The sequence below is a fragment of the Orbicella franksi genome, chromosome 15, assembly GCF_964199315.1.
Source record: "Orbicella franksi chromosome 15, jaOrbFran1.1, whole genome shotgun sequence".
Taxonomy (NCBI): domain Eukaryota; kingdom Metazoa; phylum Cnidaria; class Anthozoa; order Scleractinia; family Merulinidae; genus Orbicella; species Orbicella franksi.
In genome coordinates, this window is record NC_138159.1 from 18,964,909 (window position 1) to 19,106,208 (window position 141,300).

Genomic DNA, 141,300 nt, shown 5'->3' on the forward strand with positions numbered 1-141,300 from the left:
TTGTGCTGCGAAATGTCATCGAACAATCGCTGGAATGGAATGCAAGTCTGTATACTTGTTTTGTAGATTACGAGAAAGCATTTGATAGTGTCCACCGTAAAACACTGTGGAGGATAATGCAGTCTTATGGAATACCATCAAAATTCATAAGAATTGTCAAATTGTTTTACAGTAACACCAAGTGTGCAGCGATCGATGGAGCAGGCAAATCGGATTGGTTTACCGTGAAATCAGGAGTGAAACAAGGTTGTGTAATGTCAGGGTTTCTCTTCCTGCTGATAATAGATTGGATTATGTGTAGGACTACAGAGCAAGGTAATACAGGGATTCGATGGAAGATGATGAGACAGCTTGAAGACCTAGACTATGCCGATGACATTGCGCTCATTTCCAGCACATGGACGCAAGCACAAACGAAGTTAGAAAGACTGGGGAGCAACAGTGAAGGTACGGGTTTGAAGATAAACGTCAACAAAACGAAGATGCTCAGACTCAATGCTAGGAGACAAGATCCTATAAAGATAAACGGCACTGATGTAGAGGATACAGACAGCTTTGTCTATCTAGGGCCACTGTTAACAACTTGGGTGGTGCCGAACAGGACATTCGGAGTAGGTTATTTAAAGCTAGGAGTGTTTTTCATCGACTTTCAAAGGTGTGGAGAAAAGGTGAATTCCGCCGAGAAACTAAGATGAGGATCTTCAAGTCAAACATCATTGCTGTCCTGTTGTATGGATGCGAGACTTGGAGAATGACAAAAGCGGATGAAAAAAGGCTTGACACCTTTCTTCACAAATGCCTAAGGAGAATCTTGAAAGTCCATTGGCCCATGCGTGTGCCCTATGATGAAATTCGGAGAAGAGCGGGAATCGAAAAGATCAGTACACAAGTGCGACGCAGGCGATTTAAGTGGATAGGTCATGTTCTGCGTATGGCACCAAACCGAAACCCACACGTGGCATTATCCTGGGCACCAAGTGGAAAAAGTAGTAGAGGACGGCCAAGGGAAACATGGCGGAGAACTGTGGAGAAGGAACGCGCTGAGCTGGGACTTACATCGTGGGCCGCAGCAGCAGCTGTGGCCAAGAATAGGGACAGATGGCGAGAATTGATCTCCGGCCCTATCCCCCACTCGGGGGCAAGGAACTAAGCAATCAAACTGTTTAGAAGAGGTTGTAAGCCAATCAAATTAGGTTTCGCTAAGCTTTAAGGACCGCCGTGCGATGATGCATTTTTAGTATAAGTACACAGTCAAAGCGAGAGAGAAAAACAAACCTTGTGATCTTAAATGAACTTGTGAAGTTTGCGAAAAACGGCCTGTTGAGTCTTGGCATTCCCAACACTTGAGTTTGAAAAACGGAATACAGTCGAACCACTTGTAACCGACCGCCTAAAATGTCAAGCCCAGGTGGTCGCTTACGCGGAGAGCTTAGACCATACTTGGTCAAAAGTTTGCCTTAGTAGCATATTTGGTAACTGTTTAGACCCCATGTTTTAAATGTTTTATTCAGGTGAAAAGTCAATATCGAGAACAAATCCTGTACTTCCCATCGAGAAAATTCCGTGTCATGTGCTACCCAGGAATGCATGCGATGATGTTACAACACCTTGTTATCAAATCTCCACTCTATTATCTGTCCAGTGGTCGCTTACGGGAGGTTAAAGAGAAAAGAAAATTTCAAACTTTTCGTTCCAGAAGTTTTCGCGGTCGCTTACGAGAGGTGGTCGTTTACAAGAGGTCCTAAATATAATGAGTTGACTTGAAAACTTTTAGTATTTTAGAAAACTGGTCGCTTACGAGAGATGGTCGCAACCGGAGGTTCGAGTTTATCTGATAAGTCACTTGATCATTTGATTCATGATTACTTTTCAGCTTCCTGTTAACTACACAAGACACACTTCAAAGCAGTTACGTTTCCATCCAAATAAGATTTCTACAGATCTCTTGAACGCTACTCTTAGCTGGGTCTTCCAGGCGAGCGCGCCAAATTTTCATATTCTGCAGGGTTTCTGTTTTTCAGGTTGCGTTAAATTTATCTGTGGAGAACTAGACTCGCAAATGGGTCAAATGGAAATTACCAATTGGTCAGATGAACTGGCGTAGTTCTTGAAGCGTTTTATGTTCCTCTCTTTGTGGCTGGGTGAGGTGCTCTGCTAGCTTTTCTTTTAGCTGGTAATGTCATTGGTCGAGGACCATAGATGATGAGGGTCCGTGAGAGTATGAGGCCCTTTAAAATAACGTAACTCCCAACCCATGCTAAGGTAATAGGTCACTTTCGATATATTAAATTTCAGTTTGATAGTGAGGCCTAGAAAACACAAACAAAAGAAATGAATAAACATTGTCATTCAATTTCCTTTTTTGTGTCCTTTAAGCCTCACTGCCAAGCTGAATTTTAATCTAAGAAGTAGTTCCTCTCGAACTCATCAACTCAAATAGGGATGATGCTATTCGCATGGCAAGAGAAGCATTTCTGATCTTCAAGGGCAAAACCCCTGAACCTTCTGGATTAAACAGGCGTGACGAAATTTAATGTATTTATTTTTTTATGTATTCGCTTTAGTGCACGTTTCATTTTCCCCCATTTTTGTCAACCTATCATGTCACATATTTCCTTGAGGCGGGGGTAAACGTGAAAATAGACACTTTTTTTCAAACACTGAAGTGTTACTTCATAACCATGGTTCAGAACCATATGAACCTATATATCCGAAGAAAGCGTAGGAACTAAACTAATTTTTAATTACATGGAATCAAGTGATTTTAACGTCAAAACAAAGTACTAAGTTCACTCTGTTGGAGGAGCAAAGGAAATTTGGGAACCACTAAAAGTATGGACACAGTGCTGGTTCAAACTTCAACAAGATTTTATATGGGAGATACTGTATTTGTTAATAACTTGGCTAAAATTCAACTTATGGAGAAACTGTCAGCTCATTCTACTCAATTCAATGAGAGGAAACAGCCCTGAAAATTTCAGATTAATTGAACTTATACATCCTGATATCTCCTTTCTCAAAGGTATAAAATGTGTGTTTTCGGAAATTCACACATAAATTTCCAAGAGAGTTTCTTAACTCAGTCACACAGAAACAAGAGGATAATAGTCCATCATTTGACCAAATGCAACATTAAAATTTTGTAACCGTGTTATTTATATCTACTTAGCTTCAGTGTACCCCCTGAAGAAGGTTAGTCCTGCCTAACCGAAGTATTGGGCATTAAATTTACTCTTCTCAGCCGTCCGGTCAGACTTTCAATTAGCTTTATGCTATATTTTAAGGAATCCTGACAAATTGTCTCGAACTTTCAATAAAACAGAAATCTAAGAGTTCTGAAATGTTAATCAGAAAAACTGAAGCAAAATTCCCGACTAACTCATCGTCTTTAACAACTGATCTCAAGAGCTGTCACCCGTCAGAGTAAAAAAAAAACAAAAAAAAAAAAACAAATCGACCACAGCTTTCCATGATCTAAACTGTTATATCTAAGCTTTCTCCAGGTTATACCTTCTGGGTCTTGCTCACTTGAGCAGAAAGCCCGTGAAAAGTGCAAAGATACACGACGAAAATTACGGTGGGACAAACTGTAAGCCAAAAGAGAGGGGATGAGGCTATCAGGGGAAGGAGTGGCTGAGGGAATGGGGGCGAGACAGTAAAAAAGCCAAGAGAATGGGACGAGACTATAAGGAGGAAGAGAGGGCGAGGGAATTGAGGCGACACAGAAAGGAAGCCAGGAGAATGGGGCGAGACTATAATCTGACGAGAGGGCGAGGGAATTGGGGCGAGACAAAAAGGAAGCAAAAAGTATGATGCGAGACTACAATGGGACGAAAGGGCGAGAGAATTGGGACGAGGAAAAAAGGAAGCCAATAGAATTAAGTAACAAAAGAAGGGGGAGCAGAAGGTGGGAAGGGAAGTGGGACGAGACAAACAGTAAGCTAAGAGAATGGGACGAGACTACACCGGAGGAAGGGCGAGCGAACCTAGGGCGAGACAATTCGACTTGGCGAAGAGCTGGGGTGAGACAAGAAGAAACCCAGGGGAATTGGGTAGGTGCTGTTAAGAGAGGAGAGGGTGAGGGCAATACTGTACCAGTGAGACAAAAAAGAAACCAAGGGAGTAGGAATTAAGCTAACAGAGGGAGGGGAAGGTGAGGGCTGTAAGAGTGAGACATTAAGAAAGCGGTGGGACTGGAAATGAAGCTAACTGAGAGAGAGGAACAGAGTAAATCGCGTATTAATCGCCTGAAAATGGACTTTTGCAAAGTCCTTTCTATATTAGTGTTTCTAGGGTTCTTTTCGTTGCCCACCGTCGCTGAAGTAGCTCGACTTTACAACTTCTTCCCTTAGTAGCAAGTCTCGTGACTCAGCGACTAAATATTAACGGTCGACTGGCTTGTGCACAGTTATCACAAGACTGCATTTTCGATTAAAAATTCAAACTGATCTAGATATTGATGTCCTTTACTGACTGAAGGTGGAGTTTTGTTTATCTTGATCATTAAAAACAACTCAAAAGCGCGTATGATACCAAACGAATGTATTAAAGGACTTTAACATTGAAATAATTACTGTTGAATTAGTAAACGACAAGGAAATGATCGAGTGCAGTAAACTAACTTCATTGTTAACCGTTGGCTGGATTTATACTAGAGACGGATCATCCGTTTGGGATGAACTTGGGCAAAGAAGGATAGCACTAGCTCATCCAATAATTCGTCTGTGTATAAATACGGGCAAACAGACGGACCATCCATCTAGACGGTTATCCACGAAAGTTCGTGGGTCAAGACGAACTATCACGATAATGCGTCTGGACGGATGATCCGTCTGTTTGCGCGTATTTATACACAGACGAATTATCGACGAACTATCGTTCTTTGCCCAAGTTCATCCCAGACGGATGATCCGTCTGTAGTATAAATCCGGCCATTGAATCAGTAATTTTGATTTGAACATAACTTGACGTTTAGAGTTGAGAAAACACATAGAAACGAAACCAACCTATTTCATTGGATATAAAGAGGAACTTTCATAGACATAATTGGCAGAAATGTCAGTAACGAACTGTTAAAAACAATGGACAATGGTAAATGACGAACTGGAAGGAACATGAACGTTGCGTCATAAAAATTTTGCAAACCGAACAATTTTTAGGGCAACATTTTCCTCCTTTTTTTTCAAAAATTATAACTGATTTTTCACTGCGTTATACTTAATGAATCTTTCCATGTTAACGTTGGCAATCGACCAAGAAGACATCCGGAAAGAGAAGGAAAAGTTGTTATGGCGCGTGGACTGTATTTGCTTTTCTAGGAATGAGAAATGAACCTGACAAAGATTTGGTTCGCGAACGACAAGTTTTAAAACCAACCAAAATGAAACAACCCAGAGGATCACTAATGAACCAATCGCTAGCAGTTCTTGTCAGGATATGACCCCAAGCCGATCGAACGTTTATTTTGCAGGTAAGAACATCTGCTTATACAACATTCACGAAGCGCCTGTTCATCGATGGAAACAAAAATTGAACCAGCAGGAAGAAGAATGAATTTAGATCGAACTCTAAAGTTGGCCCGCCTAAATTTCTCCAATCCAAACAGATTGTGTGTATGTTCTTGATATTCAGCAGCAAGTCAACCTACTGATGTGAGCGTTAGATAAAACATAGTAGAGCAATGAAATCTTCTGTTGAGTCCGTAAAATTTTAATATCAAACACATCATGATGCAGTTTTTAATCCCGCACTTTCTAGACGTGTAGACAAGCTTTATTTTAGTGCTGTCGCTAGACACTCTTCAATTATTTCGATATCTTTGACGAAATTGCACATTTGAAAACTGTAATTGAAAATATTCAGGGTCATACGCTTTCATGTTAAATTTGCTTTTTCCTTTTCAGTAGGTCCTCATACAGGTTTTAGCGTTCTTTCTTTAGATTCAGTCGCGTCTTGTTTGTTTCAGTAAGTGAAATGTGACTTAAGAAAAAAATCTGACCAATATTATTAATAAGTAGTGAATAATTATGCACAATCAAAGTTTTAATCTTTATTACTGTTTTCTGCTTGATACTGGTGATTAACCTGCAGCCCTCTTAAGAATTTATCACGTTGCTTATCACTGGAAAAACCTTTCATCTGAAAAACATTTTTATCGTAAAATTAATTTTTGTAAGTCAAAGATAGAAAGTTGTAGCCGGTAGAATTTGTTCTGTGGACAATAAATTAAATATTCAGATTTTTGCACACAAGGTGGTGACCTTTCCTTATTTTGATAACAATAATTTCGATTTAAAAATCAAGCTTTCTTTTAGAAAGAGGTCTTATTTTTCACGAGAGTTTGTTTCCGCCTTTACTAGAAAAAGTCGCTGTGTGGCTGTATTAAGTAGACTGTCCATTCTCCGTAATTCTGCTCTGGCGTTTTAGCAAATCTAAATTAAACAATGCAAACAGTAACGCGAACTGTTTACCATTTACATGGCCTCAAAACACCAATATAAATCGAAACAATCACGCTGACTTGAAAGAATTTACTCAGTGACTAGTGAGGTCGAAAACGTTGAAGTTATTCCATTCCACATTACGAAGCAGCTGACGAAGTGATCAGGCTATAGCTACACTTGATCGAGATTTGCATGAAAATGACATTTTCGCAATTGAAAAACAAAGAAGTTTGCTAGGTTTGCTGCCACAAATAGATAAATCAATATATAATGATCCAAGGCTTGGCGATTTCGATTTACATGCACTGATTGGCCGCCATTACCATTATATCATTAAGAAATATTCCTGCTATTTGGTAAGAGATGTAAGAGTTTGAAAAGCATAACATTACATATAGTTTTTTATCTTTAAGTCAAACGTCTGCCGTCATGGTGTATTTTATATTTGTATATTGAAGTATAATTACTTATAACTTACTCATTACTGACGTATAATACTAACTCAAGCAACAGTGTTTTAGTTACTGAATACCATTTCTAAGTTCAAGTTTTGAAGACAAATTTTTTTTTAAATCGTCTAAACTCGAGGGCAATGATTTGCACTGTTTTTCGCCCCAGGAAAACAGAACATTGCACGTGGACCTTCGCTAACAAAGCAAAATGTCATCAAAAAATATCAAAAATAGACGGCATCATCCCATTGGAGCTTATAAAACTAAACATAATGTTTCAACGAATAACACTGCGCGTAAGAAGAAACCTTGAATTTTTAAATATTTTCTACATTGCGTCACAAACTTGTTCTAACGAGAACTTCTTTAAATAAAGAAGAGAGAAAGAGTTTTGCATTTAGCTCCACTTTTGGAGAGAGACATAGTTCAAGAAGCTGACGATGTAAGCTTTCATTCGGTTCTGGTTATCTTTTTCAGACCTTAATTTGCTCGTTTTGTTGTTAAACTTCACTTTATCTATTCTCTACATTTCAGTTTTTTGCTGTTTCTGCCCATACAACCAAGTGAAACGTTGTGTTACTTCAGAGGTAATTGATTTAGATATGTTTACATGCGTTTAATGTTCAAATGCTGCGATTTAAATGCCTCTTTAGTTTTAGTGAAGATAGGAATTGTTTAAAACTGTTCCGCTGGTCTAAAACCAATGGAAAGAAACTAAATAATTGGTCATTTGTTCACATTAAATAAATTCTTGTTATAAAGAATGAAATGTTTTCACGAACATGAAAACTAGATCACTTAAAATACAAGACTACATTATTTAATTCAAGATGGGAAACTGTCGAAAATGAACTGCTCAGTTGTTTGGTGCCCTGAGAATTAATTTACGCCCAAAATGTAGCTTTATTTTGAGTATTTTGAATAACAAACTGAATAAACTAAATTCGAAACTCGAAAAATAAAAGAACACAACCCTCTCGGCTTAGTTTTCCTTTCTTTACAAAACAGTAAAATCCACTGGGAATGATTTCTACAGAATGAGATCATGCAGTGGATAGATAATGGCTCCGTTTCCTGAGTCATGACATTCTTTAATTTTGTTATGCTTTTGCTCTTGATAGTTCTAGTTTTACAATCATTTCTCTTTGGTTATATCAAAAATCTTAAAAAAAATGCCCGAAGCATATTGTAAGGAATTGAACGAAGGCTGAACCTTGTTTTTTTAGCTGGGTCTTATTCTCAACTAGTTTTCAGGCCTAGTTTTTATAGACTGACCCCTTTTTTTTGAACAAAAGAGGCAGTGATATATTTTATTGCAAGGGACCTAAAGACCACGACTTTGTTTCGCGTATGATATTATCATGTCATCAGCAGTAAGGAAACTAAAGGTGAAAAAATACAAGAACGGAAGGCTTCATTCTATTCAACAAATCCGTGTCTAAACAAAAAACAAAGCGTCCTGACTAATAGCATTATACGTGTCAGAATTTACCTTGTCTCAAAAAACTTGTTCTGACGAGTAACTCATTAAACAAACATAGAAAAACGAGTCTGCAGCTTAGTCTGAAATAAGACGATACAAGAAACTGCGGCAATGTAAGTTTTCATTTGAGTTCGACATATTTTTATTAATTGTTTCCTCATTTTTAAATTACATCTTACAAACTCTTTTCTTTTCGTTTCTTCCTTTTAGTCTTTGCTGTTACGCTTTGTTACTTCAGAGGTAAAAAGTTCAGTTTTTTCATTTGACTGAGTTCAGAGTTTAGTAGTTTGATCGCTAAAAATGCGTCTGCAGTTCAATTAATCAACGAAATACTTTTCTCAATTTTGAAAAACACTTAAGAACGGTAACTTAAATCCATTTTACAGTAAAAGTTCCTTGTGTGTAAATCACTTTTGGTGTATAGTTTAACAACTTAGGTTTTAACCATTTCAAGAACATTTAAGCGTACTGTATTTCTTTTCTGAGTCAAGCTAAGAACTTCTCGTTTCCATGAAGATACTATTTTTAAAATGAAAAGTTCCTCTTGTGTGTTAATGATTTGTCACCAACATAAGTTTCAATTGCTAAAGTCCAATTTTCGTCTAGCCATGGGAACCTGAGACATGAAACAATTAAGTCCAAAAGTTTTCTATCTATACTTATTAAATTAAGAGTTTCATTAAATTGAACGTCTGGCATTGAACGTAGTTTCGAAAATTTGTTTTTATTTTCAGTAGATTGTATCCAAAAACTGTGGCGAAATATTGCTGAATTCGTTAGGATAGAATTAATTTAAATAGAGAAAAATTAAGATGATAAGCGTGAACTTCCAGGAAAATCGAACGATAAATTCAGGATGTTAAAGGAAGGCCCAACAAAACTACGAGAATTCGAAATTTATGAAAACTTAAGATGTTTGCAAGAACGTCGATAAAAAACGAAAAAGACTTTGTTCACACTAATTAACATTGTTGTTTTACAAGGAGTGTTTTTCCATCGAAGTATGTTTGAAAGTGGATTCCAACGAGTAAATTGTCTTTCCTTCCTTTTCTTGCTAATGCTAAATTTGCAAATTATCATACCACGTGCTTAACTACCTCAAAGGAAAGTAAATTTAAAATAAGAATCCATTTCATTGGTCGATTGAGAATAAATATAACCAATGAGACAGCACGTCTTTTTAATTATACTTCGAACGTGTATCAACCCGTTTATGATGATAACAAAGAAAAGAGTCCACGCCATTGGTCGATTTAAACTTTATCCAGCCAATAAGGCTGTTGGTCTTATTTTTGCATTTTACAAGTAAACATAGGCAAACATGTTTTCACGTGAAACTCGCTCACTGTATAGAGATAAAAAGTTCTGTTACATCGCTGATGCGTCATCATCCTTTAGTTGACAGCAACGGGAATAAGGTAGGAACTGTATCAAATATGCTTATTTAACCTTAAGAGGATTCCATTTAACAGGCAACAATGTTCAAAACGTGTTCTCAAACGTTTTACTGGAAACTCGTTTACTAGAGAGAGAACTAGAGAGAACGTTTTGTTACATTTTCGGAGTGTCATTTTCCTTTAAATGATACCATCTGGAACAACGTAGGAACGTTTATTTATAAAAAAGCTTATTTAACTGTGCAAGTAAATTTTGTTATCAAGAGAAAATGATCTCGATCTTTCTCAGTTTATACATTAACTTGCAAAATGTCAAGCAAAAAATTGAGCTGAGAATTGTAACCTATCTTTTGATATCGCACTGGGCAAGAAATCATCAAAATTATCTCATCCTGCCGGTTTCTATCGTCAATATTTATTGCCTTGATGTTCATATTCCTTACAGATCACAAAATATCTAACGATGTCACAATCCCATACGAAAATTTCGCCGATCATCATGTTGTGTTTACTGATTTTAACTCTGAGCGCCTTGTGCTATGCAGCTAACAACAACAGCAGTGGTAAAACAACTCCAAACATGGTAAGTTCATTTGCGCCTTCTTCTCTATTTTTCCCCGTCAATAAATGTTTATGGCAGAATGCAAATAAGAACATGAAATTAGAGGAAAGTTTGATGAATTAAATCGCCCGACAACTACTATAGAATTGTCGGTTAAGTCAACATATCAATAGATCAGGATAAAATAAAAGCTTTGTTTCCTCTGCACATGTAGGGCACTCACCAGTTTCCACCTCATGGACCTTGTGGTTATGGTGCCTGTTTTTGCGCGCCGGGAATCCCAGGTATGTCGGGAAACCCTGGACCCTCAGGACCAGCAGGCATTGCTGGTTCACCCGGTCCACAAGGATCCACGGGACCACGTGGAGACAAAGGCGACGCAGGGAAACCAGGAAGTGAAGGCCTCCAGGGCCCCAAGGGACCACGAGGAACCAAAGGTGACGCAGGCAATAAAGGAAGTCAGGGCCCTCCAGGCCCGAAGAGCCTTCCAGGCACGTTGGGAAGTAACTGGAAACAATGCGTTTGGAAAAATATAAACGACGGCAAGGATACTGGATTGATCAAGGTAAATATTGCAGAAGAATAATCGGAATTTTACTCCTAGGCGTCTCATTAGACATGGTTAGTAGGTTAACCCAGTAGCTATCCAAAGCAAAAAAAAGACGTTGTTGCAACTTGATTAATCCTGCGACAAAACAAGAGAAACCAACGAATGGAATTTTAAAGCAATAACCTACGTAATCTGTAACATTGAAGTCTAAAATAGTAATGCCGTACAATTTGAGTGATCATCTAGTTTCTAGGCTCACATCTTTACATTTCTAGTTGACCTTGTTTTTTATTTTATTTCTGTAGGAATGCGTTTTCAAGAAAAAGTCAGACAACTCAGGCCTGAGGGTGTTTTGGAATGGCAATCTTCGCCTCTATAACTGCCATGGTTGCTGCAGACGATGGTACTTCACTTTCAACGGTACCGAGTGCTCTGCTCCAGCAGCGATTGATGGTGTGGTCTACATGGTACATGGAAATGGCGCCAAAAAGAACTTACACCGTCCACGACAAATCGAAGGAGTATGTGAAAAAGTCCACAAGGGTGTTGTGCGCGTGGGATTCTGGGTCGGTAACTGTGCTGGTTACGGATCTGCTGACGCCTACACAGGATGGAATTCAGTGTCCCGGATCTATGTGGAAGAAGTACCACCCCCACAGGCCTGAAAAACCAGATTCTGAAGCTTTGTTCGTGGGAGGGTTAGAACGTAGATTGAGGCGCGTCAGAGTTAAGAGTAATAAGTGTGAAGTCTAAGAAACAGATTTAAAAAACAGTTTTGTGGTTGAAATTGATAAACGATCAAGTCAATCAAAGTTTTAATGAATTGTGATAATCTAAAGAGATAAGGGCATTTTTAAATACTAAGCAACCTTCTTGAGCCATGTAGAGCACAAAGCTTGTGTTTCAGTTTGCTGGTGAAGGGATATGGAAATAAATAAGAGGTAGTTGAATACCCAAGAGCCGAAGTTGCAGTCACCAGTTTTGTTTGTTTTGTTATTAAATTATCTACATTTTAAAGGAACAGAAAATAAATCTCCTTTATAGCGGTGCTCAGTTACATTGACGAAAGAAGGAAAGTCGCTCAAATTAGGAACCTTAGCTTTCGTGTTTCATGATAAAAACCAAGAACCTATCTCTTAGCAAAAGAGCCCTAGTCAGCCACACCTTTGTTTTTTGTTGACTATTATATTTTATTCAGAGTATGTCGAAAAGAGGGAAATGACAAGGAAACTACTGAAGATAATTAAACATACTTTCAGGAACTCAACTTACTATAAAGCATTAAACCTTAAGAGCATTGTAACGGTTACAGTGCTTTTCGTCATCACTATACTCTCCCATTAGATGCATACGCTAAAGAGAGCCATATCAGTATGGGAAAGGCTAGATGATGTATACAGCAAGCGAGCAAGAAGCTTGTGGCGCTTGGATTTTCAGCCGAAGCACAAAATAACAAAAAGCGAGCTAGAACGCTTTCCCCGGCTTCAGGTTGAAACATTTGCTTTAGACTAAGGTATTTATGACATGTTGTTGAGAATTGTTCTTGAATTCAAATTTTGAGTTGGATCGCCGTTTTTCCGCAACATTCTCCATTTTATGTGCTACTTATGTGGTCTATGTATTCAATACATGGTACATGCACTCCAGTCTCTCCAGCACTCTGTAGTCTTGCCGTTGTTACTTTCTCTCCTTTCTACCAATAGCACCTGTTATTTTTACCAGTAAAATAGGGGTTGACATGGTGTTTCCTTTGACTGGTTCTTCTAGCCAGGGAGGGGAGGTTGTTATACCAAAACTGAGTGGCAACTTAGCTTGTTGTGCTGGGAGTTGTTTGTCGCAATGTCCTTGGTGTCTAAGCACTCAAGTAAGCAGGTAATCAAATTACAGTTTACTACCGTACGAGGAGCCATGTCTGTTTCGGTTTTCTCTGTCTTCTATTTAGTGTTTCAATCAGAATGTATACAGGTAGACATTTCCCTTGTTTTCCCACCAAAGAATAGAATCGCTTGAACAGTGACGTATGACGGCGCTAGTGTCTCTGCTTTAGTAAGGTATTGTTGGGACGCCCCCTAAGTTGTGTTTATGAGATACAGCGCTCTCGTTTGAACGCCTTCGAATGAAGGATTAATAAAGCTAACCGGATCGTTTGATGCGAGGCTGTTTAATTTTTCGCGAAATAAGTTTACTTTTTTTCTAAATATCCTGGGAGAGTATTTGTCCTCTTATCATAGCAACAAGAGGGAAAAAGAAACGGTTGAACGTATCTAGATAATTGCTAGAAGGAGGCAGTGAGAAACACTCCATTGAAAACATTTGTTTCTTCCTCGATCTTTAACTGAAAAGTTCTTCACTGTTGATCAGTTGACCGGTACACAAGATCCTTGTCAGACCAAAAAACACTTTCATCCTACCAATAGAGTAACTACACGTCACATGTATATAACCACGAGCCACAGACGGCCAGATGTCCCCGGTGCAAAGGACCGGGGGGGGGGGGTAGTTAGAGGAGTCCCAAACAAAAATGTCGAGGATGCTCGTCGGAAAATTTGAATTCAAGTCCTAGAGGAGACCCATCTGGGTGTAACTCTAGCTTTATTTTCAATCCCTACAAGATACCACTTAAAACGAAAATGACAGCGTTAACGTCATCAGCGTCTTCAAATGCACACTTTGACAGCTAAAAATAGTGGTGTCTTTGTCCTGAACACACTGTAAGTGAGACCAGAATCATGGATTTACAACTGGCCCTTAGCGAGACCACGAACATCCATCCCCGACTATTTCATTTGGGCAAGTCCCCCTCCCCTACCCCTCTTACATTTTACTGTTGTAGTTCCCCTCGTCACACAGGAGTGTATCACTATGCACCAAACTGTTAGAACAAACTAAGAAAATGTTAGGGGGGAAGTAGGCTGTGTCGAACTAGCATCCAATCCGGGAGGAGCCGCAATGCTATTGACTGCTTTATAACACGCAAGTCAGGATAAGTTCCAGCAGTGTTGGTCAGTTTGGCTAAAGTGTGACATCACTTCATTATTAACTAAAAATAGTTCACTATTTCAATGAAGTCAGCTGTTACAAATCACAACAGCTCTTAATTCAAACTAGACTACGAGTAGTCCCTCTTTCGCTTAGTCCGTCGTGTGTGACGCGAAAGAAAACCGCGAGAAAAAAATGGTCGCGCGATCGCGAAATCCTGGAGGCGAGGAGCGCACGAAAGGAGGGACTACCGCCTAAGCCCAAGAGTTTGAATTATGCGTTGCTCTCACAACGAAAAAATATGATTGGCTTATGTTAGGAGCGTTGACAACGTCTTGTCAACATTCGAGATACCTGAGACGTCTTGCAGGAATGTTTTGGAACCGGAGCAAATCGAAGCGGTACCAGAGCAAATCGAAACGTTGCAATCGAGCTCCGCAAGCCGTGATGTTCTTGCGAATCTGCCAACAGGCTTTGGAAAGATTTAAATTCATCTAGTGTTTGTTTGTTAAAGCTTTCTGCCTCCAACCCGACTGCGAGCGTGTTAGTGATTTCGCTGCTCAACAACATCGTCTAAGTCAGGGACTATAAATTCACTGAGCTTGGCCTTTTTCTGCCGTCCATTTGAAAGATTGAACCGGACTCTCACTTGAAACCGGACATTTACCTGAAATTTTCCGCTGCTATCGGGAAACATTTCACCGCAGTTGGATGATCTCCTATGTGTAATGTATAATGTATCATGTAAATTCTAGGTTGAAACTCTGTTGAAATTTTCGCAATAACTTTTAGACGCAGCGAAAATCGTTACAAAAGGCCTCTTTCGCCGTCATCTTTTTAAAACTTCTTTGGCAGTTTCGCTGAACGAACACTGACGGCATATGTTTTTGCCTGGCTACTTGAAGAGTAGAGTAGAGCAATTTTATTCAGATCTCCTGGGGCTGTTGATAACAGGCGATAATAAAAGGACGTCAAGATGAGAAATCCTACACCGAGAAATCACTCGGCCGTGAAAGGGCAAACTCTTGGGCTTAGGCGGTAGTCCCTCCTTTCGAGCGCTCCTAGGCCCCAGGATTTCGCGCGGCCATTTTTTTCTAGCGAATTTCTTTCGCGTCACGCACGACGGACTAAGCGACAGAGGGACTACTCGTAGTCTAAATTCAAACTGGCCAGTGATTTTCACCGTTCAAAGAAAAAAATCGATATCAAATTCCTTCTTAATGAGTCACAATATTTCATTAAGTACTTTTGAGATAGTTTGGGTTTTAGTCAAACGTTTTCAACTGTAATGATTGCGTCTTGTATTCCCATTACGTGTCTTCTTACATTTGCCATAAGATGGTAAGGAGAAATGAGGCTTTCATCACAGGCGCAGATAAAAAGGAAAGATTTAAGAGGATGGATAAGATGTCATTGCCATGTAAAAATTACAGTCCATAATGACATAAGTAGTTTTGATCATAACAGACTGCCAAGAAGCATTTTTCCTGCCGTGGGAGATCGACACGTGGCGCGCGAACTGGCTCACGAGGGACGCGCGACTCGCAGATAATCGCGAGTCTTCGCGAGTCCGTAAGTTGAAACCATTGCTTGAAGTTCTGACCAACACACCCTAACAAAATGAGCTGTCCATCGTTTGCGCGTGAACAAAACAAATGAAGTCTATTCAGAGAGAAAGGAATTGATATACAAACTCCAAAGCAGAAGTCTTTATTTCTGATCAATGTTTTACCGACATCTGATCAACGAGCTTAAGGCGGAGTGCCTCAGGGTCACCTTCTTAGTAATCAGTATGCAAGACAAAATGACAAAGGCTCTTAAAGAAACGTTCCATGATTGGTTTGAACAAGCGAAAAGATTAGCATAATAAACAGCCACGATTCCAAGAAGAGCTAAAAAAAGACAGTAACAAGACTTCATTGTTTCGAGTTGAGTTCCGCGGAAACCTTGCTTTACTCGCTTGTTTCTGAACACGACATGGATATCAAAACGTTGCTCCGTAATCTTCGTGAAGAAGTGTCTTGCTCGGTGTGTTCCGACATATTTACCGATCCAAAAAATTTGCCATGCTTACACAGTTTCTGTCTGCACTGCTCGAAACAACGGCATAGCACGAGCCATGGCCGCGACACCATCAGATGCCCGAATTGTCAAGCCGTTAGCAGAGTACCTGAAAGTGGCGATCTGAAAGATCTTCCAACCAGTCTTTATCTGAATGGCTTGATTGATGTGCTGGCAATCAAAGAGTGCAGAAGTAGTCAAGTAAGATGTGGGAACTGCGAGAAGAAAAGCTTCGAGACTTCTTATTTCACTGTCAAGAGTGCGTAACTGCACACAACATCATGCGAAGCAATAAAGATCACCGTGTTCTGGCGCTGAAAGACTCTCAAGACAAGGACTATGAGGATGTGCTAAAGCGACCTGTGTTCTGTACAAAGCAACGGCACGAGAACGAAGAGCTAAAGTAATTTTGTAAGAACTGTGAAATGGCAGTTTGCCAATCTTGTGTTTTGATAGATCATCCTGGTCATGCTTTGGAGCACATAGAAGACGAAGCTCAAAGACGGAAGATTGAAATCAAATCAATGATTGAAACACAGAAGCGTAATTTACAAGCAAAGCTGACTGCTGTTGGTAAACTTGATGAAGACTATGCGAAGATCATATAACGAGGCTAAGAGGTGAAGAGGGACGTGTAGAGAACTGGAACTAGTTATTATAGAACGATAGGGGACTGGCACTAGAAAAAGAAGAATGTAATCCAAGATAGCGTGAAACGCTACGAGTGCGTATTAAAAAGTTAGATGCTCTGTTGTAATTTGTCGTTTGTTGGGCGTGTGGACTAACAAAATTGGCGACCCTGCCAGGACCTAAAACTCAAGGACAATGAAGGACAGTAGGAACCGCTCGTTTCGAACGATTTTGGTATGTTTTTGAGCTTATCTGTGTTTTCTTGGCGACCACGTGCTTTGTAAGTTGCCCGCCATATTTGTCAACCCGTGTGGAGAAGAGCGAAGGACACACTATGGCCGAAGACCTTCAACTTGAAATACAGTCTAACATTTATGCCGCGGATTGGAGTTCACTCGAGCGAATTGCAGAGTTCTTAAAAGTCGGAATTGAAGGGAAAAGCAAACTATTCGTGGCGAAACTTATCGTTCAGCAACTCGAGGAAGGAATTGGCAAGTTAAAAGAAGCCGAAGTTGTTCCTTACCTTGAAGGTGTGAAAAAGTTGTTGACAGAAAAACCATCTTCTGGCATCAAGGAAGAAGGTAAGAGTGGAAAGATTGTTCAAAGTGATTCCAAACCTCCCACTATAGCGAAGGAAGACTCGGTCCAAAAACTCTTGGCAACCAGCGCTTTACGTAGACAATTTAAGATCAGTGGTCAAATCGGGGAGCCTGAGCAGAAAGATAAAATTAGCTTCTCCTCACTGGCGCGTCAAATTCAAACGGGGTTGGCCCAGGGTTATGCTGAAAATGAAATTGTTGATGGTGTTATTCGTTCGATCACACCTGGTATGGTGCTTAGAAGTTACCTGGAAACTTACAAAGACCTAACATTGGATCGGTTAAAGAAAATTCTCCGTAGCCACTATGGTGCGAAGAATACATCAGAACTCTATCAAACACTAGCATCATTATGTCAGAGCCCAAAAGAATCACCTCAGGTGTTTTTGATGAATGCCCTAGATCTGAGGCAGCAGATTCTGTTTGCATGTAGTGAAGAAGATGATGACACATCCCTACATTATGACTCTGGGCACGTACAGCGTCTGTTTCTTCGAACAGTAGAAACTGGTTTGCAGGATGAAAGTATTCGTGCTAAGATTCACCCATTCCTGAAGGACCCCAATGTATCAGATGAAGTGTTAATGCAACAGATGAGTATGGCAGCCTCAGCAGAAAAGGAGAGGGACAAAAAGCTAAGGAACAATAGCAAGACCAAACCACCAGCGTTATCAGTATCTGCAGTATCTTCTGATGACTCACCTAACGGAAAGGAAGAAAACAAGAAAAACACCCCTCAGAATGATCTTCTAACAGCTATCAGTGCAATCAGGTCAGAAGTTGAGGCATTGAAAAGTGAGGTCAGAAAGAAGAGCACCGACCAAAGTGTACCCCATGGGAAGTGGCCGGAGAGAAGAAGACCACCTTTGTGTTCAAGCTGCCTTGAAAACAAGAAGGAGTATTGCAATCACTGTTTTAAGTGTGGGAGCGACTCTCATTTTGCAACAGGGTGTAGGAAGCAGTTAAACAGGAATCGACTGCTTCCGCGAGACGGGAAACAGTCGTAAATCCACCCAAGTCTCACCAATGTAACAACTGCTGTAAAACTGGAGTTGAGCATGGACAGCTTAAGAGATGTAGTCAGTGTCGAAGTGTATGGTATTGTTCCGCAGAATGTCAGAAAGGACACTGGTCTGAACACAAGGTGTTGTGCCAAGCAATAAGTCATCTCTCTGAGGCAAGTACGAGTAAGTCTAAAGATTTTGTAGACCCAGCCTGTGTTAGCCATTTAACTCCAAGTGAACATGCCAAAGTTATTGGCCTTGTTGGTAAGAAGTGTATGGTAAAGTGCTTCCTCAATGACTGTGAATGTGACTTGCTATGGGACACTGGTGCCCAGGTATCCATAATATCAGTCGAATTGCTTCAGCAACACCTAGGACAAGTAGCTATTAGACAGTTGTCAGAGCTCCTGGATGCGAATCTAAATTTAACAGCAGTAAATGGGACTAAGGTACCCTACGTTGGGTGGGTGGAAGTCAGAGTGAAGTTAACCTCTCTCAGCAGTGATAGTAGTCAAGAAGAAATGTTAGTGCCTTTCCTTGTAACATCAGAAATGTTAGACTGTCCTATTCTGGGATACAATGTCATTGAACAGCTGGTAAGCCAGGACCAGAATCCCAGGCCAATTATTTACAAGAGTTTCCCTGGAAAAGATAAGGCAAAATTAGATGCCTTGGTAAACTTCATTCAGAGTTCAAGTTCAGATGCCATTTGTAAACTGAGAACTGGAAGAAAAAATGTGGTCATACCTAAGGATAGCACAGTTGCTGTCAGTTGTCGTGCAAATGCAGGACCTGTGTACAAGCAAACACCAGTGTTGTTTGAGCCAGACAAACTAGTACAGTTATTGCCAGAGGGCTTGGAAGTTAATGAGACTTTGTTGAACATCAAACCAGGAAAATCATCCCGTGTACAAGTTGCTGTGTACAATGGTACAGATCATGTCATCACGCTTAAGAGCCGCACCTCGTTAGGAGTTCTTCAGACAGTGAAATCGGTGACTGCGGCAGACGTGAGGCCGAGTGAATGCAGTATCCGGACCGACCAACAACATCTAAGGGAGCACGAGCCTCAAGGGCCGACAAGACCAACTCCTTCTGGGCAACAAGATGGAGAAAGCAAAAACCATCTCCCGGCAGTTAACCTTAGTGGCTTAAACCAAGATCAGCGAATTGTAGCTGAGAAAATGCTGAGGGAAGAGTATGAGTCATTCTCATCCAGTGAAGAAGATATTGGTTGCATGCCTGATCTGGAAATGGAGATTAACTTGAAGGATAGCCAGCCAGTGCAGAAGAAGTACACGTCAATCCCTCGACCGTTGTACCCAGAGGTGAAACAGTACATTGAAGACCTTCTGAACCAGAATTTCATCACTGAATCTAAGTCTCCATATTCCTCTCCAGTTGTCTGTGTCCGAAAGAAAGATGGGTCTCTGAGACTATGCATCGACTACCGAGAACTTAACCGCAGGACTATTGCTGACAGACATCCTATCCCTAGAGTCCAAGAAACCCTGTATAGTCTTGATGGAAATAGTTGGTTCAGTGTTCTCGATCAGGGTAAGGCATACCACCAGAGGTTTGTGAGCAAGGAGAGCAGAGCAGCCACAGCATTCATTACACCATGGGGGCTGTACGAATTGATAAGGATCTCATTTGGATTGATGAATGCGCCTGCCAATTTCCAGTGGTGTATGGAACGGTGCTTGGGTGAACTGAGGGACAAAGTGGCCATACCATACCTTGATGACATCATAGTATTTAGCAGGACATTTGAAGAACATGTTGAGCACCTGAGAACCGTGTTAAGAAAGTTGCGTGAACATGGAGTGAAGTTGAAGCCGCGTAAATGTAGTTTGTTTGAACGTGAGGTCCAGTTTCTAGGAAGAGTTGTGTCAGGGGATGGTTACCGGATGGACCCAGGGTGTGTTAAGGCTATCGAGAAGTTAAAGGAAGTGTCACCTAGAACTGTTGGTGAAGTCAGACAGCTTGCCGGAATATTAAGTTACTATCGAAGGTACATTAAGAACTTTGCCAGAATTGCAAAACCAATTTATGATCTCTTAACTAGCACTGGGTAGGATGGTCAACCACCCTCAAAGACACCAACCTGTTGGGGTAGGGAACAGCAACTCGCCCTTCAAGAGTTAGTGAGACACCTCAGTCATTCACCTGTTATGGCTTACCCAGATTTCTCAAAACCATTCACTCTACAAACTGATGCAAGTAAAGACGGTCTTGGGGCAGTGTTGTACCAAAACCATGATGGGGTCACGAGCACTGTCACCAGCTGAAAAGAAGTACCACCTTCATGCAGGCAAGCTTGAGTTTCTGGCTCTAAAATGGGCAGTGGCTGACCATTTCCGTGATTACCTTTATTACTCTCCAAAGTTTACTGTTTTCACGGATAACAACCCTTTACATACATTCTAACATCAGCAAAGCTCAATGCCACAGGTTTGCGGTGGATTAATGAATTGGCCGATTTCCTCTTTGAAATCAAGTATCGACCAGGAAAAGCCAATGCGGATGCTGACACCCTGTCCCGAATGCCAGTCAGCTTTGAGAACTATATGGAAAGTTGTTCAGAAGTAGCTAGTCAAGATGTTCTGGATGCTGTCACTTCCTCAATCCGTGACACTAACACTGTTCAGACCGCTTGGTTGTCATCACTTATAGCAGTGCCTGATATCTTAAAGGAAGAGTGTGTTAACATTCCAACTATGCTACCTAGTGAACTTATCGCAGCTCAACAAGAAGATCCCACAATCGGTCGTGTTTTGCACTTTATGCAAGTCGGAAGCCGTCCGACCTATCAGGAGAGACAGGAAGAGTCAGCTATTGTACGACAGCTCTTACATGAATGGAACAAACTGCTCATTGCTGAAGATGGAATTCTTTGCCACAAATCTGGATCTAGAGACCGAATGGTCTTACCCAAGAAATACCACAGAAGGGTGTATGAAGAACTACACGAAAACATGGGGCACCTGGGTACAGACAGAGTAGTGGAACTAGCTAGAGAACGTTTCTATTGGCCGTTTATGAGGGCAGACATTACCCATTATGTCACGAAAGTGCGCCATTGCCTAAAGCAACGAAAACCTGGGACTCACGTTAATGCACCACTTCAACCTATTGTTTCTACAGCACCTTTCCAACTTGTTTCCATGGATTTTGTTCATCTCGAACCAAGCTCGGGCGGAAACCAGTACATATTGGTGATCATGGATCACTACACCAGATTTGCTCAAGCGTATGCTACCCGTGATAAGTCTGCGAAGACTGCTGCTGATAAATTATATAATGACTTTATCATGAGATTTGGATTCCCAGAAACCATCCATCATGACCAGGGTGGAGAGTTCGAAAACAAGCTCTTCTACAACCTTGAGAAACTCAGTGGGATTAAACATTTACGGACAACACCGTATCACCCGCAGGGTAATGGGCAGGTCGAAAGGTTCAACCGGACGCTTTTATCCATGCTGAGAGCCTTACCGGAGAAACAGAAATCCCGCTGGCGTGACCATCTCAATAAGGTAGTTCATGCATACAACTGTACCCGGCATGACTCTACTGGATTTTCACCTTTCTATCTACTGTTTGGTAGAAACCCGAGACTACCTATTGACTTAATGTTTGGCTTGAAACCTCCAGAGGGATTTTCTACATATCCTGAATATGTCAGAAATTGGCGACGAGCAATGAAAGAAGCTTATGATTTGGCCTCTGCCCATGCAAAGAAAAGTGCAGACGTGGGGAAACAACGGTATGACAAGAAAGTCAGACACACTGCGCTGTGTGAAGGAGATCGTGTTCTTGTACGAAACATGACTGAGCGTGGTGGCCCGGGAAAGTTACGACCTTACTGGGAGCAAGAAATCTATCTGGTAACTCAGAAGTGGAAGGATATGCCAGTTTATGAAGTAAAGCCAGAGAGTGGAAATGGAAAGTCAAAAGTTCTCCATCGCAACATGCTATTACCATGTTCTTACTTGCCAGTTGAGACCCCACTTAAGTCATCAAAGAGTCGCCGTACAGTATCTAGGAGGGCCAACAGACAGCAGGCTTCACAAGAGGAGACAACCGGAACTACTGATGAGGACATTCTTAGCCTCACACCTGATAAGCTCCAAGAACTTTACCAGTCTACAAGAAATCAATGTGAGGATCATTGTGGCATTGTTCCAGAGTCACATGTAGTTGAAGAGGACATTGACCCTTGTCAAGTTGATAGCCCAGACTAAGAGGGAGAAGAAGAAGACCCAGAGCAACCAGTTGGTACAGTAGATGATGAGGCTGCAGATAGCTTACCCCTTAGACAGTCACAACGTATGAGCAGACCACCTCTTAGGATGACCCTCCTTTCAAACCAGTTCTACAGCAGGAGATCAAGGCGTCAGAGTATCGTACCCACAGCAGTTGTGGCAACCTGCCACAGTATCATGGATGCTACAACCTGTTCTGCAGCCCTATAGCTATTTTGCACCTTTTCCAGTATCATCACAGCCGATGTACCCTGTGCATATGTGGTGTTATTAGCAGACCCTTAGAAATTAACGTGAGAAGAAAGGAACTGATTTGCACCTATTGAGGCTACGTTCATCCTAGATAAGACTGTTAAATGTTTCCTTTTGGTATTGTATAATTTCGTACAATGTTTTGTTTGTGTGTAGAGGTTCAATCTCCTTTCATTAAGAGAATTTTTTTTTTCTCTATCTCGGAATATTCTTTGTACAAGGAAGTCAAATCGTGTTAGAGATAAAGGCGTTAGGCATTGGAAAGTAATATTGCCCCAAAGATAGAACAGTGACACCTGAGTGCAACCTACGCTGTTTTTCTGGCCTGATCAACCAGAATACTTTTGTTCACCCCAGGATGAGATACAAGTGTACAAAGAACTGTTATATGAGATAACCTAGAAGAGACTATTGTCTATTCGTTCATGTTGAGGACAACATCTTTTTCCAGAGAGGGCAAAATGTAGAGAACTGGAACTAGTTATTATAGAACGATAGGGGACTGGCACTAGAAAAAGAAGAATGTAATCCAAGATGGCGAGAAACGCTACGAGTGCGTATTAAAAAGTTAGATGCTCTGTTGTAATTTGTCGTTGTTGGGCGTGTGGACTAACAGACGTTCAGAGGACTGTTGGCAATTTAATTGCCAATATTGAAGCGAAGAAGCAAACTATTTTTGCAGCAGTGGAAGACCAAACAAAGAAATCACTCGAAAGTCTAACAACGCAAAAGACCGAGATTGAGCATCAAATAGAGGTGATCAAATCATCGTTGGATAAAGCTGAGAAAGTTTTGACACGAAGTGCAAACGCTGAAGTCGCTCAAGTGAAAAAGTCATTACAAACAATCTTGGAGGGAGTTGATCAAACTACTAAGCCAACTGAGCGTGACCTGAAAGATCTTCCGACGTTGGATTTCGTGCCAAATCCAAAGGTGTTGAAAACTGTCAACACCGAAGAAATTGGAACACTGAAAATACTGCAGCAAACTGAAGCTAGTCAGTCTGTCGCTGAGGGCAAAGGACTTGAAGAAGGAACTGTTGGAGTTGAAGCACAGTTTGTTCTGACCACAAGAAACGCAGAGGGAGAGCAGTGTTACAATAAACATGACCGTGTAACGGTAGAGATCTGGGACGAAGAAGGACGAGAATGCGCAACGGAAGTGCGAATAAATGACAACAAGAAGATCTGTTAGATCTTATAACCGCGCTTTTAAAATTTAAGTGTTTGCTTAGCACTACAGTCAAAACGCACTGCACATTCCAAAGCAGTTCTTGATGATTCTTTTGTTACTGTAGACATCACATCACTTGATCAACAGACTCTATCACTGCATTGTCAGTCGTAGCCGTTGTGAAATCTCCGATGAAGTAATGATCTTAATCTGGAACTTTCTTTGGGATATGTATGGACATGAACGATATAAACGATACGATAATAACACTATTAACAACAGCTTTCTTTCTTAAAAGTCACGATTAAATTTAATTGGTGTTTTCCACTAGTAAAGGGCTAGCAAAGTAGTCACACGAGTCACATAATTCAAGACTTCCGTTATCCTTGGCTATCTTTAGTACGGTGGTTATTTCCCTACCAATGACGTAATCGTTGCATGTTCTGCCATGGTCTTTGCTTGGCTTGCAAATATTTAATTTTCCTTCCGATCTATGAGCTCGCTGCGATGAAACAGCCAAAGAATTTACTTCATTTGCCTAATCCACAAGAAATACTAGCAAAACTACAAATAAATTAATGACCGTCGCTTCTGCCGAAATAACCTTGCAAAGTAAACGCGATCTTATTTGTCACCTACGGAAAGTGAAAGCTGCAACGTCAACGCATTCGATGGCTGACGTAATACTTTTTTTAGCGTGGTTATTATTTTTTTAATCCAACGCTTCGATAAAACCAAAAGAAAATATATTTTACCCACATCAAAGAAAACAATATCCGTAAAATTGTCCGTGTATTAATGTTTTAAGAGCTTTTGGCGAACAAACCACACGTTGCGAGACTCGAAATTTGTCCGAGCGGAGGTCTGCGTCTGGTCACCGACAAAAAAAAAAAACAGAAGATCTGTTAGGTCTTATAACTGCGCTTTTAAAATTTAACTGTTTGCTTACCACTACAGTCGCAACGCAGTGCACATTCCAAAGCAGTCCTTGATGATTCTTTTGTTACTGTAGACATCACATCACTTGATCAACACAAACTCTATTATTGCACCATCAGTCGTAGCCGTTGTGAAATCTCCGATGACGTAATGATCTTAATCTGGAACTTTCTTCGGGATGTGTATGGGGATGAACGATATGAACGATACGATAATAACACTATTAACAACAGCTTTCTTTCGATCTTATTCGTCAGGTAGCGAAAGTGAAAGCTGCAACATCAGCGCATTCCATGGCTGACGTAACGCCTTTTTTTAGCGTATTTATTATTTCCCTTCGAATCCAACGCTTCAATAAAACCAAAAGAAAATATATTTTAACCAAAGTAAAGAAAACAATATCCGTAACATTGTCCTTGTATTAATGTTTCAACAGCTTTTGGCGAGTAAACATCACAGGTTGCGTCATTCAAAATTTGGCCGAGTGGAAGTTTGGGTCTGGTCACCGACAAAACTAAAAAAAAAACAAATATAAAAAAAAAATAAAATAAACCACGGGCAAACCATGAACCGCGCTCGGCCCATGGCCGCGCGGTTAAAAAAATAAACCACGGGTAGAACATGAAACGCGCTCGGCCCATGGCCGCGCGGTTAAAAAAAATAAAGCTCGGGTAGAACATGAACTGCGCTCGGCCCATGGCCGCGCGGTTAATAAGGATGGAAGCTACAAAATCACCTATTCACCCAAAGATCAAGGCAGATACAGAGTGACCGTGAAGGTAAACGGGAAACACGTTCTTGATAGTCCTTTTTCTATTGATGTGAAATTATCTCATTCAAGACTTGCTTTTTCTTTTGGAAAAGAAGGTTCGTCTGTCGGAATGTTTAAGCATCCCTGGGGGGTGGCAGTGAATGCCAGGGACGAGATAGCTGTAACTGATAGTTTGAACCAGAGTTCAAGCCTTTGATAGTGATGGGAAATACTTAAGATCTTTTTTTCGGGAAGGTAAGAAAGTGGGCGAATTTAAGGATCCAGCGGGAATAACTTTTCATAAAAATGGAAATATTTTCGTAGTAGACCAGAGTAACCATAGGATCCAGATTTTCAGTGGGAAGGGTGAATACGTGGGTATGTTTGGTGGAAAAGGAAGCCTTGATAGTCAGCTTTCGGATCCTTGAGGTTTATCTGTAGACAGAGATGGAAATATCATTGTTGCTGATACAGGCAACAAACTGATTAAGATCTTTTCTCCTGATGGCAAGTTTCTAACGAAGATAGGTGGGCAGGGTTCTTTTACTTTTCCTATCCACTGTGTTCAGTGTGATAGATATCTCATAGTGTCAGACCGAGACGAACATTGTCTTGAAGTTTACGACAGGAATGGAAACTTTCAGTACAAGTTTGGAAAGCAGGGTGGAGGGGACGGAGAGTTAACTTAGCCCCGTTGTTTGATTAAAAATTTATTTTAACGGGTGGAACGGGTGGGTGGGTGACAAAAACAAATGCGTCTCTTGCAGATGGATGGGATGAATAACTACATCTATTAAGTTGTATTGTCTGAATTAGTTTTTAGGAAAAGAAACCGTTTGTTTGTTTGCTCTACAACTGCGTACATTAATTAGTAGAGTCACTAGCAATTCAAAATAAGAAAGTAATAAAACCACTTTTTTAATTAATTGCTTAATTCTTAATTTAAAGAAACATATCGTTTCTAAAATGATTCCTATATTCTGACATTTAATTATCTTTATGATGTTTTTATAGCAAGTTTGTTTTAGGGATTAGCAGGTTATTGACGGTCAGTCATGTACTGGAAAATATGTAGTATAATGAAAATTGCTTCAATGAACTTACTGAGTCACTATTAGCCTTAAAGTTTGTATTTTCCTTATACTCAATAACAGTATTTGTTAGCTACAGTGCTACAGTTAAACCCCACTTTACGAATGACCGCTTAATACGGACACCTGGAGATGAAGGAAATTGATTTTAGCTCTTAGCTCCAACATCTTCTGTTAACTTGACCAGCTTAAGAGAGACGCCTGGATTATATCAACACTTAGAGTGCTCCCGACGTTGTCTGAGAAAACGGGGTTCGACTTTATCTGTAGGTTAATATATATTTTTAAAGTTTACATCCCTAGCTTTGGTTTATTGGAACTTTAGAGTTAGCTGCTTTAATGGTAAAACGTTTTATAGAAAGAGCTGTTAGCAATGATGAACAATGGTGAATAGCTTTGGACATAAAATAATTGTAAAACACTACGAGATTCATGAGGATCTGAAATCATGGACCCCTGCCGATGTTCTACGGTTGAACCGTAGAACATCGGCAGGGGTCCTAGTTAGTAGTATAGGGGAGCGGTTTGAGACCCAACCAATCAGAGCGCGTTATTTGGGACACGTGACGCGTCTGGACCAATCAGCGTGCAGGATTTTCGGCTCAGGTCAGCGGTTGCACTAATGCTTTTTAGCGAGGTCTGGGGCGAGCTCGGTCAAAAGGGGACCGCGCGGGGTTGGACGCCAGGACGTGAGGGGCTGGGGACCGGAAGTGACGACAGACCACGTGATCCGTTTTCAAATTTTTTATTTACAATTCTAGTAAATGATTGACATTATCCATGTCGGTATTGTCGATGTGGGCTCGGGTGTATCCGTAAGGATACGAGAGGAAAGTGTCGGGATCCACGACGCGTTTGTCGAAGACGACTTTGTATCGTTTGGTTTCTTCGACCGTTTCTAATGTTTTGGTTTGAACATTGCGTTTAATCTTGTGTGGATTGTGTACGCTGATTTCCCGTGGTTCTTCGCGGGGTTCGGTGACTTCCTGGATGACGTTTTCTTTTAACAGGTCAAAGTTCAATTGGGCTTGCCCACGTGTGTTGAGGGTGAAACCGCGTACCTTGCATTCGACTTTACCGTCGTTGGTTCGGTAACCGTAATTCTTGGGGCCAGCGGCCGCAAACTCCACGATGTGAGTACCTGGTTTCAATTCGCTGGTGAATTGACCGAGATGATCGCCTAAGGGTGGCATGGGTTGCCCTTCTCGATGCGAGAAGATGATGGAATCCGTGTCGAAGTACAGGACTTGTTGGGGTTGGAGTCGACTGAGTCCTTCTCGGTAGAGTTTGAGTCTGGCCCAGCAGGTGGTGAAGCAGGCCACGAAAATGTTGATGTTGACTTGAACGGCTTCTTCGTCTTGAACGTGTTTGTACACCAATTCGATCATCTCATCGTTCATGACACGAAGGGTTTGAATTTCTTGACTGTCATCAATCAGGAGGGTGTGAAGCCTGGCGTGGGACGAAATGGCTTCGACTTGACTCTTGTTCCCTTGTTGCCCGTACTTGCCCCAGAAGCTGTTGAGCATCATTTTGGCCAGAGACCGCCGACCGGGATTTTTTTGAATTTGGTCGACCTCGAGTTGAATGCCTTCTTTGGCCAGGTAGTCGTCGAGGTACTGCTGACGTTTGGTCGCATCGTCACCCACCCAATCGGGCCAGCCGCTGGCTTCTTGCTTGATCTTGAGAAAGGTGTTCACGTAGGAAGAGAACAAGTCGTTGGAATTGCGTGGGAAGTGCCAAATTTCGTAAACGTATTGGATAATGTACCCTTGATGAAGGGCTTCTTGCAATTCTGGGGTGGGCCACGTACCCACCAGGCATCGCTCTTGCTCGTTGTGGACGCAGCGATGACTGCGTTCGGTCAACGGTTTGGGTTGCTCGGTTTCCATGCACGTTCTGCACAGTGGAAAGGTGAGTTTACCCCCACTGCGGTGGGGTAAGACGGGATGATACAACCCAAAGGGTGGTAGGATCTTGCATTTGACCAGACCAAAGTAACTGGAGATGTCGGTGCCTTCGGGTTGACTGATGATGGCAGGATGACCCACGGGGTAGGGACAGTTTTTGTTGGTCCAGGGGTAGAGGGAGGTGAAATCCAGGTACTGCACCGTTTCTCCCTGTTCCACTTGATGGTAAAGTTTGATGGCATTGGTGCGACCGCCGTAGAACGCGTCTCTGGGTTTGAGTCTGGGGACCAGGTCGAAAGATTTGACCAGGCTCCGCAGGTATTCATCCTCTTGTTTGAGTTGGTTCCATTCGCATTGCCACATGACCACGACATGGTAGCCCGCGGCCAAGAGACTCGCTTCTTTGAGTTGAGTGGCTTCGTAAACGTCGCGCATGGTCTGATCGCACATTTTGTGACGCGTGCGGTCGCGGTCCGGGTAACACTTGGGACACCCGTGCCAGAAGCAACCGTGAAATTCATACACGGTACGAGTGACTTCATCGTACCCGTCCACGAAGAAGGTTTTGTCTCCGCGTAGGATCACGTGTTCCCCTCCGTTAAGGGCGTGTCGAATGTGGCGATCGGGTTGTCGGTTCATGTAGGTCAACCATTCCAGGGACGCGAGGGAATGCAGTTTGCCTTGCCTATGCCATCCACTGATGGGTTCCGAAGCGAGGGTGCGTTCTGGCATGTGTTTGGTGCGGTAGAAGAGATTGCAGGCGGAGGCGATGGTGAGACAGCGTTGGAGAGGATTGAAGCCGCTGATGGCTTCGAATTCTTGGCAGAACACTTCGCAGGCCCCTTTGAGGAGCAGTACGTCGGATTCGCAGTAGGCCACGAGTTCAGCTTGGAAATCGAAGATCAAGTCGGGCTCGGCGAGTTGTTGAGCATACCAGCGTTCGAACTCTTGGGCGCGTTCAGTGGACATGCCTTGGGGGTCGTAATGGTCTTTGTCGGGTAGAGGTCCCACGTAATCCTGATGGTCGGGGGTGTTGAAGAAATGGGGGAAGAACCCTTTCTTTTGTTCAACCAGTCCGAAGGCTTTGGGAAAATTGGCCAGTGGCATTTGAAAGAAGCAGAGAGAATCTTTGAAAACAATGTCTCCTGCATTGATGGACAAAGACATAATCTTGGCGCCGTTGACCACTTGTTCGGGCACCACGTATTGTTGGTAGAGTTCATTCAGTATCAAGTAAGAATCGAACCCTTGGGAATTGTGGGCTAGGACGGTGAGGGTACAATCCTGCGCCAAAGCTCTCAGCCAATCCAGGAAATCTCGAATGCAGGTGGTGCCTTCAAAGTGAAAGAGTTCCTGGCAGTTGGAGGTGGCGGCGCACACTAGGTTGGGGACGTGGACACCCGTGTCTTGCATGGTTTCGCTGTCCCAGTAGACGAAGAGATGGTCTTTGGTCTGTACGCTCTGCGAACCGTCCGCTTTGCGTTTTCTGGATTTCAGTAATTTGCGCTTTTCTTCTAACTTGGTGGGATTCTGAATGAAGCATTGGTGTTGGTAGAGATTGTGATACTCCTTGCAGGAGGGACATTCGGCGGTGCCGCACACGTGACGCGTTTCCATTTCGCGAGGTCGGAGTAATCTGTTGCACCGAGGACACTTGCGTAGGGAACTGCAGACATTTTTAATTTTTTTGGCGGCATTGGCTTTGGTGCCGTCCATCTTGGAGTAAGTGTGATGATTAGACAAGCACTGTTCTCCGAAGAAGGCGCGGTGACAACGAGGGCAGGTGTGTGTGGTGTCGCTGGCGCGACGATAATCTTCACACTGGGTTTGACAGCAGGCGGGACATTTCTTACCGCGGCAGGGGTGATGATGGATGTCATCGGTCTGGTAGCTTTTCTCGCACTCGATGCAAAAGTTATTTTGTCCTATGAAGGCGGAAATGGAATTGCAACCGTGGTAATGGTCACCCACTTTGATGAGGATGACTCGTTTCTCACGTGGTGGACCTTTGAAAATGATTTGATAATTATGATCCAGGGAAAGCACCACGATCTGATAATCGGTGAGATGGCGTTGGAAGGTGTGGAGTTCGGTGATGCCGCAAGGTCCTTCGGGGACACCCGCAGCTTGATGGAGTGCCTTGGCCTTTCTGGCTTGAGCGGGTTTACCTCGTCGTAGGTTGACGTAGTGGGGATGTCGACTGCCTAGGTCGCAGTAGGCTTGCATGGTGACCAGGGCCCTTGCACAACAGAGTTCATCGTCATTGTTGATTTGGATGACGCACTTTTTGAGATCAAGTAGCTTGTCGAGGGCTAAGCTGGCTTTGCGAAGCCGCTGTTTCCCGCTACCTCGTCCGGGATCTCGGATATGTGAAATGTGTAACGAGAAGGTGTCATCCAATCGGAACTGTTCGTTGGAGTTTAACATCTTGGAAATTTGTTGCATGATTTCTTGGGCTCTGAGATCATTATCCATCCATTCTCGGACACGCATGCGAGCTGAGTGATAAGAGTGTCTCAATCGGTTGGAATTGATGTTGATGAGAAAGTGATCGTTGCGATCGACTTCGGGATCTTGGATGATTTGGTCTCGTATGGCGCGTTGGAGGGCTCGTTCGATTTGACGCGGTAAGATTTGTCGTTGGTTGGTGGAGAGAGGAGCAGCACCACCGCGTTGCATTAACCGTCCCACGTAATTTCGGTGTCGGACGCCTAAATGGCGAACGCGTCGGTCCAAGTGAGGCGTTAAGAGAAAATCAAAGCCTTGTTCAATGTCATCCAAATGTTGGGCTAAGAGGGCGTTGTCTTCTTCATCGTCCAGGTCGAAATCGTCTCTCGGGAAGCGAAACATGGTGAGACTGATGGGAGGAGCAAAGTCACATTGGTTTTAATGGTGTGAGTCCACCAATAGTAAAAAAGTACTTTTTCAACACGTGAAAAATTGCCCCGACCAGGAATCGAACCTGAGTCTTCGCGGCCACAACGCGACGTCTTCACCACTAGACCATCGAAGCATGAGCGGTAGGGAACCACGTTTTATAGAGTAGTGGTTCCCGCTTTTTTTAATGACGTAGGAGTGGGGGGGTACCCCCCATCCCCCCTCTGGTGACGTCACGTCACGTGTCTTGATTCCGCGTGTATAAAAATGGGACGCCTTGGCGGTGGTGATTCGACTGATGAAGCTGGAAGTGAGTATACCATTGGCGAAGCTTACTTTGGAGGTGGACCTATTTGCGCTGACTGTGATTGGTATTGTGGTGATTGAAGTTTGTCACCATTTAAAGAAATAGGTGAGTTTGATGAAGCTTGAAGTGACTTTGTCATTTGTGAAGATTACTTTGGAGTTGGATTTGGAATTGCTGTTGCTGATTTTTGCGATTGTTTTCATCGGAGTGGTTTTGATTCATACAAGTGGAGTGAATTGCAAAAATGAATACCTTGAATCGATGCCGTCGTAAGATGACTACTTTGACTCAGTGGGTGAATGAGTGGAAGGAGCGTGAGAAAGAAAATAGCGCGAGTTTGTTATACAATGACTTGCGTAATCTGTCTCGTTTCATTGGTGCGGTGCTACGTGACATTGACTGTTTGTTCTCGGAGGAGCAGTTAGGCTTTTTGAGGGAGATGCATTTGAAAGAGTTGCGAATGAATGTGAACCGTGCTCTTAAAGGCTATAAACATTTGTTTTTTAGCTATGACCAGTCATTGGGATTATTTACCACCTGAAATTCAAACGTACATTATTGATTTGAAGCTGCGACAGGAGCGATTGGATGTCTTGACGTCAGCACGAAAGGGATTGTGCGAAGAAATGAAATTGTACCATTATTTGAAAGAGAAGTGGAGAATAGGTCATTTGAGATGTGAGGCTCACTATTGTCGTTTATGTAAGGCTTTTCATTCGAGAGTGTACGGACAATTTCGCGAATATAGGGTGTTGTTAGGTTACTCTTTGAAACAAGCGGCAAGTAACGTGACGTCAGCCAGACGTAAGATGTTGAATGAACCTGCTTTTGTTGTGTTGTAGAATGACAAGTTATTGGGATTATTTACCACCAGAAATTCAAGCGTACATTCTCGATTTGAGACTGCGACAGGAACGAATGGACAGCGTGTCGAACCAACAAAAAGAGTTGTGTGAAATGATTCGAATGTATCATCGCGTCAAACGTGATTGGGGTCTGGGTCACGTGCGATGTCAACCTTTTCGGTGTTTTATTTGTAATGAAGTGAATTGGTTGAACGCTAAGACTTTATCACTCACAGACTTTGTCTATCACGAAAAAGTGTATGGGTATTATAACGGTCGAACGGTCTTAATGGGTAATTGTTTGCAACAAGTGTACATGCAAGAAGTCAAACAAAATTTATCCCTCTTTTTTCCTTAGACAATGGATATCAAGACCAAAGTGAAATTAAGTCAAGAAGTTGAAAGTTACTGGGATTTGTTACCCTGGCACATTGTCTCTAAAATTATGAACTTGAAAATCAGACAAGAGTATTTGGACGAGATTGAGAAAGAAAAAAGAAAGAAATTGTGTGAGGAGATTAGGAAGTTTTATGAATTGAAAGTAAGATGGGCGATAGGCTCTGTTATGTGTAAACCTTCAATGATGACATGTGGATGCATGGATGCTAAATGGTATGGTAATTATGTGGATTTACAAGGTAAACGGAGAAGGGCCTTTTTGGCGTTTAATTTGAATCAGGCCTTTGAACGTTCTGATCATATCAAATCATTTTTATTTCATAGTTGATAGTTGATAGGGCGTCTTCCCACCAGGGGAATGGACACATGTCCCACTTGTAAAAAAAGGTTAAAATGGTTATTAAAATGTTTTTTGCAGAACAAAATGGCTGCCTTTAATCCTGTGGATCATTCGATCCAATGTGTAGTGTGCTCCAGTTCTGAGATGAAAGACGGTGAAAAGCTCTTCATGTTGGAATGTTGCAAAGAGGGGGTGCATAACTCCTGTCTAGCGAGACCACCCAACGGAACGCACTTGGTGTGTCCCAAATGTCGCATTGAGACCTGTGCCCATAATCAAATCGTACAGAAGGATCACTTCACGGAGAAGGACATGGATCTCGTGGATCTGTGTTTCCTGAAACATCAAGTGGTCTCGCGCATTCCCATGACCCAACAAGAGATCCATCAACTACGCGTGGCTAGTAACGTGCCCGGGTTGAACGCCCTACGCCACGTCAGTCATCGCGTCTTTTTGACGGGTCTGGTCTTTTGGGTGCCTCTGAAGAAAAGCGTGTTCTGCGAGTGGGAGGATGTGGCGGCTCGCTTGTCCCTGGGTCTGACCTACAACAACCTCTCTGAGATGCGTTCCCGCTACGATCTGCGCGTGGAGAGGGATCAGAAAGGGGATGCCTTTCACCACTTTTTGGATCACTTGCTGGAGTGTGCCATCCAGGATGAGAAAGTGGTCGGTCGGACTTGTCTGGTCAAGACCTGTCGCTGCCCCCTGTGCCCAGAGTGTCAAGGCTTTGCCTCTATCTTTGGGAAGGAGCGTACGTCCAACATAGTGGCCCTTGCCAACCGCAGTTATTTTTACGAGCGCGTGGAGAAAGGGATCTACAATAATTTCAGGATGATTTATAATCGTGCTCATAAGAAGAAACCATAAGTCAAAACACATGTATCTTTTAATTTCAACATGATTCAATAAAGTTACAGTTTCAAACGTTTCTTGGCTTGCATGATGCGTTTCACCACCCTTTCCGTCATGGTCTTCCTACCGGGTAACCTGTCAATGGCCTTGATCATCTTGGTGTCAGCCTTCCACTTGTCCTGCAGATTCTTGGCACGACTGTAATCGATGTCGTGTTGTTTGGCGAGTCGGTCCAAACGATTGATGCCAGGATCTCCTCGGGCCAGTCGTTTTTTCAGTTTGGTGCCCGGTCCCATATACTGATAGCCTGGCCAATGAAATTCGATCCCCGTCTTGCCCAACAGTTTCTGAATGTCTAAACCGTAACCGCGTTGCTTTTTGCGAGTCCTGGTCCTGTTGGCTCTAGTTCTTGCCATAGCTGAGACGTCGTTTGCTGGGGTTTTTCCACTCTTCCCAAGGCTTCAGGCGTTCGGCCGCTGTGGGTTTGCGCTTCTTAGGTTTCTTGGCGACTTTCTTGGGACTGTAACCACCCTCGTCGTCGTCGTCTTCAATTGATTTAGGATCCAGACCGATGCTCTTTAAAAAGCCTTTCTTGGCTCCGCTCAACACGCTTTTTTTCAAACCACCCGATTTAGGCTTCTTAGCGCTGGACGTGGGTCGCGGTATGCGACTCGGTCCAGCACTGGAGGCAGCCTTTTTCACAGTCTTGGGTGTTTCGGGTAAGAGTCGACGGGGTTTGATCCCAGACGGACCCGCGGGTGTGACTACTTCTTGCTTGATCCTGGCGGGGGTTTGACCTTTAATGACTTGTTTCAATAAGTTTTCCAATGGAGAGTCCAGGGCTTCTTCATCCGGTGCTGGACCACCCACGCCAGCCTTCGGGACACCTCCCGTACGAATACGTTTGGTCAATCGAGTCTGTTCACGCGCCAAGGGTTTGACCATCTTGACGGCAATCCCGTCAGGAATGGTGGGATTCCCCAAGATCAATTGTTTTTCTGCGGCCAATCGCCCTGCTTTGTTCAACAGGGCGCTTTGTGAAATCTGTCCTTTGTAGTAATCTTGCAAACGTTCGAATTCACTGACCGGTACCATCATGACCTCTTCCGTCATACTGCAACGCGGTTTCAAAACAGTCTTGCCAGTAACTTGCTTCTTGACGGGCTTTTTCCAATTTCAATTGCAGACTCTGGACGGTCTCGTTGGGTTTGGCACAGGTCTGGCAGGGAATGATCACGTCTTCCACGTCGTCTTGGACTCGTATGCAATCGTCACACCCGTGTCCGTATTTTAAAGCCAAATATTCCTGTTCGAGAGCTCTGTATTTTCGATGCTGACGCTCTTGAACGAGTTTGAGTTGTTCTTCCCTGCGATTGGCTTCTTGTAACAATCCAATGAGCTTGGTCATGTTGTCTTTGATCTCGGTTAGTTTTCGGTTCTCGCTCACGCGTTCAGGCACCACGTCGATGCCCTGCAAGGGGTAACCCTCAGCGTCTCGACCCGACATGTTCGTAACACTCATTCAAACCTCTCCAGAAGCCACTCCCTGTTTGAGCCAACAGATGTTGACGCCTCCTCTTCAGCGAATTTCTGCGCTTCCCCACTTCGCGCAACACGTTCTTATGGCGTTGAAGTTTTCGAAGCGTCTGAGGCTCGACGGGAATTCTCTTTTTCAACAGATTCAAGACCATTTCACTGACCGCGTTGATCTGGTCGGCGTTGGCATGTTCCAACATCTCTTGACGTTTGAAACGATTGGCTTCTTGGAGAATGCTGGTCAAGAACGGGCGTTGTCGCCGTAATCGATTCATCGTCTCTTTCTGAGTCGGTAGGAAGGGGTAAAGTCTTTTATGCCCTGAATCGACTCCACCACTTTGACACCCGCGGGAACACGGAACGGGGTCTTGCGTTTTTTCTTGACGGGTTTGAGGGTAGATTGAAAGGGTATTTTCCGAATGGCTCGTTCCAACTTGGGTCTGTGCTTTTGAACCTGTTTGTCAAAAAGCTTGGTGAACCAGTTCGCCGCCCCGAACACTTTGTCTCCACCTCGTTGCAGTATCTTGGCTCGGGAGAGCCTGGACAGCTTACCTCGGCGTCTTGTCATGGTTTTTGAATGGGGGTTGGAGTCAAGACCCCGCTTTTATCATCTTAGCCAAGGGTGTCTTGACGGCTGGGATGCGTTTCAATAAACTCAAGAGGGTGGTTCTACGATTGAAACAGATGGGTTTTTTCTTGGCTTTCTTTCTACGAGTCTTGGTGAATTTGCTCACATCTCCAAACTTGTCTTCGTACCAATGCCTCTTTTTCATTCTTCTTTTCCTATCTTCTTTGGCTGAAAGGGTGGGAGCTCTCTTGCGTTTCCTGCGCGTGGTGACAGTGGTCGGTAATTCACCGGTGTCAAGGACAGCCATTGGAGCCGGTTGAAGAGCGACTCTTCTGGCGGGTACTGCTTGTTTTTTTCGGACCATGTTGAAAGCACTCGGTTGAGGCGTTTTTTACCAGGTTTTCCGTAGCGTTTTTCCAAATCGGCTATGACGTTGTCCAAATAGCGATGCCCTCGAAACTGAAGATCCATGAGGTGTCATAGGTGTGGTGACGAATGACTTGGGGTTTTTCACTCATCGCTTTTTATAGAGCCAAGGTTGTTTGCGATGACGATAGCTGCTTTGAGCCGCACCGGTCAAACCCATGCGTTGGTAATCCTTACGCTTTCCCAATTTGTACCCCATTTTGGCTGCACTGGCAAAGATGTTGCCTCCGCCTTGTCGTTTCTTTCGCTTCTTCTTGGTGACGGCTTGCAAAGCTCGTTTGGCGCCGTAGCTGGCGGCACCGGAAGCTGCCCCTAAACCCACGGCTTTACCCAGGGCAATGCCGGCCGGCACGAGCGCAGCCAAAGGTAGGACACCGCCCTTCTGTTTCTTCTTACGACGTCGTCTTCTCATCATGAGCGCGAGCCCAGCGGTGGTGAGCATGGACGCAGGTAGGTTACCTCCCTTCTGTTTCATGGTGAACAATGAACCCTCATGGACTTGGATCGTCTAATTTATGCTCTTTTTGGTAAGGAATGTAACGAAATTTCAGGTCATACTGTTTGACGTAGGTGTCCTTGATGGGTTGGGTCAAATCCGTGATGGTGTCGTCTATGGTTTGCAATTTCACCAGGAAGCCTTCGAACTCGTCCAAGGGAAAGCCGCGCACGTAGGTTCTCAATTCGATCAAGGTCTTTTCATGGGCAGTGAACGCAAAACGACTCATGTCCATCTTGATGGAAAAATTCTTGAAATCGTTCCAACCCTTGACCAAGGTCCCTAAAGCGGTCAAGATGGCCACGATGACATGTTGTTCCCAAAGCACACCGATGATCATGCTCAAGGCCATCATGAGTAAAGCCAGTCCATTGAGAAAACAGAACCACGTTTTGAAATGATAAAACATTTGTTTCCGATACCACCATTGTCGATGATAATATTTGTACAATCCATCCAATCGCGACAAGGATTCCTCTTCCACACTGTTTCTGTAAGCCCCGTTGAGTAAACTCACATCGATGGTCATGGTTAGTCAGTTCGAAACACTGCTCGAATTGCGGCTCACTTGGGGTCTTCCTCCGTCTTTGTAGGTGGTCGTGATGGTGTTGGTGGTGGTGATACCGGCGATACGTCGTCCTCGAGCCGTTTGTTGCTGATCGTTCAACAACATTTGCAATTGACGTTGTAAACTGTCTTGATCCATGCGTGATCTGGGGGTGGAAACAGCACTGCTTTCATCATCGTCATCATCGTCGTCGTCATCATCATCATCATCTCCACCACCACCGCCTCCAGCACCGCCTCTACCGCCTCTACCACCTCTACCACCTCTACCACCTCCACCACCTCTACCACCTCGACCCCGTCTGGGTTGCTTGCCACCACGTCCCCGTCTGGGTTGCTTGCCACCCCTGGTAGCCGGTCTCTTGAATCCAACAGTTCCCACGGTGAACGTACGAGCCAGATACCCCCGTCCAGGCGGTGTCGGAGCTCGTCCGGGTACGTCTCGACGCGTATCCAGACCCGAAGGCCCCGCTCGGGCTGGGGGAGGACTCGCCCCAACGCCTGCGACACTCCCTGTGGGGCGGGGACTACGTCGCGGCGTACTGCTAGCCACGGGTCCTGCGGTGCCTGCGCCAGCAGGGGGTGTATTCCGTAGGGGTGACCTAGTGGTCGTACCCACGCCCGGACTCAAACTTTGAATGTACTGACTCAAAAAGTCGTCGTTGTAAGCGTAGCTCAAGTCGATGTCCTCCAGCGGTGAAAGAGGGGAAGGTAAAGCTTGAGCGATGAGACTGGGCGAGGTGCCCACGCCAGCTGGAGAGGTGCTCATTGTAGAAGGTCGGTGTATTTCTTTTCTCGAGCCACCAATCTTCGTGCCAACAACAGTTTGTATTGAATGTGATCGGTCAAATTCTCTTGGTTATATGCGTTTAACACGGTTTGTACCTCGCGTGTACCGCTGCACTGCAAGATTTGTCTCATGGGTTCGCACTCGACATTGCGCTCATGCATGTAGTCCAATTGATTTTTGCAAATCGCTAGGAATCGCGGGAACCACTCGACTTCACTGCGCAGCATCTTCACTTCAACTGATGCATTCGCATGCAGCCCTCTTCTTTTAGTAGATGACTGAGAATCCGCTCATCGTCGCGGCTTTTAGGGTGTAAATCCAACAAGAGATAGCCAAACGGACGGTCGGTGACCTTTCGAAAGGTCTCTTGCACATCCTGCCATCGCGACGGAAAGGCTTGCAACAATAAATTTCGCATCCCCAGTTGATCTCGAGGGTTCTTGAATCCCACGATGTAATGGGCATTTCTAGAGATGCTCTTGGAAAATTTACCGGGTGGAAACATGTCTTGCGATAAATAGATCACTGTGATGTTGCGATGGTGGGAATCTTTGGTGAAGAGATCCAAGACCCGTTTGTCGTTCCCTCCTTCTTCCATCAAATCGTCCATCACCAGTAAGCCGCCCTTGGGAAACCAGATGGGTAAGAGATCCGAGTCGGGAATGCCGTGCTGGAATTTCACGCCATACGCTTTCAGGGGTTTGAATCCGTCTTGCCAGGAACCGTAACAGTAATAAATGCTATTGGGTGGGGTCTCGAACAGATCGAGATTGTCCATCAATAATTGGGTGGTGAACACCGTTTTCCCCGATCCCGACGGACCCACTACCATCATGCTGGAAGGCGTGTTGAATCGAAAGGCTTGACGTCGTTCCATGGTTGAGTCCCATATGGATGAGACAAAAGGAGTGCGTTTCATATATAAACCGCATGGGTCCCTTATGGAAAAGCGTGAGGTCCGGATAGACAGGTTTATCTGTCCTGGGCGCGGGAGTTAACACGCACTTGTCTTGACACTTGACTTCACATTTTTTATTACAATAAATGTCTTACACCGCAACGAGATGTACACGTGTCTTGCTCGTAATCACATCGGCAGACTTGCTCCCAATTTAACTCTTTATGTATCAATTTTTTTAACATTTGTCCCACTTTATGATCGTTTTGTACGTAATCGTGTGGACTGAAACGACGTAGAAACGTGTTCATGTCATGTCCTTTGGATCGATCGATCAAAAACATCAACGCGTAATCGCCGCAACTCTGACTGTACAGCGATTGCAAACTCTTGCCGTTGTGGACATTGAACTTCCAATGGTGATCCAACCACCTCTGTAAAGGTTCCGTGGTCAGGTAGGTGTCCAAGGGTAGTGCGTAACTGTCCATGATCTCGCAAACGTTATTACACGTCCATAGCGCAATCCAATGCCGACCCGGTTGGCCTTGAGGGTCCGTGTTGACAATGTAACCCACGGGTCCTTTCTTCTGGGGTTTCTCGGGTAAACGATCGCAAGGCACCGTACCGTAAAAATAGGGTTTCAAACTGGGTTGACTCCTAGCCAACACGTCCAACTGCACATTGTTCAAACTGACTTTTTCCATTACACTTGGTACACGTCGTATTGCACGGTCTTGTTGCTATTGATCTCCAAGAGATTTTCAAATTCGGCGTAGAGGATGGCCGTGACGTTGGCACCTTGATCGGCTCCAAAGTCGAACACCAACCGCAACTCACCGCTCAGCTTGGGGTTCAACACTGGACTGTTGAGGCAACCGTTGGCGGCGTTCTCAAATACAAACAGCGTGCATCCTTTCCCTCGTCCCCAATCTTTGGCTCTCACCATGTTTCCTTTACTCTTGCACAAACTTCCCGTGGCTTGTAGAAATTGTCTATAGCCTCTCATGTCTCTGCTTCCATTGGTATGGAGCAATTCCAAGACTTCATAGGGATAGGCTTCTCCTCTCACCAATTGTTTGATGCTGGTCAGATTAAATTGCTGGAAGGTGAAGGGATACTCATCGTCGGCCCCGTTGAAGGCTGTGGAAGCCACCAATCCCACCACCAGCATGTTGGGTAGCCGGTTCTGGAACGGATTGGTGATTTCATAGTGTAACTCGTTTTGCGTGATGTTGTAGGTCCGGATCTCGCTTCTGACCGTGGGATAGCTTACCACATTTCTTCCACTACCCATATCATTCATCAATTCTCGGTAGACAGACGGGTTAAGTCTGACTTGGCAAAGATACAGTTTCACTTTGATGTCTCGTGAATCCATACGGAAGGCCACAGCACCCTCCATTTTCCAACTCCACACAGCCGGTGAATTGAAGTACATCTGAATCCCAATCTGCACATTGGGTATCAAGAGTTTGCTGAGGTGAAACACTTCAATGTGGGGAACGAAACTGTAAACGCGCGTCTGACTGTCCGTGCCAGTGGCTTGGGCTCGGAGTTCACGCACCAGGTCTTGTCTATCCGGGGGTAAAGCTCTGAAATCGGCATGTGCCAGATTCAGTTGAGTGGCTGTCAAAGTATCGGGCACATCGACCTGATTGAACCAGCCTTGAGGTCTCAAAATGGTGTCTCCATCGTCTCTGTCAAAATTCAGTAAGGTTTCGATGTAGGCTTTGTAATGGTAGGTGTCCGTCTGAGGACTGATGAGCGTCCCATTGAGTCGCACACTGATCTGTTTGAACAGGGAGTGGGCAATGTTGTTGACCAAAAAGGTGTTTTCGGCGGCCACGGCATCACCTCCCGCTGCTTTCTGCAATTTCCATTCCAGTTCGAAGTAACTGCGTGACAAATCGATGTAATCTTCTTGAGGATCGATCTGAAAATCGATGGGGTTGATGCCCGTGGTGAAAGGATGTACGGGTACCATCCGATAACTCGAGATACTCAGATCCGTGGGCGGCACCCGAAACAAATTCAACATGGGGTTCTTGACCCCCGCCGAACCAGGGAGAGGGACAATGTCCGTCATCGTCGTCGTTTAGGTCCTCGTCGGTGTCTTCTCTTGAGAGCGCTCCGCACCCAAGTGGGGTCTAGACCTCGTCTGCGGTGGGGTAAGAAGGTACCCCCTTTTTGTAGTCTTCTGCCTCGCGTCAACTCACTGACAATGGGTGGAATGCGTCGAACGCGTCTCGAATAAATGGGATTCATATTCATTTTCCAAAAATGTCGTCCAACTTGCGTTTGGCCGCTCGGTTGATTTCGCTCAAGGCTTTGCGTTTAATGGCTCGTCTCCCGCCGGACTTCACGCCTCGAATACCACCTGCAATGTTAGGTAATCCCATGGGTCCACCCTTTTTTAAACCTTGCCATCCTTCTCGTAAACTGGATCCCGAAAAGTCTCGCAAGAAACCTCGTCCCATTTGACCGTCGGGTTTGAAACGCGTCAAAGCGCCGCCTCTCATTCTTGTTTGAAGTGTAGCGTGACGATGGTATTGCCTGCTCCGAATTTCGTCAATTCCCCAGTGGTCTCCGCGACTTGTGTCTCGATAATGTCGATGTAATCTTTGCGTACCGGAATATATTGAACATGGAGGGGTTCAAAATACTGGAAGCCTTTGCCTTCTCGTTGGTAATTGACTTCTCGTAACAGATCCGTGACTTGATTCCCCACCACCCCGCTGGTCCCCACATCCGAATACACCATCAGCGAACGCGAGGTGGAGCCCGTCACGTTCTTGAACGAGGTGTTGAGGTTGATGAACCGCCAGTTAAGGAAGGTGGTCAACTTCACTCTCTTGCCATTTCCGTGCAATTCCCAATAGGGTTCACCTGTTCTGGGGTTGATGTCAGCGGCCGCTGGCACTTTCAGTTCTTCGGTGTTCAGTTCCATGGACAGATTGGGACCAATCTCCACATTACTACCATTCTTCTTGAACCATCCCATGTCAATACCCAGTTCCAGGTTGACATAGAATTGGGGGTAAGAATGACCATTGTAGAGCCTCCTGTGGATATCCGTGTTATCGAAGACAAAATCGTCGCCTTCGAATCGGAAATTCAACAGATTGCTTTTCTTGGTGGTTGGATCCGAGAAGAGGTAACCCGCTCGAAGCCTCTTTTCTATCACGGTTGTGTCAAAAAAGGTCTTGACGGTCTTCATGAACTCCACTCCTGTCAGATTCGACAAATCGTCCGCGCGAAGGTGTTCGGGCTTGAAATCACCCCCATCGATATTGTGTCGATTTAGCAATTGTATGGTGTCTCTCACATACCAATACCCTTCAAACATGACCTCGTCCCCTTGCAACAAGGGAGGGACTTGACTCTTGGGGTCTGGTAACGAGATACTGCTGAGACCCACTTTCCAATTGGCGCCTTCCATTTTCAAAGGATGAGGGAGTCGAATCTTGAAATGATTGGATTTGTTCTCGGGATACTCGGTCTTGCTACTGTGGCTCGGTAGACTCACGTAAAAATCCGTCATGTTTAAAATGCAAAGTGACCGTCGTCACTCCCTCAGGAAAGTTCACCAATGCTCCGTCGTTCTCGGCCACCTGCGTCTCGATAATGTCAAACACGTCGCTGCGCACCGGTAAATATTGGATGTGGTGGGGTTCAAAGGTCATGCGGTTCGGATCGTGCGGCACTTCTCTCAAGAGATCGGTGACTTGATTCCCCATGACGGTACTTTGCGCCACGTTGCAATAGACATACAGGGGAGTTCGAAGCGTCTCAGGGACAGTCACGTTACCACCATAGTGCTGATCGTAGAGCTCGTCCAGATAGTCGAAGCGCCAATTGCAGTAGGGACTGAGCTGTAAGGATCCATCGTCCGTGATGTTCCAAAAATTCGTGGAATGAGCGTTGCCTTGATCCTTCCAATCGAGTTTGAAAGTGGGTACCACATCGTCTTTGAAGTATTTAATCACGTGATGACTCAATTTGTAATCGGCAATGCCCGTCTTTTCCACCCACATGAGTTTCCTGACCAATTCAGGACCAAACCAGATTTTAGGACGCAATCGCACTGTGTCACTAGGATTTTCATTGAGGAAGGTATCGCTCTTGTCGATGATTAAGGAATCCCCTTCCCAACGAAAGACAACGTAGTACTTCTTCCCGTCAGGAGTGCGTAGACTTTCTTTTTCTTTTTCCATGAAGTGCGTCAGACGATCTTGGTAACGCGCCACCAAGTATTTCATGAGCGATTTCCCACTCGTGACTTTGACTCGGTCCTCGTGCAGATCAGACCCCTTGACGGTAAAAGTGTTACGGTAGGCATTAGGAATCCATCTACCATCGGACAAAAGTATGAAACTTTCCATACTCCATTTAAATTGTATCAGTATCTCATCGTCTTCGAAGAGGTGGGGTCGATGCGTCGACTGTTCATAACGTCGTAAAGGTGGGGGTGGGTAAGAAATACTGCTCAAACCCACTTTCCAGCCTTCCTCTTTCAATTGGATCTGGTAAGGCAAACGGTTCTTGAAACTGTTGGGATTATTGAAGGGGAATTCCGTGGTACTGGAACCGCTGATCAATTGGACGTAAAACTCCTTCATCTCGTCTTGACCAAGGCTCCTTTCTCAATCCACGTGTCGTATTTGTTTGGCCACCCTTTCCACCGAACCAAGACTTTATTCCCTTTGCGTTTGACGATCTTTTCCACACGAAACAGATCGTCGCTCTTCACCGTCACTTTCTGCAAATCCTGCGCGTAAAACGTACCACTCAAAGGCGTACCGTCCCACTCCTTGATCTTATAGGTAGGTATCACACCCGACACCACACGTGCCACCACAAACACTTCTTCGGTCCAACCGGGTAAATACCCTTTCTTGAACAGGCGGTATTTCTTATTCAATCGCACCCGATCCCCCACTTTCAACTCGGGCCGTACGCGTTTGGCTTGCAGACGATCCGCGTACAGCGTCTTCCACACTTGCTCTTCGTTCCCCAGGTCGACTTTCTCGGGTGCCATCTTGATACTGCGGTGGTAGGAACGGTTGTATCCCGTCACCAAATCCTTCAAGACGGGTAAATAACTGAACGTGTTCTTGATCGTAAAATAGCGGTACATGCGTTTCTTCAACGTGCGATTGAATCGTTCGATCACACTGGCTTTGGTATCGCCGCTGGTGGAAAAATGACGAATGTCTTTTCGCGTCATCAAGGCTTGAAAGGTCCTGTTGTAAAATTCTTTCCCGTCGTCGGTCTGCAACTTGCGAGGGATCCGACCCCCACTGCGTTTCAAAATTTTTTCGAAGGCGGCTGTCACGTCCTTACCCGTCTTGGACTTGACCGGTTCCACCCAAGCGTACTTGGACAACACGTCCAACACCGTCAACAGGTACTTGTACCCTCGATTCGATTTGGCAATGTTCCCCACTTCGATGAGATCCGCCACCCATTGTTCGTCCATACCGTAGACCATGACCGGTACCGTACGAAAACGACGGCGGGTGGGTTTGTGAAGCGTGTAGCCCAAACTGGCTTCCAACCGCTGGCGTACCGGTCCAATGGGTAAGCCTCGGGCTTTGGCGAAACGCGTCACGCCACCCAGACTTCCCGGGACACTGGGATCCTCGTAGGCCCGCAGCAAATTGGCATACCGATCCACCTTCTTCTTTTTCTTACTCATAATGTCGACAATCGACACAGCGCTTGTCTAATCAGCTCGGGGTGTTTTCGTCTTATGATAGAGTACCAGACGAGTGACAGGGGTTGTCGTTTCAACCACAATATGAAGACCACGAAACGCCAGACGTTCTCTTCGACATGCGTCTCCAAAAACACCTGTTCGGGGTCAAACGCCATCAACGAAGGAATGGGATCGTTCCTTTCATACTGGGCATATAAAAGCTCGCAGCGCTCGCACAGACTATACCACGCACTCGCCATGCTGACCAAAAATGATTTTTTATTTTTCACATGACTGTTCTTATACAAAAAAGGACTAAACCAGGATTCGAACCTGGGACCTTTGGGTTATGAGCCCAACGCGCTAACCACTACACCATTTAGTCATCCTCGTTCATCAAACAGTGATTCAAACTATTTACTAGGTCTCTCTCCGTCATCAGTTCCACCAGTAAGTCCTCCATTTTTTCAATCAGTTCTCTGAAATACGAAGGCGTCCCCAATGAAATCGGGCGGTTCAGTTTGTCGCTCAGTCTCACAGCGATATCTCGGGCGTAGGTCAGGGGCTCCACCATCTTCTTGATCTTCTGTCTCATCATGAAGGTCAAACAAGACGTGGCCATCAGACAGAACCGGTTCTTCATTCGGGTCGGGGGAACGATGGCTGGCACAAAACGAATGACATCCAATTCCTTGATGTAGACCATGGAGTACCAATCGATGGTGAATAGAAAGGTTCGACGCACTTGAGATTTCAGTAAAGGGAGAATCTGCCATCCCCATTCAGGACGTCGACGGAGGAGTTCAGGAATGGTCCACTCGTGCTCGGGTTTACCGTAAAACAAAATGTCAAACACCAACATATCATGGACCCCTTCGTCTTCATCGAGGCAACCCAAAGGCGAGACCTGAAAGCCGCACACCGACCCGATCAATTCCACGATCTCGTTGCTGTTACTGTACAACACGGTCAACATCTCGAATCAAATGATCGAAGCACTGCCACGCAAAGTTTTATAGTAAAAAAACGCCAAACGCTCATTGGTCAATAGCACAACACACCACCCAACGTACTGAATCACGAGGTAAACCAGTGTTCGTTGTCCATGGCTCTCATGAAGGTGTCAAGGGTCGCTTTCTCGTCGCCAGTCGCCTTCCACTCTTTCCACCCTGTTCGCAAACCATCCACCAGCTTAGGCAACTTGACGCGACTTCCCGCGGCATCCATCTTGTCTGCCACTTTCAAAATACCTCCAGACAAAACGCCACGGTACTTATCCATCTTGGTCCCTATTGCAACGGCTTCCTCCAACATGATGGTATCAATGGTCTTTTTGATCAACAAAAGCAAAGCATCAGTTTCTTCTTTCTTCTCTTCTTTATTCTCTTCTTCCATCTCCATCTTCACAACCGGGATCTTGGTAGGTGGTTTGGTTTTCCTCCTTTTCTTCAAGGTGGTCTTGTCTTCAACAAGGGGAGTCTCTTCGCTGCAATCCATCGTGTCAAATGAACTCCCAACAGCCAAGCGCATTTTTTATACACCCAGACCCGTCCATCAAGTAAAATTACTTTCGTGATGGAAACGTACTGCGCACGTGATGGGAAAAGTACGGACCACGTCATGGGAAAGTACTGGCTCTTGATTGGTCCAAAGTAGAACCCATAAATACAAGGATAGTCTTTGATTTCCCATCAGTCGCGATTAAGCATCGGAAGCAAATGGAGCCACCGCCAACCAGTCCAGAGGAATCCCCCACGCGCTATAGGTTACCAGACCAGGAGGAAGAGGGTAAAGGTTTGGTCGATTATAGTCTCAATCCTCATTCGCCCGCCAAATATCCCCTTCGTACCAAGAAGAGAAAGAAAACGGACAAAAATAAGAAGAACAAGAAACTCAAACAGGAACCAGGTAAACGAGTTCATTTCCATACTAAAGTCACGGTCAAACTCATTCAGGATAAAAGGCACTACTCCATGCAAGAAGTAGCATTAAGCTGCGAAGATGATTATCCCTTAAGAAACAGTGACTTCGCTTTAAAACGACAAGAACAAAAACTCATCCTCAAACTTCAACACCAACGTCGCCCTTTCGGTCCTAGACGTAGGCGTATACTCGAGCGGTTAGAAAAAGAAAATAACTTGTCCTCTGTTTCTCAGACACAGACAAACTCCCCGCCATCCACACCTTCTGGGAAGTCAAAGAAGAAGACAAGCCCAACGAATTTGATCCCGACGCTTTCCTCGATGGTATGCAACAAGCCTGGAACTACAGGAACCCTTCACCACCCCACACCCTTCCTTGCCCTAGACACCCCAAGCAAGAATTAAAGAAGCGGGAGACCACCACGGCCTACGGACCTTGGTCCTATTACAAATGCCCTGTGCCCGAATGTTTTGCTTGTGTAGGCACTGACAACATCCAATGTTATGTGACTTCAGGCCAACGTATGTTGAACGACTACTATGTCCAACTACCCGTGGAAAAAATGAAATGCTATTGTGAAAGACCTCTCATCATGAGCATGTCCAAATCAAAAAAGAACCCGGGCAAGTTTTACTTCAGGTGTGTCAGGCGCCAATGCGACCTCTTTCAATGGGCTGATGAATATCCTCAAAACAAGGTCAGAATCTGGCTAGAAGAGGGTCGAAAAGTTTGGTTGGAACCCCACTCCCTTCAACCCACCATACCAAGTCTACATCCACTTGAATTGAAGTGGCCCAGAGCTGATTTGAGCCCGCGGACCAAGTTCAACCTAGACCGACTACTCCGAGAGAACTCACCCCGACGATTTCATGACCAGTACCTCTACGACGAATTCACCCCCAAAGAACGTTTGTACCTGGAACAAAGAGGTTTACCTCCTCCATCTATAACAGACAGCGCATAAAAAAATTCATTCAGTTTCAAACATGGAAGGGTGTCAGCACAAACTTTGCTTCATTTTGGATTTAGAAGGTTTTTTCATCAACAAGACCTTTCAAGTCAGAGAACTGGGTTATTACACTTGGAACCGAGAACATGGTAGACACGCCTTCAGCATCCCCATCCCTTACAAAGCATTGAGCGACAAAGACAAACGAACCGTGCATTTCGTGATAAAGAAGATCCACGGATTGAGCTATCAACCCCTCAAGGCTGAATACTACCACAAACCCGAAGAACTCAAAGACATTGTCCTGAACCTCTACGCCAGGTACAAACAAGGGCAGAGAACCGTGGTGGGTTACAAGGGAGGACACGTGGAAAAACATTTGTTAAAGGCACTGAACATTCCCTCGATCGATCTCGAAACATTGGGTTGTCCCAAATACGACAAACTCAGACACATTATTTCAAACGAACGTTTATTACCTAGTTGTGGATTTCACACAGATGAGAGCATACATCATTGTCCAGTCACAGAATGTCACGCTTTCTGGTTTTGGTTGACAAACATTGTTCAATAAAAAAAAGTTTTTTTCACACATTTTGTCTCTTTCAAAATTGACTGATGTACTCAAACAACTTGTCCATGCCTGCCAGCCGCACTTCCATGTCTTCTTTGGCCTTCTGTCTCTCTACACTATTGCCATATTCCTCATCAATCTTGATCAAACGCCCTCGACACTTTTGCAATCTCAGGATCACCCTCACTATAAGCTTCATCTTTCTATTTAACAATTCCCGCGCATCCTCAGTCCTAGCGCGTCGCCTCTTGGATTGCACGCGTTCCCACTCGTCACTTAAATGTTCCAACGTCATGTCCACTTCTGCCACGATGGTGAGGAAACCTCGCGTAATCGTCATTTTGAAACAAAACCAAGCATCGCGCGCCCTCCTCTTTTAATACTCACCTCCACCAATCAACGCCTTTCTCATGACGTCACCAGAGGGGGGATGGGGGGTACCCCCCTCTACCGGACCCATAAAAAATCACATGACCCGCTCCTATTTAAAAGAAGCGAGCCATAGACCATGCTGTAATTATCATGGCTTCCCGACAAAGTCTACGATTGCAAGGTATGGGACCCGAACTCTCTCCGTTCAAAGATGCCTGCTTCATCTGTTTATTGGAATTAGACATCCAATCCATCACACGTTGTCGCGTCATGTCCTGTTGCGGCAAATTCTTGCACAAACGCTGCTTCAAAAAGGCCAACGAGCGAAGCTTCCAATGCGGTCATTGTCGTCGTCCCTGCCTCGAGGATAGTAACGACACCGTCAGCGTTGATGATGATGATCTCCGAGCCAACGAACAGTTGGCGGTCAGTCCCGACAATCCACCGATTTGGAGGTTACCCGCAGAACTCGAAGGTATCACGCCCTTGGAACATGCCCGAAATGCTATCGCTGATACACGAGCCAGCGCCATGGCTCACAACATTCACCAAGAAGGGAGCAGCTCCTGGGACACGCTACCTTTTCGCATTGATCCTCTTGTGTGGTACGTCTTCTGGGTCCAACTGGATTGGTTCATCTCCACTTCGCCCGATGGTAGAAACCCCATGTTCATTCACGCCTCCGTCAACACCCCCAACGAGCCCACCCCAGAAGTCAGAAAAACCTTTTACCAATTGATCAACAGAATCATTCCCGGCGCCGTGTATTGCTGTCTGCAGGAAGTCGTGCACCGAGAACACTTTACTCACATTGCCGACTACGAACGGGAAGGACGAAGGTACGCTTTTGACAGAAACGAAGTCACCGTCACGAACATTCGTATCACGCGATTTTGGTCACCCGAATACTACCCAGACGCACCCTACACCAGCGGATTAACCTGGACACAATCTGGATTGTAAACAAATAAAATTTGAAAACGGATCACGTGGTCTGTCGTCACTTCCGCTCCCCAGCCCCTCACGTCCTGGCGTCCAACCCCGCGCGGTCCCCTTTTGACCGAGCTCGCCCCAGACCTCGCTAAAAAGCATTAGTGCAACCGCTGACCTGAGCCGAAAATCCTGCACGCTGATTGGTCCAGACGCGTCACGTGTCCCAAATAACGCGCTCTGATTGGTTGGGTCTCAAACCGCTCCCCTATACTACTCTAGTTTATTCGACACGTAGCTTAACAGTGGGAATGAAATTCTTTGACGCCTCTTCGCAAGAGACGTGTTAAGAAATCAATTTAATCAGACCGCGATCTGACAACAGAAACACGAACCCGTCAAGTTGATCGAATGAATACAGGCTCAGAAACAAGGGCACAAACAGACATTTTCATTTTTCTCATTTATCTGCGAAGACAAAACACTGAGATTATTCAGCGGATAAATTGAAAAACCGGCCGCTTCAGATGCCGGTAAATGTATTTGTTAATAGAGGACGCTTCTTCGCTGTAAACAAAACAACACGGTGTCCTTGGGCATCGCAGGAATTAAATTCGGTGTTCAATTAATGTTTGATTGGTCAGGAGTGAGTTTTTTTGCAATCGCTTTTTTCCATGCAAAACAACTCGCAAAATATGGCACACGAACCGCTCGAAATAAAGTAAGAACAAGAATTTCAACAGGTATTTTTACCAAGTATAACGGCGTACTATTCTATTCACAAATTTAAACAATAGCCTTTAAATCTGGCCGGAACTCTGGGTAGACTGATCACTTAATGGACATTACAAACCTTTCTAAAGCGGTAAATACTGCTCCTACGGCTCAGTCCCCTTTCACCAGTTAAGATCTCTGGTGCGAAGATTTGTACGGAGTTTCTTAGTTTCGACAGCAAGAGATTTTCGTTTGGAGAAGTGACGAAATCATAAGTTTGGCTCTACTTGTTCTTAGATCTACGTGACATGTCCCCTTTGTTAAAAGGAATCTAAAATAAGGAAGTCATTAGAGAAACATTTCGACACAAAGCAACCTGGAAATGATACACCAAGCAGAACTGAGTTTTCGTTACCAAATAAAACAGCTCCGAAAGTTCATCCTCGCCTTCTAAAAGAGCATGATCTGCAGTATTTGGAACGGCTGACAGAAATAGCGTAGGGAATCGGCTTTACGCACAATCCCAATGCTCCCGGTAAGTACTTTTAAGTACTTGAATTGTGCCGCAAATTTTTAGAAAATTGCCGCACAATGAGTTGACACCATCACGTTCTAATTACCAGGGCCGAGAAATGTAGAACTTTTAAATTATCTTGACAAAGAGACAGTCAACATGGTCAAGCGCGAGGTGAGCAAAAAGCGCGAGTTGCGTGTGATGATATAAGAAAAAAGAGGGACTGTCAAGCCTCGTATCCCCTTTAAGTCGCTTGCACTCGAACGAGAAAAGGGTCGTCTCCTCAACTGTGAGGTCGTGCTGCCCTGGAAGCTACAAAGAAAAAGAAAAGTACAAAGCAAACCTCTCTTCACTCTCTGAAATAATAATTGGTGAGAAGGGCAAGGTAGAGAAACTTGGGAGTGTTGCGAACTAATAAATTATGGTGTCCCGTGTTGGACACTTTCACTTATGGATACTAACTGTGGGACTCTACGTTGGAAAAGTACATCGTCAGACAGCATAAAAGATATTAAAGGGACTAATGGTACACTAATCTCTCAGTTCCCTGGATTTTTCTTCTGCTCAGCTCAGATAAATCACATTTAATAATAACAACTGTATTTCATTATTCCAGGCAAACTATTAAGAATGGCTGACTGTTAGGATCGAGAAACGCCGGTCAACGTCCCATTTGGCAAATCGCTCATATTTTGCCCAAAGATACCCTAAAGTGACCTAATTCTAAAAATCATATTTAAAGGTTCCAGCGAATTTTTATTTTTCAGAAATTCGCGAAAATTTGAAAGCGCGGTCAAAGTGCGGTTTTTGGTGTAATAAAATGACCGAAACAAGGTGCGAGGACGAAGCGCTGCTAAAGTCTTAAAATAATTTCAATTGACTTCAAACTTCACACAAATGTGGAACAACCACTCTAATTTATTCCTCGTTTTAAACTAATCTCAGAGATGTCGATATAGTGGTTTTCCGAATCATTTTAAAAACACCTATGAAGCGTGTGAAAAATAACGGCAAAATATAGGTCATGTTTAACAGCATCAAAATGCATCTGGTACCTCACTTTCCGATTATTTTACTTTACAGCCTTAAAATATCATTATTAAGCATATACTATGCCAAGTTTCATGCTCGAACTCGCAGTAGTTCCCTTTGAGAAAAACGAAAATCTATGTCAATGTGTTGGGCGCAAATAACACAATCATTATACACGAACAAGAGACAAATCAATTTCAACGGTGAAAGTAAAAGGCTGTCATTAATTAAAATCCCGTCAATTCACTGCTATCAGTAGAAACATAATGTCCACTACATAAACACTGTTTTTAGACGTTTTAGGAACATTGCGCGTTAACTTTCTTTGATTTCCTGTCCGCCGTCATGTCTAGTTTGTCATCGCGTGTATTTCGTGTAAACAACACTGTGAATGGTTGTCATAACAAACGCAAGAGATTTCCTGGAACATTAATATTTCGATTCAGCAAAACGCTTTAAGTTCGTTAAGACACAATAATGGGCCAACTTGGAATGCTGTTTAGCATTAAGGACGTTAAAGGACTGTAAATTAATCGAGTTGAAATATCTTGAAGCAAATCAAAATCAAGCCCTTATTCTAATTTGGTAAACAGCCGATCTCTGTTCAAGTTCAAGAAGTCGAGAGGTTAATCCGGCAATGTATCACCGGTGCAACAACAAAATCAAACCGAGGTCATCAAAAGTGTAAGTTTAAAAGTGTAGTGGCAAGTTTCAAATAAATTTCGCCTATACAAATTGGAAGCAAGAAGTGAAACGGTCTGACCCGAAACAAATAAACAAAGTATTAATACGACTAATTTAATCCGAAAATGTTACAGAAAACATACCTAAAAGCCGTCGATTCCCCTCAATACCACTCCACATTGCCTTAAAGAGCCCAAGCTTTCTGCTGTAAGAATCATGGGCCTCATGAATCTGTTTTTACTATATCGGCAACCATGCTTCGGGGCTGATATTCGAGACTTAGTAAAAGTTGTCACACAACCGTACGAGCAGCCCAATCACGCTTTCACTGCTCTTGCGCAAATGTTCAACATTTCGCGATTTACATAAACGGATTACAAGTTTAAAGTAGTGACAGTAGATTGAAATGTGCTTTTTAAAGCTGTCCTACCCAGGAGCAATTATTTGTTGTTCTTGAATGGCTCTTAGGTGTACCTACAGTCCGGCGGAGAGGGGGGAGGGGGTATTCCGGGAAAGGTCGGATATCAGTATGCCGTGGAAGATTAAGTGGTCTCCAACTCTTAACGCCAACACTGAAACACCAGATGATTCTCGAAGTATCACAGGGATCACTAAGCTAAATAATTTTGAGTTTAGCTCCGCTGAGTCAATTACCTGTTGGCGAGCATATTGCATTGACCGTGGACAGGTGGGAAAACAGTTCAAGCGGAAAAGCCCGTTGCACATTGTAATTTAGCGTTGTCCAACACGCAATCGGTCTGGTTGTAATGCTAATCGTATTTGATAAAATCTCAAGTTTTCTTTCGACACATACTGGGGTGGCATACTACTAGATGGGCGTGGCAGGGAGCCACGAGTCAAGTCAGTCAACTCCCAAAGCTTAACAGAAGAGTGATAGTGAACCACTGGTGGAGGGACTGCAGATTGTCCCCACGCTTTACCCTGATAGGCCTCTGTGTTATTCTAATGAACTGATGCTGTTATAATGATACTATCATGATGTAGCTTTATGATCATGCTAATGGTTAAGGTTTCTTTTGCTATTTAGTCAGACATCGCTCTTTCTGTATTTCTGCTGAAAGCATCGTTCTCTGAAGGAGACTTAAGGTCATTTTCTAAAAAGGTACGAACACTGCAACCTTAACATCAGTGCCATTGTCAACGGGTGTGACCGAGGAAGCGTCTGCTGATGTTTCCCTGGATAGAGGATAGAAACTATGTACGGCAGGGATGTATTAATGTCTTCAAGGCGGCTGCATTCGTGTCTTTCATATGCTGTCTACTTTAGAGAGGCACTTGTCTCTGGAGAAATGTACTCAGTCCGTGGAGAGACATTCCCTTATGACCATAGCCAAAATGTGCTACAAACCCTGCTTGGAGCAAGCGTTGGCGCTTAACTCAAAGCCACAATAGGTCACCAAGAAGTCATTGTTGCTCTAAAAGAGGGTTAGGCTTTCAGGACAGTCAGTGACCAGCAGAAATCGTATCTTATAGCAAAATTCCGCATTGGCCTAAAGAACCTGAAACTGCCTTTGCTACGGTGCGGTTGCGAAGACATGGAACTAGATATACCTCTCTCACTCGTGCGCGGAAAAACTCCATCCTCGGCGCTTCTGAAGTATTTTACTAACAACTGCACTTGCCGGAAGTATTCTTAGGAACTGTCGGTGTTTGGTTTCTTCGATATTTAGCAACATCTCTTGCGGCGGGGGGGTGGGGGGGGGGGGGAGGATCGTTAAATTTTTGTAGGGCGGGAGCGGGAGTAGAGGAGGAAGACCCTTTAGAGGAAAAACTAACGGCCGAATCGTCTCAACCTCTCTGGAAATGAGGTTGGAATCGTCACCCTTTCCAAATTCGCTGAAGCGGTTAATTTACCTTTATCAACTTAAAAACAGATGATCTAATGTAGTTTGTTTCCGACACTGCGTGCAGACGCAGCGCAACAGTGCGTTAACAAACTAATCATTCTAGAACATTGGAAAACATAGATATTGCGAACAGCCTCCTTTCCTTAAAATAGCTTTTCACAAAGAACTACTGATTTATGATTCTTTTACACTGAAAAAGAAACCCTTGACCATTAGCGTGTTCATAAAGCTACATAGTATCATTGTAACAGCATCAGTTCATTAGAATAACACAGAGGCCTATCAGGGTAAAGCGTGGGGACAATCTGCAGTCCCTCCACCAGTGGTTCACTATCACTCTTCTGTTAAGCTTTGGGAGTTGACTGACTTGACTCGTGGCTCCCTGCCACGCCCATCTAGTAGTACGTCACCCCAGCACGTGTCGAAAGAAACCTTGAGATTTTATCAGATACGACTAGCATTACAACCAGACCGATTGCGTGTTGGACAACGCTAAATTACAATGTGCAACGGGCTTTTCCGCTTGAACTGTTTTCCCACCTGTCCACGGTCAATGCAATATGCTCGCCAACAGGTAATTGACTCAGCGGAGCTAAACTCAAAATTATTTAGCTTAGTGATCCCTGTGATACTTCGAGAATCATCTGGTGTTTCAGTGTTGGCGTTAAGAGTTGGAGACCACTTAATCTTCCACGGCATACTGATATCCGACCTTTCCCGGAGTACCCCCTCCCCCCTCTCCGCCGGACTGTAGGTACACCTAAGAGCCATTCAAGAACAACAAATAATTGCTCCTGGGTAGGACAGCTTTAAAAAGCACATTTCAATCTACTGTCACTACTTTAAACTTGTAATCCGTTTATGTAAATCGCGAAATGTTGAACATTTGCGCAAGAGCAGTGAAAGCGTGATTGGGCTGCTCGTACGGTTGTGTGACAACTTTTACTAAGTCTCGAATATCAGCCCCGAAGCATGGTTGCCGATATAGTAAAAACAGATTCATGAGGCCCATGATTCTTACAGCAGAAAGCTTGGGCTCTTTAAGGCAATGTGGAGTGGTATTGAGGGGTATCGACGGCTTTTAGGTATGTTTTCTGTAACATTTTCGGATTAAATTAGTCGTATTAATACTTTGTTTATTTGTTTCGGGTCAGACCGTTTCACTTCTTGCTTCCAATTTGTATAGGCGAAATTTATTTGAAACTTGCCACTACACTTTTAAACTTACACTTTTGATGACCTCGGTTTGATTTTGTTGTTGCACCGGTGATACATTGCCGGATTAACCTCTCGACTTCTTGAACTTGAACAGAGATCGGCTGTTTACCAAATTAGAATAAGGGCTTGATTTTGATTTGCTTCAAGATATTTCAACTCGATTAATTTACAGTCCTTTAACGTCCTTAATGCTAAACAGCATTCCAAGTTGGCCCATTATTGTGTCTTAACGAACTTAAAGCGTTTTGCTGAATCGAAATATTAATGTTCCAGGAAATCTCTTGCGTTTGTTATGACAACCATTCACAGTGTTGTTTACACGAAATACACGCGATGACAAACTAGACATGACGGCGGACAGGAAATCAAAGAAAGTTAACGCGCAATGTTCCTAAAACGTCTAAAAACAGTGTTTATGTAGTGGACTTTATGTTTCTACTGATAGCAGTGAATTGACGGGATTTTAATTAATGACAGCCTTTTACTTTCACCGTTGAAATTGATTTGTCTCTTGTTCGTGTATAATGATTGTGTTATTTGCGCCCAACACATTGACATAGATTTTCGTTTTTCTCAAAGGGAACTACTGCGAGTTCGAGCATGAAACTTGGCATAGTATATGCTTAATAATGATATTTTAAGGCTGTAAAGTAAAATAATCGGAAAGTGAGGTACCAGATGCATTTTGATGCTGTTAAACATGACCTATATTTTGCCGTTATTTTTCACACGCTTCATAGGTGTTTTTAAAATGATTCGGAAAACCACTATATCGACATCTCTGAGATTAGTTTAAAACGAGGAATAAATTAGAGTGGTTGTTCCACATTTGTGTGAAGTTTGAAGTCAATTGAAATTATTTTAAGACTTTAGCAGCGCTTCGTCCTCGCACCTTGTTTCGGTCATTTTATTACACCAAAAACCGCACTTTGACCGCGCTTTCAAATTTTCGCGAATTTCTGAAAAATAAAAATTCGCTGGAACCTTTAAATATGATTTTTAGAATTAGGTCACTTTAGGGTATCTTTGGGCAAAATATGAGCGATTTGCCAAATGGGACGTTGACCGGCGTTTCTCGATCCTTACAGTCAGCCATTCTTAAGATTTAAATCCTCAAAATTATGCATGAAAGTATAATTTAATGAGCTTGACTGTTAGTTCCCAATGAAACACCCGGAGAGTAAATTCTCACAGAACCACAGCCTAAAGAGGCTAAGCTGCTCTGCTGCTTCAGGGATTAAACCAAACAATGTCATTTGGGTGTCAATACAATTAAGATTTAAAACCTCAAAATTATGCATGAAAGTATATTTAAATAAGCTTGACTGTTAGTTCCCAAAGAAACACCCGGAGAATGAATTCTCACAGAACCACAGCCTGAAGAGGCTAAGCTGCTCTGCTGCTTCAGGGATTGAGCCAAACAATATCATTTGGGTGTCAATTAAATAATTTAAGATTTAAATCCTCAAAATTATGCATAAAAGTATAATTTAATGAGCTTGACTGTTAGTTCCCAGTGAAACACCCGGAGAATAAATTCTCACAGAACCACAGCCTAAAGAGGCTAAGCTGCTCTGCTGCTTCAGGGATTGAGCCAAACAATATCATTTGGGTGTCAATACAATTACTGTAAGATTTAAATCCTCAACTTTATGCATGAAAGTATATTTAAATGAGCTTGACTGTTAGTTCCCAATGAAACACCCGGAGAATAAATTCTCACAGAACCACAGCCTAAAGAGGCTAAGCTGCTCTGCTGCTTCAGGGATTAAGCTAAACAATATTGTTTTGGTATCGAAACAATTAAGATTTAAATCATTGATCAAAAATTATGTATTAATGTTTAATTTCAGTAAGCCTGACTTTTTCTTCCCAATGAAACACCCGGAGAATGAATTCTCACAGAACCACAGCCTAAAGAGGCTAAGCTGCTCTGCTGCTTCAGGGATTAAGCCAAACCAATATCATTTAGGTGTCAACACAATTAAAATTTAAATCCTCAAAATTATGCCTGAAAGTATATTTAAATAAGCTTGACGGTTTGTTCCACATGAAACAGACGGAGAATAAATTCTCACAGAACCACAGCCTAGAGAGGCTAAGCTGCTCTCTTGCTTCAGGGATGAGGCTTAACAATATTTGGTGCCAAATCAAAATTAAATTCTCAAGTTTAGTAATATTTCAATAATCAATTAGTAATCAATTAGTAATAAAATGAACATTTAAGATATTTTTAAGTGTATCTAGTGGTCAAAATTCAATGGATGTGTAACCTTGAATAGGCAGGGCAAAAAAAAATGCTTAATTTAGCCATTACGTAGTGTTTGAAACTACACTCGCTGTGACACTTGTGTTTTAGTGACAATGACATCAATAGACTTACTCGCTGTGATGCAATGAGGATTTACACTCACTTCATTTTTAGCTGAGGATCGATCCTAGGACCATTTAGCATTTTTCAAACTCTTTCAAGGCTTCCAACGCTTGTTTAACCAGACTTGCTTCGACATTGCAGGACTTGAACACGCTTTATATTTTCTGGTGAAGGTGGCGGCGTCTCGAGCAAGTAGGCGGAAATCTCACCAGTTCCCGCCATTTCATCGATTGGAAGGGAATTTATCAAAGTTTGATTATTTTGAACTCCACTGAAACGATCATTCATCGCCTTGTAGATTTTTACCGTCGAATTGGGTTAGCAAGAATGTCAGAACTAGTGGAAACCGACCGTATACCTTTCCTTTCCGAGCCAAACCATCGAGGTCCATCGACCTTGGCGCCAAATGTGATCGATTTGGTAAGGTCGGTGCGAACTTCAACAATACCATGGATAAACTGTTCTTGCTACGGTAGTTATAGGATTCGGTCTGTAAGACAATTCACTCGAAATTGCGTCCGGTTTGCGTAGTATCCGAACACTTGTGAATACGGATAATAGTTCACATACGACCATTCTCTCCGGCGCTCAATCTTAAATGCTATTATCGCTGTCATAATAATTAACCATTCGCAATGCATGACTATTTTTTGTCCGGTCTTCTTCTTTTACTCTTGCGTTGAGATGCGTGACAGGTCGATTACCGCAAACTACAAAGCGATGACAGAATTTTCGATCTCGTAACACAACCCACCGGAAATTATAACCCATACCCTGCTGCGAATTTCAGAATCGCATGAATCTCGTCATGTTCATTTACTTTCACGATGTGAGAAACTGAAATAAAGTGTAAGTTAAGTGAAACTGTAATATGCCTTCAGTTATCACTGTTGCTCGAGGAGCGAATTGTTTTGTTTACTTTTAAGAGAAATTTGCGAGCCAAAGGTGAAATCCATAAACTAATAACAACAGAACGAAAGCAATGTTTCCTTTGTACTGAGCAAACAATAATCTTTGTTGTATTTGTTCCTTTACAACTTCGCTCATAGATCTTACAAACATGGTTTTTATTTTCGGCTCATGAACTCGAGTAATGACCGGAAGGAGTGCACCAAAGCGAGAACACCCTCGCGGGTTACTACAAGCGAGGAAAAGGAAAGAGCGCCTGCAAGAGAGGGACAGGGAAATTCATTTCCTTCCCCGAACATCGCTCAAACTCGCGCCATATTATTCCTCAAGCGCTTGCTATGCAGATAATGAAAACGGAGAAACTAACAAACTGTTAATTAACGAATGAAGACCTTATCGAAGAGCATAACATGAACCTTGGTTTGATTTCTCTCGTTCTTCTGTTTACTTGCGTTTCCGGGATGGAAACGTGTATCGTTGTAAGGATTGTAGACGAGTATAGCTTACTACTAAAGTAACCTATAAATAACAAGCCACAAGGCAAGACACAAAAGTATATTTGACGGCTAGCGGCTAAAAATAGTGAGGTTTTGTCCCTTAGTGAGGCCAGAAGCATGGATTTACGCCCCTTAGCGAGCCGACGAGCATCCATCCCCGACTATTTCACATGAAAGCCCCCTCCGATCCACCACGCGGAAAGCGAGCCAAACTCCAGATTAAGCAGTCCGGTATAAGCAGTGGGCAATGACAGTGTGGACAATTGATGGGGAAGTTCCCCCACCCCCCCCCCCCGACATTTTACTGTTGTAGTGCCTCTCGTCACACAGGAGTGTACCACCATGCACCAAACTGTTGGGACAAACTAAGAAAATGTTGGGAGGAAAGTAACCTGTGTTGGACTAGCATCCAATCCGGGGGAAGCCGCAATACTCTTGACTGCTTTATACCACGCAAGTCAGGATAAGTTCCAGCAGTGTTGGTCAGTTTGGCTAAAGTGTGACATCACTCCATTATTAACTGAAAATAGCTCACTATTTCAGTGTGGTCAGCTGTTACAAATCACAACAGCTCTTAATTCAAACTTGCTACTGATTTTCACCGTCCAAAGAAAAAGATCGATATCAAATTTCTTCTTAATGAGTCACAATATTTCTTTAAATAATTTTGAGAGAATCTGGGTTTTAGTCAAACGCTTTTAACTGTGATGATTGAGTCTTGTATTCCCATAACGTGTCTTCTTACATTTGCCATAAGATGGTAAGGAGAAATGAGGCTTTCATCACAGGCAGAGATAAAACGGAAAGATTTTAGAGGATGTATAACATGCCATTGCCATATGAAAATTACAGTCCATAATGACATAAGTTGGTAAGGAGAAATGAGGCTTTCATCACAGCCGGAGATGAAACGGAGGATGGATAAGATGTCATTGCAATATAAAAATTACAGTCCATAATGACATAAGTAGTTTTGATCATAATAGACTGCCCAGCAGCATTTTTCCTCTCGTGAGAGATCGACGCGCGGCGTGCGAACCAGCTCACGAGGGACGCGTGACTCGCAGATAATCGCGAGTCTTCGCGAGTCCGTGAAAGATTGTAAGTTCAAACCATTGCTTGAAGTTCTGTCTGACCAACAGACCCTAACAAAATGAGCTGTCCATCGTTTGCGCGTGATCAAAACAAATGAAGCCTATTCGGACAGAAAGGAATTGAAAGACAGACTCCAAAGAATTTCTCTTTTGCTCTGATCAGTGTTTTAGTGACATATCTGATCAACGAGCTTAAACGGAGTGCCTCAGGGTCACATTCTTAGGAATCAGTATCCAAGACAAAATGACAAAGGCTCTTTAAAGCAACGTTCCATGATTGGTTTGAACAATGGAAAAGATTAGCATGACAAACAGCCACGTTTCCAAGAAGAGCTAAAAAAAGAAAGTCACAAGACTTCATTGTTTCGAGTTGAGTTCCGCGAAAACCTTGCTTTACTCGCTTCTTGCTGAACACGACATGGATATCAAAACGTTGCTCCATAATCTCCGTGAAGAAGTGTCTTGCTCGGTGTGTTCCGATATATTTACCGATCCAAAACATCTGCCATGCTTACACAGTTTCTGTCTGCACTGCTTGAAACAATGGCATAGGACGAGTCATGGCCGCGACACCATCAGATGCCCAAATTGTCAAGCCGTTAGCAGAGTACCTGAAAGTGGCGATCTTAAAGATCTTCCAACCACTTTTTATCTGAATGGCTTGATTGATGTGCTGGCAATCAAAGAGTGCAGAAGTAGTCAAGTAAGATGTGGGAACTGCGAGAAGAAAAGCTCTGCCACTTCTTATTGTTTCCAGTGTTGCATATTTCACTGTCAAGAGTGCGTAACTGCACACAACATCATGCGAAGCAATAAAGATCATCGTGTTCTGGCGCTGAAAGACTTTGAAGACAAGGACTATGAGGATGTGCTCAAGCGACCTGTGTTCTGTGCAAAGCAACGGCACGAGAAAGAAGAGCTAAAGTACTTTTGTAAGAACTGTGAAATGGCGGTCTGCCAAACTTGTGTCACTCTAAGCCACAGTGGTCATGCTTTGGAGCACATAGAAGACGAAGCTGAAAGACAAAAGATTGAAATGAAATCAATGATTGAAACACAGAAGCGTAATTTACAAGCAAAGCTGACTGCTGTTAGTAAACTTGATGAAGACTACGCGAAGATCATACAACGAGGCGAAGAGGTGAAGAGGGACGTTCAGAGGACTGTTGACAATTTAATTGCCAATATTGAAGCGAAGAAACAGACTATTTTTGCAGCGGTGGAAGACCAAACAAAGAAATCACTGGAAAGTCTAACAACCCAGAAGACCGAGATCGAGAATCAAATAGAGGTGATCAAATCAACGTTGGATAAAGCTGATAAAGTTTTGACGCGAAGTGTAAACGCTGAAGTCGTTCAAGTGAAAAAGTCATTACAAACAATCTTGGAGGGAGTTGATCAAACTACTAAGCCAACTGAGCGTGACCTGAAAGATCTTCCCACGTTGGTTTTCGTGCCAAATGTAAAGATGTTGAAGACTGTCAACACCGAAGAAATTGGAACACTGAAAATACTGCAGCAAACTGAGGCTAGTCAATCTGTCGTTCAGGGCAAAGGACTCGAAGAAGGAACTGTTGGAGTTGAAGCACAGTTTGTTCTGACCACTAGAAACGCAGAGGGAGAGCAGTGTTACAATAAACATGACCGTGTAACGGTAGAGATTAGGGACGAAAAAGGACGAGAATGCGCGACGGAAGTGCGAATAAATGACAATAAGGATGGAAGCTACAAAATCAGCTATTCACCCAAAGATCAAGGCAAATACAAAGTGACAGTAAAGGTAAACGGAGGACACGTTCTTGATAGTCCTTTTTCTATTGATGTGAAATTATCTCAGTTAAGACCTGCTTTTTCTTTTGGAGAATATGGTTCGTCTGTCGGAATGTTTAAGAATCCCTGGGGGGTGGCAGTGAATGCCAGGGACGAGATAGCTGTAACTGATTTTGGGAACCACAGAGTTCAAATCTTCAAGAGTGATGGAAAATACTTAAGATCGTTTGGTCGGGAAGGTAACAAAGCGGGCGAATTTAAGTATCCTTTGGGAATAACGTTTCATACAAATGGAAATATTTTCGTAGCAGACCAGCATAACCATAGGATCCAGATTTTCAGTGGGGAGGGTGAGTACGTGGGTATGTTTGGTGGGGAAGGAAGCCTTGATAGTCATCTCTCTGATCCTTGTGGTTTATCTGTAGACAGTAATGGAAACATCATTGTTGCTGATAAAGGTAACAACATGATTAAGATCTTTTCTCCTGATGGCAAGTTTCTAACGAAGATAGGTGGGCGGGGTTCTTTTACTTTTCCTGTCCACTGTGTTCAGTGTGATAGATATCTCATAGTGTCAGACTACAGTGAACACTGTATAAAGGTTTTTAATTGTAATGGAGACTTTCAGTACAAGTTTGGAAAGAAGGGTGGAGGGGACGGGGAGTTAACTTATCCCTGTTGTTTGTCAGTGAACAAGTCAGGCCACCTGATGGTCTGTGATTCAGGTAATAATAGAATACAAGTATTTCAACTCAGTGGAAAGTTTGTTGGCAAGTTTGGAACAAAGGGCAGTAATTTAGGAGAATTCAATTGCCCACGGTCTGTAGCAGTTCTCAGTAATGGCCGAATTGTTGTGAGCGACTCGGGTAACCATCGCATCCAGATACTGGAGTGAGCACTGTACTTTATGAAAAAAGAGAAACTCCAGGACATTAATTCAAAATTCAAAATTCAAAATTTATTTTAGTTTTCAGTTTGTTTAATATGTGGAATTATTTTCTGTGATAAAACGTTAGAGATGCAGTGTTCACCCAATTGCTTGTGGTGTGGCTCTGTATCGGTTGAACTGTTCTATAATTGTTTTGGGGTTAGGTGGGACGGGTGGGTGGGTGACAAAAACAAATTTGTGTGTCTTGCAGTTGGATGGGAATAATACGTACATCTCTTAAGTTGTATTGTATGAATTATTTTGAAGGACAAGAAAAAAACCTTTTTTTTTTGTTTACTTTACCAGTGGTTATATTATATAATAGAGTGACTAGCAAAATAAGAAAGTTATAAAACCACTTTATGGATTAATTGTTGTAATAAGAACCTCCACTATAGGAGAAAAGGCTGTTTAGAGGATTTGCCTTTTCTTAATTTAAAGAAGAAACATTTTGTTTCTCAAATTATTACTATACTCTTTGACATTTAATTGTCTTTATGATATTTTTATAGCAAGTTTGTTTTAGGGATTAGCAGGTTATTGACAGTCAGGTATGTACTGGAAAATATGTAGTACAATGAACATTGCTTCAATGAACTTACCGAGTTACTAATTGCCTTGAAGTTTGTATTTTCCTTATACTCAATAGCAGTATTTGTTACCTGCAGTGCTACAGTTAAACCCCACTTTACGAATGACCGCTTAATACGGACGCCTTGAGCCTTATGGAAATTGATTTTAGTTCCTAGCTCCAAGATTTTCTGTTAGCTTGACCAGCTTAAGACTGACACCTGGATTATAGGAACACTTAGTGTACTTCTGACGGTGTTTGAGAAAACGGGGTTCGACTGTATCCCTAGGTTAATATATATATTTTCAAAGTTTGTATTTTTAGCTTTAGTTTATTGGAACTTTAAGGTTAGCTGCTTTAATGAAGATACGTTTTGTAGAAAGAGCTGTTAGCAATGATGAACAGTAGTGAACAGCTTTTTGTATGAGATTATTGTTAAATCATCATTAACTTGATGTGAGAAACTGAAATAAAGTGTAAGTTAAGTGAAGTTGTTATATGCATCCAGTTTTAACTGTTTCTTGAGAAGGGAATTGTTTGGTTTACTTTTGAGAAAAGTTAGCAAGCCAAATGTGAGAACCTGTAACAACAGAACGAGAGCAATATTTCCTCGTTATAAAATAACTGAGATACTACGCGCGCTCTTATTGGCCGATAGGTGTGTTTAGATGAGAGTATGTAAACTGGGTTGTGACGTTTTAGATTCGCGCTATTTTTGAGAATTATTTTATAAAGCGAAAGAACGCTTTTTCCGTGTTTACATAACCTCATCTAAACACTCGGGGGGTGAGAGAATTCTCGAAAGTTACGCAAACCCGAGACGTAGTCGAGGGCTTGCATAACTGTCTCGAATTCTCCGAACCCTCCTCTTGTTAAGATGAGGCCATGTAAACACGGAAAAATTGTTCTATATCTTAAGTACTGAGCAAACAATTATTTAAACAAAGTTGCTCTTTTACAACTTCGCTTATGAATCTTACAAACATGGTTTTTATTTCCGGCCCATGAACTCGAGTAATAACAGGAAGCGACGTACAAAAGCGAGAACACGCGCACGGGTCGCCACACGCCAGGAAACGAAAAGAGCGCTGCAAGCCGAAGGCAATTCAATTCCTTCCCCGAACACCCCTCACACTCGCCCCATATTATTCTTCAAACGCGTGCTATGCAGATAATGAAAACGGAGAAACTAACAAGATGCATAAAATCTTAAAAGTTGTTGTCACTGACTTAAAAATCTTAAAATAGACGTTTCGGCTAAAATACTATAACCTTCAGTGATGAAATGAATGTTAATGGCGTCTAAATGTAAATGAGATGTTTATAAGAATGTGAGGAACTCGCTAGGGATTAATTTAGCATTTTGTAAATGTCTGGAATATGCGCGTGGTCATTAATTGAGTTCGGTTCGCGAATGGAATGCCACGCTTCCAAGAACAATCTACGCGACCACAAGGGACAGCGGTCTATGACCTTGACATTATTAAAATCAAATTCGTGGTTGTTTTTCATACAGTGTTGCGCCAAAAGAGAGTTCTTGTCACATGTGAGGACGGCTCTTTTATGTTCTTTTGTTCTAGATCTCAGTGCTCTGGATGTTTGACCGATGTTAAGTTTTTCACAGTTTTTACAATTGATTTTATACACGACACCAGTTGACAGGTCTTGATCGAATTTATCCTTCGGTTTCTTCAGGATCGAACCAACCGTCTTGACGGGTTTATGAGCAACATTTACGTCGAATTGTCCTAAAGTTCTTGCAATTTTTTCAGAGATTCCTTGAAAATATGGCAAAGTAACAAAGCCTCTGTGGCTTTGAAGCTGATTATTTTGGGGCTGATTTGATGCTTTAGGTGGTTTGGTTCTTTGGCAGCTTTTTAACAAGATGCATGTTCATTGATGAACGGGTCCCTTATCAATGAGCATAACATGAGCCTTGGTTTAATTTCTCCCGTTCTTCTGTTCAGTGGCCTTTCCGAGATGGAAAAGTGTATCGTTATAAGAATTGCAGACAAACAGCTTACTACTAGTAAGCTATAATTAACAGGCCACACGACAAGACACAGAAAGTATATTTGACGGCTAGTGGCTAAAAATAGTGAGGTTTTTGTTTTGAACACCGTAAGCGAGACCAGAAGCATGGATTCACACCCCTTTGCGAGACGACAAGCATCCATCCCACGCAGATAGGGAGCTAAATTCCAGATTAAACAGTCCGGGAATAAGCAGTGGGCAGTGACTGTGTGGACAATTGATGGGGAAGCTCCCCCCCCCCCCGCCCCGCCCCGACATTTTACTGTTGTAGTGCCTCTCGTCACACAGAAGTGTACCACCATGCACCACACTGTTAGGACAAACTAAGAAACCTGTGTTGGACTAGCAGCCCATCCGGGGGAGGCAGCAATTCCCTTGACTGCTTTATACCACGCAATTCAGGATAAGTTCTGCTGGGCACGCTTCGACCGAACGGACTGAATATTAAATTCAATTTCTTGTGACTGTGGGTCTAGCGCGTATTACACTTACGCGCACTAAAACAATGGTTTTCCCCTTTGTTTACTTTGTACTTCATGCGCGCGCTTTTCGTGCGTGCTTACGCGTACAGTTTTTTTGTATGGCGTGGCTAAATCCACCTACTGAAGAAGGGCTAAGTCCGAAACGTTTAGTTTCTCAGAACAAATTCGACAATTTTCAGAGCATTTCAGCCTTAAATACAACTTTTCGGCAGTGTCACACATCCTTTGAGTGTTTTGCTCATTCCTACTGAATTTAAGTTTTCGCGGTCCTGCCTGTTGATGTACTCCGCCCGTTGTATGTTCGATGGCGAAGTGTTTGTTTTGTTTCGTCTGGTGACTCGGCAGAATTTTGATTATTTTAAAACTGCTTAGATGGTCTGAAGAAGTAAATCTCGAGTATAATCCGCCGCTTTTCTTTGTGCTAGAAGGGTTTTGGTCTTCGTGTAAAGATTGAAAGTCACACATGGAGTCTTCCACACAGTACACGCTCCATTGCTAGACTTCGTTACGTCGTCTGCTGATAAACCAAGTTTTTGATGTAGAAATGACTCAAAAAGTTCAACCGAGCCATTCCATTTAAACTGAATTTTAGCATTAACAAATACCGTAAATCCTCGAATTAGCACCCGGGGCGCTTATTTCAAATTAGGAGAAGACGGGGGGGGGGGGGGGGGGGCGCTTATTTAATTTTGATGTTCTTTCGTGACTTGGCGATATAAATCGAACAAAGTTGACTTTGTTTTGGAGCCAAGAAAACGGAATACAGTCGAACCACTCGTAACCAACTATCCAAAATGTCAAGCGTACGTGTCCTAGGTGGTCGGTTTCGGCAGAATGCCGCTTACGAGAGCTTAGACCATACTTGGTCAAAAGTTTGCCTCAGTAGCATATCTGGTAACTGTATAGACCACATGTTTTAAATGTTTTATTCATGTCATCAAAAACTCAATATCGAGAAAAAATCCTGTACTTCCCATTGAAAAAAAAAATCAGTCTCTTGTGCTACCTAGGAATTTGCGATAATGTCTTGTTACCAAATCTCCACTCTATTATCTGTCCAATGGTCGATTACGGGAGGCTAAAAAAAAAAAGAAAATTTCAAACTTTGAGCGTCAAAAGTTGTCGCGATCGCTTACGAGAGGTGGTCGCTTACAAGGGGTTCTAAATATAATGATTTGACTTCAAAACTTTTAGTATTTTAGAAAACTGGTCACTTACGAGAGGCGGTCGCAACCGGAGATTCGAGTGTATCTGATAAGTCACTTGATCATTTGATTCATGATTACTTACTTTTCAGCTTCCTGTTAACTACAGAAGACACACTTCAAAGCAGTTACGTTTCCCTCCAAATAAGATTTCTACAGATCTCTTGCACGCTACTCTTAGCTGGGTCGGCAAGGCGAGTGAGCCTTATCTTCATATTCTGCCGGAGGGTTTCTTTTTTTCCGGTTGCGTTAAATTCATAATTGGAGAACTAAACTCTCAAATGGGTCAAATGGAAATTGCCAATTGGTAAGATGAACTGGCGTAGTTCTTGAAGCGTTTTATGTTCCTCTCTTTTTGGCTGGGTGAGGTGCTCTGCTAGGTTTTCCTTTAGCTAGTAATGTTTCAATGCTTTTCGTCATCACTATACTCTTCCATTAGACGTAAACGCTAAAAAGAGCCACATATGGGAAAGGCTATATGATGTATACAGCAAGCGAGCAAAAAGCGTGTGTTGCTTGGATTTTCAACTGAAACACAGAATAACAAAACGCGAGCCAGAACGTTTTTCCCCGGCTTCATGTCGAAACATTTGCTTTAGACTAAGGTATTTATGATCTGAATTCTTCTTGAACTCAAATTTTGAGTTGGATCGCCGTTTTTCCGCAATATTTTCCATTTTATGTTGTACTTTTTTGGTCTGCGTAGACAATACATAACTTCACGGCCTGTCGGAGCACAATGTACTCCAGTCTCTCCAACCCTCTGTGGTCTTGCAGTTGTTAATTTCTCTCCCTTCGACCAATAGCACGTGTTATTATTTCTACCGATAAATTAGGGGTTGACATCGTGTTTCCTTTGACTGGTTCTTCTAGCCAGGGAGGGGAGGTTGTTATGCCGAAACTGAGTTTGATGTGCTGGGAGCTGTTTGTCGCAATGTCTTTGGTTTCTAAGCACTCAAGTAAGCAGGTAACCAAATTACAGGTCATGTTATACAAAAACTACAAAACTCAAAACCACTTCCATCTCTCGATAGCTACTCAAATTCACTGTGGAAGATAAACTTAAGCGTAGCAGGTTAAGAACAATGAGGAATAACACAATACAGTGTATAAATGTTAGCTTGCTGATAATTGGTCCTGTATATTGTATTGTTAAAGCGACGTGTGTTCTGGTCTTCTTTTGTCACGTATAAGAACCTTCGTCTTCTAAAAAGTTATCGATTTCTGTCAAGGCTGAATTGCTGATTTAAGAATGAGTATCGTTTCATCTGATCAGTACCGTACGAGGAGCCGTGTCTGTTTCGGTTTCTCTGTCTTGTCTTCAGTGTTTCAATCAGACATTTCCCTTGTTTTCCTGCCAAAGAATAGAATCGCTTGAACAGTGACGTATGACGGTGCTAGTGCCCTTGCTTTAGTAAGGTATTCTTGGGACGCCCCTAAGTTGTGTCTATGAGATAAAGCGCTTTCGTTTGCAACGCCTTCGAATGAAGGATTAATAAAGCTAACCAGATCGTTTGATGCGAGGCTGCTTAATTTTACGTGACATGAGTTTACGTTCTTACTAATTGTCATGGAAGAGTATCTGTCTTCTCCTTATAGCAACAAGACAGAAAAAAGGTTGAACGTATCTAGATAATTGCTAGTAGGACGCAACGAGAAACACTACATTGAAAACATTTGTTCCTTCCTCGATCTTTAATTAAAAATTCTTCACTGCTGATAAGTTGACCGGTACACAAGACCCTTGTCAGACCAAAAATCGCTTTTCTTTCCATCAATAGAATAACTACACGTCTCATGTATATAAGCATGAGGCACAGACGGCCAGCAAGCCCCGGTGCGGGGTGGGGGTAAGGGAGGGGTGGTGTTACGGGAGTCCCATACAAAAATGTCGGGGATGCTCGTCGAAAAATTTGAATAAAAGTTCTAGAGGAGAGCCTGATTCTGGGTGTAACTCTAACTTTATTTTCAATCCCGACAAAATACCAATTAAAACGAAAATCACAGCGTTAACGTCTTCAGGGTCTTCAAATGCACACTTCGACAGCTAAAACTAATGGGGATTTTGTCCTGAACACCCTATAAGTGAGACCAGAATCATTGATTTACACCAGCTTCTTAGCGAGACCACGAGCATCAATCCCCGACTATTTCATTTGGTCGCCTTCTCCCAAGTAGTGAGCTAAACTCCAGATTAAACAGTCCGGGAATAAGCAGTGGGCAGTCACTTTTCAATAATTGACGGGCAAACCCCTCCTTCCCTCGCCCCCCTCTGACATTTTACTGTTGTAGTGCCTCTTGCCACACAGGAGTGTACCACCATGTTAGAAGAACCTAATGAAAGGTTACGAGGGAAGTAATCTGTGTTGGGCTAGCATCCAATCTGAGGGGAGCCGCAATGCTCTTGGCTGTTTTATACCACGCAAGCCAGGATAAGTTCCAGCAGTGTTGGTCAGTTTGGCTAAAGTGTGACATCACTCCATTGTTAACTTAAAATAGTTCACTATTTCAGTGAGGTCAGCTGTTTCAAATCACAGCAGCTCTTAATTCAAACTTGCCACTGATTTTCACCGTCTAAAGAAAAAGATCCATATCAAATTTCTCCTTACTTAGTCACAATATTTCTGTAAATAATTTGGAGAGAATTTGGGTTTTAGTCAAACGTTTTCAACTGTGATGGTTGCGTCTTGTATTTCCATAACGTGTCTTCTTACATTTGCCATAAGATGGTAAGGAGAAATGAGGCTTTCATCACAGGCGCAGGTGAAACAGAAAGATTTTAGAGGATGAATAAGATGCTATTGCCATATGAAAATTACAGTCCACCGCGTTACTCGCAGATTATCGCGAGTCTTCGCGAGTCCGTAGAGATTGTAAGTTCAGACCATTGCTTGAAGTTTTGCCTGACCAACACACCCTAACAAAATGAGCTGTCCATCTTTTGCGCGTGAACAAAACAAATGAAGTCTACTCAGACAGAAAGGAATTGAAATACAGACTCCAAAGCACTAATGTTTTATTCTGATCAATGTGTTAGTGACATCTGATCAACGAGCCCTAAGAGTCACATTAAGAATCAGTATCCAAACCAAAATGACAAAGGCTCTTGAAGCAACGTTTATTGATTGGTTTCAACAAGGGAAAAGATTAGCATAATTTGGTTTCAAGAAAGGAAAAGATTAGCATAATAAACGTAAACAGCCACGATTCAAAGAAGAGCTAAAGAAAAGAAAGTCACAAGACTTCATTGTTTCGAGTTGAGTTCCGCCGAAACCTTGCTTTACTCGGTTGTTGCTGAACACGACATGGATATCAAAACGTTGCTCCATAATCTCCGTGAAGAAGTGTCTTGCTCGGTGTGTTCCGACATATTTACCGATCCAAAACATCTGCCATGCTTACACAGTTTCTGTCTGCACTGCTTGAAACAATGGCATAGGACGAGCCATGGCTGCAACACCATCAGATGCCCAAATTGTCAAGCCGTTAGCAGAGTACCTGAAAGTGGCGATCTTAAAGATCTTCCAACCAGTTTTTATCTGAATGGCTTGATTGATGTGCTGGCAATAAAAGAGTGCAGAAGTAGTCAAGTAAGATGTGGAAACTGCGAGAAGAAAAGCTCCGAGACTTCTTATTGTTTCCGGTGTTGCATATTTCACTGTCAAGAGTGCGTCACTGCACACAACATCATGCGAAGCAATAAAGATCACCGTGTTCTGGCGCTGAAAGACTTTCAAGACAAGGACTATGAGGATGTGCTAAAGCGACCTGTGTTCTGTGCAAAGCAACGGCACGAGAAAGAAGAGCTAAAGTACTTTTGTAAGAACTGTGAAATGGCGGTCTGCCAAACTTGTGTCACTCTAAGCCACAGTGGTCATGCTTTGGAGCACATAGAAGAGGAAGCTGAAAGACAAAAGATTGAAATGAAATCAATGATTGAAACACAGAAGCGTAATTTACAAGCAAAGCTGACTGCTGTTAGAAAACTTGATGAAGACTACGCGAAGATCATACAACGAGGCGAAGAGGTGAAGAGGGACGTTCAGAGGACTGTTGACAATTTAATTGCCAATATTGAAGCGAAGAAACAGACTATTTTTGCAGCGGTGGAAGACCAAACAAAGAAATCACTGGAAAGTCTAACAACCCAGAAGACCGAGATCGAGAATCAAATAGAGGTGATCAAATCAACGTTGGATAAAGCTGATAAAGTTTTGACGCGAAGTGTAAACGCTGAAGTCGTTCAAGTGAAAAAGTCATTACAAACAATCTTGGAAGGAGTTGATCAAACTACTAAGCCAACTGAGCGTGACCTGAAAGATCTTCCGATTTTAGTTTTCGTGCCAAATCTAAAGATGTTGAAGACTGTCAACACCGAAGAAATTGGAACACTGAAAATACTGCAGCAAACTGAAGCTAGTCAATCCGTCGCTGAGGGCAAAGGACTCGAAAAAGGAACTGTTGGAGTTGAAGCACAGTTTGTTCTGACCACTAGAAACGCAGAGGGAGAGCAGTGTTACAATAAACATGATCGTGTAACGGTAGAGATCAGCGACGAAGAGGGACGAGAATGCGCGACGGAAGTGCGAATAAATGACAATAAGGATGGAAGCTACAAAATCAGCTATTCACCCAAAGATCAAGGCAAATACAAAGTGACAGTTAAGGTAAACGGAGGACATGTTCTTGATAGTCCTTTTTCCATTGATGTGAAATTATTTCAGTTTAGACATGCTTTTTCTTTTGGAAAAGTAGGTTCGTCTGTCGGAATGTTTAAGTATCCCTGGGGGGTGGCAGTGAATGTCCGGGACGAGATAGCTGTAACTGATTTTGGGAACCACAGAGTTCAAATCTTCAAGAGTGATGGAAAATACTTAAGATCGTTTGGTCGGGAAGGTAACAAAGCGGGCGAATTTAAGTATCCTTTGGGAATAACGTTTCATACAAATGGAAATGTTTTCGTAGCAGACAGAGATAACCATAGGATCCAGATTTTCAGTGGGGAGGGTGAGTACGTGGGTATGTTTGATGGGCAAGGAAGCCTTGATAGTCAGCTCTCTGATCCTCGTGGTTTATCTGTAGACAGTAATGGAAACATCATTGTTGCTGATAAAGGTAACAACATGATTAAGATCTTTTCTCCTGATGGCAAGTTTCTAACGAAGATAGGTGGGCAGGGCTCTTTTACTTTACCTGTCCACTGTGTTCAGTGTGATAGATATCTCATAGTGTCAGACTATGAAGAACACTGTATAAAGGTTTTTAATTGTAATGGAGACTTTCAGTACAAGTTTGGAAAGGAGGGTAGCGGGGACGGGGAGTTTAAGTATCCCCGTTGTTTGTCAGTAAACAAGTCAGGACACCTGATAGTCTGTGATTCAGGTAATAATAGAATACAAGTATTTCAACTCAGTGGAAAGTTTGTTGGCAAGTTTGAAACAAAGGGCAGTAATTTAGGAGAATTCAATTGCCCACGGTCTGTAGCAGTTCTCAGTAATGGCCGAATTGTTGTGAGCGACTCGGGTAACCATCGCATCCAGATACTGGAGTGAGCACTGTACTTTATGAAAAAAGAGAAACTCTAGGACATTAATTCAAAATTCAAAATTCAAAATTTATTTTAGTTTGCAGTTTTTTTAATATGTGGAATTATTTTCTGTGGTAAAACGTTAGAGATGCAGTGTTCACCCAATTGCTTGTGGTGTGGCTCTGTATCGGTTGAACTGTTCTATAATTGTTTTGGGGTTAGGTGGGACGGGTGGGTGGGTGACAAAAACAAGTTTGTGTGTCTTGCAGTTGGATGGGAATAATACGTACATCTCTTAAGTTGTATTGTATGAATTAGTTTGAAGGACAAGAAAAAACGTTTTTTTTTTTTTGTTTACTTTACCAGCGGTTATATTATATAATAGAGTGACTAGCAAAATAAGAAAGTTATAAAACCACTTTATGGATTAATTGTTGTAATAAGAACCTCCACTATAGGGGAAAAGGCTGTTTAGGGGATTTGCCTTTTCTTAATTTAAAGAAGAAACATTTTGTTTCTCAAATTATTACTATACTCTTTGACATTTAATTGTCTTTATGATGTTTTTATAGCAAGTTTGTTTTAGGGATTAGCAGGTTATTGACAGTCAGGTATGTACTGGAAAATATGTAGTACAAAGAACATTGCTTCAATGAACTTACCAAGTGACTAATTGCCTTGACGTTTGTATTTTCCTTATATTCAATAGCAGACGGTATTTGTTAGCTGCAGTGCTACAGTTAAACCCCACTTAACGAATGACCGCTTAATACGGACACCTTGAGCCTTATGGAATTTGATTTTAGTTCCTAGCTCCAAGATTTTCTGTTAGCTTGACCAGCTTAAGACAGACACCTGGATTATAGCAACACTTAGTGTGCTTTTGACGGTGTTTGAGAAAACGGGGTTCGACTGTATCTGTAGGTTAAAATATATGTTTTTAAAGTGTGTATTTTTAGCTTTAGTTTATTGGAACTTTAAAGTTAACTGCTTTAATGATGAAACGTTTTGTAGAAAGAGCTGTTTGCGATGATTAAGAGCAGTAAATAGCTTGATATGAAATAATTGTAAAATCATCTTTTTCTTTGAAAATGTAAATAAACAAAGTGTGAGTTCAAGAAAGTTGCTCTTTGCTTTGAGTTTACTTTTTAGTTTCTTATGTGAAAAAAGAAATTGCTAGAGATCGTAAAGAGAGGTTCATAAATTCTCCAGTACAATGGGCCGAATAAGCCTGTTTAATAAGGTTTTATCGTATTTAACTCTGTTCTTTTGTGACTGCGTTATAAATTGAAAAACCTTGATTTTGTTTTGGAGCTATGAAAACGAAATACATGATAAGTTACGTGGTCATTTGATACATGACTACGTTTCAGCTTCCTGTTAACACGAACCGTGGTCGAACAATAACTTTACCTCTTTGACTGTGTTGAGATACAGAAGAAACACTTCAAAGCAGTTACGTTAACCTTCCCCTCCCTACAAATCTCTTGCACGCTACTCTTGGCGGGTCGGCAAGGCGAGCGAGCACTAGTTTCATATTCTGCAGGGTTTCTTTTTTTCTGGTAGCGCTAAATTCATTGTTCGGAGAACTGGACTCGCGAAAGGAAATCAATGGCAATAGGTTAGATAAACTGGCGCCGTTCTTAAAGCGTTTTATGTTTCTTTCTCTGTACCTCAGTATTGTGCTCCGCCAAGGTTTGTTTTTGGAAGCAATGCTACAATGGTTTTCGTTGTCACGATACTGTCCCACAGGAAGTTAACGCCGAAGAGCCATTTAGGGAAAGGCTAGATACAACAAGCAAGCACCGAGGAAGCGTATGATACTTGTCCAAACGAAAGAGCAATCTGACGGATTTTTCAGTAGAAGCCAAATTAAAACCAAATAATGAAAGAAGAACCCCTGGGAGTCACGCTTCAGTTTAAGTTTGTAGTTTCTAGAGCAAAGAAAGATATTTTTAAGTTTTCTTTCTTGCCACGAACAATCAATGAATAGAACTCTCTTCCTGAGGATATTGTCCCGGAATGCATTGTCCGTAGATAGTTTTAAATCAAAGTGAGTTTTTAATATTCGAATGTATTAGTTTTATTTGGATTTTTTTAATTTTTTAGATATTTTATTATATTATTTTTATTTAGATTTTTTTATTTTTATTTATTTTTATTTTTTTAATATCCCAGTGTATTATTTTTATTTAGATTTTTAAAGCTGGTGTGATATCTCAAGCATTTTACCAAATTAACTAAGTAGAGATGTAGATGTAAAGTGCGTTCCTCAGCTTTCGGCTTCTCTGTCTTCTCTTCAGTGTTTCAATCAGAATGCATACAAGTAAACATTTCCCTTGTTTTCCCGCCAAAGAATAGAATCGCTTGAACAGTGACGTATGACGGCGCTAGTGTCCCTGCTCTAGTATGGTATTGTTGGGACGCCCCTAAGTTGTGTGTATGATATACAGCGCGCTCGTTTGTAAAGCCTTGGAATGAAGGATTATTAAAGCTGACCGGATCGTTTGACTGCTTGGGAGTTTTTCGCGAAATAAGTTTACTTTCTCGCTAAATATCCTGGGAAAGTATTTGTCTTCTCCTCATAGCCACAAGACTGAAAAAAAAAGGTTGAACGTATCTAGATAATTGCTAGAAGGAGGAAATGAGAAACACTCCATTGAAAACATTTAATTTGTTTCTTTCTCAATCTTTAACTGAAAAGTTCTTTACTGTTGATTAGTTGACCGATACACAAGATCCTTGTCAGACCAAAAAAAGCTTTTTATTCCACCAATAGAATAACTACACGTCACATGTATATAACCATGAGGCACTGACGGTTACCGAGCCCCGAGTTAGGGGGGAGGGGTAGAGGGGAGGCCCATACGAAAAGGTCGGGGATGCTCGTCGGAAAATTTAAATTAAAGTCCAAGAGGAGATCAATCTGGATTAAACTCTAACTTTATTGTCAGTCCCTACAAGATACCACTTAATACGAAAATGACAGCGTTGACGTCTGAGGGTCTTCAAGTACACACTTAGAAAGCTAAAAATAGCTCACTATTTCAGTGAGGTCAGCTGTTACAAACCACAACAGCTCTTAATTCAAACTTGCCACTGATTTTCACCGTACAAAGAAAACGATTGATATCAAATTTCTCCTGACTGAGCCGCAGTATTTCTTTAAATAATTTTGAGAGAATTTGGGTTTTGGTCAAACCTTTTGAACTGTGATGATTGGGTCTAGTATTTCCATAACGTGTCTTCTTACATTTACCATAAGATGGTAAGGAGAAATTAGGCTTTTATCACAGGCGCAGATGAAACGGAAAGATTTTAGAAGATGGATAAGATGCCATTGCCACATAAAAATTACAGTCCATAGTGACATAAGTACTTTTGATCATGACAGACTGCCAAGAAGCATTTTTCCTGTCGTGAAACATCGACGCCCCATGCCCAACCCTCCTCTTTTACCCGGGCTTGGGATCGGCTGGATGTACCCAGACTAGACTGGATATACCCAGGCAAAGTCAAAAAAAAAATTACCAAACTAGACAAGAGAAAACTTGTAGAGAGACTCGCGGTTGAGGCAGAAGAGGCTGCTGGTAGACAAGATCTGAAGACCCTATATAGAATTAACAAAATTTTAAATAATGGTTTTAAAAACAACGATGTCCCTGTAAAAGACACAGATGGTAATGTTCTTTCGAAAGAAGCAGAAAAGCTGGCATGCTGGAAGGAACATTTTGAAAGCATTCTAAATAGGCCAGAACCTGAACAGGTAGCTGAGATTCCACCGACAGTAGAGGACTTGGATATCTGCATAGATCCACCTACCATGGAAGAGGTGAAAGCTGCCATCAAAGTGATGAAGAGCGGGAAGGCAGGTGGAGCAGATGGAGTGACTGCAGAAATGCTCAAGGTTGAAGAAACTGAAACACCAGGCCTTTTGACGTGCATATTCAGAGAGATATGGGAGAGCGAGACGATTCCTGAAGCGTGGAAGACCGGACTCTTTGTCAAATTACCCAAAAAGGGTGATTTAGATGACTGCAACAACTGGAGAGGCATCACTCTGTTCCCCATTACCAGCAAGGTCTTCAGCAAGATCATCCATACAAGACTGGCTGAAACACTGGATGAGTACATCAGGCAGTAGCAGGCAGGTTTCCGCCCTGGACGCTCGTGCTCTGACCACATTTTCACCCTAAGGCAAATTCTAGAGCAGAGCAAAGAATGGAATGTTCCCCTGTATGCCAACTTTATTGACTTTGAGAAGGCGTTTGACGGCATTTACCGAGATTCCCTATGGAAGATATTAAGGCACTACGGGATTCCATCAAAGCTGGTAAATGTCATCAAGACGCTTTGCAGTGACTTCAAGTCCCATGTTATTTGCAACGCAGCGCTTACAGACGCCTTCAGCGTGACCACGGGTGTGAAACAAGAGTGTATTCTCTCCCCCTTTCTATTATTCTTGGGGATCAACTGGGTTTTGAAACAAGTGACTAGTGGTGGAGGGAGAAGAATTAGATGGACATTGACCAGTGTCTTGGAAGACCTTGATTATGCAGATGATATTGCGCTGATTTTTCAAAAGCAATGTCTTAAGCACTCTACTGTATCGCGCAGAATCCTGGAATATGACCAAAACCATCAGCCACAAGCTAGAAGTCTTCCAGAACAAGTGCCTTCGCAGGATTCTCCGTATATACTGGCCCCAGACAATCTCAAACTATGAGCTGCGCAGAAGAACAGGAACAGAACCAATCAAACAGCAAGTCCGGCGAAAGAGATTGAAATGGATTGGTCATGTGCTGCGCATGCCACCAGCAGCACTACCACGAGTTGCCCTCAGGTGGACCCCTGATGGCCATAGAAAGAGAGGCAGGCCGAAAGAAACATGGAGGAGGACAGTGGAGAAAGAGATGAAGGAGAACAGCTGGACATGGGGTCACCTGGAACGACGAGCACCCGACAGAAGCCAATGGCGCACTTTGGCCGAGACCTTATGTGTTTCAAAACACGAAGAGGATTAAGTAAGTAAGTAAGTAAGTAGGAAAGATCGACGCGTGGCGCGCGAACTAGCTCACGAGGGACGCGCGACTCGCAGATAATCGCGAGTCTTCGCGAGTCCGTAGAGATTGTAAGTTCAGTTCCCCCTGACCAACGCACCCCGACAAAATGAGCTGTCCATCTTTTGCAAGTGAGAAAAACAAATGACCTCTATTCAGACAGGAAGGAATTGAATACAGACTCCAAAGCACTAATGTTTTGTTCTGATCAATGTTTTAGTGACATCTGATCAACCAGCCACATGTGTCACATTCTTAGGAATCAGTATCAGGCAAAATGACAAAGGCTCTTAAAACAACGTTCCATGATTGGTTTGAACAAGGGAAAAGATTAGCATAATAAACAGCCACGATTCCAAGGAGAGCTAAAAAAAGAAAGTCAGAAGACTTCATTGTTTCGAGCTGAGTTCCGCAAAAACCTTGCTTTACCCGCTTGTTTCTGAACACGACATGGATATCAAAACGTTGCTCCATAATCTCCGTGAAGAAGTGTCTTGCTCGGTGTGTTCCGACATAGTTACCGATCCAAAACATCTGCCATGCTTACACAGTTTCTGTCTGCACTGCTTGAAACAATGGCATAGGACGAGTCATGGCTGCGACACCATTAGATGCCCAAATTGTCAAGCCGTTAGCAGAGTACCTGAAAGTGGCGATCTGAAAGATCTTCCAACCAGTTTTTATCTGAATGGCTTGATTGATGTGCTTGTAATCAAAGAGTGCAGGAGTAGCCAAGTAAGATGTGGGAACTGCAAGAAGGAAAGCTCCGAGACTTCATACTGTTTCCAGTGTTGCATATTTCACTGTCAAGAGTGCGTCACTGCACACAGCATCATGCGAAGCAATAAAGATCACCGTGTTCTGGCGCTGAAAGACTTTCAAGACAGGGACTATGAGGATGTGCTAAAGCGACCTGTGTTCTGTGCAAAGCAACGGCACGAGAAAGAAGAGCTAAAGTACTTTTGTAAGAACTGTGAAACGGCGGTTTGCCAATCTTGTGTTTTGATGGATCATCCTGGTCATGCTTTGGAGCACATGGAAGACGAAACTGAAAGACAGAAGATTGAAATCAAATCAATGATTGAAACACAGAAACGTAATTTGCAAGCAAAGCTGACTGCTGTTAGTAAACTTGATGAAGACTACGCGAAGATCATACAACGAGGCGAAGAGGTGAAGAGGGACGTTCAGAGGACTGTTGACAATTTAATTGACAATATTGAAGCGAAGAAACAGACTATTTTTGCAGCGGTGGAAGACCAAACAAAGAAATCACTTGAAAGTCCAACAACCAAAAAGACCGAGATCGAGAATCAAATAGAGGTGATCAAATCAACGTTGGATAAAGCTGATAAGGTTTTGACACGAAGTGCAAACGCTGAAGTCGTTCAAGTGAAAAAGTCATTACAAACAATCTTGGAGGGAGTTGATCAAACTACTAAGCCAACTGAGCGTGACCTGAAAGATCTTCCGATTTTAGTTTTCGTGCCAAATCTAAAGATGTTGAAGATTGTCAACACCGAAGAAATTGGAACACTGAAAATACTGCAGCAAACTGAAGCTAGTCAATCTGTCGCTGAGGGCAAAGGACTCGAAGAAGGAACTGTTGGAGTTGAAGCACAGCTAACGTTTGTTCTGACCACTAGAAACGCAGAGGGAGAGCAGTGTTACAATAAACATGACCGTGTAACGGTAGAGATCAGGGACGAAGAAAGACGAGAATGTGCGACGGAAGTGCGAATAAATGACAATAAGGATGGAAGCTACAAAATCAGCTATTCACCCAAAGATCAAGGCAAATACAAAGTGACAGTAAAGGTAAACGGAGGACATGTTCTTGATAGTCCTTTTTCCATTGATGTGAAATTATTTCAGTTAAGATCTGCTTTTTCTTTTGGAGAATATGGTTCGTCTGTCGGAATGTTTAAGCATCCCTGGGGGGTGGCAGTGAATGCCAGGGACGAGATAGCTGTAACTGATTTTGGGAACCAGAGAGTTCAAATCTTCAAGAGTGATGGAAAATACTTAAGATCGTTTGGTCGGCAAGGTAACAAAGTGGGCGAATTTAAGTATCCTATGGGAATAACGTTTCATACAAATGGAAATATTTTCGTAGCAGACTGGGATAACCATAGGATCCAGATTTTCAGTGGGGAGGGTGAGTACGTGGGTATGTTTGGTGGGAAAGGAAGCCTTGATAGTCAGCTCTCTTATCCTTTGGGTTTATCTGTAGACAGTGATGGAAACATCATTGTTGCTGATGCAGGTAACATCATGATTAAGATCTTTTCTCCTGATGGCAAGTTTCTAACGAAGATAGGTGAGCAGGGCTCTTTTACTTGTCCTGTCCACTGTGTTCAGTGTGATAGATATCTCATAGTGTCAGACTACAGTAAACACTGTATAAAGGTTTTTAATTGTAATGGAGACTTTCAGTACAAGTTTGGAAAGAAGGGTGGAGGGGACGGGGAGTTTAATTTTCCCCATTGTTTGTCAGTGAACAAGTCAGGAAACCTGATAGTCTGTGATTCAGGCAATAATAGAATACAAGTATTTGAACTCAGTGGAAAGTTTGTTGGCAAGTTTGGAACAGAGGGCAGTAATTTAGGAGAATTCAGTTCGCCAGAGTCTGTAGCAGTTCTCAGTAATGGCCGAATTGTTGTGTCTGACAAGAATAACCATCGCATCCAGATACTGGAGTGAGCACTGTACTTTATGAAAAAAAAAGAGAAACTCTAGGACATTAATTCAAAATTCAAAATTCAAAATTTATTTTAGTTTTCAGTTTGTTTAATATGTGGAATTATTTTCTGTGGTAAAACATTAGAGATGCAGTGTTCACCCAATTGCTTGTGGTGTGGCTCTGTATCGGTTGAACTGTTCTATAATTGTTTTGGGGTTAGGTGGGACGGGTGGGTGGGTGACAAAAACAAATTTGTGTGTCTTGCAGTTGGATGGGAATAATACGTACATCTCTTAAGTTGTATTGTATGAATTATTTTGAAGGACAAGAAAAAACGTTTCCTTTTTTTTGTTTACTTTACCAGTGGTTATATTATATAATAGAGTGACTAGCAAAATAAGAAAGTTATAAAACCACTTTATGGATTAATTGTTGTAATAAGAACCTCCACTATAGGGGAAAAGGCTGTTTAGGGGATTTGCCTTTTCTTAATTTAAAGAAGAAACATTTTGTTTCTCAAATTATTACTATACTCTTTGATATTTAATTGTCTTTATGATGTTTTTATAGCAAGTTTGTTTTAGGGATTAGCAGGTTATTGACAGTCAGGTATGTAATGGAAAATATGTAGTACAAAGAACATTGCTTCAATGAACTTACCAAGTGACTAATTGCCTTGACGTTTGTATTTTCCTTATATTCAATAGCAGACGGTATTTGTTAGCTGCAGTGCTACAGTTAAACCCCACTTAACGAATGACCGCTTAATACGGACACCTTGAGCCTTATGGAATTTGATTTTAGTTCCTAGCTCCAAGATTTTCTGTTAGCTTGACCAGCTTAAGACAGACACCTGGATTATAGCAACACTTAGTGTGCTTTTGACGGTGTTTGAGAAAACGGGGTTCGACTGTATCTGTAGGTTAAAATATATGTTTTTAAAGTGTTTATTTTTAGCTTTAGTTTATTGGAACTTTAAAGTTAACTGCTTTAATGATGAAACGTTTTGTAGAAAGAGCTGTTTGCAATGATTAACAGCAGTAAATAGCTTGATATGAAGTAATTGTAAAATCATCATTTTCTTTGAAAATGTAAATAAACAAAGTGTGAGTTCAAGAAAGTTGCTCTTTGCTTTGAGTTTACTTTTTAGTTTCTTATGTGAAAAAAGAAATTGCTAGAGATCGTAAAGAGAGGTTGATAAATTCTCCAGTACAATGGGCCGAATAAGCTTGTTTAATAAGGTTTTATCGTATTTAACTCTGTTCTTTTGTGACTACGTTATAAATTGAAAAAACTTGAGTTTCCTTTGGAGCTATGAAAACTCATTCTTAAAAGACGGGATACTGACAAGCATGATGGGTGAAATTACTGGGGAAGCAAGGAAGGCACTAGAGGGCAGTTGGGTTATTGGAGGTGGAATTGAATTACCATGTGTGTATGACATTTACGGGAGCAAGAAACACAAAGCCCAAGTGAGGAAAGGAATATGGAAAGCTTAGAGTTCTTTGTAGGGAGGCCACAAAAAATCTGTGTGCATGGAAAACTGCTGGATTGTAGCAAGCTGTTTGCTCTGTTACTGTACTCCAAAACATTGTTGTTGAACAGTTGTGTTGTAAATGGACAGTGGATTGCATGAAGATTTGTTTCTTTCTTTGGTATCGTTATAATTATTATTCTTAACTCCACAACCACTTGTTTATGCCTACAACTTTCGCATTAAAATTTTGATCTTTTGTAAAGAAACGCTAAAGGAATGCACTTATACATTAGATGGGCTTATATCTGGGGGAGCTTATATCCAGAGCAATATCTTTGTTAGCAAATAGTTGGGCTTATATCCGGGGGGCTTATAACTGGGGGGGCTGTAAAATGGTTTTTTACAGTATCTCTCTTGTAGTGCAAGTATATGATATTCCCTTGTAAGTGAACATGAATGTACCTCTGTTGTCTTATCATCGCTGCTTGTTCATGTAGGTTTCATTACATGTAACAGTGCCAAGTACATGCTATTGTCACAGGCACAGCAATTTGTCCTCTGAAACAATTAACAGCTTTAGAACCATCAGAGGCTCTACAGATTACATTCAGAATTAGAGTGCATTGGTTATCAAATCTAGTATTTAGGCAGGTCAGGGTGCTTTTAAATGTGTAGTATTCTGATTCAAACTTGTCCAACAGGTATGGAGATTGTTGGAAAAGAAGCCATAGTTCTGGGAAGAAGCAAAATAGTGGTAAGTTAATCCTTGTACATGATCATTGATGCACCTGACAGGGTTTAATAAAAATAATTATTATGGAAAATCAACAAAGTAAATTGAAATTTCAAGATTTCAAAATCCAAGCCTTAAGATTCATGGGAAGTCATGGAAAATTTGATCCTTGCCCAAGCACAATTAAGCTAGTCTCGATTTGCAGTAGAAAATGTAAGCTTTCAACTTTAATGTCTTGACCCGGCTGCATATGTGTTACTTCATGACTACATGTTCAATGGAACAGAACATGGCATTTCATGGTTTTCAAGGTCGTAGAGTTTGCTACTTTGTTTCAAAGCAATTTGACCAGAGTTTTAGGCTATGCACTGGAAAAGTTGAAAATTTACAGAGTATGTAAATAACATGTAATTAACATGTAAATAATCAAAAAGAGACTGTAAAGATTAATTTACATGATTTTTCCCCTTTTACATGTTTTGGAGGTTTCATGTAAAAAACATGTAAATATTTCAAGTGAAACATGTAAATGATAAAGAAAACACTGTAAATGTTTCAAAGCAAAGGGCTAAGATCATGTAAATAACATGTAAACTGTGCCTGCAAATACTGTAAATAGCCTGTAAATTTCTTGTGATTCAACCTGGAAACCCGTAAATAACATGAAAATTTAATACAGGGAGGTTGCCATAATACTGTAAACAACATGTAAATAAAAAAGGGAGGCTGTAAATAACATGGAAAATGAAAACAGGAGCCTGTAAATAACACGTAAATCGAAAAAGGGAGCCTGTAAATAACGTGTAAATCGAAAAAGGGAGTCTGTAAATAACATGGAAATCAAAAAAGGAGCCCATAAAGAACATGTAAATCGAAACAGGGAGCCTGTAAATAACATGTAACTCGTAAAAGGGAGCCTGTAAATAACATGTAAATGGAAAAAGGGAGCCTGTAAATAACATGTAAATCGAAAAAGGGAGCCTGTAAATAACATGTAAATCGAAACAGGGAGCCTGTAAATAAGATGTAAATGGAAAAAGAGAGCCTGTAAATAACATGGAAATCAAAAAAGGGAGCCTGTAAATAACATGTAAATCGAAAAAGGGAGCCTGTAAATAACTTGCAAATCGAAAAAGGGAGCCTGTAAATAGCATGTAAATGGGAAAAGAGAGCCTGTAAATAACATGGAAATCGAAAAAGGGAACCTGCAAATAACATGGAAATTGAAAAGGGGAGCCTGTAAATAACCTGTAAATTGAAAAAGAGAACCTGCAAATAACATGTAAATCGAAAAAGGGAGCCTGTAAATAACCTGTAAATTGAAAAAGGGAGCCTGTAAATAACCTGTAAATTGAAAAAGGGAGCCTGCAAATAACCTGTAAATTGAAAAAGGGAGCCTGTAAATAACATGTAAATCAAAAAAGGGAGCCTGGAAATAACCTGGAAATGTAAAAAGGGAGCCTGTAAATAACATGTAAATCGAAAAAGGGAGGCAGAAACCCTGTACGATAAATAACTTGTAAATAATAACTTGAAGAAAAATGCATGGAATGTACTGTTTTATTGTAATCAAATCTGTTGACCTTAATTATAATAGTAGAAAACATGCAAATTTATACAGAATCAGAAATTTATTGCAATCAGAACAAACTCAGTAAAATTCAAATAGTTTTTATATGCCATGAATAAGGTTTACAATGTACACATTGCAACAAATAAAACATGTTTTCTTTTCTTTCTATCCATAACAAGACGACTTTAATGTAATTTTGTGCATGGCCAAAATATTTTAAAATACCATGACTGAGCTCCTTTAACCGAATTCAAGCACTGTTCAAGAAGACTACTAAAATTCAAGACCTTTTCAAGATTGTGCAAAACCATGTCATATTCAACTCTATTTAATTCATAAATAGTAAAATGATTAAGAACTATACTGTTGTCAGCTACGAGTGAAAATTTTGCAATTTAGGCGTATTACTAAATTAAAATCGTTTGCAAATGGATACCTGTCTTAAATATATACTAAATTCACAAAGTTAAATGTAACATAATGATAATACCTTTGTCATAAAATGAATGGATAAACTGTTTTTTTCTTACTAAGTAATTAATGTAGGATTAAATTAGCCTTAATAATTATTATGAAAAATGTGGGAGGCACGATGGCCTCGTAGTTACATGTAGTGAGCTCAACTCCTGATCGAGCGGTCCGGGTTCAAGCCCTAGGCAGGTACATTCTGTTGTGTTGCTGGGCAACACACATTACTCTCAGTGCCTCTCCACCCAGGTGTATAAGTGGGTACCAGCAAATTTAATGGTGGGGTAACCCTGCAATGGACTGGCATCTCATCCAGGGGAAGTAGAAATAGTCCTAGTTGCTTCCTGCTACAGAAAGCGGGATAAGCTCCAGCCTGTTGGGCCACGTGGCTCATATGCAGACTTTACCTTTACCTTATTATGAAAATTACTGCAATGTAAGTGTGAAATATTGATCAACTTTTTTCATAGAGTGAATTGTTCTTTTGAAATAACAGAAAATAGGGAGAAAAAACATTTACCACAAGATAGAGATTGACATTTTAAATTCATCATAAAAACATTCATGGCAAAGGAATACTACATTGCATAACATAAAACAAAGTCACAGTTTCCTTCTTTTTCCAAAACTGTACAGAATCCAAACAGGACAAACATTTTGGACCCCTGACAAAACATTCACTGTAAACAATATTCAAAATTTTACTTTTTCTTTTTGTGATAAAAAAAAACTGTACTGTAAAAAAAAAAAAAAATTCATAGGGACCTGTTGAAATTGAAAGGCCTATCTAGTACCATAGTTCCCATAACACATCATAAGTTAGTAAATTATTGTTCTGGTACTACATGTATGTAAACATAGCCATTGCTTTTTATGATGAAATCTTATAGCTGCTGTATTGAACAATAAGTATCAACCTAGCAATCTAAGATATTCAAATTTAATGCTAATTCACTAACACAGGTACAGTGTAGGTGATACTTCAAAGCATTGAAAATAATGTTTAAAGTGGTTGAATTTATGCCAGAAAGTGTTGAAGGTCACCATGTTAGACTGTAATGCACCAGGGGCCCATTTCTCGAAGGTCCCAAAAAGTTTTCGCACCCAGAAAGCCATACCAAAATCTGAAATCTTATGCTTACAGAGCTGTTTTATTCGCTTATTCTCAATATGAATAGAGGTTTCCTTCACACAAGAAGTTTCAGGCATATACAGCTCTTAGTTTTTAGACACAGCTCAATTAAAGATGGCTTTATGGGCCCAAAAAGTTTCCAGGGCCTTCAAGAAATGGACCTCGGACCCCTTATAGAGTCATAGGTACTGTAGACTTCTCAGTGGCTGATTTTTTCCTGATCAAGCATCAATGCCAAGGAGTATGCATGTATTGACCACTCTCAATTTTACTTCATCCTACAAGTAACATAAAACATTTCGTTAAATAAGATAAGTTATGTCTGAGTATGAATCAGCAAATTCTGTGTATGATATCAATCAGCGAATTTTACACTGGAGTTATTATTTTGTTTCTTATCATTCCAATTTATACTGTGACATTTGAAATCGGACTGTAGCCGGTCATGTTAACCGGCCAAAGTAATTTTAGCTCGGTCACGTCTCATTTCTGACTGGTCAAGATATTTACGAAAAAATCAAGTACACGTAATGTGAGCTAAATTAAACCCACAAATATAGTTTGTTTGTTCCAGTCACTGCTAGACCATTTAAAGATTGGCTTAATATTTTTCTGAACAGATTTAACCCCAGTCGCTCGAATGGCATTCCTATTGATCTTGAATGCATGACAAACAGCAAGCGAATGGTCTTTAGCCATTCGAACAGATACATGTATGCATTGGTGTATGTTTTCATTAGAGGTCATGATAAAAAAGAGATAAAAACTCTCAGATTTACAGTTGGGGATTTGATTGTTTATTCAAGAATGAACAACGTGACCGTCTCAACATGACATGACTGGTCAACATGACAGGCGAGTGAAGTTTTTGGCCGGTCAAGTCACCATTCTGGCCAGACATTGCCCGTTGACCGGCCATTATTTTGAGCCCTGAATATTCATCAATCAAACAGATCATACATCTACATCTGTAGCTACTGTGTGACAAAAAATTTGCATCTCTGATTGGAAGGCACTGAATGTCAGAGGATGTAGAAGAACTAAACTCAAAATCCATGGCAGTAACTATTCAATGTTCACTATCTCCTACATTGTAATAATCATGGACAATAAATCAACCTCCTATCACACAATGTTTAAATAATAAGTCAAGTTATTTGCAGGCACAATTTGATTGTTTCTTACGTGCACTTATGCTCTATTGGTGGACAAAGGTACAGATGATGTCATAAAAGTTTGTTTTTGTTTCTTTGTTATGTATTACGAAGCAGACAGATTCTATGTTGTTGTGCATCTGTTCAGTAATAGATCACAGAAGACATCAAAATGTGGTAAAAACATCAGTGACACACACCTGAAAAATTCACAGATTCTGTGACACACTCTAGTAATGGCTTATGTGACTATTTTTTGTTTTTACCACATTTTGATGTTATCTGTGATCTACCCAAGGCAGGAAAAAACCCAGGTCTGATTTCCTCAGCCAAGTAAATTTTGCTCTTGGGCAAGCGAAAATAGAAGTTCAGTGGCCCAGTGGGCAAGTGAAATTACAGTGTAGGGTCAGTAGTCTTGTGAGTCTGACTAAAAATGCCAGCTTGATAAATGATAATTTCCAGTCATTCCATTTCAAAACTTAACACCTAAAGATTAGTTAATTATTAGGTTGAAAGCAAGAATTAGTTTGGAATCCGAGTGTACTTCATTCGCATTTGTCCTCTGATTTCCTTACTGGCCACCACACTGGCAACTAATATTTCAGTGGGGCAAGTGAAAACTGAAATTGACTGGCCCACTGGGCAAGTGACTTACAATTTTTTTTCCTGCCCTGCTACAGATGCATGAACAGATGCATGACACATGAAACCTAAATGTATTTGGTATGAGCCCAATTTTGTACAAGTAAAATGTACAGCTGTGACAGGGCTCTAAAGTGCTGTCTGGTCATCCCAGGGTAAGGTAATCGATTGAAATCAATCCATAAATTGATAGAAATCAATAAATTGAAATTAATGTAAGTGTTATCAGTGCTATCGATCAATTGAAAGAAATTCATACTCACATGCTAGAAAAGTTTCAAGTTATCAGTTTGATTTTACCAAATTTATCAGTCATTAGAGAATCAATTGAAAGTTGGTCTCTCTTTGTTAGTTCACCTAAACTGTAGAAAAATTGTCCCTCAACACAGTGTTTGATTGTAACTTTTTTTATGTAGATTTCAAAGGCACTACCAAAAACCCCCAAAACATAGTCCCTGATACATGTATGCCAGCAAAATATTCTGTTTTTGAGATACAATGTTATGTTTTTATGTAGTTGTATTCATGATTTCATATTTCACTTTAAATCTTTTGTTCATTTCTTTCTTATTAAATGTTGCTTAAAAGATAAGCTAGTATCAGCAAAATTGATAATGCTTATTGAAAATTTGATCACAATCGATGACTCATGACGAATCCTTTTATTGATTTCTGATATCATTGACTAATTTCTATTGATTGTTATGAAATAATCGATTGACTATACTGTGTCATCCAAGACAAGTAGATTTTCCTGCCTGGGCAAGTTACTCTTCCTTTTTTTCAAGTCCTGTGTAGTTTTCACGACAGTTTGAGGTACATGTATACCTCTTCATAAAGTATCATAGTGTTTTTTTTGTGAAAGAAAATACCACAACATTTAACTTACTACAGTATCAGCACCAGTGGGTGCAATGTCCATGTACAGTTGTGTTAACAGCATATTGTAACTTGCGTGTAGGTACAACTGTAGACACTTGAGTAACTTCAGAATACTTACTCTAGCATAAGAGAAATTTCTCTGCTGAAGATGGCACATTACATGTCCTGTGTAGAAAAAAAAGAGTCCTGTGTAGAAAAAAAAGAGTCCTGTGTAGTTTTCACGACAGTTTGAGGTACATGTACACCTCTTTATAAAGTATCATAGTGTTTTTTTTTGTGAAAGAAAATACCACAACATTTAACTTACTACAGTATCAGCACCAGTGGGTGCAATGTCCATGTACAGTTGTGTATAACAGCATATTGTAACTTGCGTGTAGGTACAACTGTAGACACTTGAGTAACTTCAGAATACTTACTCTAGCATAAGAGAAATTTCTCTGCTGAAGATGGCACATTACATTTTAGCTTACTATTATTCACATCAGAGGGCAACATAACCTTACAAGAGCATGCATCAGAAAGAATCATGAGGTGCATATAAGCCAATAACAAATGTCGCATGCTCATGCTCAGTTATTGAGAACAGATAATAACAGATAATAAAGCTCTTTATGCACGGCAGGTAAACATCACCAAAGTCGATTCCACAAGCAATGTAACTTCTCCTTGATAATGACACATTCACAACCAAAGGTAAAACGAAATGTATACGTATCTTGACGTTACTTTACTCTGCTCGTTCAATTTATGCAAAACTTGCTTACCTGTTGTTTTTGTTGCCTGTAATCGCTATCTTCAACTTCTGGGTAACGGTAAACTTTGCCTTGAAACCGTGCACGGTGACGAAGCGAAGGTAGAGTTGATTTTGGCCCACTAAAACAGAGCTCGAGTTCGATGCAAGTTCCAACGAACTGCCAAACATGGCGGGAGAACCGAGAGAACCTGGTACCTAACATGAAGACCGCTGATTCCTGCTTGTTGGAGATCGGGCAATCACAAGGCTGGTATGCTCTTATAAAGGGACTGGGATAACAGTGATGGCAATGAAAGTACAAAACGGTAGAAATCGCCAAAACAAAACAAAACAAAACAAAACAAAACAAAACAAAACAAAACAAAACAAAACAAAACAAAACAAAAAACAAAAAAACAGTGAACATGCAAGGGCAGACTTAGTTGTATTAATCTTACTTGTAGAATGTGCATGTTTCGGAATATTTAACGCTCTAAATCGATGATATTTCGTTCATTCTCAGCGGTTCAGGGGCACAACTGTGACCTCGAACTTTCGCGATATGAGAAGTTTAATATTTGTTGTTTTCGGATTGTTAAAAATGTCATTTTGGGTACCGAAAAAAAGTCTGCTATCAATTTCGGAAAGGCGATAAGACCTAACGTTTTCGGGAAATGGACAAAAAAGCCCTAATAAGTTCGAGAATACTCAAGCTCCTCTAGAATAACCGAACAGATAAATTTTTTTTGTGCAACCTAAAATTAACCTACAGAGCTTTGAAAGTACACCAGATAGCCTAAAACAGCGTTGAAAAGCATTCGAGAGGAAACGGTCGTTGGGTGTTCCTTATGGTTCCCTGCCTAACCTAACTCCGCGTCAGTTCAAACTCGGTCACCAGGGCTCTTTCCGTCTTGAACTCACACAACACGTGACGCTTTCATGGTCCTTCATGAATAAATACGTACGTGTCCGAGAATTAATTTTTCTCTTTTCTAGAGACGTAAGCTTGGGACGCCTGCATGTGCAGTAACAATTCTAGTTTTATTTTGTCGTTGTGGATGCGCGGAAAGTTCACAAGAAGACAGCTTCGTTAGTGCGGTGTCGCACCCGTGCAACTTCTAGGTTTTCCATTTACATGGTTTTTACGCGTTTCTTACAGGCTCCCTTTCTTTCATTTACATTGTTTTTACATGTTTCTTACAGGCCCCCTTTTTTCATTTACATGCTTTTTACATGTTTCTTACAGGCCCCCGTTTTTCATTTACATGCTTTTTACATGTTTCTTACAGGCCCCCTTTTTTCATTTACATGGTTTTTACATGTTTCTTGCAGCCCCCCTTTTTTCATTTACATGGTTTTTACATGTTTCTTACAGGCCCCCTTTTTTCATTTACATGGTTTTTACATGTTTCTTACAGGCCCCTTTTTTCATTTACATGGTTTTTACAGGGTTACAAACATAACATTTCCAGACTTTTTACAGCATTCGCTTGAATTATTTACACGTTCCTCACATGGTTTAGCAAAGCAATTTACATGTTTTTTACAAAGCCAGATACTGTAAAAGTGCGTAAAATATTTTACAAGTTTTTACATGTTCTTCAAATGATCATTGTCGACAAAGACAATGTAAATCACTATTTACAGAACATTTACATGCTGTACTAAAAGCTGTAAATTTCCTGTAATTTTATTTTACAAAACCCTAACATGTAAATTGTAATTGACAAAGAATGTAAATCAAGATTTACATACTGTAAATTACAATTGACATGTCCATGTAAATTTTCAACTTTTCCAGTGATGTTCACACCAGCATGGTGCCTGAGTATGATTCTGGCTAGGCACTTGTGTGAACAGACCATTAATTTTTTCTCAAGTACTCACACCAGAATTCAGGCACAGAGCCCTTGTCAGGGCACAAGGCCTCCACCTTGAACTTGGGTGCTAAACAGTATTTAGGTACACTGTATGTGGAGTACCCAGTGTCTGAACATAACATTATTTTTTGTCGGTACCCAGGCACCAGTGCTCAGCCAGCTTTTAGCCAGAATTTGAAAAGTGGCCGTCCAAAATGTGCTGTAGGGCTGTTCAAATAAGCAATTTATAAAGTAACATATGAAAAATAAAACTTTAGCAATTGTCCATCCACAGGATGCATGGACACTCATCTGGCTAAAAGCCTGGTGCTCAGGCACCCAGTGTGAACACAGTCTTAGTTTAAAAAGGCTTACTCTGAATGGAAGAATTGTTAAATTCACCATTCTACAGTGATTCATGTATAATAATAATAAAGCCATGTTTAAGAAATGCACAATCTTGCAGGTTTTACCCATGGCAGATCTTCTCAAATGGCATCATGCTACAGTGACAACATGTCACTCAAAAACAAAAGACTCTCCAGATGTGGTATGTAGGCTGTGTGGAAAAATAATAATATTGCTGTAGAGCAAAACTAGACCAGCATGGGGTTACACAAGAAAAACAGTTGAAATATCAAAATTGTGGTTTGAGTGTGCTCCCTTACCTGCTTTACTGAAAACTAGGAAAGAACATTGCCTTTACAATCAAATTCTATACAAATTGTAGAGAAGGTCATACGTGTACTTTTCCACCACAAGTCCTTAGTGGGATGCAACTTAGCCATTCATTTCCCAGAAATTGTGTTTCTTTAACCAAAGGTAATGATATTGAATGAAATTATATGAAAACCAGACTCTACTGGATGATATATATATATAAAAAAAAACAGAGAGCAGCTAAGTTGAGAAAATAAATATCATTGTTTACCTGGGATCAGTAAGTGCAGCCTGTTTCTTGTTTTATTTGGCCATTTATAAAATAATAACAACACATCAATGTATATTATAGGCAAGGAAGCCCTGGGAAGCCAATAAGGTTTAAGTAAAGGACTACTTTAAATACTTAAGTCATAGCAAGAGAATAAAAATGCTGTAATTGGCACACAGAATGATCATAATTCAGGATAAAAAGTAGTAATGTTATAATTAAGCAAAACTAAGCGCGTGAATGTGTAAAAGCAAAGGGAAAAAAAAGTGGAAAAAGCACAATAAAATATACTTACAGTGTATACCAAGAAAGATGACTTACATGTAAGTTTAGCGGTGAACACAACTTACAATACTAGGGACATTTTGAGTTTCAGTGCTGAGAGAATTAAATAATTTGGGGCCTTGAAAATGGAAAAAGAATTCAGAGGTTTGATTTTTCTGGTTTGTAGGTGAGATGGGGTGATATTGTTGTCGTTGGAATTGGAAGAGCTGACTTTGTGAAGGTATGATAGTCTACAGAACAGGCGGATTAGCGGGGCAGAAAGCAAAATGCAGTACACAAACGTGCGAGTCGAAAAAATCCTGAGCCGTAGGAGTCTGTGTAGGCCTGTCACCCAATTTCACACATTTTACCATTTGCCAGGCTACCAGATGGAAGAGCATAAACAAAGTGTGACTACAAGCAGATTTTTTCATCTCATGCTTCGTGCTTGTGGGCACGCTCTGCGCTCGTGTATCGCATTTGGCTCTCTGCCCCGCTGATCTGCCTGTTCTGCAGGCTATGGTATGATAGTGTACAAACTGTGCTCTTAGCGCTTTCAACTCTTGCATAATTATGTTAAGTGTTTTCTAAATACAGTGTACAGTACAGATCAAATGTTGACAGGCATTCCCTAATCCTATATCCTTGATCCTGGATCTTTGATGCGTTAGACAGTAGAGGCTCGATTTTCAAGTTTCCAGTTTCAAGACACTAGAAGAATGTTTCAAGAAACAATTTATTTCTCAAGTACATAGCAATAACAGCAAACAATAGCAAGGAACAAAAGTTATTAAGTAGATTAGTTCCTTGTTTCTTTGACTCCAAACTCAAATGACTCGCCTTAAAACCCAAATGACTAGATTGTGATGATTTCTAATTTTTAGGGGGACTGGATTAAGGAGGGTGCAGCGGTCGTCGACTGTGGAATTAATGTGATTCCAGGTAAGATTAATAATGATCCAATACAATAGCTGTTTGCTTATTCTGTTTTGCTGCTCTAAGTGTGGTCAAGATTGACTGTTCAATCATGCAACATGATTTGTTCAATGAGTGGTCAACATTTTCTCATCTAGACCACTCACATTTCACCATTTAGAAAACTAATTCCCCTGGCTGGCCTTAGTTGCGGACATGTCAGGAAAAGAACAAGAGTCAGGCCACTTTTAATTTTTCAAAATCAATCACTTGCTGTACAGTTGTTACTAGGTGAGATGCAAATATTTTTACATGTATAACAAGTCTGTTTCTCTTCTTGCCTTCTTCAGATGAGACTAAACAGAGTGGGGGTCGTCTCCTCATCGTCTTCATTGTTTCCAGTTGAGTTCTACAAAACCTTGCATTACTCGCTCCTCGCTCGCTTGTGGAAGTCGTTCAAGTGAAAAAGTCATCAGAAATAATCTTGGAGGGCGCTACCAAGCCAACTGAGCGTGACCCGAAAGATTTTCCGATTGTGGTTTTCGGGGGTTTTTGTGCCAAAAGATGTTGAAGACTGTCAACACCGAACAAATTGGAACACTGGAAATACTGCAGCAAACTCAAGCAAGTCAGTCTGTCGCTAAAGGCAAAGGCATCCAAGAAGGAAATGTCGGAGTTGAAGCACAGTTTGTTCTGACCACTAGAAACGCAGAGGGAGAGCAGTGTTACAATAAACATGACCGTGTAACCCTAGAGTTCAGGGACGAACAAGGACGAGAATGCGCGACGGAAGTGCGAATAAATGACAATAAGGATGGAAGGTACAAAATCTCCTATTCACCGAAAGATCAAGGCAAATGCAAAGTGACAGTTAAGGTAAAAGGCAAACACGTTCTTGATAGTCCTTTTTCTACTGAGGTGAAATTATTTCAGTTAAGACCTGTTTTTTTTACAACTTTATTATTCTTATGACTCGCATGTTTACAATTTTTACAGAAATAGATATACAGATTAAGTTTAAAATGCTTGATAATAACAACAGCGCGAACCCGCAGATAGCCTGGGCTAATCTAGGCGGGCCACACCTATATTTATATTAAAATACAGTGGAACCCCGCTCTACGGACACCTGCTTAATACGGACACCCCGATATTACGGACAGTTTCGTTTTCCCCGACAAAAAGCTCATATGTTTTTTCTAAAATTAACCCGCGTATTACGGACACCCGTTAATACGGGCAACGGACACTTTTCTGTGTCCCGAGCGACAAACTCTTATACATCGTCAACCCCGCTTTACGGACACTGTTTGTATCTGCGCATTGTCTATTGTCATTGTCATGATTATGTGCTAATTAGAGATTTTGTACCCTGGTCAAATTATGACAGATTTCGGCGGGTTAACACAATTTTATTACCTAATGAAACAGTGTCAAAATAGCATGACGCATTTGACCAGTTCTTTTTTCCGGTGCATTACCCAGTCTGCAGTCCTTATATAAAGCTTTCTGCCTGATACGCTTACACAAAAGTTTCACTTTCTTGGTGTTTTGCTACAGTCCTCGCTTGTAGCCTTCTTCCTCTTTGACGTCTTATGCTTGCCACTATCAGCATCGGCCTCCGTTCGTATTGCTGGGTTGTTGCCAACGTCTATTAATTGTTCAAGTAAATCCACGTGCTTCCTAGGACCATCAAAAATATAAACACACGGTATTTCCATACCAAGACCTCCACCCCGATTAACTGCGTTTCCACATACTTCAACTGATCCTCGATTAGTAGGCTTTGAAATAAAATGGGTGACTATACCAGTGCGGTTTTTGGTGTTCGCGAGGTGATATGGAATGTGGCCGATAACTCGACTTTCCTTTAGCACGGCGACTGCGTTTTTTCAACTGATTTCAAGAACAGTCTGTACAACATAAAATTTATTTTAGTCCGAGAGTGATACAGTTAATGATTTGTAATTTACAGTACAATTAAAACGGTTTGTTGCCGTACAAGTGTCGGCCTTAGTGTTTGTATCGATAAAACACGTGTCCGTGACTTTTTTCCGAGGACCCCGGTTAATACGGACACCCCGTTAATAAGGACATTTTGGCATGTCCCCTTGGTGTCCGTATTAACGGGGTTCCACTGTAATCAGGAACTAAATTAGTCTCTTCCGCAGCCGTTATTAGGGTCGTCACGCGTGAAGCGTTGCGTGACGACTCTAATAACGACTGCGGAGGAGACTAGAACTAAATTTAAGAACTTGAGTCACGGTGTCGACTTAACATAGTCATCCCTATCTGAAAGAGTCTCAAATAAAAATCTTCGAATTGTTTTCTTAAAGATTGGCTTAGATAAATCTCTCCAGTCTGGAGAAATTTGATTCCATAATATCGCTCCAGTTCTCGAAAAAGAGCGTTTGAAAATTTCCGACTTAACTTCTTTCCGAAGATAATTCCCTTTAGCGGCATGCCTTGTGTTGTACCCATGAATTTCATTTGACCTAGTAAAAGGAGCTCTGATAGGCGAAGGGGCTAGTTTTTTCCAAATATCATGCATGAGATTCACAACCGCGTCAAAGTAGATCATATTTACAGGTAAAATCTTTGATCGAATGAAAAGAGGAATAGCATGAGGATCACTGGGCGCAAAATAAATCAGTCGAAGAGCTCGTTTTTGGAGAACAAGTAGTTTGCCAATGTACGACTTGGCTGCGCGACCCCATACACAAATCCCGTAGGATGAATATGGCAGAATAAGCGAGCGATAAATCACTAAAAGAGTTTCAGTTGGAAGAAAGTGTCTTAGTCTGGCTAGAATTCCAATAGTCTTACTTATTTTCAATGAGATAAAATCGATATGGTGATTCCACTTCAGGTTACAATCAATAAGAATTCCCAGAAATTTCACAAAATCTTTACGATCTAGAGAACAGAACTTATTGGCACTGTTATCATACATTTTGATACTAATTTCCTTATTAATCTTCAAGAGTGATGGGAAATTCTTAAGATCTTTTGGTCGGCAAGGTAACAAAATGGGCGAATTTAAGTATCCAGCGGGAATAACTTTTCATAAAAATGGAAATATTTTCGTAGTAGACCAGCGTAACCATAGGATCCAGATTTTCAGTGGGGAGGGTGAATACGTGGGTATGTTTGGTGGGAAAGGAAGCCTTGATAGTCAGCTTTCGGATCCTTGAGGTTTATCTGTAGACAGAGATGGAAATATCATTGTTGCTGATACAGGCAACAAACTGATTAAGATCTTTTCTCATGATGGCAAGTTTCTAACGAAGATAGGTGGGCAGGGTTCTTTTAGTTTTCCTATCCACTGTGTTCAGTGTGATAGATATCTCATAGTGTCAGACCGAGACGAACATTGTCTTGAAGTTTACGACAGGAATGGAAACTTTCAGTACAAGTTTGGAAAGCAGGGTGGAGGGGACGGGGAGTTAACGTATCCCCGTTGTTTGTCATTGAACAAGTCAGGACACCTGATGGTCTGTGATTCAGGTAATCATAGAATACAAGTATTTCAACTAAATGGAAAGTTTGTTGGCAAGTTTGGAAGAAAGGGCAATAATTTAGGAGAATTCAATTGGCTAAGGTCTGTGGCAGTTCTCAGTAATGGCCGAATGGCTGTGTCTGACAAGAATAACCATCGCATCCAGATACTGGAGTGAACATTGTCCTTTACAAACAAAAAGAAAACCAGTAATTATGGGATTATTTTACAGGGATTCAAAATTCATTTTAATATTAAGTTTTTTTTAATTTGTGGAAAATCTTTTCCGTGATAAAAGGCTAGAGATGCAGCATTCACGTAATCGCTGGTGGTTTGGTTCTGTATCGGTGTAACTGTTCTATTATTGTTTTCGGGGTAGGGGGAACGGGTGGGTGGGTGACAAAAACAAATGTGTCTCTTGCAGATGGATGGGATGAATAACTATGTCTATTAAGTTGTATTGTCCGAATTATTTTTAGGAAAAGAAACCGTTTGTTTGTTTGCTCTACAACTGCGTACATTAATTAATAGAGTGACTAGCAATTCAAAATAAGAAAGTAATAAAACCACTTTGGATTAATTGCTTAATTCTTTATTTAAAGAAACATATCGTTTCTAAAATGATTCCTATATTCTGACATTTAATTATCTTTATGATGTTTTTATAGCAAGTTTGTTTTAGGGATTAGCAGGTTATTGACGGTCAGGTATGTGCTGGTAAATATGTAGTATAATGAAAATTGCTTCAATGAACTTACTGAGTTACTAATTGCCTTAAAGTTTGTATTTTCCTTATTTATACTCAATAGCAGTATTTATTAGCTACAGTGTTACAGTTAAACCCCTCTGTACGAATGATTGCTTAGTTCGGACACCTCGAGATTACTGAAAGTGATTTTAGTTCCTAGCTCCAACATTTTCTGTTAACTTGACCAGCTTAAGAGAGACACCTGGATTATATCAAAACTTAGTGTGCTCCTGACGGTGTCTGCGAAAACGGGATTCGACTTTATTTGTAGGTTAATATATATTTTTAAAGTTTACATCTCTAGCTTTGGTTTATTGGAACTTTAGAGTTAGCTGCTTTAATGGTAAAACGTTTTGTAGAAAGAGCTGTTAGCGATGATGAACAATGGTGAATAGCTTTGGACATAAAATAATTGTAAAATATTCATTTACTTTCACGATGTGAGAAACTGAAATAAACTGTAAGTTAAGTGAAACTGTAATATGCCTTCAGTTATCACTGTTTCTCGAGAAGCGAATGGTTTTGTTTACTTTTAAGAATTTGCGAGCCAAAGGTGAAATCCATAAACTAATAACAACAGAACGAAAGCAATGTTTCCTTTGTACTGAGCAAACAATAATCTTTGTTGTATTTGTTCCTTTACAACTTCGCTCATAAATCTTACAAACATGGTTTTTATTTTCGGCTCATGAACTCGAGTAATGACCGGAAGGAGTGCACCAAAGCGAGAACACGCTCGCGGGTTGCTACAAGCGAGGAAAAGGAAAGAGCGCCTGCAAGAGAGGGACAGGGAAATTCATTTCCTTCCCCGAACATCGCTCAAACTCGCGCCATATTATTCCTCAAGCGCTTGCTATGCAGATAATGGAAACGGAGAAACTAACAAACTGTTCATTAACGAATGGAGATCTTGTCGATGAGCATAACATGAGCCTTGGTTTGATTTCTCTCGTTCTTCTGTTTACTTGCCTTTCCGGGATGGAAACGTGTATCGTTGTAAGAATTGTAGACGAGTATAGCTTACTACTAAAGTAACCTATAAATAACAAGCCACAAGGCAAGACACAAAAAGTATATTTGACGGCTAGCGGCTAAAAATAGTGAGGTTTTGTCCCTTAGTGAGACCAGAAGTATGGATTTACGCCCCTTAGCAAGCCGACGAGCATCCATCCCCGACTATTTGACATGAGAGCCCCCTCCGATTCACCACGCGGAAAGCGAGCCAAACTCCAGATTAAGTAGTCAGGGTATAAGGAGTGGGCAGTGACTGTGTGGACAATTGATGGGGAAGCTCCCCCCCCCCCCGACATTTTACTGTTGTAGTGCCTCTCGTCACACAGGAGTGTATCACCATGCACCAAACTGTTGGGACAAACTAAGAAAATGTTGGGAGGAAAGTAACCTGTGTTGGACTAGCATCCAATCCGGGGGAAGCCGCAATACTCTTGACTGCTTTATACCACGCAAGTCAGGATAAGTTCCAGCAGTGTTGGTCAGTTTGGCTAAAGTGTGACATCACTCCATTATTAACTGAAAATAGCTCACTATTTCAGTGTGGTCAGCTGTTACAAATCACAACAGCTCTTAATTCAAACTTGCTACTGATTTTCACCGTCCAAAGAAAAAGATCGATATCAAATTTCTTCTTAATGAGTCACAATATTTCTTTAAATAATTTTGAGAGAATCTGGGTTTTAGTCAAACGTTTTTAACTGTGATGATTGAGTCTTGTATTCCCATAACGTGTCTTCTTACATTTGCCATAAGATGGTAAGGAGAAATGAGGCTTTCATCACAGGCAGAGATAAAACGGAAAGATTTTAGAGGATGTATAACATGCCATTGCCATATGAAAATTACAGTCCATAATGACATAAGTTGTTTTGATCATAACAGACTGCCAAGAAGCAGTTTTCCTCTCGTGAGAGATCGACGCGCGTCGTGCGAACCAGCTCACGAGGGACGCGTGACTCGCAGATAAACGCGAGTCTTGGCGAGTCCGTAGAGATTGTAAGTTCAAACCATTGCTTGAAGTTCTGTCTGACCAACAGACCCTAACAAAATGAGCTGTCCATCGTTTGCGCGTGATCAAAACAAATGAAGCCTATTCGGACAGAAAGGAACTGAAATACAGACTCCAAAGAATTTCTCTTTTGTTCTGATCAGTATTTTAGTGACATATCTGATCAACGAGCTTAAACGGAGTGCCTCGGGGTCACATTCTTAGGAATCAGTATCCAAGACAAAATGACAAAGGCTCTTAAAGAAACGTTCCATGATTGGTTTGAACAAGCGAAAAGATTAGCATGACAAGCAGCCACGATTCCAAGAAGAGCTAAAAAAAGAAAGTCACAAGACTTCATTGTTTCGAGTTGAGTTCCGCGAAAACCTTGCTTTACTTGCTTGTTGCTGAACACGACATGGATATCAAAACGTTGCTCCATAATCTCCGTGAAGAAGTGTCTTGCTCGGTGTGTTCCGACATATTTACCGATCCAAAACATCTGCCATGTTTACACAGTTTCTGTCTGCACTGCTTGAAACAATGGCATAGGACGAGTCATGGCCGCGACACCATCAGATGCCCAAATTGTCAAGTCGTTAGCAGAGTACCTGAAAGTGGCGATCTGAACGATCTTCCAACTAGTTTTTATCTGAATGGCTTGATTGATGTGCTGGCAATAAAAGAGTGCAGGAGTAGTCAAGTAAGATGTGGGAACTGCGAGAAGAAAAGCTCTGCCACTTCTTATTGTTTCCACTGTTGCATATTTTACTGTCAAGAGTGCGTAACTGCACACAACATCATGCGAAGCAATAAAGATCATCGTGTTCTGGCGCTGAAAGACTTTCAAGACAACGACTATGAGGATGTGCTCAACCGACCTGTGTTCTGTACAAAGCAACGGCACGAGAAAGAAGAGCTAAAGTACTTTTGTAAGAACTGTGAAATGGGGGTCTGCCAAACTTGTGTTTTAATGGATCATCCTGGTCATTCTTTGGAGCACATAGAAGACAAAGCTGAAAGGCAAAAGATTGAAATGAAATCAATGATTGAAACACAGAAGCGTAATTTACAAGCAAAGCTGACTGCTGTTAGTAAACTTGATGAAGACTACGCGAAGATCATACAACGAGGCGAAGAGGTGAAGAGGGACGTTCAGTGGACTGTTTACAATTTAATTGCCAATATTGAAGCGAAGAAACAGACTATTTTTGCAGCGGTGGAAGACCAAACAAAGAAATCACTGGAAAGTCTAACAACCCAGAAGACCGAGATCGAGAATCAAATAGAGGTGATCAAATCAACGTTGGATAAAGCTGAGAAAGTTTTGACACGAAGTGCAAACGCTGTAGTCATTCAAGTGAAAAAGTCATTACAAACAATCTTGGAGGGAGTTGATCAAACTACTAAGCCAACTGAACGTGACCTGAATGATCTTCCGATTTTAGTTTTCGTGCCAAATCTAAAGATGTTGAAGACTGTCAACACCGAAGAAATTGGAACACTGAAAATACTGCAGCAAACTGAAGCTAGTCAATCTGTCGCTGAGGGCAAAGGACTCCAAGAAGGAACTGTTGGAGTTGAAGCACAGTTTGTTCTGACCACTAGAAACGCAGAGGGAGAGCAGTGTTACAATAAACATGACCGTGTAACGGTAGAAATCAGGGACGAAGAAGGACGAGAATGCGCGACGGAAGTGCGAATAAATGACAATAAGGATGGAAGCTACAAAATCAGCTATTCACCCAAAGATCAAGGCAAATACAAAGTGACAGTAAAGGTAAACGGAGGACACGTTCTTGATAGTCCTTTTTCTATTGATGTGAAATTATTTCAGTTAAGACCTGGTTTTTCTTTTGGAAAAGAAGGTTCGTCTGTCGGAATGTTTAAGTATCCCTGGGGGGTGGCAGTGAATGGCAGGGACGAGATAGCTGTAACTGATTCTTGGAACCACAGAGTTCAAATCTTCAAGAGTGATGGGAAATTCTTAAGATCGTTTGGTCTGCAAGGTAACAAAGCGGGCGAATTTAAGTATCCTAAGGGAATAACGTTTCATACAAATGGAAATATTTTCGTAGCAGACTGGTATAACCATAGGATCCAGATTTTCAGTGGGGAGGGTGAGTACGTGGGTATGTTTGGTGGGAAGGGAAGCCTTGATAGTCAGCTCTCTAATCCTTGCGGTTTATCTGTAGACAGTAATGGAAACATCATTGTTGCTGATGCAGGTAACAACATGATTAAGATCTTTTCTCCTGATGGCAAGTTTCTAATGAAGATAGGTGGGCAGGGCTCTTCAAAGTTTACTTTTCCTATCCACTGTGTTCAATGTGATAGATATCTCATAGTGTCAGACTGCAATGAACACTGTATAATGGTTTTTAATTGTAATGGAGACTTTCAGTACAAGTTTGGAAAGGAGGGTGGAGGGGACGGGAAGTTTAATTATCCTTGTTGTTTGTCAGTGACCAAGTCAGGACACCTGATAGTCTGTGATTCAAGTAATAATAGAATACAGGTATTTGAACTCAGTGGAAAGTTTGTTGGCAAGTTTGGAAGAAAGGGCAGTAATTTAGGAGAATTCAATTGCCCACGGTCTGTAGCAGTTCTCAGTAATGGCCGAATTGTTGTGAGTGACCAGTATAACAATCGCATCCAGATACTGGAGTGAGCACTGTACGTTATGAAAAAAGAGAAACTCCAGGACATTAATTCAAAATTCAAAATTCAAAATTTATTTTAGTTTTCAGTTTGTTTAATATGTGGAATTATTTTCTGTGATAAAACGTTAGAGATGCAGTGTTCACCCAATTGCTTGTGGTGTGGCTCTGTATCGGTTGAACTGTTCTATAATTGTTTTGGGGTTAGGTGGGACGGGTGGGTGGGTGACAAAAACAAATTTGTGTGTCTTGCAGTTGGATGGGAATAATACGTACATCTCTTAAGTTGTATTGTATGAATTATTTTGAAGGACAAGAAAAAAACCTTTTTTTTTTGTTTACTTTACCAGTGGTTATATTATATAATAGAGTGACTAGCAAAATAAGAAAGTTATAAAACCACTTTATGGATTAATTGTTGTAATAAGAACCTCCACTATAGGAGAAAAGGCTGTTTAGAGGATTTGCCTTTTCTTAATTTAAAGAAGAAACATTTTGTTTCTCAAATTATTACTATACTCTTTGACATTTAATTATCTTTATGATGTTTTTATAGCAAGTTTGTTTTAGGGATTAGCAGGTTATTGACAGTCAGGTATGTACTGGAAAATATGTAGTACAATGAACATTGCTTCAATGAACTTACCGAGTTACTAATTGCCTTGAAGTTTGTATTTTCCTTATACTCAATAGCAGTATTTGTTACCTGCAGTGCTACAGTTAAACCCCACTTTACGAATGACCGCTTAATACGGACGCCTTGAGCCTTATGGAAATTGATTTTAGTTCCTAGCTCCAAGATTTTCTGTTAGCTTGACCAGCTTAAGACTGACACCTGGATTATAGGAACACTTAGTGTACTTCTGACGGTGTTTGAGAAAACGGGGTTCGACTGTATCTGTAGGTTAATATATATATTTTCAAAGTTTGTATTTTTAGCTTTAGTTTATTGGAACTTTAAGGGTAGCTGCTTTAATGAAGATACGTTTTGTAGAAAGAGCTGTTAGCAATGATGAACAGTAGTGAACAGCTTTTTGTATGAGATTATTGTTAAATCATCATTAACTTGATGTGAGAAACTGAAATAAAGTGTAAGTTAAGTGAAGTTGTTATATGCATCCAGTTTTAACTGTTTCTTGAGAAGGGAATTGTTTGGTTTACTTTTGAGAAAAGTTAGCAAGCCTAATGTGAGAACCTGTAACAACAGAACGAGAGCAATATTTCCTCGTTATCAAATAACTGAGATACTACGCGCGCTCTTATTGACCGATAGGTGTGTTTAGATGAGAGTATGTAAACTGGGTTGTGACGTTTTAGATTCGCGCTATTTTTGAGAATTATTTTATAAAGCGAAAGAACGCTTTTTCCGTGTTTACATAACCTCATCTAAACACTCGGGGGGTGAGAGAATTCTCGAAAGTTACGCAAACCCGAGACGTAGTCGAGGGCTTGCATAACTGTCTCGAATTCTCCGAACCCTCCTCTTGTTAAGATGAGGCCATGTAAACACGGAAAAATTGTTCTATATCTTAAGTACTGAGCAAACAAGGATCAGTTTTTGTTTCTGGGCAACCGACCTCGGTTCTGAAAAACTGTCCTCGGAAAAAAATCTGTCCTCGGTTACAGAATGTACGGTCGGTAAACTGTCCTCGGTTGGTGTCCACGTAACGTCCACGGTATTAACCGAGCCTGGGATTCACGAGCCGACTTCATTTTATAAACCGTACAGGGTTGCCTTTATCCGACCTCGGTTTTGTGTTGTTTCATAACCGTGCTCGGTTTCCAGATTACGTCCACGGTGATAACCGCCGACCCTAGAGAATACTGGCTGGACTGGACTGGAATGGACTGGCTGGACTGGACTGGCTGGACTGACTTGGGCTGGACTGGCTAGACTGGACTGGACTGGACTGGCTGGACTGGATCGGACTGGACTGGCTGGACTGGACCGGACTGGACTGGAATTAGCTTAATTTTAATTAGCTTAATTTTAATTTCTACTTGACCAGACTAGTAGGGCTGGACTGGATCAAACTTGTCTGGCTAGACTGGATCAGATTGAACTGGACTGGCCAGACCAAAACTAATGAATAAATAAATAAAGATAAAACATTAAATGCATGAACCAGCAGTCCAGCTGCTATATATATTTAGTGGGAGTATGACAGTTAGCATTTTTTCTACTGTCATACTTCCACTATGGATTTCATGTCTTAAGGTTCAGTTTGGGCCAAGTGTGGCAGTGGATGGAGAGCTGTTGGAAGACACTCTTGAAGACCCTAAAGGTATGCTATTCAATTTGATTCAATAAATCGAAAAAAACAATTTTGACTTTAAGATCAAACTCTTTAAAATGCTAACAAGGGTTTTAAGTATTTATGGCATATTAAATCATTTCATGTTTATCTCAGAGTGTTGTTTTAAAGTGCAATAATTGTATTTTTATCTATCAAATTGTATGCACCCAAAAATATCATACTCAAGTAATCTGCTTGTGCCCAGCTGCCGAAAATAGGAAAGGATGCAAGAAATGTTATGAAGTATATATGATTAACTGAGTATCAATTCTTTCTTACAGACGAGACAAACTTAAACCCGAAGAAAAAAAATAAAAAGAAGAAGAAGAAGAAAACGAAAAAAAGAAAAAATAAGGGAAACAGCCAGTTTGATGAGCCATCCGAGAAAAGGATTTGCCCTGGAGATGGCGAATGAGTGAACTTTTACAAATGTTTTTTTTTTACTTTTGCCTTATTTATATTTGGTTCTGTAACTGATTTTCTCATTCCAGTCAGATATACCATACACTGCTGCTTCAAGCCCCCTATCTATAGGTCTATTTACTTCCGATTTTAAGGCTTCCCAGATATAAGCCCCCTTAGGATTAAAATGAAATGAATGCAACCTATTTAAATACCATAATTACAAAATGGTGTTCATTTATCTTGAAAGCCCCTCCCCCTCCCTCAACCAGATATAAGCCCCTCCGTTTATAAGCCTGTCCATCTGCAGTTGTAAAGTCTGGTGCTTATAAGCAGCAGTTCATGGTATATGTGGTGGTTCTTCTTTCTATTTATTTTCCTTTGTTATTGGTTGTAGTTGATGCATGATAATGTGTTTGAAACAAAGGATAACAACATTGAAACCATCAGAGTAAAATTGAACCTGAGAAACCTAAATTTATTTATAGAGAGGTGGGTGTAATTGAAAGAGTATATTAAACCAAAATTAGTGTGATATTGTATTAGCTCACAAAACAAAAAAAAAAACAAACAAGTTGTTAACCAACCTAAATGCCTTGTTATTTTCATCATTGTGAACTGGTGAATATGAGTTTTGTCACAGGACCTGCATTGTATGTTGTGTTTATCATTTTAGCATATCACTGTGATATGTGATTAGTTGACACCCAACAAAGTAAAGTATAGAAAAGAAACATATCTGAATTTTCTATGGTGACTAGGTTTTTTTGTTGTGAGCTGATTAAGTTTGCCAAACTGGTGAGAATGATTTTAGTTTTGCAGGAACAGGATTGCATCTCCTGTATATAACTCTAGCATACCTGTTACCCCACAAAATGTGATAGTAACATCTTAGTTACTATTACATTCGGCGTTAATAATAATATCAGCATAATAATATCACTGCGCATGATCCGTGATTAGTCCATCCAACAAATAATGTATATAAACTGTAAAACCGAAGGAAATCAATATTTTCTAGGTGTGAGTTTTCATTGTCTTGAAATTAGTTTAGTCGCTGAGGACTGTATGTCTTGTTTATAGTTTATGCGATAGGTTTAGTTTAAAATAATGTTAATAGTAGACTACTATTAAACTTCTCAAGTAAGCCCTCAGGGCTTTAGTTTCTGAAAATTCCCTTTTCATTAGTGGGCCTATTCCCTGGAATGCCCTATATGTACGTTTTCTTTGGAGGGGGGGGGGGGGGATATATCGTGTGTATGTTTTTAGAGCCTATAATTTTCTGTAGTATATTGACTATAGCTCCATATTAAATAACTTGATAAATGCTTTATTACTATTGATTATGTTAAATAATCAAAAATGTCAGTTGATACGTAGATCAATGTGATCAGTAATTGCAAGTTTCAAACAATGAGAATAGTTAAATTTTGAATTTCTCTTTTGTTAGGTATGTTTTTTTTTTCTATTGAAATGTGTGAACAAGGTTTCTGAAATAAAAACCAAAACATTTTTAATCCTGTTACTTAGCACGATTATAGGGGTACACATTGAATGATACATTAGAATGCATATTTTTCGAAAATTATTTTAAGTGTTATGCAGTTTATTAAGGAAGTAGGAACAGCTATCGAGAATTTGAAATAAAAAACTCAGTGTCATGCCATGTTATGAAGTATTTTTATTGGGGGGTGGCAAAGGTTTCATCAAATAGTCGTGGAAACAAACCGGTCAGATTTTTTGTCACCTATTAGACAAATACTGTTCTGCTACTGGACAGTTTCAGGCAGTGTACTGTTCTCTCTATTGTTGGAGAGATATCTCTCTTACAAACAAGTCTAGACAAGTAATGGGGCTATGACTGACAGTGAAAGCAGAGGGTAATGAAAAATAAATGAACGGTCCCTTAAAGTCACCAATTGAAAAGCAACGGGCATACGCATTGAAGCAGAACTTGCATGACTAAAAAGTTCCGAACTTCAGCTTCTCCGAAAATCAAATGCAAATTCGAAATTGACTCCCCGATCCCATTGGGTGATCCCAATGTATGGACATCTACGTTGTACATCGTCAAGCTTCTAATTAACGAGGCCCTGTTAGGGAGGCGGGAGGCGTAGTATTCCCTTTTCCCTAAAATTCCATGGGCTGTTATCCCTTAACCTGACAATTACCGAGATTGTTATCCCCAAAATTACTTATCTTGGGAATTTAGGTGACAATTTTAAAGTGTTAAGTGATCCGTTTCTTAAAAGATAAGGGACAGGTCATTATTTATCGTCTGGGAGGGGGGTTGGGAGGATTTTCGGCTAAAAACTAACATTCAGCGGTCCCCCCCTTTGGGCTCTCAGTGATGAGTGATCATGTGATGCCCGTGTTACACGTGCGCCATGAGGTCATTTGTTGACCGAATAAAAGACCCTGGGAGCAAATCTACATTTGACCCATCTTGCTTGAATTTGGACTGATAAATGACCCGTTACTGTTAGTCACCGGTCGCCGGTGATGCAGATCATTGGCAAAAGCGACCAAACAAGTGTCAATTGAGAAATCAAAGCAATGTTTTGTTATCCCTAAAACTAGCTCAGTCATCCCGTAACCCTATAATTATTTACTCAGTTATCCCTTATCCCTAAAACCCCTAACAGGGCCTCAATAATGTTCAATCAAGTTAGATAGTAAGAGTAGAGTAAGAAAGAAACAACTTTCGTGAGGTCAAACTTAAGAAGGAAATAATAACTATAATTTATCAGAGCACTGGGTTATCGGTAGGAAAACGTGGAGGGACAATTGCAAGAAAATATCGCATGAAACACCGATGACTTCCTCCTCTTCTCTGACGCCACATTCTCTCGTCGATGTATGATTGTAAGACCTCCCTTCTAAGTCCTTTCTTTCGCTTTTGACCAAGTTTAGGTTGGCTCCAATAGGATTCAACCTCCTGAGTATGAACACCTGCTCTTGGGTCTACGAAATGTGACGGGCGTGTACCACGACACGATGAGCAGAGACAATGGGCAGTCTTGCATGTGCCTGCCAGTCGTCTCTATGTATTTCAGTACCTGGAAGGAGGTATCTTTTCATAATAGGCAGGTGGGTTGCCGCATTTCGTCTTCGCACGATTTGGAAATTTCCTCGTGCTGGGGTGAACTGCGTGGAAACGATACCAAATACTCATGCATAGGTAGAACTGCAAAAAATATGTATGTATATAAAAACATAGATAGGTTCTATCTTTTAAACTTCTGCTCTGCTGCAAGTGAATGTAATGAAAGACCCTGGTCCTTTTTTCGGGTTTCGCGATGTTTTGCTTTTTGTGCTCATGGTGAGGTCACAAAATATTGAAAAGCACCGATGTTTTCCTTGGAGCCCGCGCAGATTACTTATTGGGCTTTTGTCCTTCAGCATGCGTGCACATTTTTATAATATAGATAAGACCCTGCGCGCGCTCTGATTGGTCAAAAACCCATGTTTTATCAGAATATAAAACATAGAAAAAGCGTGTTTTTTTTTTTTTTTTGCCACATTACCTTTATATCATAAAGCAAACGAAGAAGCGTAAGCCGTGTATTACACTTTCATAAAAAACTCTGGACATTTGAAAACACGAGGGAAATGTAGAAAAGACTCGCCTGCGGCTCGTGTTTTCTACATTTCCCTCGTGTTATCAAATGCCCGTCGTGTTTTATGACAGTGTAATACATGGCTTAGGCTTCTTTATTTGTTAAATAGAACCCGTTGTAAATCAAGCGTGACGTAAACCACGAAGTGAGCGAAACTCAAATCTATAACTGACCACTCACAAGAACTCGATTTCATTAAAGCATTTAGAATATTCCTGAAAAATTTCAGGTGGGCTTGAATGTTTTTGGACAAAATAAAGTCATGGACTAAGTTTATGAACAGAGTGAAATTCATGAAAATTCGCGAAATAGTAAGAGAAAACTAAGTGCACATCCTATGGATGACTATGCAGAAAGAAATAAAGATGGCCAAAAGTACTTAAATCATTTGCATCAACGAAGTAGCTAAAATCAGAAAAGCTTTTCGCGGAAAAAGCTGCTCACTGCAAATTCCAAATTTCAATTTTAGTCCAGGCTGAAAACTCGAAAGCCCCTTTTTAGAAGAGTTATTATCAAAGCTTACCAGACTGAAGTTCGCCACGTAATTAAGCCCTGAATAGTCAGGGAGGAGAACTTATTCAGCTGGTTATCTATCATGCAAATTATTTCCGTAAACGCCGCAGAAGGCAAGGAAAACAAAGAGGTGAGACATTGTGCTTCGATCGTATTCTTTTGTTTTAGATTTAACTGTTTTATTTTGTTTTTTAAGTTTACAAGCGCGACTGTCTTGTCTTGTTACCGATGTGTTTTTTATTTCACAGCAGGGTTTGAGAGGTGAAGGCAGCCACAAGTAAAAGTGAAAAGAGCAAAACATACGCCTTTTTTAAATTAAAAACTAAATCGAAATAATAAAGTGTGGAGTCGGTTCGAAATGATAAAAGAGATTGGTCCCTCGGGACCAGTACTTCGGTCTATAGAAGGGTCATAAGCGGGCGTGTGGCAGCGTGGCTAAAAATTGAAACACCAATAGTGGAGGCAAATCGCACGGAGCTCGATAGTACAACGACATGAACTTGAGCGAACTCAACGACTTCGAAAGGGAACCTCCATTGAATGTGATACAGTGGCTTCAAAGATGCTATTTACTACCTGATCCTCTACAATGCGCACAGTGTAATCGTGAAATGGAATTGACAGAGAGGACCGGTAACCATGTAGATGGATTTCTGTGGTAAGTTAAGCGTTGTCGTTTGCTTGCACTTTAAATCAAGATGAGTTGGGTCTTATTGTTAGTTAAGTGAGAACGTAATGTAATGGCCTGGACACACCATGGATCATTCCACGCAATATAATGCGCTGCTTCGCTTGTAATATTAAAGTGGCAGTACGGCGAATAATGCGAGCATGACACGAGAGTAACAGATGCTACCACAGAATATCTGTTAGTTGCCATCTGCATAAATATGGCCAAATGCAATTATAAGGCAAGGATAAGGATTGAGAATTGCTTAAGCTAGTACGGGTGTTTTTTAAAGTTGTCTTAAATGTGAAGGTGGATCCCTGATACAGCCGTTTCATTACCGTGCGCGCTCTGATGATGCAAAGTTTCGGGATCTGTTCATTAGCGCGCGAGCCGACGGAAGCTTGAGAAAAAATGGTCAACCACGGGATTATATTTTATAAAAGGAAAACTCCGTCCATCACAGATTTTTAAATAAGGCTAGATAGTTGCATCGAAAGCTCAGTTATAATGTATTGTTGCAAAGACGACGCATACACAATTGCTTTTCACAAATTGTGGTAAATGTATGGAGCAAAATTGACGATTTTCGCATAGGCTTTCTTGGGAGTATTTCCCTCAAATCCCATTGTTTGCACTGGGGTTACAATCAGTGTTTGGATTTACGCGGTGACAGTTTGTCAAGAAAATCGAGTATCTGAACAGTTTCCACGCAAAAAACTACTAATATCACAGAAGCTCTCTGCTTAAAATAGGTATCGAGAAAGTATGGATGTGCTGTATTGGAAAATTTAACCGAATTGAATTGAAGAAAATCGAACATCAGCCACAAACAATAAGAACGCTTTCTTTTTAGTACTTTAATAAATCCGTAAACACAGAAAGCCAATTTAAAGTTTTTACTGTGCCGAAATAAAAAAAGATTTCAACAAATAACACGTAAGCGCGCCATTAACTTTTGAATTAAAAATGCAACACCAACTGACTTGCATGAGTCGCATGTCTCCTTGGCCAAGGCGAAAAGAAAGCGGAAAAGTTGTTTTTGAGATGCGCACAGATGAGATGTCAAAGTTAACAAACCATTGACAAATTGACAACTCTACTGATTCTGTAGTTTGATTTTGAAGTGTAAAACTTTTTCCTTGATACCAGTTAACATCTATATTCTTCAGGCGATGCAGTGGTTGCAGAAAACGACGGAATTTACGAACCAATACTTTCTTCGCTGAATTTCCAAAGGTGCCACTTGTCACGCTTCTCAAGGTCATCTATTACTTCATTCTGGATGACTCGCAAAGAAGAATTTTGCGAACCCTGAATTTGAGAGCAAGTTTGGTCTCACGAATATGCAGACGTCTACAAGATGTGTGCTCCATGGACCTGCAGACTCGTCCAATAATACCATTTGGTGGTCCGGGTGCTGTAGTTAAATGTGACGAAAGTAAATTTAACCACAAAGCAAAGGTAAGCGCTATGCAAAAAGAAATGAGCGCATCGTTTAATCTGTATCATTACATTGCATCGGGTACGGGCTGTTCCAAAGGTGGATAAAGTTATCCACTGGATAAATCACTATCCAGTGAATAGCGTGGTTTGTTTAGTTAACGCCTATTCACTGGATAGCGATTTATCCGAAGGATAGCGTTATCCAGCCTTCGAACTACCGAGGTTTGACGTTGTGAAACCAATTCTACTTCGCTAATGTTTTTCAAAACGAAATTAAATTCCTCCTTGTAAATTGTTTGAGCGGAAACTTAAAATATCGTAAAAATTGCCGAGGGGGTACTGAAGTAGACCAGAATCCCAGCTCAATTTTTCCCCATCAGGACCCTCCGAAGAGGAAAGTTTCGCGAAAATTCGATTTAAATATTTGATAAATGATTATCTTGAAAATTTGCAAAATTTCTCGAAAGAGTCAAAATAATGAATGGAATAGTTTGCAAAGCTATATTTCAAAACGGTACTGTACTGAATCATTCTGGGAGTAATTTGGTAAATTTAACAAAGCGACCATGTACTCTTATGGTCTCAACTCTTTTAGTAGAGCTAAACTCCGCACACGTACGATAGACAACTCATAAGGTCACAGATTTTACGGTTGAAGGCCACATATTCTAATTGACATATTTTGCGTTTCAAGTAACCTCATTTTTATGGTCTATACACTCAACCAATCGCGAAAATTAAGTCCAACAAAAATAAATTTCACAGTGTACTATAATACGCAGTTTACTAGAATACATAAAAAAATGACAGCTATGATGCTGTTTTCTGGCTTAGTAACTATGCCATCTTTTGCAATATTGCCCTTATAAGAAACAAATAATCAAGTAACATTTCTAATATCTTTGCAGTACAACAGGGGAAGGAGGGCTGCTCGTGACTCGTGGGTGTTTGGCATAGTCTCATGCGAGTATGGTCCCGCAAGAGGCTATTTCCAAGTGGTGGCTAGAAGGAATGCGGCAACTCTTCTGCCCATCATTCAAAGATGCGTTCTGCCAGGTACAGAAGTGCACAGCGATGATTGGGGCGCATACAGAAGACTGCAACTTTTGCCCCATGTCAATAGGCACCGAGTTGTTGTGCACGCTCACAATTTTGTGGATCCACGAACAGGGGTGCACACACAGGAGGTGGAATCCGCGTGGAGTCAGCTGAAACTGGGGCAGAAAAGGAGAAAGGGACTGCGCAGAGAAGATCTACAATCCTACCTGGACGAGAGAATGTGGCGGCAGTGGAGAGGGGGCAACTATCAAGTAATTATGCGCAATTTCCTTGCCATTTTCCCGCTACAGTTTCCAACCGATATTCCGGTACTTTAAACTTATACTAACTGCAAAGCACGGTAAAAACCACCCGGGTGGGAATCTCGTAAGAAAGAACGGGGTTGCTTGTGAAAAAAAAAGTTGAACATAATCCCTTAGAAGTACCAAGATCTTGATTTATGGACTTACCTTGAAATTTTTTTTCATCCCTAAGAAGTAACAATTAACTAAAACAACAAATTACATTCAAATCATTATTAAGTCTACAAAAACGGCCACCCCTATTAGGCGGCCAGTAATCAAAGTCCCGATAAGGTCATTTATACTGTTTTAAACTCTATTCAGCTCAACCCTTTTAAGCGGTAACTGTCCATTTTGGCCTTTTAATAGAGTTGAAACATATAAGTAAGCATATTCAACGCGCTTTCTCACGATTACCCATTAATTATGTGACTGAGAAAATTGCGAACGATAAATTGGCTTCCTCACAGCCAATCACAATGACATAACTTTCACGGTCATGTAAGGAATGGACCAAAAAAAAAAATAATACGAAGGCAAGCCATCGAAAGTTTAAATTTCGTACAATTAAATTTTTACAATAACTGTCCAATTTCTCGAGCTCAGATTGGCTCATTTTCTTCATCAATGAGAGTACAGACGGATAAACTTTTAATGTACGAAAGCTTTCAAGTTCAGCTTCGAGCTGTCAAACTGCCAACTTTTTAACCAATGAAATTTTATGGACTGTTTTTAGTTGCCAATCAAAAAACGCGAAAAGCTATTGACAATGTTCGCGTCATTATGAATAAAATTCGCTTTGTTTAGGGCAAGTTAATGGCGTCTTTTCCCCTCATTTATTCCCGGCATTTGACCATTCTGGGGTCTTGTTAATGTACGAAACAAATGACGTCAGTTTTTTATGCGTCTGTCCTCTTATTGATGATCAATTTCGTCATAACATAGTCAATTTTTACTGGGGAACCACTTTGACAGTGTTATGACGCAATTTATCATCAAACGCATAAAAAACTGAAGTCAATTTGTTAAATTTGTGAGGTTCCAGTTGAGTTGACTAATACTGGGAGCTTAAGCAGTGAGGACGAGGCGACTGCGAATGCGACTGGATTTATTCCTTTTTTTTCTAAAAATTACGTAACTTCCAGTCTCCAACATTTCAAACAAATTAATGATAAAGAGGTACGTAAGAAAATTTATTGTTTTAGCAAAATTAGGAGTAATAGAGAAACAAAACCTAATGACACGCAAATCAAAAAGGAAGCAATGCGTTGAATTGATCGATGATTAAATAGGCCAATTTGCTAATGTAAATATTTTCCAGTTCCATTTCCTTGTGGGGGCAAGAAGTGATCACTCGGTCAAAAATGGCTTCATCAATTCATTAAATAGATCATATTTTGCCCCCACAAGAGACTGGAGCCAGCATTAGCAAAAGGGTGTATTCATGAAAATCAATTGTTATAAAGGTGTGATTGTAAAATTCAGTCGAATGTAATCAATTATACAACTGGCATGTGCTTTATGGACCTACAAATGGTAAAATATAACATAAAATAGGTCGAGACAAATAAATAAAGTTAAAGTTAGTTTCGCGTTACTTTCATCAAATTTATAAGGCAAGACCAACATATCATGCATCCGGCCTCTTTTTGCAACCTGAGTAAAAATTAAAAGAAAAGAAAAATTCGGGTGAATACTATTAAAGAAAATGGAAATTAATAGAAAAACAAGGTTTTTTTACTGTTTTTTGGGGGGGGGAAGGGGGGGTGGGGGAGATGCAGTCAGAGACCATCTAACCGGACCGCTACGTGGAAGGGTTTGGAGTGGGGTGGGCGGGGGGTCAGTCAAAAATCACACAGCCGGACTAGGCTAGGGCCATGAACTCAGATCGCCGGGACACGGTCCAAAACCGAGCTCGCTTTAATTTTTTTTTTTTTTTTTTTAAAAAGGAAACCGTGTACGGTCAAGACAATTATTAAACCGAGTTGGGCCACGAATGCATATACAACCGAGCTCGGTTTAATGTAAAATCAAAACCGAATACGGTTTGTGTATTCTCTAGGGTCGGCGGTTATCACCGTGGACGTAATCTGGAAACCGAGCACGGTTATGAAACAACACAAAACCGAGGTCGGATAAAGGCAACCCTGTACGGTTTATAAAATGAAGTCGGTTCGTGAATCCCAGGCTCGGTTAATACCGTGGACGTTACGTGGACACCAACCGAGGACAGTTTACCGACCGTACATTCTGTAACCGAGGACAGATTTTCTTCCGAGGACAGTTTTTCAGAACCGAGGTCGGTTGCCCAGAAACAAAAACTGATCCGCAAACAATTATTTAAACAAAGTTGCTCTTTTACAACTTCGCTTATGAATCTTACAAACATGGTTTTTATTTCCGGCCCATGAACTCGAGTAATAACAGGAAGCGACGTACAAAAGCGAGAACACGCGCACGGGTCGCCACACGCCAGGAAACGAAAAGAGCGCTGCAAGCCGAAGGCAATTCAATTCCTTCCCCGAACACCCCTCACACTCGCCCCATATTATTCCTCAAACGCGTGCTATGCAGATAATGAAAACGGAGAAACTAACAACATGCATAAAATCTTAAAAGTTGTTGTCACTGACTTAAAAATCTTAAAATAGACGTTTCGGCTAAAATACTATAACCTTCTTCAGTGATGAAATGAATGTTAATGGCGTCTAAATGTAAATGAGATGTTTATAAGAATGTGAGGAACTCGCTAGGGATTAATTTAGCATTTTGTAAATGTCTGGAATATGCGCGTGGTCATTAATTGAGTTCGGTTCGCGAATGGAATGCCACGCTTCCAAGAACAATCTACGCGACCACAAGGGACAGCGGTCTATGACCTTGACATTATTAAAATCAAATTCGTGGTTGTTTTTCATACAGTGTTGCGCCAAAAGAGAGTTCTTGTCACATGTGAGGACGGCTCTTTTATGTTCTTTTGTTCTAGATCTCAGTGCTCTGGATGTTTGACCGATGTAAAGTTTTTCACAGTTTTTACAATTGATTTTATACACGACACCAGTTGACAGGTCTTGATCGAATTTATCCTTCGGTTTCTTCAGGATCGAACCAACCGTCTTGACGGGTTTATGAGCAACATTTACGTCGAATTGTCCTAAAGTTCTTGCAATTTTTTCAGAGATTCCTTGAAAATATGGCAAAGTAACAAAGCCTCTGTGGCTTTGAAGCTGATTATTTTGGGGCTGATTTGATGCTTTAGGTGGTTTGGTTCTTTGGCAGCTTTTTAACAAGATGCATGTTCATTGATGAACGGGTCCCTTATCAATGAGCATAACATGAGCCTTGGTTTAATTTCTCCCGTTCTTCTGTTCAGTGGCCTTTCCGAGATGGAAAAGTGTATCGTTATAAGAATTGCAGACAAACAGCTTACTACTAGTAAGCTATAATTAACAGGCCACACGACAAGACACAGAAAGTATATTTGACGGCTAGTGGCTAAAAATAGTGAGGTTTTTGTTTTGAACACCGTAAGCGAGACCAGAAGCATGGATTCACACCCCTTTGCGAGACGACAAGCATCCATCCCACGCAGATAGGGAGCTAAATTCCAGATTAAACAGTCCGGGAATAAGCAGTGGGCAGTGACTGTGTGGACAATTGATGGGGAAGCTCCCCCCCCCCGCCCCGCCCCGACATTTTACTGTTGTAGTGCCTCTCGTCACACAGAAGTGTACCACCATGCACCACACTGTTAGGACAAACTAAGAAACCTGTGTTGGACTAGCAGCCCATCCGGGGGAGGCAGCAATTCCCTTGACTGCTTTATACCACGCAATTCAGGATAAGTTCTGCTGGGCACGCTTCGACCGAACGGACTGAATATTAAATTCAATTTCTTGTGACTGTGGGTCTAGCGCGTATTACACTTACGCGCACTAAAACAATGGTTTTCCCCTTTGTTTACTTTGTACTTCATGCGCGCGCTTTTCGTGCGTGCTTACGCGTACAGTTTTTTTGTATGGCGTGGCTAAATCCACCTACTGAAGAAGGGCTAAGTCCGAAACGTTTAGTTTCTCAGAACAAATTCGACAATTTTCAGAGCATTTCAGCCTTAAATACAACTTTTCGGCAGTGTCACACATCCTTTGAGTGTTTTGCTCATTCCTACTGAATTTAAGTTTTCGCGGTCCTGCCTGTTGATGTACTCCGCCCGTTGTATGTTCGATGGCGAAGTGTTTGTTTTGTTTCGTCTGGTGACTCGGCAGAATTTTGATTATTTTAAAACTGCTTAGATGGTCTGAAGAAGTAAATCTCGAGTATAATCCGCCGCTTTTCTTTGTGCTAGAAGGGTTTTGGTCTTCGTGTAAAGATTGAAAGTCACACATGGAGTCTTCCACACAGTACACGCTCCATTGCTAGACTTCGTTACGTCGTCTGCTGATAAACCAAGTTTTTGATGTAGAAATGACTCAAAAAGTTCAACCGAGCCATTCCATTTAAACTGAATTTTAGCATTAACAAATACCGTAAATCCTCGAATTAGCACCCGGGGCGCTTATTTCAAATTAGGAGAAGACGGGGGGGGGGGGGGGCGCTTATTTAATTTTGATGTTCTTTCGTGACTTGGCGATATAAATCGAACAAAGTTAACTTTGTTTTGGAGCCAAGAAAACGGAATACAGTCGAACCACTCGTAACCAACTATCCAAAATGTCAAGCGTACGTGTCCTAGGTGGTCGGTTTCGGCAGAATGCCGCTTACGAGAGCTTAGACCATACTTGGTCAAAAGTTTGCCTCAGTAGCATATCTGGTAACTGTATAGACCACATGTTTTAAATGTTTTATTCATGTCATCAAAAACTCAATATCGAGAAAAAATCCTGTACTTCCCATTGAAAAAAAAAATCAGTCTCTTGTGCTACCTAGGAATTTGCGATAATGTCTTGTTACCAAATCTCCACTCTATTATCTGTCCAATGGTCGATTACGGGAGGCTAAAAAAGAAAAGAAAATTTCAAACTTTGAGCGTCAAAAGTTGTCGCGATCGCTTACGAGAGGTGGTCGCTTACAAGGGGTTCTAAATATAATGATTTGACTTCAAAACTTTTAGTATTTTAGAAAACTGGTCACTTACGAGAGGCGGTCGCAACCGGAGATTCGAGTGTATCTGATAAGTCACTTGATCATTTGATTCATGATTACTTACTTTTCAGCTTCCTGTTAACTACAGAAGACACACTTCAAAGCAGTTACGTTTCCCTCCAAATAAGATTTCTACAGATCTCTTGCACGCTACTCTTAGCTGGGTCGGCAAGGCGAGTGAGCCTTATCTTCATATTCTGCCGGAGGGTTTCTTTTTTTCCGGTTGCGTTAAATTCATAATTGGAGAACTAAACTCTCAAATGGGTCAAATGGAAATTGCCAATTGGTAAGATGAACTGGCGTAGTTCTTGAAGCGTTTTATGTTCCTCTCTTTTTGGCTGGGTGAGGTGCTCTGCTAGGTTTTCCTTTAGCTAGTAATGTTTCAATGCTTTTCGTCATCACTATACTCTTCCATTAGACGTAAACGCTAAAAAGAGCCACATATGGGAAAGGCTATATGATGTATACAGCAAGCGAGCAAAAAGCGTGTGTTGCTTGGATTTTCAACTGAAACACAGAATAACAAAACGCGAGCCAGAACGTTTTTCCCCGGCTTCATGTCGAAACATTTGCTTTAGACTAAGGTATTTATGATCTGAATTCTTCTTGAACTCAAATTTTGAGTTGGATCGCCGTTTTTCCGCAATATTTTCCATTTTATGTTGTACTTTTTTGGTCTGCGTAGACAATACATAACTTCACGGCCTGTCGGAGCACAATGTACTCCAGTCTCTCCAACCCTCTGTGGTCTTGCAGTTGTTAATTTCTCTCCCTTCGACCAATAGCACGTGTTATTATTTCTACCGATAAATTAGGGGTTGACATCGTGTTTCCTTTGACTGGTTCTTCTAGCCAGGGAGGGGAGGTTGTTATGCCGAAACTGAGTTTGATGTGCTGGGAGCTGTTTGTCGCAATGTCTTTGGTTTCTAAGCACTCAAGTAAGCAGGTAACCAAATTACAGGTCATGTTATACAAAAACTACAAAACTCAAAACCACTTCCATCTCTCGATAGCTACTCAAATTCACTGTGGAAGATAAACTTAAGCGTAGCAGGTTAAGAACAATGAGGCATAACACAATACAGTGTATAAATGTTAGCTTGCTGATAATTGGTCCTGTATATTGTATTGTTAAAGCGACGTGTGTTCTGGTCTTCTTTTGTCACGTATAAGAACCTTCGTCTTCTAAAAAGTTATCGATTTCTGTCAAGGCTGAATTGCTGATTTAAGAATGAGTATCGTTTCATCTGATCAGTACCGTACGAGGAGCCGTGTCTGTTTCGGTTTCTCTGTCTTGTCTTCAGTGTTTCAATCAGACATTTCCCTTGTTTTCCTGCCAAAGAATAGAATCGCTTGAACAGTGACGTATGACGGTGCTAGTGCCCTTGCTTTAGTAAGGTATTCTTGGGACGCCCCTAAGTTGTGTGTATGAGATAAAGCGCTTTCGTTTGCAACGCCTTCGAATGAAGGATTAATAAAGCTAACCAGATCGTTTGATGCGAGGCTGCTTAATTTTACGTGACATGAGTTTACGTTCTTACTAATTGTCATGGAAGAGTATCTGTCTTCTCCTTATAGCAACAAGACAGAAAAAAGGTTGAACGTATCTAGATAATTGCTAGTAGGACGCAACGAGAAACACTACATTGAAAACATTTGTTCCTTCCTCGATCTTTAATTAAAAATTCTTCACTGCTGATAAGTTGACCGGTACACAAGACCCTTGTCAGACCAAAAATCGCTTTTCTTTCCATCAATAGAATAACTACACGTCTCATGTATATAAGCATGAGGCACAGACGGCCAGCAAGCCCCGGTGCGGGGTGGGGGTAAGGGAGGGGTGGTGTTACGGGAGTCCCATACAAAAATGTCGGGGATGCTCGTCGAAAAATTTGAATAAAAGTTCTAGAGGAGAGCCTGATTCTGGGTGTAACTCTAACTTTATTTTCAATCCCGTCAAAATACCAATTAAAACGAAAATCACAGCGTTAACGTCTTCAGGGTCTTCAAATGCACACTTCGACAGCTAAAACTAATGGGGATTTTGTCCTGAACACCCTATAAGTGAGACCAGAATCATTGATTTACACCAGCTTCTTAGCGAGACCACGAGCATCAATCCCCGACTATTTCATTTGGTCGCCTTCTCCCAAGTAGTGAGCTAAACTCCAGATTAAACAGTCCGGGAATAAGCAGTGGGCAGTCACTTTTCAATAATTGACGGGCAAACCCCTCCTTCCCTCGCCCCCCTCTGACATTTTACTGTTGTAGTGCCTCTTGCCACACAGGAGTGTACCACCATGTTAGAAGAACCTAATGAAAGGTTACGAGGGAAGTAATCTGTGTTGGGCTAGCATCCAATCTGAGGGGAGCCGCAATGCTCTTGGCTGTTTTATACCACGCAAGCCAGGATAAGTTCCAGCAGTGTTGGTCAGTTTGGCTAAAGTGTGACATCACTCCATTGTTAACTTAAAATAGTTCACTATTTCAGTGAGGTCAGCTGTTTCAAATCACAGCAGCTCTTAATTCAAACTTGCCACTGATTTTCACCGTCTAAAGAAAAAGATCCATATCAAATTTCTCCTTACTTAGTCACAATATTTCTGTAAATAATTTGGAGAGAATTTGGGTTTTAGTCAAACGTTTTCAACTGTGATGGTTGCGTCTTGTATTTCCATAACGTGTCTTCTTACATTTGCCATAAGATGGTAAGGAGAAATGAGGCTTTCATCACAGGCGCAGGTGAAACAGAAAGATTTTAGAGGATGAATAAGATGCTATTGCCATATGAAAATTACAGTCCACCGCGTTACTCGCAGATTATCGCGAGTCTTCGCGAGTCCGTAGAGATTGTAAGTTCAGACCATTGCTTGAAGTTTTGCCTGACCAACACACCCTAACAAAATGAGCTGTCCATCTTTTGCGCGTGAACAAAACAAATGAAGTCTACTCAGACAGAAAGGAATTGAAATACAGACTCCAAAGCACTAATGTTTTATTCTGATCAATGTGTTAGTGACATCTGATCAACGAGCCCTAAGAGTCACATTAAGAATCAGTATCCAAACCAAAATGACAAAGGCTCTTGAAGCAACGTTTATTGATTGGTTTCAACAAGGGAAAAGATTAGCATAATTTGGTTTCAAGAAAGGAAAAGATTAGCATAATAAACGTAAACAGCCACGATTCAAAGAAGAGCTAAAGAAAAGAAAGTCACAAGACTTCATTGTTTCGAGTTGAGTTCCGCCGAAACCTTGCTTTACTCGGTTGTTGCTGAACACGACATGGATATCAAAACGTTGCTCCATAATCTCCGTGAAGAAGTGTCTTGCTCGGTGTGTTCCGACATATTTACCGATCCAAAACATCTGCCATGCTTACACAGTTTCTGTCTGCACTGCTTGAAACAATGGCATAGGACGAGCCATGGCTGCAACACCATCAGATGCCCAAATTGTCAAGCCGTTAGCAGAGTACCTGAAAGTGGCGATCTTAAAGATCTTCCAACCAGTTTTTATCTGAATGGCTTGATTGATGTGTTGGCAATAAAAGAGTGCAGAAGTGGTCAAGTAAGATGTGGAAACTGCGAGAAGAAAAGCTCCGAGACTTCTTATTGTTTCCGGTGTTGCATATTTCACTGTCAAGAGTGCGTCACTGCACACAACATCATGCGAAGCAATAAAGATCACCGTGTTCTGGCGCTGAAAGACTTTCAAGACAAGGACTATGAGGATGTGCTAAAGCGACCTGTGTTCTGTGCAAAACAACGGCACGAGAAAGAAGAGCTAAAGTACTTTTGTAAGAACTGTGAAATGGCGGTCTGCCAAACTTGTGTCACTCTAAGCCACAGTGGTCATGCTTTGGAGCACATAGAAGACGAAGCTGAAAGACAGAAGATTGAAATCAAATCAATGATTGAAACACAGAAGCGTAATTTACAAGCAAAGCTGACTGCTGTTAGAAAACTTGATGAAGACTACGCGAAGATCATACAACGAGGCGAAGAGGTGAAGAGGGACGTTCAGAGGACTGTTGACAATTTAATTGCCAATATTGAAGCGAAGAAACAGACTATTTTTGCAGCGGTGGAAGACCAAACAAAGAAATCACTGGAAAGTCTAACAACCCAGAAGACCGAGATCGAGAATCAAATAGAGGTGATCAAATCAACGTTGGATAAAGCTGATAAAGTTTTGACGCGAAGTGTAAACGCTGAAGTCGTTCAAGTGAAAAAGTCATTACAAACAATCTTGGAGGGAGTTGATCAAACTACTAAGCCAACTGAGCGTGACCTGAAAGATCTTCCGATTTTAGTTTTCGTGCCAAATGTAAAGATGTTGAAGACTGTCAACACCGAAGAAATTGGAACACTGAAAATACTGCAGCAATCTGAAGCTAGTCAATCTGTCGCTCAGGGCAAAGGACTTCAAGAAGGAACTGTTGGAGTTGAAGCACAGTTTGTTCTGACCACTAGAAACGCAGAGGGAGAGCAGTGTTACAATCAACATGACCGTGTAACGGTAGAGATGAGGGACGAACAAGGACCAGAATGTGCGACGGAAGTGCGAATAAATGACAATAAAGATGGAAGCTACAAAATCAGCTATTCACCCAAAGAACAAGGCAAATACAAAGTGACAGTAAAGGTAAACGGAGGACACGTTCTTGATAGTCCTTTTTCTATTGATGTGAAATTATTTCAGTTAAGACCTGCTTTTTCTTTTGGAAAAGAAGGTTCGTCTGTCGGAATGTTTAAGTGTCCCTGGGGGGTGGCAGTGAATGCCAGGGACGAGATAGCTGTAACTGATTTTGAGAACCACAGAGTTCAAATCTTCAAGAGTGATGGAAAATACTTAAGATCGTTTGGTCGGGAAGGTAACAAAGTGGGCGAATTTAAGTATCCTATGGGAATAACGTTTCATACAAATGGAAATATTTTCGTAGCAGACTGGGATAACCATAGGATCCAGATTTTCAGTGGGGAGGGTGAGTACGTGGGTATGTTTGGTGGGAAAGGAAGCCTTGATAGTCAGCTCTCTTATCCTTTGGGTTTATCTGTAGACAGTGATGGAAACATCATTGTTGCTGATGCAGGTAACATCATGATTAAGATCTTTTCTCCTGATGGCAAGTTTCTAATGAAGATAGGTGGGCAGGGCTGTTTTACTTGTCCTGTCCACTGTGTTCAGTGTGATAGATATCTCATAGTGTCAGACTACAGTAAACACTGTATAAAGGTTTTTAATTGTAATGGAGACTTTCAGTACAAGTTTGGAAAGAAGGGTGGAGGGGACGGGGAGTTTAATTTTCCCCATTGTTTGTCAGTGAACAAGTCAGGACACCTGATAGTCTGTGATTCAGGTAATAATAGAATACAAGTATTTCAACTCAGTGGAAAGTTTGTTGGCAAGTTTGGAACAGAGGGCAGTAATTTAGGAGAATTCAGTTCGCCAGAGTCTGTAGCAGTTCTCAGTAATGGCCGAATTGTTGTGTCTGACAAGAATAACCATCGCATCCAGATACTGGAGTGAGCACTGTACTTTATGAAAAAAAAAGAGAAACTCTAGGACATTAATTCAAAATTCAAAATTCAAAATTTATTTTAGTTTTCAGTTTGTTTAATATGTGGAATTATTTTCTGTGGTAAAACGTTAGAGATGCAGTGTTCACCCAATTGCTTGTGGTGTGGCTCTGTATCGGTTGAACTGTTCTATAATTGTTTTGGGGTTAGGTGGGACGGGTGGGTGGGTGACAAAAACAAATTTGTGTGTCTTGCAGTTGGATGGGAATAATACGTACATCTCTTAAGTTGTATTGTATGAATTATTTTGAAGGACAAGAAAAAACGTTTCCTTTTTTTTGTTTACTTTACCAGTGGTTATATTATATAATAGAGTGACTAGCAAAATAAGAAAGTTATAAAACCACTTTATGGATTAATTGTTGTAATAAGAACCTCCACTATAGGGGAAAAGGCTGTTTAGGGGATTTGCCTTTTCTTAATTTAAAGAAGAAACATTTTGTTTCTCAAATTATTACTATACTCTTTGACATTTAATTGTCTTTATGATGTTTTTATAGCAAGTTTGTTTTAGGGATTAGCAGGTTATTGACAGTCAGGTATGTACTGGAAAATATGTAGTACAAAGAACATTGCTTCAATGAACTTACCAAGTGACTAATTGCCTTGACGTTTGTATTTTCCTTATATTCAATAGCAGACGGTATTTGTTAGCTGCAGTGCTACAGTTAAACCCCACTTAACGAATGACCGCTTAATACGGACACCTTGAGCCTTATGGAATTTGATTTTAGTTCCTAGCTCCAAGATTTTCTGTTAGCTTGACCAGCTTAAGACAGACACCTGGATTATAGCAACACTTAGTGTGCTTTTGACGGTGTTTGAGAAAACGGGGTTCGACTGTATCTGTAGGTTAAAATATATGTTTTTAAAGTGTGTATTTTTAGCTTTAGTTTATTGGAACTTTAAAGTTAACTGCTTTAATGATGAAACGTTTTGTAGAAAGAGCTGTTCGCAATGATTAACAGCAGTAAATAGCTTGATATGAAATAATTGTAAAATCATCATTTTCTTTGAAAATGTAAATAAACAAAGTGTGAGTTCAAGAAAGTTGCTCTTTGCTTTGAGTTTACTTTTTAGTTTCTTATGTGAAAAAAGAAATTGCTAGAGATCGTAAAGAGAGGTTCATAAATTCTCCAGTACAATGGGCCGAATAAGCTTGTTTAATAAGGTTTTATCGTATTTAACTCTGTTCTTTTGTGACTACGTTATAAATTGAAAAAACTTGAGTTTGCTTTGGAGCCATGAAAACGAAATACATGATAAGTTACGTGGTCATTTGATACATGACTACGTTTCCGCTTCCTGTTAACACGAACCGTGGTCGAACAATAACTTTACCTCTTTGATTGTGTTGAGATACAGAAGAAACACTTCAAAGCAGTTACGTTAACCTTCCCCTGCCTACAAATCTCTTGCACGCTACTCTTGGCAGGTCGGCAAGGCGAGCGAGCAGTAGTTACATATTCTGCAGGGTTTCTTTTTTTCTGGTAGCGCTAAATTCATTGCGTGGAGAACTGGACTCGCGAAAGGAAATCCATGGCAATAGGTTAGATAAACTGGCGCCGTTCTTAAAGCGTTTTATGTTTCTTTCTCTGTACCTCGGTATTGTGCTCCGCCAAGGTTTGTTTTTGGAAGTAATGCTACAATGCTTTTCGTTGTCACGATACTGTCCCACAGGAAGTTAACGCCGAAGAGCCATTTAGGGAAAGGCTAGATACAACAAGCAAGCACCGAGGAAACGTATGATACTTGTCCAAACGAAAGAGCAATCTGACGGATTTTTCAGTAGAAGCCAACTTGAAACCAAATAATGAAAGAAGAACCCCTGGGAGTCACGCTTCAGTTTAAGTTTGTAGTTTCTAGAGCAAAGAAAGATATTTTTAAGTTTTCTTTCTTGCCACGAACAATCAATGAATAGAACTTTCTTCCTGAGGATATTTTCCCGGAATGCATTGTCCGTAGATAGTTTTAAATCAAAGTGAGTTTTTAATATTCGATTGTATTAGTTTTATTTGGATTTTTTTAATTTTTTGGATATTTTATTATATTAGTTTTATTTAGATTTTTTATTTTTAATTTTTTTTAATTTTTTTAATATCCCAGTGTATTATTTTTATTTAGATTTTTAAAGCTGGTGTGATATCTCAAGCATTATACCAAATTAACTAAGTAGAGATTTACATGTAAAGTGCGTTCCTCAGCTTTCGGCTTCTCTGTCTTCTCTTCAGTGTTTCAATCAGAATGCATACAAGTAAACATTTCCCTTGTTTTCCCGCCAAAGAATAGAATCGCTTCAACAGTGACGTATGACGGCGCTAGTGTCCCTGCTCTAGTGTGGTATTGTTGGGACGCCCCTAAGTTGTGTGTATGATATACAGCGCGCTCGTTTGTAAAGCCTTGGAATGAAGGATTATTAAAGCTGACCGGATCGTTTGACTGCTTGGGAGTTTTTCGCGAAATAAGTTTACTTTCTCACTAAATATCCTGGGAAAGTATTTGTCTTCTCCTCATAGCCACAAGACTGAAAAAAAAAGGGTTGAACGTATCTAGATAATTGCTAGAAGGAGGAAATGAGAAACACTCCATTGAAATCATTTAATTTGTTTTTTTCTCAATCTTTAACTGAAAAGTTCTTTACTGTTGATTAGTTGACCGATACACAAGATCCTTGTCAGACCAAAAAACGCTTTTCATTCCTCCAATAGAATAACTACACGTCACATGTATATAACCATGAGGCACTGACGGTTACCGAGCCCCGAGTTAGGGGGGAGGGGTAGAGGGGAGGCCCATACGAAAAGGTCGGGGATGCTCGTCGGAAAATTTGAATTAAAGTCCAAGAGGAGATCAATCTGGGTGAAACTCTAACTTTATTGTCAGTCCCTACAAGATACCACTTAAAACGAAAATGACAGCATTGACGTCTTGAGGGTCTTCAAGTACACACTTAGAAAGCTAAAAATAGCTCACTATTTCAGTGAGGTTAGCTGTTACAAACCACAACAGCTCTTAATTCAAACTTGCCACTGATTTTCACCGTCCAAAGAAAACGATTGATATCAAATTTCTCCTGACTGAGCCGCAGTATTTCTTTAAATAATTTTGAGAGAATTTGGGTTTTGGTCAAACCTTTTGAACTGTGATGATTGGGTCTAGTATTTCCATAACGTGTCTTCTTACATTTACCATAAGATGGTAAGGAGAAATTAGGCTTTTATCACAGGCGCAGATGAAACGGAAAGATTTTAGAAGATGGATAAGATGCCATTGCCACATAAAAATTACAGTCCATAGTGACATAAGTACTTTTGATCATGACAGACTGCCAAGAAGCATTTTTCCTGTCGTGAAACATCGACGCCCCATGCCCAACCCTCCTCTTTTACCCGGGCTTGGGATCGGCTGGATGTACCCAGACTAGACTGGATATACCCAGGCAAAGTCCAAAAAAAAATTACCAAACTAGACAAGAGAAAACTTGTAGAGAGACTCGCGGTTGAGGCAGAAGAGGCTGCTGGTAGACAAGATCTGAAGACCCTATATAGAATTAACAAAATTTTAAATAATGGTTTTAAAAACAACGATGTCCCTGTAAAAGACACAGATGGTAATGTTCTTTCGAAAGAAGCAGAAAAGCTGGCATGCTGGAAGGAACATTTTGAAAGCATTCTAAATAGGCCAGAACCTGAACAGGTAGCTGAGATTCCACCGACAGTAGAGGACTTGGATATCTGCATAGATCCACCTACCATGGAAGAGGTGAAAGCTGCCATCAAAGTGATGAAGAGCGGGAAGGCAGGTGGAGCAGATGGAGTGACTGCAGAAATGCTCAAGGTTGAAGAAACTGAAACACCAGGCCTTTTGACGTGCATATTCAGAGAGATATGGGAGAGCGAGACGATTCCTGAAGCGTGGAAGACCGGACTCTTTGTCAAATTACCCAAAAAGGGTGATTTAGATGACTGCAACAACTGGAGAGGCATCACTCTGTTCCCCATTACCAGCAAGGTCTTCAGCAAGATCATCCATACAAGACTGGCTGAAACACTGGATGAGTACATCAGGCAGTAGCAGGCAGGTTTCCGCCCTGGACGCTCGTGCTCTGACCACATTTTCACCCTAAGGCAAATTCTAGAGCAGAGCAAAGAATGGAATGTTCCCCTGTATGCCAACTTTATTGACTTTGAGAAGGCGTTTGACGGCATTTACCGAGATTCCCTATGGAAGATATTAAGGCACTACGGGATTCCATCAAAGCTGGTAAATGTCATCAAGACGCTTTGCAGTGACTTCAAGTCCCATGTTATTTGCAACGCAGCGCTTACAGACGCCTTCAGCGTGACCACGGGTGTGAAACAAGAGTGTATTCTCTCCCCCTTTCTATTATTCTTGGGGATCAACTGGGTTTTGAAACAAGTGACTAGTGGTGGAGGGAGAAGAATTAGATGGACATTGACCAGTGTCTTGGAAGACCTTGATTATGCAGATGATATTGCGCTGCGCGCCCATCGACACCAGGACATGGAGGCAAAGACCAATACCTTGGCAACTACAGCAGGGAAATTAGGCCTGAAGATCAACATTAAGAAGACAAGGCATTTGATGATGAGTGGCAGGACCAATGAATCCATCATGGTGAATGGGGAATTGGTAGAAGAGGTTGATCACTTTACCCACCTGGGATCTAAGGTGTCCACCAGCGGAGATAGAGAAGAAGAGATCCTAGTCCGGATTTCAAAGGCAAGCCAGTCCTTTGCCTCGCTTCGAGGCACTTGGAGTTCCAAGAACATCAGGCAGAAGATAAAGATCCGATTTTTCAAAAGCAATGTCTTAAGCACTCTACTGTATCGCGCAGAATCCTGGAATATGACCAAAACCATCAGCCACAAGCTAGAAGTCTTCCAGAACAAGTGCCTTCGCAGGATTCTCCGTATATACTGGCCCCAGACAATCTCAAACTATGAGCTGCGCAGAAGAACAGCAACAGAACCAATCAAACAGCAAGTCCGGCGAAAGAGATTGAAATGGATTGGTCATGTGCTGCGCATGCCACCAGCAGCACTACCACGAGTTGCCCTCAGGTGGACCCCTGATGGCCATAGAAAGAGAGGCAGGCCGAAAGAAACATGGAGGAGGACAGTGGAGAAAGAGATGAAGGAGAACAGCTGGACATGGGGTCACCTGGAACGACGAGCACCCGACAGAAGCCAATGGCGCACTTTGGCCGAGACCTTATGTGTTTCAAAACACGAAGAGGATTAAGTAAGTAAGTAAGTAAGTAGGAAAGATCGACGCGTGGCGCGCGAACTAGCTCACGAGGGACGCGCGACTCGCAGATAATCGCGAGTCTTCGCGAGTCCGTAGAGATTGTAAGTTCAGTTCCCCCTGACCAACGCACCCCGACAAAATGAGCTGTCCATCTTTTGCAAGTGAGAAAAACAAATGACCTCTATTCAGACAGGAAGGAATTGAATACAGACTCCAAAGCACTAATGTTTTGTTCTGATCAATGTTTTAGTGACATCTGATCAACCAGCCACATGTGTCACATTCTTAGGAATCAGTATCAGGCAAAATGACAAAGGCTCTTAAAACAACGTTCCATGATTGGTTTGAACAAGGGAAAAGATTAGCATAATAAACAGCCACGATTCCAAGGAGAGCTAAAAAAAGAAAGTCAGAAGACTTCATTGTTTCGAGCTGAGTTCCGCAAAAACCTTGCTTTACCCGCTTGTTTCTGAACACGACATGGATATCAAAACGTTGCTCCATAATCTCCGTGAAGAAGTGTCTTGCTCGGTGTGTTCCGACATATTTACCGATCCAAAACATCTGCCATGCTTACACAGTTTCTGTCTGCACTGCTTGAAACAATGGCATAGGACGAGTCATGGCTGCGACACCATTAGATGCCCAAATTGTCAAGCCGTTAGCAGAGTACCTGAAAGTGGCGATCTGAAAGATCTTCCAACCAGTTTTTATCTGAATGGCTTGATTGATGTGCTTGTAATCAAAGAGTGCAGGAGTAGCCAAGTAAGATGTGGGAACTGCAAGAAGGAAAGCTCCGAGACTTCATACTGTTTCCAGTGTTGCATATTTCACTGTCAAGAGTGCGTCACTGCACACAACATCATGCGAAGCAATAAAGATCACCGTGTTCTGGCGCTGAAAGACTTTCAAGACAGGGACTATGAGGATGTGCTAAAGCGACCTGTGTTCTGTGCAAAGCAACGGCACGAGAAAGAAGAGCTAAAGTACTTTTGTAAGAACTGTGAAACGGCGGTTTGCCAATCTTGTGTTTTGATGGATCATCCTGGTCATGCTTTGGAGCACATGGAAGACGAAGCTGAAAGACAGAAGATTGAAATCAAATCAATGATTGAAACACAGAAACGTAATTTGCAAGCAAAGCTGACTGCTGTTAGTAAACTTGATGAAGACTACGCGAAGATCATACAACGAGGCGAAGAGGTGAAGAGGGACGTTCAGAGGACTGTTGACAATTTAATTGACAATATTGAAGCGAAGAAACAGACTATTTTTGCAGCGGTGGAAGACCAAACAAAGAAATCACTTGAAAGTCCAACAACCAAAAAGACCGAGATCGAGAATCAAATAGAGGTGATCAAATCAACGTTGGATAAAGCTGATAAGGTTTTGACACGAAGTGCAAACGCTGAAGTCGTTCAAGTGAAAAAGTCATTAAGAACAATCTTGGAGGGAGTTGATCAAACTACTAAGCCAACTGAGCGTGACCTGAAAGATCTTCCGATTTTAGTTTTCGTGCCAAATCTAAAGATGTTGAAGATTGTCAACACCGAAGAAATTGGAACACTGAAAATACTGCAGCAAACTGAAGCTAGTCAATCTGTCGCTGAGGGCAAAGGACTCCAAGAAGGAACTGTTGGAGTTGAAGCACAGCTAACGTTTGTTCTGACCACTAGAAACGCAGAGGGAGAGCAGTGTTACAATAAACATGACCGTGTAACGGTAGAGATCAGGGACGAAGAAAGACGAGAATGTGCGACGGAAGTGCGAATAAATGACAATAAGGATGGAAGCTACAAAATCAGCTATTCACCCAAAGATCAAGGCAAATACAAAGTGACAGTAAAGGTAAACGGAGGACACGTTCTTGATAGTCCTTTTTCCATTGATGTGAAATTATTTCAGTTAAGACCTGCTTTTTCTTTTGGAGAATATGGTTCGTCTGTCGGAATGTTTAAGCATCCCTGGGGGGTGGCAGTGAATGCCAGGGACGAGATAGCTGTAACTGATTTTGGGAACCAGAGAGTTCAAATCTTCAAGAGTGATGGAAAATACTTAAGATCGTTTGGTCGGCAAGGTAACAAAGTGGGCGAATTTAAGTATCCTATGGGAATAACGTTTCATACGAATGGAAATATTTTCGTAGCAGACTGGGATAACCATAGGATCCAGATTTTCAGTGGGGAGGGTGAGTACGTGGGTATGTTTGGTGGGAAAGGAAGCCTTGATAGTCAGCTCTCTTATCCTTTGGGTTTATCTGTAGACAGTGATGGAAACATCATTGTTGCTGATGCAGGTAACATCATGATTAAGATCTTTTCTCCTGATGGCAAGTTTCTAATGAAGATAGGTGAGCAGGGCTCTTTTACTTGTCCTGTCCACTGTGTTCAGTGTGATAGATATCTCATAGTGTCAGACTACAGTAAACACTGTATAAAGGTTTTTAATTGTAATGGAGACTTTCAGTACAAGTTTGGAAAGAAGGGTGGAGGGGACGGGGAGTTTAATTTTCCCCATTGTTTGTCAGTGAACAAGTCAGGAAACCTGATAGTCTGTGATTCAGGCAATAATAGAATACAAGTATTTCAACTCAGTGGAAAGTTTGTTGGCAAGTTTGGAACAGAGGGCAGTAATTTAGGAGAATTCAGTTCGCCAGAGTCTGTAGCAGTTCTCAGTAATGGCCGAATTGTTGTGTCTGACAAGAATAACCATCGCATCCAGATACTGGAGTGAGCACTGTACTTTATGAAAAAAAAAGAGAAACTCTAGGACATTAATTCAAAATTCAAAATTCAAAATTTATTTTAGTTTTCAGTTTGTTTAATATGTGGAATTATTTTCTGTGGTAAAACGTTAGAGATGCAGTGTTCACCCAATTGCTTGTGGTGTGGCTCTGTATCGGTTGAACTGTTCTATAATTGTTTTGGGGTTAGGTGGGACGGGTGGGTGGGTGACAAAAACAAATTTGTGTGTCTTGCAGTTGGATGGGAATAATACGTACATCTCTTAAGTTGTATTGTATGAATTATTTTGAAGGACAAGAAAAAACGTTTTTTTTTTTTTGTTTACTTTACCAGTGGTTATATTATATAATAGAGTGACTAGCAAAATAAGAAAGTTATAAAACCACTTTATGGATTAATTGTTGTAATAAGAACCTCCACTATAGGGGAAAAGGCTGTTTAGGGGATTTGCCTTTTCTTAATTTAAAGAAGAAACATTTTGTTTCTCAAATTATTACTATACTCTTTGATATTTAATTGTCTTTATGATGTTTTTATAGCAAGTTTGTTTTAGGGATTAGCAGGTTATTGACAGTCAGGTATGTACTGGAAAATATGTAGTACAAAGAACATTGCTTCAATGAACTTACCAAGTGACTAATTGCCTTGACGTTTGTATTTTCCTTATATTCAATAGCAGACGGTATTTGTTAGCTGCAGTGCTACAGTTAAACCCCACTTAACGAATGACCGCTTAATACGGACACCTTGAGCCTTATGGAATTTGATTTTAGTTCCTAGCTCCAAGATTTTCTGTTAGCTTGACCAGCTTAAGACAGACACCTGGATTATAGCAACACTTAGTGTGCTTTTGACGGTGTTTGAGAAAACGGGGTTCGACTGTATCTGTAGGTTAAAATATATGTTTTTAAAGTGTGTATTTTTAGCTTTAGTTTATTGGAACTTTAAAGTTAACTGCTTTAATGATGAAACGTTTTGTAGAAAGAGCTGTTCGCAATGATTAACAGCAGTAAATAGCTTGATATGAAATAATTGTAAAATCATCATTTTCTTTGAAAATGTAAATAAACAAAGTGTGAGTTCAAGAAAGTTGCTCTTTGCTTTGAGTTTACTTTTTAGTTTCTTATGTGAAAAAAGAAATTGCTAGAGATCGTAAAGAGAGGTTCATAAATTCTCCAGTACAATGGGCCGAATAAGCTTGTTTAATAAGGTTTTATCGTATTTAACTCTGTTCTTTTGTGACTACGTTATAAATTGAAAAAACTTGAGTTTCCTTTGGAGCTATGAAAACTCATTCTTAAAAGACGGGATACTGACAAGCATGATGGGTGAAATTACTGGGGAAGCAAGGAAGGCACTAGAGGGCAGTTGGGTTATTGGAGGTGGAATTGAATTACCATGTGTGTATGACATTTACGGGAGCAAGAAACACAAAGCCCAAGTGAGGAAAGGAATATGGAAAGCTTAGAGTTCTTTGTAGGGAGGCCACAAAAAATCTGTGTGCATGGAAAACTGCTGGATTGTAGCAAGCTGTTTGCTCTGTTACTGTACTCCAAAACATTGTTGTTGAACAGTTGTGTTGTAAATGGACAGCGGATTGCATGAAGATTTGTTTCTTTCTTTGGTATCGTTATAATTATTATTCTTAACTCCACAACCACTTGTTTATGCCTACAACTTTCGCATTAAAATTTTGATCTTTTGTAAAGAAACGCTAAAGGAATGCACTTATACATTAGATGGGCTTATATCTGGGGGAGCTTATATCCAGAGCAATATCTTTGTTAGCAAATAGTTGGGCTTATATCCGGGGGGCTTATAACTGGGGGGGCTGTAAAATGGTTTTTTACAGTATCTCTCTTGTAGTGCAAGTATATGATATTCCCTTGTAAGTGAACATGAATGTACCTCTGTTGTCTTATCATCGCTGCTTGTTCATGTAGGTTTCATTACATGTAACAGTGCCAAGTACATGCTATTGTCACAGGCACAGCAATTTGTCCTCTGAAACAATTAACAGCTTTAGAACCATCAGAGGCTCTACAGATTACATTCAGAATTAGAGTGCATTGGTTATCAAATCTAGTATTTAGGCAGGTCAGGGTGCTTTTAAATGTGTAGTATTCTGATTCAAACTTGTCCAACAGGTATGGAGATTGTTGGAAAAGAAGCCATAGTTCTGGGAAGAAGCAAAATAGTGGTAAGTTAATCCTTGTACATGATCATTGATGCACCTGACAGGGTTTAATAAAAATAATTATTATGGAAAATCAACAAAGTAAATTGAAATTTCAAGATTTCAAAATCCAAGCCTTAAGATTCATGGGAAGTCATGGAAAATTTGATCCTTGCCCAAGCACAATTAAGCTAGTCTCGATTTGCAGTAGAAAATGTAAGCTTTCAACTTTAATGTCTTGACCCGGCTGCATATGTGTTACTTCATGACTACATGTTCAATGGAACAGAACATGGCATTTCATGGTTTTCAAGGTCGTAGAGTTTGCTACTTTGTTTCAAAGCAATTTGACCAGAGTTTTAGGCTATGTTCACACCAGCATGGTGCCTGAGTATGATTCTGGCTTGGCACTTGTGTGAACAGACCATTAATTTTTTCTCAAGTACTCACACCAGAATTCAGGCACAGAGCCCTTGTCAGGGCACAAGGCCTCCACCTTGAACTTGGGTGCTAAACAGTATTTAGGTACACTGTATGTGGAGTACCCAGTGTCTGAACATAACATTATTTTTTGTCGGTACCCAGGCACCAGTGCTCAGCCAGCTTTTAGCCAGAATTTGAAAAGTGGCCGTCCAAAATGTGCTGTAGGGCTGTTCAAATAAGCAATTTATAAAGTAACATATGAAAAATAAAACTTTAGCAATTGTCCATCCACAGGATGCATGGACACTCATCTGGCTAAAAGCCTGGTGCTCAGGCACCCAGTGTGAACACAGTCTTAGTTTAAAAAGGCTTACTCTGAATGGAAGAATTGTTAAATTCACCATTCTACAGTGATTCATGTATAATAATAATAAAGCCATGTTTAAGAAATGCACAATCTTGCAGGTTTTACCCATGGCAGATCTTCTCAAATGGCATCATGCTACAGTGACAACATGTCACTCAAAAACAAAAGACTCTCCAGATGTGGTATGTAGGCTGTGTGGAAAAATAATAATATTGCTGTAGAGCAAAACTAGACCAGCATGGGGTTACACAAGAAAAACAGTTGAAATATCAAAATTGTGGTTTGAGTGTGCTCCCTTACCTGCTTTACTGAAAACTAGGAAAGAACATTGCCTTTACAATCAAATTCTATACAAATTGTAGAGAAGGTCATACGTGTACTTTTCCACCACAAGTCCTTAGTGGGATGCAACTTAGCCATTCATTTCCCAGAAATTGTGTTTCTTTAACCAAAGGTAATGATATTGAATGAAATTATATGAAAACCAGACTCTACTGGATGATATATATATATAAAAAAAAACAGAGAGCAGCTAAGTTGAGAAAATAAATATCATTGTTTACCTGGGATCAGTAAGTGCAGCCTGTTTCTTGTTTTATTTGGCCATTTATAAAATAATAACAACACATCAATGTATATTATAGGCAAGGAAGCCCTGGGAAGCCAATAAGGTTTAAGTAAAGGACTACTTTAAATACTTAAGCCATAGCAAGAGAATAAAAATGCTGTAATTGGCACACAGAATGATCATAATTCAGGATAAAAAGTAGTAATGTTATAATTAAGCAAAACTAAGCGCGTGAATGTGTAAAAGCAAAGGGAAAAAAAAGTGGAAAAAGCACAATAAAATATACTTACAGTGTATACCAAGAAAGATGACTTACATGTAAGTTTAGCGGTGAACACAACTTACAATACTAGGGACATTTTGAGTTTCAGTGCTGAGAGAATTAAATAATTTGGGGCCTTGAAAATGGAAAAAGAATTCAGAGGTTTGATTTTTCTGGTTTGTAGGTGAGATGGGGTGATATTGTTGTCGTTGGAATTGGAAGAGCTGACTTTGTGAAGGTATGATAGTCTACAGAACAGGCGGATTAGCGGGGCAGAAAGCAAAATGCAGTACACAAACGTGCGAGTCGAAAAAATCCTGAGCCGTAGGAGTCTGTGTAGGCCTGTCACCCAATTTCACACATTTTACCATTTGCCAGGCTACCAGATGGAAGAGCATAAACAAAGTGTGACTACAAGCAGATTTTTTCATCTCATGCTTCGTGCTTGTGGGCACGCTCTGCGCTCGTGTATCGCATTTGGCTCTCTGCCCCGCTGATCTGCCTGTTCTGCAGGCTATGGTATGATAGTGTACAAACTGTGCTCTTAGCGCTTTCAACTCTTGCATAATTATGTTAAGTGTTTTCTAAATACAGTGTACAGTACAGATCAAATGTTGACAGGCATTCCCTAATCCTATATCCTTGATCCTGGATCTTTGATGCGTTAGACAGTAGAGGCTCGATTTTCAAGTTTCCAGTTTCAAGACACTAGAAGAATGTTTCAAGAAACAATTTATTTCTCAAGTACATAGCAATAACAGCAAACAATAGCAAGGAACAAAAGTTATTAAGTAGATTAGTTCCTTGTTTCTTTGACTCCAAACTCAAATGACTCGCCTTAAAACCCAAATGACTAGATTGTGATGATTTCTAATTTTTAGGGGGACTGGATTAAGGAGGGTGCAGCGGTCGTCGACTGTGGAATTAATGTGATTCCAGGTAAGATTAATAATGATCCAATACAATAGCTGTTTGCTTATTCTGTTTTGCTGCTCTAAGTGTGGTCAAGATTGACTGTTCAATCATGCAACATGATTTGTTCAATGAGTGGTCAACATTTTCTCATCTAGACCACTCACATTTCACCATTTAGAAAACTAATTCCCCTGGCTGGCCTTAGTTGCGGACATGTCAGGAAAAGAACAAGAGTCAGGCCACTTTTAATTTTTCAAAATCAATCACTTGCTGTACAGTTGTTACTAGGTGAGATGCAAATATTTTTACATGTATAACAAGTCTGTTTCTCTTCTTGCCTTCTTCAGATGAGACTAAAAAGAGTGGGGGTCGTCTCCTCATCGTCTTCATTGTTTCCAGTTGAGTTCTACAAAACCTTGCATTACTCGCTCCTCGCTCGCTTGTGGAAGTCGTTCAAGTGAAAAAGTCATCAGAAATAATCTTGGAGGGCGCTACCAAGCCAACTGAGCGTGACCCGAAAGATTTTCCGATTGTGGTTTTCGGGGGTTTTTGTGCCAAAAGATGTTGAAGACTGTCAACACCGAACAAATTGGAACACTGGAAATACTGCAGCAAACTCAAGCAAGTCAGTCTGTCGCTAAAGGCAAAGGCATCCAAGAAGGAAATGTCGGAGTTGAAGCACAGTTTGTTCTGACCACTAGAAACGCAGAGGGAGAGCAGTGTTACAATAAACATGACCGTGTAACCGTAGAGTTCAGGGACGAACAAGGACGAGAATGCGCGACGGAAGTGCGAATAAATGACAATAAGGATGGAAGGTACAAAATCTCCTATTCACCGAAAGATCAAGGCAAATGCAAAGTGACAGTTAAGGTAAAAGGCAAACACGTTCTTGATAGTCCTTTTTCTACTGAGGTGAAATTATTTCAGTTAAGACCTGTTTTTTTTACAACTTTATTATTCTTATGACTCGCATGTTTACAATTTTTACAGAAATAGATATACAGATTAAGTTTAAAATGCTTGATAATAACAACAGCGCGAACCCGCAGATAGCCTGGGCTAATCTAGGCGGGCCACACCTATATTTATATTAAAATACAGTGGAACCCCGCTCTACGGACACCTGCTTAATACGGACACCCCGATATTACGGACAGTTTCGTTTTCCCCGACAAAAAGCTCATATGTTTTTTCTAAAATTAACCCGCGTATTACGGACACCCGTTAATACGGGCAACGGACACTTTTCTGTGTCCCGAGCGACAAACTCTTATACATCGTCAACCCCGCTTTACGGACACTGTTTGTATCTGCGCATTGTCTATTGTCATTGTCATGATAATGTGCTAATTAGAGATTTTGTACCCTGGTCAAATTATGACAGATTTCGGCGGGTTAACACAATTTTATTACCTAATGAAACAGTGTCAAAATAGCATGACGCATTTGACCAGTTCTTTTTTCCGGTGCATTACCCAGTCTGCAGTCCTTATATAAAGCTTTCTGCCTGATACGCTTACACAAAAGTTTCACTTTCTTGGTGTTTTGCTACAGTCCTCGCTTGTAGCCTTCTTCCTCTTTGACGTCTTATGCTTGCCACTATCAGCATCGGCCTCCGTTCGTATTGCTGGGTTGTTGCCAACGTCTATTAATTGTTCAAGTAAATCCACGTGCTTCCTAGGACCATCAAAAATATAAACACACGGTATTTCCATACCAAGACCTCCACCCCGATTAACTGCGTTTCCACATACTTCAACTGATCCTCGATTAGTAGGCTTTGAAATAAAATGGGTGACTATACCAGTGCGGTTTTTGGTGTTCGCGAGGTGATATGGAATGTGGCCGATAACTCGACTTTCCTTTAGCACGGCGACTGCGTTTTTTCAACTGATTTCAAGAACAGTCTGTACAACATAAAATTTATTTTAGTCCGAGAGTGATACAGTTAATGATTTGTAATTTACAGTACAATTAAAACGGTTTGTTGCCGTACAAGTGTCGGCCTTAGTGTTTGTATCGATAAAACACGTGTCCGTGACTTTTTTCCGAGGACCCCGGTTAATACGGACACCCCGTTAATAAGGACATTTTGGCATGTCCCCTTGGTGTCCGTATTAACGGGGTTCCACTGTAATCAGGAACTAAATTAGTCTCTTCCGCAGCCGTTATTAGGGTCGTCACGCGTGAAGCGTTGCGTGACGACTCTAATAACGACTGCGGAGGAGACTAGAACTAAATTTAAGAACTTGAGTCACGGTGTCGACTTAACATAGTCATCCCTATCTGAAAGAGTCTCAAATAAAAATCTTCGAATTGTTTTCTTAAAGATTGGCTTAGATAAATCTCTCCAGTCTGGAGAAATTTGATTCCATAATATCGCTCCAGTTCTCGAAAAAGAGCGTTTGAAAATTTCCGACTTAACTTCTTTCCGAAGATAATTCCCTTTAGCGGCATGCCTTGTGTTGTACCCATGAATTTCATTTGACCTAGTAAAAGGAGCTCTGATAGGCGAAGGGGCTAGTTTTTTCCAAATATCATGCATGAGATTCACAACCGCGTCAAAGTAGATCATATTTACAGGTAAAATCTTTGATTGAATGAAAAGAGGAATAGCATGAGGATCACTGGGCGCAAAATAAATCAGTCGAAGAGCTCGTTTTTGGAGAACAAGTAGTTTGCCAATGTACGACTTGGCTGCGCGACCCCATACACAAATCCCGTAGGATGAATATGGCAGAATAAGCGAGCGATAAATCACTAAAAGAGTTTCAGTTGGAAGAAAGTGTCTTAGTCTGGCTAGAATTCCAATAGTCTTACTTATTTTCAATGAGATAAAATCGATATGGTGATTCCACTTCAGGTTACAATCAATAAGAATTCCCAGAAATTTCACAAAATCTTTACGATCTAGAGAACAGAACTTATTGGCACTGTTATCATACATTTTGATACTAATTTCCTTATTAATCTTCAAGAGTGATGGGAAATTCTTAAGATCTTTTGGTCGGCAAGGTAACAAAATGGGCGAATTTAAGTATCCAGCGGGAATAACTTTTCACAAAAATGGAAATATTTTCGTAGTAGACCAGCGTAACCATAGGATCCAGATTTTCAGTGGGGAGGGTGAATACGTGGGTATGTTTGGTGGGAAAGGAAGCCTTGATAGTCAGCTTTCGGATCCTTGAGGTTTATCTGTAGACAGAGATGGAAATATCATTGTTGCTGATACAGGCAACAAACTGATTAAGATCTTTTCTCATGATGGCAAGTTTCTAACGAAGATAGGTGGGCAGGGTTCTTTTAGTTTTCCTATCCACTGTGTTCAGTGTGATAGATATCTCATAGTGTCAGACCGAGACGAACATTGTCTTGAAGTTTACGACAGGAATGGAAACTTTTAGTACAAGTTTGGAAAGCAGGGTGGAGGGAACGGGGAGTTAACGTATCCCCGTTGTTTGTCATTGAACAAGTCAGGACACCTGATGGTCTGTGATTCAGGTAATCATAGAATACAAGTATTTCAACTAAATGGAAAGTTTGTTGGCAAGTTTGGAAGAAAGGGCAATAATTTAGGAGAATTCAATTGGCTAAGGTCTGTGGCAGTTCTCAGTAATGGCCGAATGGCTGTGTCTGACAAGAATAACCATCGCATCCAGATACTGGAGTGAACATTGTCCTTTACAAACAAAAAGAAAACCAGTAATTATGGGATTATTTTACAGGGATTCAAAATTCATTTTAATATTAAGTTTTTTTAATTTGTGGAAAATCTTTTCCGTGATAAAAGGCTAGAGATGCAGCATTCACGTAATTGCTGGTGGTTTGGTTCTGTATCGGTTGAACTGTTCTATTATTGTTTTCGGGGTAGGGGGAACGGGTGGGTGGGTGACAAAAACAAATGTGTCTCTTGCAGATGGATGGGATGAATAACTATGTCTATTAAGTTGTATTGTCCGAATTATTTTTAGGAAAAGAAACCGTTTGTTTGTTTGCTCTACAACTGCGTACATTAATTAATAGAGTGACTAGCAATTCAAAATAAGAAAGTAATAAAACCACTTTGGATTAATTGCTTAATTCTTTATTTAAAGAAACATATCGTTTCTAAAATGATTCCTATATTCTGACATTTAATTATCTTTATGATGTTTTTATAGCAAGTTTGTTTTAGGGATTAGCAGGTTATTGACGGTCAGGTATGTGCTGGTAAATATGTAGTATAATGAAAATTGCTTCAATGAACTTACTGAGTTACTAATTGCCTTAAAGTTTGTATTTTCCTTATTTATACTCAATAGCAGTATTTATTAGCTACAGTGTTACAGTTAAACCCCTCTGTACGAATGATTGCTTAGTTCGGACACCTCGAGATTACTGAAAGTGATTTTAGTTCCTAGCTCCAACATTTTCTGTTAACTTGACCAGCTTAAGAGAGACACCTGGATTATATCAAAACTTAGTGTGCTCCTGACGGTGTCTGCGAAAACGGGATTCGACTTTATCTGTAGGTTAATATATATTTTTAAAGTTTACATCTCTAGCTTTGGTTTATTGGAACTTTAGAGTTAGCTGCTTTAATGGTAAAACGTTTTGTAGAAAGAGCTGTTAGCGATGATGAACAATGGTGAATAGCTTTGGACATAAAATAATTGTAAAATATTCATTTACTTTCACGATGTGAGAAACTGAAATAAACTGTAAGTTAAGTGAAACTGTAATATGCCTTCAGTTATCACTGTTTCTCGAGAAGCGAATGGTTTTGTTTACTTTTAAGAATTTGCGAGCCAAAGGTGAAATCCATAAACTAATAACAACAGAACGAAAGCAATG

General features: G+C 41.2%; 13 protein-coding genes, 1 long non-coding RNA gene and 2 other non-coding genes across 18 annotated transcripts; 8 read left to right on the forward strand and 8 right to left on the reverse strand.

The window, feature by feature from the left end:
- The first annotated feature begins 4,672 nt into the window (after positions 1 to 4,672).
- On the forward strand, positions 4,673 to 11,845 carry LOC145470145 (uncharacterized). Of its 2 annotated transcripts, XM_081453983.1 has the most exons (6): positions 4,673 to 5,470; positions 7,430 to 7,482; positions 8,589 to 8,618; positions 10,221 to 10,358; positions 10,552 to 10,902; positions 11,193 to 11,845. In XM_081453983.1, exons 1-6 carry the CDS (start codon positions 5,437 to 5,439, stop codon positions 11,550 to 11,552), a joined length of 966 nt encoding a protein of 321 aa, XP_081310109.1. In that variant the 5' UTR covers positions 4,673 to 5,436; the 3' UTR covers positions 11,553 to 11,845. The 2 variants fall into 2 exon arrangements, with proteins under 2 accessions (XP_081310109.1, XP_081310110.1); XM_081453984.1 differs by lacking the exons at positions 4,673 to 5,470; positions 7,430 to 7,482 and adding an exon at positions 9,732 to 9,796 and having other exon boundaries at positions 8,591 to 8,618.
- A 15,510-nt stretch (positions 11,846 to 27,355) lies between these two features.
- On the reverse strand, positions 27,356 to 28,391 carry LOC145470776 (uncharacterized). The gene has a single exon (XM_081454610.1). It carries the CDS (start codon positions 28,164 to 28,166, stop codon positions 27,384 to 27,386), a length of 783 nt encoding a protein of 260 aa, XP_081310736.1. The 5' UTR covers positions 28,167 to 28,391; the 3' UTR covers positions 27,356 to 27,383.
- On the reverse strand, positions 28,276 to 31,867 carry LOC145469280 (uncharacterized). The gene is made up of 3 exons (XM_081452961.1): positions 31,758 to 31,867; positions 28,448 to 31,401; positions 28,276 to 28,316 (listed from the first exon to the last, which is right to left on the reverse strand). The coding sequence occupies exons 1-3, from the start codon at positions 31,865 to 31,867 to the stop codon at positions 28,276 to 28,278; spliced, it is 3,105 nt and encodes a 1,034-aa protein (XP_081309087.1).
- Positions 31,486 to 31,557, reverse strand: Trnah-gug (transfer RNA histidin (anticodon GUG)). Its single transcript has one exon. It is a non-coding gene; the product is annotated as a tRNA-His (tRNA).
- A 6,317-nt stretch (positions 31,868 to 38,184) lies between the features above and the next one.
- On the reverse strand, positions 38,185 to 39,514 carry LOC145470764 (uncharacterized). The gene has a single exon (XM_081454596.1). It carries the CDS (start codon positions 39,464 to 39,466, stop codon positions 38,777 to 38,779), a length of 690 nt encoding a protein of 229 aa, XP_081310722.1. The 5' UTR covers positions 39,467 to 39,514; the 3' UTR covers positions 38,185 to 38,776.
- Positions 39,515 to 40,033: 519 nt separating this feature from the next.
- On the reverse strand, positions 40,034 to 40,748 carry LOC145470301 (uncharacterized protein F54H12.2-like). The gene has a single exon (XM_081454127.1). It carries the CDS (start codon positions 40,746 to 40,748, stop codon positions 40,149 to 40,151), a length of 600 nt encoding a protein of 199 aa, XP_081310253.1. The 3' UTR covers positions 40,034 to 40,148.
- Positions 40,749 to 40,763: 15 nt separating this feature from the next.
- LOC145469281 (uncharacterized) lies at positions 40,764 to 42,170 on the reverse strand (the record flags this gene model as incomplete). Its single annotated transcript, XM_081452963.1, has 1 exon — positions 40,764 to 42,170. A coding segment is annotated over exon 1 (768 nt), but the record flags the coding sequence as incomplete, so codon positions are not given.
- Positions 42,171 to 45,455: 3,285 nt separating this feature from the next.
- Trnam-cau (transfer RNA methionine (anticodon CAU)) lies at positions 45,456 to 45,528 on the reverse strand. The gene has a single exon. It is a non-coding gene; the product is annotated as a tRNA-Met (tRNA).
- A 15,685-nt stretch (positions 45,529 to 61,213) lies between these two features.
- On the forward strand, positions 61,214 to 73,535 carry LOC145469282 (uncharacterized). The gene is made up of 4 exons (XM_081452964.1): positions 61,214 to 63,456; positions 64,006 to 64,044; positions 66,032 to 66,093; positions 70,987 to 73,535. Exons 1-4 carry the CDS (start codon positions 61,214 to 61,216, stop codon positions 73,335 to 73,337), a joined length of 4,695 nt encoding a protein of 1,564 aa, XP_081309090.1. The 3' UTR covers positions 73,338 to 73,535.
- A 4,372-nt stretch (positions 73,536 to 77,907) lies between these two features.
- Positions 77,908 to 81,608, forward strand: LOC145469505 (E3 ubiquitin-protein ligase TRIM45-like). The gene has a single exon (XM_081453250.1). The coding sequence runs from the start codon at positions 78,823 to 78,825 to the stop codon at positions 81,073 to 81,075; it is 2,253 nt and encodes a 750-aa protein (XP_081309376.1). The 5' UTR covers positions 77,908 to 78,822; the 3' UTR covers positions 81,076 to 81,608.
- Positions 81,609 to 84,378: 2,770 nt separating this feature from the next.
- LOC145469878 (uncharacterized) lies at positions 84,379 to 90,420 on the reverse strand. Of its 2 annotated transcripts, XR_014042396.1 has the most exons (3): positions 89,884 to 90,420; positions 89,235 to 89,281; positions 84,379 to 86,716 (listed from the first exon to the last, which is right to left on the reverse strand). It is a non-coding gene; the product is annotated as an uncharacterized LOC145469878 (long non-coding RNA). The 2 variants fall into 2 exon arrangements; XR_014042395.1 differs by lacking the exon at positions 89,235 to 89,281.
- A 1,250-nt stretch (positions 90,421 to 91,670) lies between these two features.
- Positions 91,671 to 94,562, forward strand: LOC145469506 (bifunctional protein FolD-like). The gene is made up of 4 exons (XM_081453251.1): positions 91,671 to 92,258; positions 93,094 to 93,147; positions 93,791 to 93,848; positions 94,172 to 94,562. Exons 1-4 carry the CDS (start codon positions 92,130 to 92,132, stop codon positions 94,225 to 94,227), a joined length of 297 nt encoding a protein of 98 aa, XP_081309377.1. The 5' UTR covers positions 91,671 to 92,129; the 3' UTR covers positions 94,228 to 94,562.
- Positions 94,563 to 100,458: 5,896 nt separating this feature from the next.
- On the forward strand, positions 100,459 to 103,183 carry LOC145470075 (E3 ubiquitin-protein ligase TRIM45-like). Its single transcript, XM_081453906.1, has one exon. The coding sequence runs from the start codon at positions 100,489 to 100,491 to the stop codon at positions 102,739 to 102,741; it is 2,253 nt and encodes a 750-aa protein (XP_081310032.1). The 5' UTR covers positions 100,459 to 100,488; the 3' UTR covers positions 102,742 to 103,183.
- Positions 103,184 to 104,590: 1,407 nt separating this feature from the next.
- LOC145470215 (uncharacterized) lies at positions 104,591 to 105,906 on the forward strand. Its single transcript, XM_081454047.1, has 2 exons — positions 104,591 to 105,015; positions 105,309 to 105,906. Exons 1-2 carry the CDS (start codon positions 104,847 to 104,849, stop codon positions 105,440 to 105,442), a joined length of 303 nt encoding a protein of 100 aa, XP_081310173.1. The 5' UTR covers positions 104,591 to 104,846; the 3' UTR covers positions 105,443 to 105,906.
- A 15,481-nt stretch (positions 105,907 to 121,387) lies between these two features.
- LOC145469283 (uncharacterized) lies at positions 121,388 to 131,747 on the forward strand. The gene is made up of 5 exons (XM_081452965.1): positions 121,388 to 123,684; positions 124,239 to 124,272; positions 127,063 to 127,796; positions 127,866 to 128,964; positions 129,442 to 131,747. The coding sequence occupies exons 1-5, from the start codon at positions 121,442 to 121,444 to the stop codon at positions 131,740 to 131,742; spliced, it is 6,411 nt and encodes a 2,136-aa protein (XP_081309091.1). The 5' UTR covers positions 121,388 to 121,441; the 3' UTR covers positions 131,743 to 131,747.
- A 2,199-nt stretch (positions 131,748 to 133,946) lies between these two features.
- LOC145469354 (bifunctional protein FolD-like) lies at positions 133,947 to 137,806 on the forward strand. Its single transcript, XM_081453045.1, has 4 exons — positions 133,947 to 134,901; positions 135,734 to 135,787; positions 136,431 to 136,488; positions 136,812 to 137,806. The coding sequence occupies exons 1-4, from the start codon at positions 134,770 to 134,772 to the stop codon at positions 136,865 to 136,867; spliced, it is 300 nt and encodes a 99-aa protein (XP_081309171.1). The 5' UTR covers positions 133,947 to 134,769; the 3' UTR covers positions 136,868 to 137,806.
- The last annotated feature ends 3,494 nt before the right edge of the window (positions 137,807 to 141,300 follow it).

What these genes read in the sequence shown, in the direction of transcription:
- LOC145470145 (XM_081453983.1), top strand. Translation starts at nt 5,437, where the DNA reads ATGACCCCAAGCCGATCGAACGTTTATTTTGCAG. An exon ending in TACGCTTTGTTACTTCAGAG is followed by an intron (nt 8,619 to 10,220) that starts GTAAAAAGTTCA and finishes TATTCCTTACAG; the next exon opens with ATCACAAAATATCTAACGAT. An exon ending in AGGATACTGGATTGATCAAG is followed by an intron (nt 10,903 to 11,192) that starts GTAAATATTGCA and finishes TTATTTCTGTAG; the next exon opens with GAATGCGTTTTCAAGAAAAA.
- LOC145469354 (XM_081453045.1), top strand. Translation starts at nt 134,770, where the DNA reads ATGTATAATAATAATAAAGCCATGTTTAAGAAATGCACAATCTTGCAG. An exon ending in CAAAAGACTCTCCAGATGTG is followed by an intron (nt 134,902 to 135,733) that starts GTATGTAGGCTG and finishes TCTGGTTTGTAG; the next exon opens with GTGAGATGGGGTGATATTGT. An exon ending in TGGAATTAATGTGATTCCAG is followed by an intron (nt 136,489 to 136,811) that starts GTAAGATTAATA and finishes TGCCTTCTTCAG; the next exon opens with ATGAGACTAAAAAGAGTGGG.
- LOC145470075 (XM_081453906.1), top strand. Translation starts at nt 100,489, where the DNA reads ATGGATATCAAAACGTTGCTCCATAATCTCCGTGAAGAAGTGTCTTGC.
- LOC145469506 (XM_081453251.1), top strand. Translation starts at nt 92,130, where the DNA reads ATGTATAATAATAATAAAGCCATGTTTAAGAAATGCACAATCTTGCAG. An exon ending in GAAGAGCTGACTTTGTGAAG is followed by an intron (nt 93,148 to 93,790) that starts GTATGATAGTCT and finishes TCTAATTTTTAG; the next exon opens with GGGGACTGGATTAAGGAGGG. An exon ending in TGGAATTAATGTGATTCCAG is followed by an intron (nt 93,849 to 94,171) that starts GTAAGATTAATA and finishes TGCCTTCTTCAG; the next exon opens with ATGAGACTAAACAGAGTGGG.
- LOC145470215 (XM_081454047.1), top strand. Translation starts at nt 104,847, where the DNA reads ATGCATGAACCAGCAGTCCAGCTGCTATATATATTTAGTGGGAGTATG. An exon ending in CACTCTTGAAGACCCTAAAG is followed by an intron (nt 105,016 to 105,308) that starts GTATGCTATTCA and finishes TCTTTCTTACAG; the next exon opens with ACGAGACAAACTTAAACCCG.
- LOC145470776 (XM_081454610.1), bottom strand. Translation starts at nt 28,166, where the DNA reads ATGATGCTCAACAGCTTCTGGGGCAAGTACGGGCAACAAGGGAACAAG.
- LOC145469283 (XM_081452965.1), top strand. Translation starts at nt 121,442, where the DNA reads ATGGATATCAAAACGTTGCTCCATAATCTCCGTGAAGAAGTGTCTTGC. An exon ending in CATCGCATCCAGATACTGGA is followed by an intron (nt 123,685 to 124,238) that starts GTGAGCACTGTA and finishes ATGTTTTTATAG; the next exon opens with CAAGTTTGTTTTAGGGATTA. An exon ending in CTGGCTGAAACACTGGATGA is followed by an intron (nt 127,797 to 127,865) that starts GTACATCAGGCA and finishes TTTCACCCTAAG; the next exon opens with GCAAATTCTAGAGCAGAGCA.
- LOC145470764 (XM_081454596.1), bottom strand. Translation starts at nt 39,466, where the DNA reads ATGAAACGCACTCCTTTTGTCTCATCCATATGGGACTCAACCATGGAA.
- LOC145470301 (XM_081454127.1), bottom strand. Translation starts at nt 40,748, where the DNA reads ATGAATGATATGGGTAGTGGAAGAAATGTGGTAAGCTATCCCACGGTC.
- LOC145469280 (XM_081452961.1), bottom strand. Translation starts at nt 31,867, where the DNA reads ATGACAAAGTCACTTCAAGCTTCATCAAACTCACCTATTTCTTTAAAT. An exon ending in CAAATAGGTCCACCTCCAAA is followed by an intron (nt 31,402 to 31,757) that starts GTAAGCTTCGCC and finishes TCCTCCCATCAG; the next exon opens with TCTCACCATGTTTCGCTTCC. An exon ending in GCAAGAGCGATGCCTGGTGG is followed by an intron (nt 28,317 to 28,447) that starts GTACGTGGCCCA and finishes ACCTTTCTCAAG; the next exon opens with ATCAAGCAAGAAGCCAGCGG.
- LOC145469505 (XM_081453250.1), top strand. Translation starts at nt 78,823, where the DNA reads ATGGATATCAAAACGTTGCTCCATAATCTCCGTGAAGAAGTGTCTTGC.
- LOC145469282 (XM_081452964.1), top strand. Translation starts at nt 61,214, where the DNA reads ATGGATATCAAAACGTTGCTCCATAATCTCCGTGAAGAAGTGTCTTGC. An exon ending in CATCGCATCCAGATACTGGA is followed by an intron (nt 63,457 to 64,005) that starts GTGAGCACTGTA and finishes ATATTTTTATAG; the next exon opens with CAAGTTTGTTTTAGGGATTA. An exon ending in AGCAGGTTATTGACAGTCAG is followed by an intron (nt 64,045 to 66,031) that starts GTATGTACTGGA and finishes TCTTCTGTTCAG; the next exon opens with TGGCCTTTCCGAGATGGAAA.